At 34.5% G+C, this 140,378-nt stretch overlaps 22 protein-coding genes and 2 long non-coding RNA genes across 35 annotated transcripts in view; 15 read left to right on the top strand and 9 right to left on the bottom strand.

Annotated features, from left to right (window-relative positions):
• Positions 1-583: 583 nt before the first annotated feature.
• On the bottom strand, positions 584-2,780 carry LOC108198538 (putative lipid phosphate phosphatase 3, chloroplastic). Its single transcript, XM_064082636.1, is given in 9 exon segments — positions 584-792; positions 1,171-1,230; positions 1,314-1,493; positions 1,593-1,683; positions 1,760-1,869; positions 2,001-2,054; positions 2,057-2,087; positions 2,561-2,674; positions 2,676-2,780. Coding segments are annotated over 9 exon segments (801 nt in total). The 5' UTR covers positions 2,757-2,780; the 3' UTR covers positions 584-712.
• Positions 2,781-10,157: 7,377 nt separating this feature from the next.
• Positions 10,158-13,325, top strand: LOC108198539 (two-component response regulator ARR14-like). The gene is made up of 5 exons (XM_064083835.1): positions 10,158-10,311; positions 11,870-12,019; positions 12,140-12,514; positions 12,602-12,678; positions 12,858-13,325. The coding sequence occupies exons 1-5, from the start codon at positions 10,158-10,160 to the stop codon at positions 13,323-13,325; spliced, it is 1,224 nt and encodes a 407-aa protein (XP_063939905.1).
• A 1,262-nt stretch (positions 13,326-14,587) lies between these two features.
• On the bottom strand, positions 14,588-15,623 carry LOC135148539 (putative lipid phosphate phosphatase 3, chloroplastic; the record flags this gene model as incomplete). The annotated part of the gene is made up of 3 exons (XM_064083836.1): positions 14,588-14,907; positions 15,286-15,345; positions 15,428-15,623. Coding segments are annotated over 3 exons (450 nt in total), but the record flags the coding sequence as incomplete, so codon positions are not given.
• Positions 15,624-15,737: 114 nt separating this feature from the next.
• On the bottom strand, positions 15,738-16,177 carry LOC135148358 (uncharacterized). Its single transcript, XR_010286471.1, has 3 exons — positions 16,115-16,177; positions 15,874-15,983; positions 15,738-15,797 (listed from the first exon to the last, which is right to left on the bottom strand). It is a non-coding gene; the product is annotated as an uncharacterized LOC135148358 (long non-coding RNA).
• Positions 16,178-19,477: 3,300 nt separating this feature from the next.
• Positions 19,478-25,788, top strand: LOC108197714 (uncharacterized). Of its 2 annotated transcripts, XR_001802076.2 has the most exons (4): positions 19,478-19,616; positions 19,723-19,810; positions 19,916-19,979; positions 25,393-25,788. It is a non-coding gene; the product is annotated as an uncharacterized LOC108197714 (long non-coding RNA). The 2 variants fall into 2 exon arrangements; XR_001802075.2 differs by having other exon boundaries at positions 19,483-19,810.
• Positions 21,124-24,532, bottom strand: LOC108200809 (uncharacterized). 2 transcript variants are annotated; one of them, XM_064082388.1, is made up of 6 exons: positions 24,227-24,532; positions 23,477-23,687; positions 22,383-22,693; positions 22,159-22,278; positions 21,970-22,053; positions 21,124-21,403 (listed from the first exon to the last, which is right to left on the bottom strand). In XM_064082388.1, the coding sequence occupies exons 3-6, from the start codon at positions 22,452-22,454 to the stop codon at positions 21,305-21,307; spliced, it is 375 nt and encodes a 124-aa protein (XP_063938458.1). In that variant the 5' UTR covers positions 22,455-22,693; positions 23,477-23,687; positions 24,227-24,532; the 3' UTR covers positions 21,124-21,304. The 2 variants fall into 2 exon arrangements, with proteins under 2 accessions (XP_063938458.1, XP_017224555.2); XM_017369066.2 differs by having other exon boundaries at positions 23,477-23,695; positions 24,227-24,531.
• A 5,791-nt stretch (positions 25,789-31,579) lies between the features above and the next one.
• On the top strand, positions 31,580-34,730 carry LOC108198532 (two-component response regulator ARR1-like). The gene is made up of 5 exons (XM_064083837.1): positions 31,580-31,733; positions 33,276-33,425; positions 33,546-33,920; positions 34,008-34,084; positions 34,263-34,730. The coding sequence occupies exons 1-5, from the start codon at positions 31,580-31,582 to the stop codon at positions 34,728-34,730; spliced, it is 1,224 nt and encodes a 407-aa protein (XP_063939907.1).
• A 1,264-nt stretch (positions 34,731-35,994) lies between these two features.
• On the bottom strand, positions 35,995-40,441 carry LOC108198929 (putative lipid phosphate phosphatase 3, chloroplastic). 5 transcript variants are annotated; one of them, XM_064082546.1, is made up of 8 exons: positions 40,193-40,441; positions 38,097-38,318; positions 37,569-37,656; positions 37,330-37,439; positions 37,163-37,253; positions 36,848-37,036; positions 36,705-36,764; positions 35,995-36,284 (listed from the first exon to the last, which is right to left on the bottom strand). In XM_064082546.1, the coding sequence occupies exons 1-8, from the start codon at positions 40,241-40,243 to the stop codon at positions 36,124-36,126; spliced, it is 972 nt and encodes a 323-aa protein (XP_063938616.1). In that variant the 5' UTR covers positions 40,244-40,441; the 3' UTR covers positions 35,995-36,123. The 5 variants fall into 5 exon arrangements, with proteins under 5 accessions (XP_063938616.1, XP_017222188.2, XP_063938618.1 ...); XM_017366699.2 differs by having other exon boundaries at positions 35,995-36,317; positions 40,193-40,440; XM_064082548.1 differs by lacking the exon at positions 40,193-40,441 and adding an exon at positions 40,069-40,087 and having other exon boundaries at positions 35,995-36,317.
• Positions 40,442-42,137: 1,696 nt separating this feature from the next.
• LOC135148350 (putative lipid phosphate phosphatase 3, chloroplastic) lies at positions 42,138-55,307 on the bottom strand. 2 transcript variants are annotated; one of them, XM_064083192.1, is made up of 8 exons: positions 54,749-55,307; positions 44,869-45,090; positions 44,614-44,701; positions 44,400-44,509; positions 43,657-43,747; positions 42,914-43,102; positions 42,766-42,825; positions 42,138-42,592 (listed from the first exon to the last, which is right to left on the bottom strand). In XM_064083192.1, exons 1-8 carry the CDS (start codon positions 54,797-54,799, stop codon positions 42,402-42,404), a joined length of 1,002 nt encoding a protein of 333 aa, XP_063939262.1. In that variant the 5' UTR covers positions 54,800-55,307; the 3' UTR covers positions 42,138-42,401. The 2 variants fall into 2 exon arrangements, with proteins under 2 accessions (XP_063939262.1, XP_063939263.1); XM_064083193.1 differs by lacking the exon at positions 54,749-55,307 and adding an exon at positions 46,082-46,165.
• Positions 55,308-56,754: 1,447 nt separating this feature from the next.
• Positions 56,755-59,333, top strand: LOC108200045 (chromatin modification-related protein eaf-1). Its single transcript, XM_017368104.2, has 2 exons — positions 56,755-57,872; positions 58,229-59,333. Exons 1-2 carry the CDS (start codon positions 56,848-56,850, stop codon positions 59,121-59,123), a joined length of 1,920 nt encoding a protein of 639 aa, XP_017223593.1. The 5' UTR covers positions 56,755-56,847; the 3' UTR covers positions 59,124-59,333.
• A 2,936-nt stretch (positions 59,334-62,269) lies between these two features.
• LOC108198540 (uncharacterized) lies at positions 62,270-70,533 on the top strand. The gene is made up of 2 exons (XM_017366294.2): positions 62,270-63,330; positions 70,191-70,533. The coding sequence occupies exons 1-2, from the start codon at positions 62,334-62,336 to the stop codon at positions 70,331-70,333; spliced, it is 1,140 nt and encodes a 379-aa protein (XP_017221783.2). The 5' UTR covers positions 62,270-62,333; the 3' UTR covers positions 70,334-70,533.
• Positions 70,534-73,964: 3,431 nt separating this feature from the next.
• Positions 73,965-75,107, top strand: LOC108198542 (uncharacterized). The gene has a single exon (XM_017366296.1). The coding sequence runs from the start codon at positions 73,965-73,967 to the stop codon at positions 75,105-75,107; it is 1,143 nt and encodes a 380-aa protein (XP_017221785.1).
• Positions 75,108-78,741: 3,634 nt separating this feature from the next.
• LOC108198890 (auxin-responsive protein IAA32) lies at positions 78,742-79,851 on the top strand. Its single transcript, XM_017366660.2, has 4 exons — positions 78,742-78,986; positions 79,104-79,340; positions 79,425-79,533; positions 79,622-79,851. Exons 1-4 carry the CDS (start codon positions 78,842-78,844, stop codon positions 79,701-79,703), a joined length of 573 nt encoding a protein of 190 aa, XP_017222149.1. The 5' UTR covers positions 78,742-78,841; the 3' UTR covers positions 79,704-79,851.
• A 2,474-nt stretch (positions 79,852-82,325) lies between these two features.
• LOC108197395 (uncharacterized) lies at positions 82,326-84,885 on the bottom strand. Its single transcript, XM_017365003.2, has 3 exons — positions 84,695-84,885; positions 84,055-84,263; positions 82,326-82,826 (listed from the first exon to the last, which is right to left on the bottom strand). Exons 1-3 carry the CDS (start codon positions 84,785-84,787, stop codon positions 82,526-82,528), a joined length of 603 nt encoding a protein of 200 aa, XP_017220492.1. The 5' UTR covers positions 84,788-84,885; the 3' UTR covers positions 82,326-82,525.
• Positions 84,886-87,368: 2,483 nt separating this feature from the next.
• On the top strand, positions 87,369-92,022 carry LOC108197839 (LEAF RUST 10 DISEASE-RESISTANCE LOCUS RECEPTOR-LIKE PROTEIN KINASE-like 1.2). 3 transcript variants are annotated; one of them, XM_017365551.2, is made up of 4 exons: positions 87,369-87,722; positions 89,168-89,844; positions 90,756-90,791; positions 90,876-92,022. In XM_017365551.2, the coding sequence occupies exons 1-4, from the start codon at positions 87,688-87,690 to the stop codon at positions 92,000-92,002; spliced, it is 1,875 nt and encodes a 624-aa protein (XP_017221040.1). In that variant the 5' UTR covers positions 87,369-87,687; the 3' UTR covers positions 92,003-92,022. The 3 variants fall into 3 exon arrangements, with proteins under 3 accessions (XP_017221040.1, XP_017221039.1, XP_017221038.1); XM_017365550.2 differs by having other exon boundaries at positions 87,370-87,722; positions 88,947-89,844; XM_017365549.2 differs by lacking the exon at positions 87,369-87,722 and having other exon boundaries at positions 87,733-89,844.
• Positions 92,023-92,886: 864 nt separating this feature from the next.
• LOC108198543 (flavonol sulfotransferase-like) lies at positions 92,887-94,040 on the top strand. The gene has a single exon (XM_017366297.2). It carries the CDS (start codon positions 92,887-92,889, stop codon positions 93,904-93,906), a length of 1,020 nt encoding a protein of 339 aa, XP_017221786.1. The 3' UTR covers positions 93,907-94,040.
• Positions 94,041-95,925: 1,885 nt separating this feature from the next.
• Positions 95,926-98,776, top strand: LOC108197133 (probable leucine-rich repeat receptor-like protein kinase At1g68400). Its single transcript, XM_017364645.2, has 2 exons — positions 95,926-97,291; positions 98,036-98,776. The coding sequence occupies exons 1-2, from the start codon at positions 96,004-96,006 to the stop codon at positions 98,668-98,670; spliced, it is 1,923 nt and encodes a 640-aa protein (XP_017220134.1). The 5' UTR covers positions 95,926-96,003; the 3' UTR covers positions 98,671-98,776.
• A 151-nt stretch (positions 98,777-98,927) lies between these two features.
• Positions 98,928-101,883, bottom strand: LOC108197134 (glycosyltransferase BC10). Its single transcript, XM_017364646.2, has 2 exons — positions 101,130-101,883; positions 98,928-99,769 (listed from the first exon to the last, which is right to left on the bottom strand). The coding sequence occupies exons 1-2, from the start codon at positions 101,706-101,708 to the stop codon at positions 99,119-99,121; spliced, it is 1,230 nt and encodes a 409-aa protein (XP_017220135.1). The 5' UTR covers positions 101,709-101,883; the 3' UTR covers positions 98,928-99,118.
• Positions 101,884-105,371: 3,488 nt separating this feature from the next.
• On the bottom strand, positions 105,372-106,878 carry LOC108198545 (glycosyltransferase BC10). Its single transcript, XM_017366298.1, has 2 exons — positions 106,336-106,878; positions 105,372-106,049 (listed from the first exon to the last, which is right to left on the bottom strand). The coding sequence occupies exons 1-2, from the start codon at positions 106,876-106,878 to the stop codon at positions 105,372-105,374; spliced, it is 1,221 nt and encodes a 406-aa protein (XP_017221787.1).
• Positions 106,879-108,401: 1,523 nt separating this feature from the next.
• On the top strand, positions 108,402-116,395 carry LOC108197155 (chaperone protein dnaJ 15). Of its 2 annotated transcripts, none has more exons than XM_017364676.2 (12): positions 108,402-108,566; positions 108,813-109,029; positions 109,408-109,531; positions 111,526-111,608; positions 111,682-111,793; positions 111,865-111,969; positions 112,123-112,173; positions 114,017-114,106; positions 114,199-114,307; positions 114,414-114,562; positions 114,648-114,701; positions 115,836-116,395. In XM_017364676.2, exons 2-12 carry the CDS (start codon positions 108,902-108,904, stop codon positions 116,076-116,078), a joined length of 1,248 nt encoding a protein of 415 aa, XP_017220165.1. In that variant the 5' UTR covers positions 108,402-108,566; positions 108,813-108,901; the 3' UTR covers positions 116,079-116,395. The 2 variants fall into 2 exon arrangements, with proteins under 2 accessions (XP_017220165.1, XP_017220166.1); XM_017364677.2 differs by having other exon boundaries at positions 108,423-108,566; positions 108,796-109,029.
• An 8,300-nt stretch (positions 116,396-124,695) lies between these two features.
• Positions 124,696-125,713, top strand: LOC108198747 (zinc finger protein GIS3). Its single transcript, XM_017366526.2, has one exon. The coding sequence runs from the start codon at positions 124,915-124,917 to the stop codon at positions 125,590-125,592; it is 678 nt and encodes a 225-aa protein (XP_017222015.1). The 5' UTR covers positions 124,696-124,914; the 3' UTR covers positions 125,593-125,713.
• Positions 125,714-130,648: 4,935 nt separating this feature from the next.
• Positions 130,649-132,622, top strand: LOC108199092 (transcription factor bHLH75). The gene is made up of 6 exons (XM_017366840.2): positions 130,649-131,037; positions 131,150-131,269; positions 131,575-131,640; positions 131,770-131,838; positions 132,074-132,154; positions 132,337-132,622. The coding sequence occupies exons 1-6, from the start codon at positions 130,720-130,722 to the stop codon at positions 132,430-132,432; spliced, it is 750 nt and encodes a 249-aa protein (XP_017222329.1). The 5' UTR covers positions 130,649-130,719; the 3' UTR covers positions 132,433-132,622.
• A 2,593-nt stretch (positions 132,623-135,215) lies between these two features.
• Positions 135,216-137,216, top strand: LOC108198546 (uncharacterized). 2 transcript variants are annotated; one of them, XM_064083468.1, is made up of 5 exons: positions 135,216-135,583; positions 135,700-135,860; positions 136,170-136,276; positions 136,601-136,796; positions 136,902-136,954. In XM_064083468.1, the coding sequence occupies exons 1-4, from the start codon at positions 135,303-135,305 to the stop codon at positions 136,763-136,765; spliced, it is 714 nt and encodes a 237-aa protein (XP_063939538.1). In that variant the 5' UTR covers positions 135,216-135,302; the 3' UTR covers positions 136,766-136,796; positions 136,902-136,954. The 2 variants fall into 2 exon arrangements, with proteins under 2 accessions (XP_063939538.1, XP_017221788.2); XM_017366299.2 differs by having other exon boundaries at positions 135,244-135,583; positions 136,701-136,796; positions 136,902-137,216.
• A 2,451-nt stretch (positions 137,217-139,667) lies between these two features.
• Positions 139,668-140,378, top strand: part of LOC108198670 (uncharacterized) — an 846-nt gene continuing 135 nt past the window's right edge. The window contains exon 1 of the mRNA XM_017366446.2: positions 139,668-140,378. This exon is cut by the window's right edge and continues 135 nt beyond it. Within this exon, the coding sequence (XP_017221935.2) occupies positions 139,668-140,378 (711 nt within the window).

Genomic DNA, 140,378 nt, shown 5'->3' on the forward strand with positions numbered 1-140,378 from the left:
GAATAATTATTTGAGTCTTGTGGATACTGTAACTCTGTGTTGTAAAGTATGTAATAAAAGAAAGTAAATAATTATTTGAGTCATGTGGGTAGTGTAGCTCTATGTTGTAAGGTATGTATAAGGTATTATTATATGGGATGGGTATCATTCTTGAATAATGTTTGTGTAACATAAGATCAAACCTTACGGTAAATATACTAAGATTTTAAGTGAACTGATTGATCACTTAACATTGATCACTTAACATGATATCAAAATTCTATACTTGACTTTTCTCATTTAACTCTATACTGATAATCAGGTACTAACATATAATGAGCCGTCTTTGCTATTCGATCAACTAAATCCAATTATTAATAATAAAAATATTATTGCTCTTTGCTTTCAAATTTTGTCACTCTCTATACTCAACATACATCTATTTTGAAAACTAATATTTATGGATTTAGCATTGTATTCCAAGTTCTATCCTTGAACTCACTAATGTATAATAATGTAGTATAAATGATTTCAGTTATTAACAGATAATTCACAAACATGTCTTTATGAACAAAGCTATATATCATCAGGTTACGACAAATACAAACTATAGAGTAAAAATGTCACATTTTTTCAGCTTGAAGTTCATTTAGCATTGAACTTGAATTATGTCCCAAAGGTATTGTCACAAATTCTGAAGTCCTTGCAGCTTGTGACTGCGTCACATGCATCTCTATATCATTGACAGAGTTACCGGAAATTGAGTTGAACGTGCCTCGCTAACAACATCAAAATGTGCATGAGGACCCCAGCCTGAAAAAAAAATTTATCCAAAAGTATATTATATAGCGCCTGTTTGGTTATCGGAAGCAGAAGTTGTTTTTTCCTTCTGCTTCTCTTAACTCGTTTGTGTAAATAAGTAGAAACACTTTTAAGAAGTTGAAAATGCTACTTTCTCTCGGATAATTTTTTTCAAAACACTTTATTAACCTATTTATACTCAGTAATCCATTTTTACTTTAAGCAGTAAGTCAATTTTTATTAAGTTTGCTCAAATGGCCCCATAAATATAGTATGTGATCACCTTCTTAGTATCCTTAGTATAGTGGAACAAAGCAATCTAAATAAATTTTTAATCGTACTAAAATGTAGATTCAAGTTTAGCTAGTGAAATGATTTTTCAGAGCCTACCATTAGTGTGATATGGTGGTGGGAAGAATTGAAGATAACATATGGTAGCCATCACAAGCCCTGGATATGGATAAAAAGTTTTAATTAACAGCCACTCTCGAGCAAGACAATAGTTATATAAAAGATATATGAATAGAACTAACCCAAGAGTCCCCCAGCAAACACATCCTGCCAATAGTCATCTACCCGAGATACACAAACAAGAGCTGCAACAAGAAGAGGAAGCAACACAGTACAAATTTTTGCCACATTTCCCTTCTCATCGAATGCTTTAAGTTTTCCAGCTAAGTACAAAGAAAGAAATCCCAATCCTGCAAAGGACCCTGCATAGCATCACACTAATTTGTCATTGTATTCATAACACTAACATATTCTTAGCATCACGATAAACAAATATATTATGAAGTAAGAAGTGTTCTTACATGAAGCATGACCACTTGGGAAACTTTTACGTCCTTCCCGTATCTCATTTGTTATACCATGGCATACGACATTGCCGAATTGGTCGTACAACTGAAAATGGGAGTATTAATAAAGATCTGATAATAGTATCAAAAATGTAAAACTATAATGATTTAGGCTGGCATACTTCTTTGCCATCAGGAAAGCAGCGCCAGAAGAAATCAGGCCGAGGCCGGCCGACTGCATTCTTTATTGAATCCGTGAGAACTCCAGTTATAAGTACAGCGGACAGTAGGCCTGCAAAATGAGTATATATGTTTAACTCATCATCGAAGTATACGTTTTTCAATAGGAAGTTATGAAAAAGATCATTGAAAAGAACCTCGAGCCTCAGACTATAATTGTTGGGAGAAAGATGATATATTCACCTAAAATACTGTGGTGCAGATCATAGACGCTTCTTCTCAGGATATAGAAGAGCTAAAAACAATTATAGGTAACAAAACTGCATACATCTGTATAATACCAGAACAGATAATCAGTTATATGTCCAGAGTCTAAATAAATTATTAAGACCAGACATGGTGAAAGGCTAGATAAACTTGGATGAAATGGAATGCAGGGGAATAAAATGAAATTTATATTTTAAATTAGAGGTGATTAGTGAAAATGTTTGTAATTTTCATTTTTTTTTGAATCATTCTGTTTCAACTATTTTAACTAGAAATCTAATTTGCATGTTTTGGAGAGAAACTCATTTCACTCCTTTATCATGTTTTCCTACAATCTTCATCACAAAAAATTTAGACTCACTCATATTTAGTCATTATTTTTTCATACTTTCTTCTTTCATCATCAAATTTCTCCGTAATTTTTAATTTCACTCCATTCTCTCCTCATTCCATCCAAGTGAACCTTTATATTTTAGTACTAGCTAGTTCAAAAAATCAATATGAAATAGTGTCCTTTCTCAGTACAAGAAACTCACCGGAACAGTCCATAATGATACTGTGTTGTCTTTCAATGGATACTTAAGATCCGACATCATATCCTTCCCAACAAAGCGATTGAATGGGTGTATGATATTTAAAATGATCTCGACGCACAGAAAGTAAAAGCAAGATAAACCAATCATGCATGTGAGTCCTAGCAACTGTGGTTCCATGAGACCTGATAGTATGCATACCATGCTCAACCTCCCTTTCCCTACCCTGTTGTAGAAAAAGACACTAAGGTCAATGAAATTAGGTAACTTAATTGATGTGTGTATTCCTCACAGCCAAGTGCTATAAACGAACATATACAGCCTCCAAATATGGGTGAGATTACTCGCAGACAAAGGAGAACAATTCTCTGAAATATTTACACTAATTATGTAAACTTATATACATATTCTTCCATATCTTATTTCGTACATTGTGAACAATGCACAAGCACCATTTCCAGTCATAACAGTTTAGAATGTTCACAAAGATGCACTTCTTGTCATAAGGTTTCTTCCCAACTTTAAGGACTAAGATTAACAAGTATGGTTGACGTACACTTGAAAAGTTGTGTTAGTCAAATATCGCTTATAACTTGTTCATCCAGAATCTAGACTTTGACAATTTAATACACGACACAAAAAATTAGCATGAACTTAAATTTTGATACATGAATACGAGAGTGCACCATAAATTTAGTGTTTGAGTTTTCATTTGCAATATAAATATATTTTTATATAAAAGTTACTCTACATATATATATAATATACATGTATAGATTGTATACAACTGTATGCAAATATTAAGATTTAATATATTTTCTTAAATAATACATTAAAAATATATCTTTTAACTTATAATATAATTAAATTTTGTTATTACATTTATATTAAAGATGCACAAAAAGTTTAAAACAGTTATGTATTTCAGATTAAATACACTAACTGTAAACGCGGGTACCGACTTTACCATCAAATATACAAACACGAAAATATACCATATGAAAATATATGGCACAGACACGATAGACACCTCTCGTCCACGCTAAAGACAACATGTACGTACGAACCAAGATTAATGACCAATTAAGCAAGATTAATGAAATTTATACAAAATCATGTTATATTCTTTGGGTATGACAAAAACACTAACAACATCTCCAACCATTGAAAACCCTAACTAAAATGTGAGTTGACATCCTAAAAGTAAAATTTTTTAGCCAAACATCTCGAAAAACCTCATACTCCGACTATACTTAGCTGGTTATAATTTTAGCCAACCTCTCCTATGGATGACTAAATTTGTCGAATTTCGGCAGGTCTGTAGGAAATCTGCAGAAAGATTGCACATCATTTATTAACTGATATATTCTATTTTAACAATATAAAATATTAATAACATACTATTTTTAAATTATAGGCAACCAATATAGCCAACACTATTGAAGCAAAATGTCTTACAGTTTCAGCAAATTTTACATAATGTCTTAAAGGTCTCATTTAGCCAACGATTATAGCCAACGCCATGCTCTAATAACCAGAATACTATTCATTTTATATTATGTGATGTGCGATCAATTTTTCAGCAATTATTTTAATTTATAATTTGATATGACAACCAGGGGAAAAAGCTAATGATTAAGCCTTTTTATTATTTTAATTCAGAAATATGTAAATACATAATATATTTAATTATATTGCTCGAAATAACTTCTTAAATATTAAGAGGATATCTCAAACATCTAATGCATAACCGTTTTAAAAGAATATCAATATATATGAAATGATGAACCAAAATGAAAATCATTCATATGCTTACACATATACTCTCCCACCTCAGCAAAGAAAATTTTATGTTTTTTCGTACGAAACTCTAGTCATCCGATCTAGTCATCCGATTTATGTTTGGTGATTATTCTAAAATATAAATCAAATAGCATGAGCTGGTAAGTAACAATTTTAGAAATCAGTTCTCCAAGTAAAAATGATCATAGTATGCCATAAATATTATTAATAATTTTGAGAGGAAGTTGAGATTGCCTAAATTTTTTGAGGGGGAAGGTGGCTGATCTACATTGGGCCTAGCACATATCTCGGCTCATATTAGGATTTTTGCTTAATTATATATTGAACCAAGTTAAAGCATGATGTGATAGATGGCCCAATTATGTGGTATTAATATTTTGAGTCATTTTCATCTTGGGCCACCTAGAAGGGTTCTTCCCGCCTCGGTAAACGCACACTCGATTGGTCGGAGAGATACTTCATTTGAAAAATGATGTTTAACTTTTTAACATGTATATTAAGTAGTAAAAAAATAATATCTACATCAAATAAAAAAAATTCAATTTTTATATTAAATAAAAATTTAGATTATCTACACCAAATAAAAAAAATCAATTCTTATATCAAATAAAAATTTAGATTCTAAAGTTTTAATTGATACAAATTTTATATGAAATAATTATGTTTAGACGTGTAAAAAGGTCGAAAACAGTTAAAATGGAACGGAGAGAGTAGAAGATGCGTATTAAGTTATCAATGCACAACAAAATAGTACTAGAATATAAACACAGACTCTCTTAAAATATTTGTGTCTAAAATTGGCATGATGCTTTAATATCACAACCAATTAAAATTATTAATGCATGACAAAGGAGTGGTAGAACATATCACGACTTTCCTAAAATGCCCTTTATCTAAAATTGCGAAGATGCTTTAATATCACCACCAAAAACTAGGAAGGGTGTATTGGATTAAGATTTTATAATATTTTTTTTATTCATGAAATCCGAGAGTATTCAATTATAGTATTTAAAATCCATTAAAATCTTGAGTATTCAATTGAGATTTTAAATTATGTTACAAAATCTGGTGGTATTTAATTGGGATTTTAAATTATACTTTAAAATCCAATGATATTTAATTGGGATTGTTTAAAATCCATTAGAATCTGGTGGTATTCAAATGCTGATGGATTTGTTTGGATTTTATAAAATGAAGGATTTTGTGACATTTTTGAGTATATTCTAAGTTTTTTGAAATCCCACCAAAATCCATGAGATTTTGAAGCATTGTGCTTGAATCCTATGACATTTTATCAAGAATTTACACAAAATCGTATTCAAATGCTGATGGATTTGTTTGGATTTTATAAAATGATGGATTTTGTGACATTTTTGAGTATATTCTAAGTTTTTTGAAATCCCACCAAAATCCATGAGATTTTGAAGCATTGTGCTTGAATCCTATGACATTTTATCAAGAATTTACACAAAATCAAAATCATATACGATCCATTAAAATTTATAGAGTAAAAATAATTCATTAAAATCCTAATAGAATACACGCCCCATAAATTTGTGCCATATCAAATATGTTTTAGATATTCCTAAAATTATAACATATCGTATCTCTAATATTATCTTTAGATCTTCCTCAAACTTAAATTATGATATATTTACACATAGATCTCCTCTTATTTACAATACATATTAATTACAACCAATTGTTTTGAACATTAAACGTGGATTTCAAAGAAATTATAAGATGGCCTATGAAGGACCCACAAGCTAATAATGATGTGTCAAAGAATTGTGTTGTATATATTTAAAAGTTAGAGAAAAGTTATATGGTGTTAACATTTGTGTTGGAATTTCGGAGTTTTTTTTTAAATTGTATAAATTATGGATTTCCCACTTTTTTAAAATTGCATAAATTATAATCTAATTATTTTAATTCAATTTTCTGATTTTATAATATTTTTAAATATCCGATAACCTAAATATTATGTTCTACATGCTGATCAATAAATAAAACAAATATTTTTGTAAATTGCAGGACAAAATATAATTAACAAGTTGAACAATAACCTTAAAAATGGTGGATGTTTCATCAATTGATAACATTGTTTATAATTACTTATAAATGATAAATTATATGTAAATTTTATAATAAAAATATTAATTACTATTAAATTTCAATAAATATGAACGATATTACAAGACTCCAATTTAATGCGAACTTTATAGATCGTATCTCTTCCAAAATCGAATAAAAATCTTCAAATTTGGACCCACTAAAAAAATAATGTGTGCATTATATACTATAAGACACTCTCCTCCGTGCCTTTCATAATCATAATCTTCCTTTCCTTCCCGACTTAGAGATTTAAAAGTCTTTTTTGTGAAATCATTTCCTGATCTCGGTAAGAATGGACCACAGTTATGTAATTAGTGGTGCAACAAAAGGATCATCTAGTGTAGCTCATGAAAACGCCAGTCTTTTTTTCACCAGAAAAAACGTCCCACAGTATTTTGTTTATTGTTTTTTGTTATTGTGATAGATGAAAACCTTACAGTGGATTCAGCGAGAGAGGCTATTGCCAATGGGGTGTGCTACAACTTCCGGAAACCTCTTACCCATTGTGATATTGCAAGTCTATGCCTGCACATTCACAGGGCGACTAGTGAATTTCCGCAACCTTTTAATAGCAGTACGGAGGGGGAAGAAAGAAATGAGAATCAAAGTAATTTAAAGAGGAAAGCAAACGATACTGATCCGGAAAATATTAAAAAAAGGAAAGAATAAGGTGGCAGAAGATTCAGGTTCTTCAGTTGCCACCAATAAAGATGATGGCTGCAACTCTAAGAAGTCACGCATGACTTGGACTCCCCGTCTTGAGCAGAAGTTCTTGGAAGCAATTGAAAAAGCTGGAAAAGAGGGTAACGATACCACAAGTATCTTGTATTTTTCTATAGTTATAACACAAATCTTGTTTGAAATTTATAATTTGGCGACCTATTTTTCTGGCAAGCTGCAGCTAATCTGAAGGAGCTTTTAAGCATTATGAATGAGCCTCGCTTGCCAATCACAATGTTGCTAGCCATTTGCAGGTAGTACTTTTTTTTAAAAATAATTAATTACATGATCTATTTAAGTTAACTCATTCGAACTTGTTACTCTTTCTGCAGTTGTTTATATATATGATTCAGAAATCATAACAGAAAAATTAGTACAAGATTGCATACAATTTAGTTCCACATCACTAACCTAATTACTTATTATGAAAAGACTTATGAAATATTGCAAATTTCAACTCTGTGGCAGCGCGTTTTGCTCCAAACATCCCAAGGTCTCCAAGTTTGCCAAATCCTCACAACTCTGTGGCAGCGCGTTTTGCTCCAAACATCCCAAGGTCTCCAAGTTTGCCAAATCCTCCCAACTCTGTGGCAGCGCGTTTTGCTCCAAACATCCCAAGGTCTCCAAGTTTGCCAAATCCTCCCAACTCTGTGGCAGCGCGTTTTGCTCCAAACATCCCAAGGTCTCCAAGTTTGCCAAATCCTCCCAACTCTGTTAGTAACTTCGCGGGCTATACTCTTGCTTATGTAAAGGAACGGCTGGATGCCTGGAACATTGAAAAAGCACGTGCTAACAATGGATTCAAGGCTCCTAGTGAAGAACCAAAAGGTGCAGCCAGAGGGCCAGAGGAGTGATACCGTCAAGTGGTCACCCAAGCAATGGTTTGCAGGCATTTGAAGCAGAAATTAGCTGCTAATTCTGGGACGGTTATGTTTGGTTGAACTTTTTTTGTTTTTTTAATAAATGTTTGGTTAAACTTTTAATGAGCAAATGCCTGATGCATGCTCTTCTTGAACTTATTTCTTGATGACTTATTTTAAAGTTCGTTTTCTTCCTCTATATTCTTATATTTGGGATTTTTTTGGGATTTTGCTTGATCTTTTATTTCATATAGATCATTATTTTAAGTAATTGTGACCGGCCAACAATTTTTATCTATACAATTTGTTCTTCTCCTACATATGTGTAGAGTTATAGAAGTGAAATTTTATGCATGTCATGTGTCGATTATAGAGTTTTCTTTTCTCTTATTATTTTTTCTGAAAATCTATGTAAATTTCTAGGTAGAACAAATTCGAGCTTTGATCATGTTGAAGGGATAGGCTACATATATATCACATGACCATAAAACAACATACATGTTTTTTATTTACATCCAACCTGTTTTTGACAAATATTTTAGACAATATTTTATTAATAGGAACCAGGTAGCAAAGAACATGCAGTACCATGAAAAGTGCAAGTTAGGGGGTGAATAATTATTTGAGTCTTGTCGATACTGTAACTCTGTGTTGTAAAGTATGTAATAAAAGAAAGTAAATAATTATTTGAGTCATGTGGGTAGTGTAGCTCTATGTTGTAAGGTAAGGTATTATTATATGGGATGGGTATCATTCTTGAATAATGTTTGTGTAACATAAGATCAAACCTTACGGTAAATATACTAAGATTTTAAGTGAACTGATTGATCACTTAACATGATATCAAAATTCTATACTTGACTTTGCTCATTTAACTCTATACTGATAATCATAATCAGGTACAAATATATAATGAGCCGTCTTTGCTATTCGATCAACTAAATCCAATTATTAATAATAAAAATATTATTGCTCTTTGCTTTCAAATTTTGTCACTCTTTGTATTCCAAGTTCTATCCTTGAAACTCACTAATGTAATAAAAAAAATAAAAAATGATGTAGTATAAATGATTAAGTTATTTACAGATAATTCACAAACACGTCCTTACGACAAATATAAACTATAGAGTAAAAATGTCACATTTTTTCAGCTTGAAGTTTATTTAGCATTGAACTTGAATTATGTCCCAAAGGTATTGTCACAAACTTTGAAGTCCTTGCAGCTTATGACTGCGTCATATGCATCTCTATATCATTGACAGGAGTTACTGGAAATTGAGTGGAACGTGCCTCGTCTACAACATCAAAATGTACATAAGGACCTTAACCTGAAGAAAAAAAAAAGTTATCACTACAAAAAAAGTGGCTATTTTCGACCGTCAAATTCTGGTCAAAAATAGCTATTTTCGACCGTTTATGGTCGAAAATAACAGAATAGAGGTGGTCGAATATAAGCTAGCCGAATTTAAAAAATCCGGTCGAACATATGTAATTTCGACCAAATACGGTCGAACTTAATTTCGACCAAATTTGGTCGAAATTATAAATTTGAGGGAAATTCAAAAATTTGTAAGATTCAAAATTTTGTCAAAAAATTCAAATTTGGCGCTCAAAAATATTCAATTCGACCGAAATTGGTCAAACTTATAAGTTCGACCGGCCGGTACCAGCCGAATATGGTCGAAACTAATAAATTCTCAAACAGGTTATTTGATCAAATCCAGGATTTCATATGAAATTCAGTTTCCCCAACAGGCCATTAAGATATTTGAAATCTCAACATAATCAATGAGATTTTGGAACTCTAAATTAACTCCGCTATATATTGTCTAGAATTCGTATGGAATCAAAATCAGATACTATCAACTCAAATTCATATACAATATAAAATTTATCAAAATCGCAGTTAATACACTCTGACAGCCTGTATATTGAAATTCATATACAATATAAAATTTATCAAAATCGCAGTTAATACACCCTGACAGCCTGTATATAAAAAGCACCCTGTACCGAGTTTCGGACCGTGCCTTTCTCATATCTTTCTTCTCCCGATTCTTTTTCCACCTGCGTAAACTCGATCTTTCTTCGCTACAATATAAATGGATGTTAAAAATATCGGCGATCGGCGTGAAGGTTCAGGGGATAAGGGCGTCTTCCCGGGATCTGCCCCCAATATTCGTATTTTATTGATCGATCACGACACAAATTCACTTCTGTCCCATGCATCAAAACTTGAGCAACATTTATACAAAGGTAACTAATGGCTTGTTTAATGAATATTTTGAAATTTAATGTTACTTTATTTTCAAATATTTGAAAATTGTGCTTTCAAAAAAGAAAGTTGATTGTGATTACATCATCGTGGTATTTTAAAATCTTAGTATTTGTGTTTTCTAAATTTTGATCAATAACATTGATTAAAATTTTAAAATACATAGATATAATTAATCTATATCGTTATTATATTTTAGATGGAGACGAGAAATCTATTACCGTCTCCATCTTTATCCTAAATTTTTTTGGAACCCTTCAGGTTCACCTACCCCATAAGCAAATGAAGGTGGGATGAGAGTATACCCCATCTCATCCCATCTCAAGTTCTTGTTATATTATATTGTACTCTACCAAGATTAGTATTATTCATAATAATTTATGTGAAATGATAAAATACTTGTGAAGGAATGTATTTTTTGCATCCTTTTTTTTTCAAAAATCAATTATAAATCGGTTAAGCAGTTTAAGGATAGATTATGTACATAAAAATTACAATTTTCTTTTGAAAGTCAACCAATTATTATGCTAGATGCTAAATTACTTGTATAGATATGTATTTTCTGCATCTTTCTTTTTCAAGAACCAGTTACAAATTTGTTAAGTAGAGTTTAAGATTGGATTATGTATATAAAGATTATCCTTTTTTCCATAAAAGTTGTTTTAGTTTCTTGGGGCTTCGACACAAAACTCTATAAGTACCAAAATGATAAAGGACCTCTCGGATAATTTTTGGATATTAAGATGTTGATTTTTGTTTATCTTATATATACTTTGGGGTGCTTGGCTGTGGATATGTATATTTTTCATTTATATTATTATTTTAGTTCTTAATTAAATAATTTATTATAAATTTGAATATGAATATATTTAGAATTTTTTAATAAAGATGTTTAAAATATTATATAAATTAGATATTATGCATTACCATATTTTGACCTATATTTTCATATCAAAAGTCAGATATCTCAATCTCAATTGTGGAGATTAATCTCCTTGTGTAAATTGTGTTTCTAGAGGCAATGTGAAGATTTTTTTTTTTGTGATTTAAAATTTATGTTTATTATGTAGTTAGTATTAATTTTAAATACTATAATACTTTTTTTAATTTTGTGATAATTTTTTATATAAATTAATGAAAAAACATCTTACTCACCTAGTTAATTGGTCACTTACTGTCACATAGTTAATTGGTCACTTACTGTCACATCCTACTATCACAGCAGAACAGTGACGATCTTAGTTTAGTTTATAAGTACGAGTAATATTACTATTAATTCCAATTGCACTATCAAATCATAATCTTTTGATGTCCACGAGAAATTTGTAGATTACCAAACTGTGGTATATGGACTCCTATACTTCCACTTATTTTTTTGTTTTGAAATTCAATACTTGACCCTATTTTTGGAAAAAAAAAACTGGAGATTGGACCAACATTTAACCTTTTTAGATTATAAGGTCAAATCTCATGGAAAATTGATAAACCTCTCTTATTTTGTACTAATTCTTGATAATGTATCTTTTGATTTGGTTTCAGTGTCTGCTGCGGAATCAACTGAGGTTGCACTGTCATTGCTCCAGGCTCGAAAAAATTATTTTAACATGGTAATAGCTGATCTTGAACTGCCAGAAGGGGGAATTTTTGTGGTCGTGGATAAATGTCGCCAGATGAACATTCCTCTCATTTGTGAGCTCGATCAACTTACTATTATTACAAATGATTTCGAATGTTATATTATTTCTCTTCTCTGTTTATAGATATGTAGTTACAATTTTTTGGCATTCGTATATTTTTTTATATGTGCAGTGATGGCCAGAGATGGTACCGTGGAGATGGCGATGAAGGTTCTAAATCATGGGCCGTGCTACCTGGCAACCAAACCGCTAGGCCAGTACACGGTTGATAACCTCTGGCAGCACATCGTTCGAGTGACAGGAGAATTGCCTACTTCATTAACCGAGACTGCATTCGTTGGCCAAGACGAACAGGGCGATTCTAGTAGTCGTGTCAGTGGCGATGGTGGTGGAAGCAGTCCAAAACAAGGAAACTCGAAGAGGAAATCGAATTCTGCATTTGGAATTAAGGATGCAGATGGTTGCAACTCAGGAAACTTACGCATGACTTGGACTCATAAGCTTCATGCAAAGTTTCTGCAAGCACTTGACGTTCTTGGAGAGAAGAGTAATTTTAAGAATTTATATTTTTCTGAAACAATAATTGTGTTGTGCGGTATTTATAATTTATCGAGTGGTTTGTTTTGTGGGACAGGACCTAAGCCGGAGACGCTTCTAAGGATGATGAATGACCCGTCCCTGACACTTGACGATATTTCTGCTCATCTGCGGGTAATTTTACATTTGTGGCCATCGATGATGACTCGTTGAAAAATAATTAATTAAATGATGATCACTAACTAATTATGTGTAGTTTGTCTGGTTGTGATGCACAATTTAACTATAATAATTGATTAATTGATGATCACTAACTAATTACGCCAATTTTTCCATCTTCACTGTTACTGCAGGAATATCAGAGAGATCAGAAAGCGCGCTCTGTTAATCTGCAGGAAATTGGTGGTCCAGTCGTGCCAAGTTTGCAGCCTGCAGCACCAAAGAGCATTTCCCTACGAGGCCAAACCTCTGGTACTGCAAATTTCAACTCTGTGGCAGCGCGTTTTGCTCCAAACATCCCAAGGTCTCCAAGTTTGCCAAATCCTCCCAACTCTGTGGCAGCGCGTTTTGCTCCAAACATCCCAAGGTCTCCAAGTTTGCCGAATCCTCCCAACTCAGTGGCAGCGCGTTTTGCTCCAGAAATCCCAAGGTCTCCAACTTTGCCAAATCCTCCCACCTCTGTGAGTAACTTCGCGGGCTATACTCTTTCTTATGTGAAAGAAAGGCTGGATGCCTGGAACAATGAAAGAGCACGTGCTAACAATGGATTCCAGGCGCCTAGTGAAGAACCAAAAGGTGCAACCAGAGGATCAGAGGAGTGATACCGTCAAGTGGTCACCCAAGCAATGGTTTGCAGGCATTTGAAGCAGAAATTAGCTGCTAATTCTGGGACGGTTATGTTTGGTTGAACTTTTTTTGTTTTTTTAATAAATGTTTGGTTGAACTTGAATGAGCAAATGCCTGATGCATGCTCTTCTTGAACTTATTTCTTGATGACTTTTATTTTAAGATTGCTTTCTTCTTCTATAATCTTATATTTGGGGTTTTACTTGATCTTTTATTTTATATAAACCATTATTTAAGTAAGGGTTTTTCTAGTGTGTGCTCATGGTTACACACCAACAACCACTTTTTGTTGAGGTGGAGGGCATTTGCAGGGGGCCATGATTATTAATGAGATTTTGGCCAATAAGAGCCCTCCACCTCAACAAAAAGTGGTTGTTACACACTAGAAAATCCGTTTAAGTAATTGGAACCGGCCAACAATTTTTATCTAGAAAATTTGTTCTTCTCCTATATATATAGAGCTCTGAAAGTGAAATTTTATGCATGTTATGTGTCGATCATGCAGTTTTCTTTTTTCTTATTATTTTTTCTGAAAATTTATATAAATTTCTAGGTAGAACAGAGTTGAGCTTGATCATGTTGAAGGGATGGGCTAATATCACATGACCATAAATCAACATACATGTTTTTTATTTACATTCAACCTCCTTTTGACAAATATTTTAGACAAAATTTTATTAATAGGAACTACGAACTAGGTAGCAAAGAACATGCAGCACCATGAAAAGTGCAAGTTAGGGGGTAAATAATAATTTGAGTCTTGTGGATATCATAACTCTGTGTTGTAAAGTATATATGTAGTAAAAGAGGATAATAATTATTTGTGTCGAGTGAGTAAGTAGTGTAGCTCTATCTTGTAAGGTATGTATAAAGTATTATTATATGGAATGGGTATTATTCTTGAATAATGTTTGTGTAACATAAGATCAAACCTTACAATAAATATACTAAGATTTTAGGTGAACTGATTGATCACTTAACATGATATCAAAATTCTATACTTGATTTTGCTCATTTAACTCTATAATGATAATCAGGTACTGACGTATAATGAGCCGTCTTTGCTATTCGATCAACTAAATCCAATTAATAATAATAAAAATATTATTGCTCTTTGCTTTCAAATTTTGTCACTCTCTATACTCAACATACATCTATTTTGAAAACTAATATTTACGGATTTAGCACCATAAATACATTGTATTCCTAGTTCTATCCTTGAAACTCAGTAATGTAATTAAAAAATAAAAAATGATTTAGTATAAATGATTTCAGTTATTAACAGATAATTTACAAACACATCCTTATGAACAAAGCTATATATCGTCAGGTTAGGATAAATATAAACTATAGAGTAAACATTTCACATTTTTTCAGCTTCAACTTCATTTAGCATTGAACTTGAATTATGTCCCAAAGGTATTGTCACAAATAATTCTGAAGTCCTTGCAGCTTGTGACTGCGTCACATGCATCTCTATATCATCGACGGGAGTTACCGGAAATTGAGTGGAACTTGCCTCGCCTACAACATCAAAATGTGCATAAGGACCCCAGCCTGAAAGAAAAAAAATTATCCAAAAGTATATTATATAGCGCCTGTTTGGTTATCAGAATCAGAAGTTGCTTCTTCCTTCTGCTTTTCTTAACTCGTTTGTGTAAATAAGTAGAAACACTTTTAAGAAGTTGAGAATGCTAGTTTCTCTCTCAGATACTTTTTTTTAAAACACTTTATTAACTTATTTATACTCCTAATCCACTTCTTTACTTTAAACAATAAATCAATTTTTTTTAAGTTTCCTCAAATGGCCCCATAAATATAGTATGTGATCACCTTCTTAGTATCCTTAGTATAGTGGAACAAAGCAATCTAAATAAATTTTAATCACACAAAAGTGTAGACTCAGGTTTAGTGAAATGATTTTTCAGAGCCTACCATTAGTGTGATATGGTGGTGGGAAGAATTGAAGATAACATATGGTAGCCATGACAAGCCCTGGATAAGGAAAGAAAATTTAATTAACAGTGACTCTAGAGCAAGAGAATAGTTATATAAAAAATATATGAATAGAACTAACCCAAGAGTCCCCCAACAAACACGTCCTGCCAATGATGCCGATAATCATCCACCCGAGAGACACAAACAAGAGCTGCAGCAAGAAGAGGAAGCAAAACAGTACAAATTTTTGCCACATTTACCTTCTGATCGAATGCTTTAAGTTTTCCAGCTAAGTAAAAAGAGAGAAATCCCAATCCTGCAAAGGACCCTGCATAGCATCACACTGATTTTCAGTGTCAACAAATATATTATTAAAATTATTGTACAATTAATGTATTTATAAAGTAAGAAGTGTTCTTACATGAAGCATGACCACTTGGAAAACTCTTACGTCCTCGTATCTCATTTGTTATACCATGGCATACGACATTGCCGAATTGGTCGTACAACTGAAAATGGGAGTATTAATAAAGATCTGATAATAGTATCAAAAATGTAAAACTATAATGATTTAGGCTGGCATACTTCTTTGCCATCAGGAAAGCAGCGCCAGAAGAAATCAGGCCGAGGCCGGCCGACTGCATTCTTTATTGAATCCGTGAGAACTCCAGTTATAAGTACAGCGGACAGTAGGCCTGCAAAATGAGTATATATGTTTAACTCATCATCGGAGTATACGTTTTTCAATAGGAAGTTATGAAAAAGATCATTGAAAAGAACCTCGAGCCTCAGACTATAATTGTTGAGAGAAAGAGGATATATTCACCTAAAATACTGTGGTGCAGATCATAGACGCTTCTTCTCAGGATATAGAAGAGCTAAAAACAATTATAGGTAACAAAACTGCATACATCTGTATAATACCAGAACAGATAATCAGTTATATGTCCAGAGTCTAAATAAATTATTAAGACCAGACATGGTGAAAGGCTAGATAAACTTGGATGAAATGGAATGCAGGGGAATAAGATGAAATTTATATTTTAAATTAGAGGTGATTAGTGAAAATGTTTGTAATTTTCATTTTTTCAATCATTCTGTTTCAACTATTTTAACTAGAAATCTAATTTGCATGTTTTGGAGAGAAACTCATTTCACTCCTTTATCATGTTTTCCCATAATCTTCATCATAAAAAATTTAGACTGATTCATATTTAGTCATTATTTTTTCATACTTTCTTCTTTCATCATCAAATTTCTCCGTAATTTTTAATTTCACTCCATTCTCTCCTCATTCCATCCAAGTGAACCTTTATATTTTAATACTAGTTCAAAAAATCAATATGAAATAGTGTCCTTTCTCAGTACAAGAAACTCACCGGAACAGTCCATAATGGCACCGTGTTGTCTTTCAATGGATACTTAAGATCCGACATCATATCCTTCCCAACAAAGCGATTGAATGGGTGTATGATATTTAAAATGATCTCGACGCACAGAAGTAAAAGCAAGATAAACCAATCATGCATGTGAGTCCTAGCAACTGTGGTTCCATGAGACCAGATAGTATGCATACCATGCTCAACCTCCCTTTCCCTACCCTGTCGTAGAAAAAAGACACTAAGGTCAATGAAATTAGGTAACTTAATTGATGTGTGTATTCCTCACAGCCAAGTGCTATAAACGAACATATACAGCCTCCAAATATGGGTGAGATTACTCGCAGACAAAGGAGAACAATTCTCTGAAATATTTACACTAATTATGTAAACTTATATACATATTCTTCCATATCTTATTTCGTACATTGTGAACAATGCACAAGCACCATTTCCAGTCATAACAGTTTAGAATGTTCACAAAGATGCACTTCTTGTCATAAGGTTTCTTCCCAACTTTAAGGACTAAGATTAACAAGTATGGTTGACGTACACTTGAAAAGTTGTGTTAGTCAAATATCGCTTATAACTTGTTCATCCAGAATCTAGACTTTGACAATTTAATACACGACACAAAAAATTAGCATGAACTTAAATTTTGATACATGAATACGAGAGTGCACCATAAATTTAGTGTTTGAGTTTTCATTTGCAATATAAATATATTTTTATATAGAAGTTACATATATATATAATATACATGTATAGATTGTATACAACTGTATGCAAATATTAAGATTTAATATATTTTCTTATATAATACATTAAAAATATATCTTTTAACTTATAATATAATTAAATTTTGTTATTACATTTATATTAAAGATGCACAAAAAGTTTAAAACAGTTATGTATTTGAGATTAAATACACTAACTGTAAACGCGGGTACCGACTTTACCATCAAATATACAAACACGAAAATATACCATATGAAAATATATGGCACAGACACGATAGACACCTCTCGTCCACGCTAAAGACAACATGTACTCGTCCACGCTAAAGACAACATGTACGTACGAACCAAGATTAATGACCAATTAAGCAAGATTAATGAAATTTATACAAAATCATGTTATATTCTTTGGGTATGACAAAAACACTAACAACATCTCCAACCATTGAAAACCCTAACTAAAATGTGAGTTGACATCCTAAAAGTAAAATTTTTTAGCCAAACATCTCGAAAAACCTCATACTCCGACTATACTTAGCTGGTTATAATTTTAGCCAACCTCTCTTATGGATGACTAAATTTGTCGAAAATCTGCAAGTCTGTAGGAAATCTGCAGAAAGATTGCACATCATTTATTAACTGATATATTCTATTTTAACAATATAAAATATTAATAACATACTATTTTTAAATTATAGGCAACCAATATAGCCAACACTATTGAAGCAAAATGTCTTACAGTTTCAGCAAATTTTACATAATGTCTTAAAGGTCTCATTTAGCCAACGATTATAGCCAACGCCATGCTCTAATAACGAGAATACTATTCATTTTATATTAAGTGATGTGCGATCAATTTTTCAGCAATTATTTTAATTTATAATTTGATATGACAACCAGGGGAAAAAGCTAATGATTAAGCCTTTTTATTATTTTAATTCATAAATATGTAAATACATAATATATTTAATTATATTGCTCGAAATAACTTCTTAAATATTAAGAGGATGTCTCAAACATCTAATGCATAACCATTTTAAAAGAATATCAATATATATGAAATGATGAACCAAAATGAAAATCATTCATATGCTTACACATATACTCTTCCCACCTCAGCAAAGAAAATTTTAAGATTTTTTGGACGAAACTCTAGTCATCCGATCTAGTCATCCGATTTATGTTCGGTGATTATTCTAAAATATAAATCAAATAGCATGAGCCGGTAACACTACACCATATTTGGCCTGTTGCAAAAAATGTTGCTATAGGCCAAAAAATAGCTACTCTTTTGTAATAGTTTTTAAAAATGTTACCTAAAACTGAAAAGTGTTGCATGCTTGGTAATTTTTACTCAGAGTTGAAAAAGTTGATGCCAATTGTAACACTTTTCTTAAACGTTACCGTTGTTTGCAACATTTTTGTCAAGTGGAATAAAAAATTTGGCGGGCTTCTTTTTTTTTTCAGTGGCTGGTGCCAGAACAGTTACCCAAAAACTAACCCCCAAAACAAACATTTCACTTCCAAAAAACAAATATCTCCTCTTCTCCGGTGTATATCCATTTTGTTATCATAGCCAAATCAGTGTGCTGCACTAGAGTATTAATAAACAAAATTATACTATTTAACTATGAATTCCAAATCTACATATTTATTGACTTTCACACTTATCAATATTCAATTTAAATATATATATATATAAGGTCGTCCAAGTAAATAAATAATTATATATTTTAAATATTGTAAAAATATTTAATTATTTTAAAATAAGTTTGATTTTTTTAAAAAATAATTTTAAAATGATCTTATCATCTAACCTAATGTAATTAAATATGGATAAAATTAATTGTAAAAACATTCTAATTAGCAAATAATTGATTAATTTATTTTTATAAATATTAAAATATTAGATTTTATATTAGTATTAATGGTTAACTTATTTTAATAAATATTAAAAAAATTAAAACAGCAAACACCATAAAATGGTAATTTTTTTATAAAACTAAAAATAAATTAAATAAATTTTACAAGTAGCCGGCGTGCACACTCAATTATAAATAATTGGAGAGCGGACTCAATAATGTAAAATTGAAGAGGGGTAGAAAACACCTGCCTCACTTTGACGAAATTTTCAGATAAGATTTCAAAGTAATTCACACATCACAGTTACACTCTTCTCTATACCTCTAACCCATCTCTCTCGATCGATCAGGTAAAGTTAGTACTCTCTCTCTTAATATCTCAATCGATTGAACGAATTGATTTGGGTAATTGATTCCAGCTTCTTGATTCGATTGTGGCCTCTTCGTTTAATTCAGTATCTCAGTTAATTTCAAGGCTTCAATCCTATTAGCTATAATCAAATAAGGGGTTTTAATCAAATTACGGCTTCGATTTTGGTTTAAGGTACATCCTCTTCATCTTTGGTATTGTATGTATGTGTTCCTTAGTTTTTGTTTTGTTGTAGACACATTACTAAATATCGATTTTGTATGTTGATGCATTTCCAAGGTTTGAAGGGCCTCTGCCTCACTCTCTCGCAGCTTCGTCTCTTTCCAAACTCTCTCCCATATATGTAAGTCTCTTATGAGAAAATCTGGTGCGCCGCTTTGTGTATTTCGTTTCAATTAGGACTTTTCAACTGATTTGAGGTTTTGATTAGGTTTAATTGATTTGTTTTCATTGCTCAAATTTCTTTGATTTCTATTAATTATTTTGTTACATGATATTTATGGCACCGTCTTATATTGGATGTCTCCGACTATCATATCTCAGTCATTTTATTGGATGTGCACTCCCTTTAATGCACGAATAGTTTTCTCAGTTTTAGTAGCGCTGCATTATGACAGAACCTGTTCTTTCTATGCTAATTCAAGTCAAGCTCAGTTTTAGGTATTGTTTTTTGTCCAATTGGGGCTGAAAAATTATCACTTCTATATGCGCTAGTCAGAGAGATAAGCAAGACTATATCTCAGCTTTGGCACATGAATGGTAGATGCCCACCAGATGCTGTACATGTGATAACAACAAAGAAAGACCCCATTTTGATAGCAAGCTTAGTTAAAAGATATGGTAAAAATAAGAATAGACGCATTCCTAAACCCAGGTCTGCAGATCCTGACCTTGTTAATTGAAAGCGGGAATAAGGTAAAAATAAGAATATGCATTTAGTCGACAATCATATTATAGTGCATGACAATCTTGCACAATGTGCAACTAAAGTGATGCTCCTAACACAACATATATTTAGTCGACTTTGCGCAGGCTTATTTGGAATTAGGCACACATTAGGCTTCTTTGGAATTAACCATATATATTATTCTTTTGTGGTTAGCACTACGCCATATATGGCCTTCAACAACATCAAAAAAAATGATGCAATAACCCCAAAATATGTTGCCATAACCCGAAAATGGGCTATTGCAACATAAAATTTAAGTTGCTTTTTTCGATGTTGCCCTAGGCTTCTATTGCAACATTATGGTTAACTACTGCAACACGGGCTTTTCTGTCACAATAGACCGCTATTGCAACATCTGACTAACTTATAGCAACAAATATTTTATGTTACGTTAGACCTTATTTCAAAAAAAAAAAACGGGACCCATTTGTGGGTCCCACCTGTGGGTCCAACATAGATATGAGCTAGTGCAACATTAAAGAGAACTTTTTAACAATTTATTACATCAAGTTGCAACATTTTATGAATCGATGCCAATATTTTTTCATAAAACTAATTGAAAATATATTGTTTAAATATTAAAATTCCCAATAAATCCAAGCAATTCAACATAGCTACAAACCAAATTAGCTACACAAGTTCAACCAAATCCAAGCAGCTAACAAATCAGTTTAGTCGCCTCACAACTTTAGCCACTCACAGCTTTGCGCAGCACAACTTCATTTTGCTTTCAATAAACAAAATATCTTCACTCTTCCACTAACACGTGAAGAATAGGTGGCGCCTTGAATGTAATGATGTCCGAAACTTCTGGATTGCTGAAAAGATATGAAACATGAAATGCCATATTTAAGTGATATGTGTTATAAACATAATCATATAAATCTAATCTTTAAGACAAGATAGAAATATAAACAAACACCAGATGCCTTGTAGAGATATAAACAAATAAAACTATAAGTTTCTAGGGAAGTCTTCGTTAGTTTATATTGATAATGCAGCTTCCTAAGTCCTGACTATAGTAAGAGTACTGCATTAATAGAAGTATGTGTTTGATATTTTATTTTTTATTCAATTCTCAAAGCTCGTGTTCGATTTATAACTGCATGGCTGTATCAATTAAGGTGCTGTAGTTTGAGAACTTGCTCAGCGCCTGAAGTGATGCAAGTCTCTGTAGGATAGAAAAGAAACTGACCACACGTAACTCTATATCTCCAGTAAAATTCTCAAGAGTATTTTGCATTACTAATAACTAGTTCATCAGGTTGCGGATTTTTACCACAGATAAATTAATTCAATATTAGCTGCATGCTTTTTAACTCCGAAAAAGGACAAAGGGACAACACGTACAAATGTAATCATTTTCTAGATAACAGGTTCTTACCTGCAACGAGTTGAATACAAAACTGCGAAGCGGATGAGCTGGCAATGAAGGAGCTGAAATTTCAGACAGGCAACCAGCTTGAACCTGCATCTCAAAAGACAAGACAAAGGATATAATTTAAACCACAAAAAGTTGTAAATATTCAACTAGAAATGCATTTTATAAATGTAAGAACGAATCCTGACTCACCCAACTCAGTAAGCATCGCAGAAGCTTCCTATTCCTTTCATGTAGTTGGACAACACCATCAATATATTTCTCAGATTCATTTAGTGGGAACTCAATAACAATCGGTGTATGTGAAAAAAGCTGCATACGAAAAGAAAATTTATGTTAGAAATAAAAGTAATATAATACGTAAATAAATGTCATAAAAGGATAATAAGAATTTATTCTAGTTTGAATTCCTTGACCTCTTGGCCATACAAGCATCGCCTAATATATGTACTTTGGTCTTGGATTTCCAACACGCTAAAAATGCACATTCCAATTTACATGACAGTTGATCACTAGATTAGATCAATCAACAGAAGCAGCACTACTACTGAAATATTTTCATAACAGAAAGAGCATTCTTTTGTAGTACAACAATGACCAAAAGAGCCTGCCAAGTAAGTTGAAGAATCTGTGGGGGACCCGAGCTGAATTTTTTAGCTGCAACAAGAAGGCTATTAAGAAGAGCATCTTTAGCTCCTAATTGCAAATGATTTCCTTCATTTTGGATCTGTAAATAGACATTACCCCTATATTAGTTTTCGATGCAAAATCTAATATTTGTGATCATATCAGCTCAAATACTGTAAGATTGTGCGTTTCTGCAAGAGTTATGATCCCAGCACCCTGTAGGTCCTGTAGGATTTGAACTCATATTATGATACTTAACCCTTAAATAAATTGATTGTATTCTATAAAATTTATCCCATGTAAATAAGCAACATCTTATTTTTGCAAGTATCTTACACAATTCTAGATAACAGGTTCCTACCTTAATACTTAGCAATGCAGTTCCTACTTTAGTACTTGACATAATTTAGTCAGAACCTACTATAATCCTGTTAAACACAATTCTTAAGCAAATCAGTAGGCATTTATCAATTCACAATCTCATGCAACTTTACATTACTCCAAGACAGATTCACATTGATATCCACAAAACTTATGCTAATAACTCAAGTTAGATGCTCAATTGGTGTCCTGAAGCAAGATCTGTAGTAAGTTACATGTGTTTTAGCCAAGCAACTTAATCAATGACTGCAGATGCTTACTCTCTACTGAAAGTTTGATGACACAGAAGGAGGTTAGTGACTCTCATCCCTATTAGTTAACACCCCTCTCTCTAATCTAGCAATTAATATAAATTCTTGTTGCTATTATTTTATATACAACATAGTTAATTAACAGGCATCCTAAATTAATGAAACAATTTTAAAAATTCATCTGCAGAAATGTCCTTTTTGTTTGCTTCTTATTAGATCAGAAAAGTACAGTTCTTCTAAGTTATACTCACACACATAAGGCTTTCTCTGTTACTGAAATTAGAGACAATATGCTCAGCTCCGCTGTCAGGCAAGACAAAAGCAAGTTCATTCATCCTCAGCTCCTGAAGCTCCTTTAGACATAAGAAAGCCAGCCCATTCATCCTCAGCTCCAGAACACACCTGAACAAGTTCCTACTATCGGCTCGCTCCCTCTGCAGCTGTTTCAACCCTTACCATTACCTGAACAACTTCACCAAAACACAAAAAACTAGAAAAAGTGAAGTACACAGTGATAAAATTGACCGTACCCAACGGTTTCTAAAGCGAGTCATATTTGTGGATTTGAGAGAATGCATCTCGCAACATTAATGGATCGGATATGGTTCTATATAGCACTTTGTATTTTAAGTCAGAAAGAGACCTTAACAAGAGCTCAACCAACAGAATACATCACATTTTTATCCAACATGCTTCTCATACATTCCCGGAAACATAACCGACTCCACTCAACAGAACAAAACATACATGTAATAAATACACAATCACATAACAACAGAGACAGAAAAAGAGTTCCAAGCAATACCTTTAAAATTCCAAAAGTGATTTCACCAAAAACTAAATATCACATGCACTAGAATAAGCACTCAAATAAGCCCTAATTTGAACTATAGGACAAGCACTCAAATTGAACCCCAAATAAGCACACAGAACACTCAAATAATCATAAAGAGCATTGGACAAGCACCCAAATAAGCAATATATAAAGAGGGGGGAATTACCTTAACACATATTGAATCCCAGTAACTCAAATTGTACCTACAAACAAAGAAAGAGAGCGATTAGTCGAAGAAGTTTGAGTTAATAAGTCTTAATTTGAACTCAGAACTGAAAACCCCCAAATTCGACAGCCCTAATTCGCAATTGAGATGTAATTGAAACAATTAAACGTATGTGCTAAACAGAAGTGCCTTGCGTGAGAGACAAAGAAGATTAAGAGGGTGGTGCGAGAGAGAAATAAGAGAGGCGTGAGAGAGAGGGGTGAGAGAGAGGTGCGCGAGATGAGATACAGAGACGGAGTTGTTTTGAGAATTGAGTGAAAATTTTAGGCGGGATTTAGTAAAAGGAAAAGCCGCTCGTTTGTCACACTTCAGTGTCAGAATTTTTTCAAATTTTTGTTTTCTTTTTACTTTTCATAAATTAATATTTTAATACATATTTAAATATAAATTAATATCTTAATATATCTAAAAATATATTAAAAAAATTTAATAAAGTTTATTTGTTAGTATATTTTAAATAATTAAATTAAAATAATTAATTGATTTGAAGGTCATTTTTTAATATATTTTATTTAAAAAAATATAAAATGCAATTGCAGCATTATTATTTTATACATAATTAATTAGTTTCAACTTTATTATATTTATTATAGTTAATTATTTTAAAGAGGTAATATAAAAAATAATATATTATTTCAAATTTAGTCTTTTCATGTTTAGTATATTATATTTTATTAACTAATGATTTAAAAGTATACTAATTTTATTTTAAGTAAATTTTATTATCATATTACAAATAATTATTTTACTGATACTCTATGCAACACATAATTTTTGCTATTGCAACATATAATTGACATTGGTTATCGTTGCGGTAGATATGGATGAGAGCCTCTAATGCAACATAATTTTGCAACACTCGCGTTCACACCATTGCGATAGGCCATATATGGCTTAGTGTAGATATGTTGTTCGCATAATATATGGGTTGAGGATAGACTTTTTGCTGACTTTTTCATTCTCATTTTATTTTCTTCCATTAGACTATTATGGTAGCCTCCTACTCCAACTACGAGATATGTATTGATAATGGATATGACAAACTGATCCATACTTTTTTGTTTGACAAACTTGGTATTTCTATCCTTCATGATTTGCACCAACAGTGCTGGTCTCTCTTGCAAGCCAACAACACGGAGCTGATGACCAAGAAAAAAGTTCGTGATAAGGTGACAAATGTAATTTGCAAATTAGGAGAGGTAAAACCTTATTTCAATGACATTGCTATTGAAGAAGTGTTGCGTGCAACTGAGATGAACTTGACAAAGAGGAGGATGGGAATGTAGCTGCTGAATATAGTGATGAATGAAGATATTTAGTCACTTTTTATGTTTACATCTTCATCTCTATGCTTGCTTTTAGATTGACTTTTGTAAGGATGGTTTATAAGTTGGTACTTTAGTCTGGTTTCTATGTATCTTTCAACTTGATGACTCGGTTTATACTTTGAATTCTATTTTGACCATTTTTCAAGTTATGAAAATTTCTGAGTATTGCATTTATATAGTATTACTGTAATTCAGGCCCAACAATTTAAAAAGCATTACAATACACACAAAACTGTTGCAGCACAAAAGTGTTACAACAAAATTTTAAATTATTGGTATGCAACAGTTTAAGTATAAAGTGTTACAAAGAAATGTTACATTAAATTTATTGTAACACTATAAAATTGTTGCTAAAGGCCTCAAAAATGTTACAACAGATTACAATTGAAAGTCTATTGCAATATCTCAAAAATGTTGCAAGAAACCAAATAATTGTTGCAACAGGGGTCTATTGCAACGGCAGCAAATGCAACACCGAATTTTGGCAAAAATGTTACCAAAGGGTCTACTGTAACAGTTTTAGGCCCTAAAGATACATTTTTCAGCCGTTGCAACACGTGAAATATGGTGTAGTGTAAGTAACAATTTTAGAAATCAGTTCTCCAAGTAAAAATGATCATAGCATGCCATAAATATCATTAATAATTTTGAGAGGAAGTTGAGATTGCCTAAATTTTTTTAGGGGGAAGGTGGCTGATCTACATTGGGCCTAGCACATATCTCGGCTCATATTGAGATTTTTGCTTAATTATATATTGAACCAAGTTAAAGCATAATGTGATAGATGGCCCAATTATGTGGTATTAATATTTTGAGTCATTTTCATCTTGGGCCACCTAGAAGGGTTCTTCCCGCCTCGGTAAACGCACACTCGATTGGTCGGAGAGATACTTCATTTGAAAAATGATGTTTAACTTTTTAACATGTATATTAAGTAGTAAAAAATAATATCTACATCAAATAAAAAAAAATCAATTTTTATATTAAATAAAATTTAGATTATCTACACCAAATAAAAAAAATCAATTCTTATATCAAATAAAAATTTAGATTCTAAAGTTTTAATTGATACAAATTTTATATAAAATAATTATGTTTAGACGTGTAAAAAGGTCGAAAACAGTTAAAATGGAACGGAGAGAGTAGAAGATGCGTATTAAGTTATCAATGCACAACAAAATAGTACTAGAATATAAACACAGACTCTCTTAAAATATTTGTGTCTAAAATTGGCATGATGCTTTAATATCACAACCAATTAAAATTATTAATGCACGACAAAGGAGTGGTAGAACATATCACGACTTTCCTAAAATGCCCTTTATCTAAAATTGCGAAGATGCTTTAATATCACCACCAAAAACTAAGAAGGGTGTATTGGGTTAAGATTTTATAATATTTTTTTTATTCATGAAATCCGAGAGTATTCAATTATAGTATTTAAAATCCATTAAAATCTTGAGTATTCAATTGAGATTTTAAATTATGTTACAAAATCTGGTGGTATTCAATTGAGATTTTAAATTATACTTTAAAATCCAATGATATTTAATTGGGATTGTTTAAAATCCATTAGAATCTGGTGGTATTCAAATGCTGATGGATTTGTTTGGATTTTATAAAATGATGGATTTTGTGACATTTTTGAGTATATTCTAAGTTTTTTGAAATCCCACCAAAATCCATGAGATTTTGAAGCATTGTGCTTGAATCCTATGACATTTTATCAAGAATTTACACAAAATCAAAATCATATACGATCCATTAAAATTTATAGAGTAAAAATAATTCATTAAAATCCTAATAGAATACACGCCCCATAAATTTGTGCCATATCAAATATGTTTTAGATATTCCTAAAATTATAACATATCGTATCTCTAATATTATCTTTAGATCTTCCTCAAACTTAAATTATGATATCTTTACACATAGATCTCCTCTTATTTACAATACATATTAATTACAACCAATTGTTTTGAACATTAAACGTGGATTTGAAAGAAATTATAAGATGGCCTATGAAGGACCCACAAGCTAATAATGATGTGTCAAAGAATTGTGTTGTATATATTTAAAAGTTAGAGAAAAGTTATATGGTGTTAACATTTGTGTTGAAATTTTGGAGTTTTTTTTAAATTGTATAAATTATGGATTTCCCACTTTTTTAAAATTGCATAAATTATAATCAAATTATTTTAATTCAATTTTCTGATTTTATAATATTTTTAAATATCCGATAACCTAAATATTATGTTCTACATGCTGATCACAGTAATGTAATTAGTGGTGCAACAAAAGGATCATCTAGTGTAGCTCATGAAAACGCCAGTCTTTTTTTCACCAGAAAAAACGTCCGTCTTTTGTTGGTTGGTCACGAAAGAACTTCACTCATGTCCCTTAAACAGGAATTCGAACAACAATTTCATAAAGGTAATTGTTTGAATATTTATATATTTGTCAACACATTTTTATAGATATATTTTGTTTATTGTTTTTTGTTATTGTGATAGATGAAAACCTTACAGTGGATTCAGCGAGAGAGGCTATTGCCAATGGGGTGTGCTACAACTTCCGGAAACCTCTTACCCATTGTGATATTGCAAGTCTATGCCTGCACATTCACAGGGCGACTAGTGAATTTCCGCAACCTTTTAATAGCAGTACGGAGGGGGAAGAAAGAAATGAGAATCAAAGTAATTTAAAGAGGAAAGCAAGCGATACTGATCCGGAAAATATTAAAAAAGGAAAGGATGAGGTGGCAGAAGATTCAGGTTCTTCAGTTGCCACCAATAAAGATGATGGCTGCAACTCTAAGAAGTCACGCATGACTTGGACTCCCCGTCTTCAGCAGAAGTTCTTGGAAGCAATTGAAAAGGCTGGAAAAGAGGGTAACGATACCACCAGTATCTTGTATTTTTCTATAGTTATAACACAAATCTTATTTAAAATTTATAATTTGGCGACCTATTTTTCTGGTAAGCTGCAGCTAATCTGAAGGAGCTTTTAAGCATTATGAATGAGCCTCGCTTGACATATCACAATGTTGCTAGCCATTTGCAGGTAGTACTTTTTTTTAAAACTAATTAATTACATGATCTATTTAAGTTAACTCATTCGAACTTGTTACTCTTTCTGCAGTTGTTTATATATATGATTCAGAAATCATAACAGAAAAATTAGTACAAGATTGCATACAATTTAGTTCCACATCACTAACCTAATTACTTATTCTGAAAAGACTTATGAAATATTGCAAATTTCAACTCTGTGGCAGCGCGTTTTTCTCCAAACATCCCAAGGTCTCCAAGTTTGCCAAATCCTCCCAACTCTGTGGCAGTTTTGCTCCAAACATCCCAAGGTCTCCAGGTTTGCCAAATCCTCCCAACTCTGTGGCAGCGCGTTTTGCTCCAAACATCCCAAGGTCTCCAAGTTTGCCAAATCCTCCCAACTCTGTGGCAGCGCGTTTTGCTCCAAACATCCCAAGGTCTCCAAGTTTGCCAAATCCTCCCAACTCTGTGGCAGCGCGTTTTGCTCCAAACATCCCAAGGTCTCCAAGTTTGCCAAATCCTCACAACTCTGTGGCGCGTTTTGCTCCAAACATCCCAAGGTCTCCAAGTTTGCCAAATCCTCCCAACTCTGACTTCGCGGGCTATACTCTTGCTTATGTAAAGGAAAGGCTGGATGCCTGGAACAATGAAAGAGCACGTGCTAACAATGGATTCAAGGCTCCTAGTGAAGAACCAAAAGGTGCAGCCAGAGGGCCAGAGGAGTGATACCGTCAAGTGGTCACCCAAGCAATGGTTTGCAGGCATTTGAAGCAGAAATTAGCTGCTAATTCTGGGACGGTTATGTTTGGTTGAACTTTTTTTGTTTTTTTAATAAATGTTTGGTTAAACTTTGAATGAGCAAATGCCTGATGCATGCTCTTCTTGAACTTATTTCTTGATGACTTATTTTAAAGTTCGTTTTCTTCCTCTATATTCTTATATTTGGGATTTTTTTGGGATTTTGCTTGATCTTTTATTTCATATAGATCATTATTTTAAGTAATTGTGACCGGCCAACAATTTTTCTCTATACAATTTGTTCTTCTCCTACATATGTGTAGAGTTATAGAAGTGAAATTTTATGCATGTCATGTGTCGATTATAGAGTTTTCTTTTCTCTTATTATTTTTTCTGAAAATCTATGTAAATTTCTAGGTAGAACAAATTCGAGCTTTGATCATGTTGAAGGGATAGGCTACATATATATCACATGACCATAAAACAACATACATGTTTTTTATTTACATCCAACCTGTTTTTGACAAATATTTTAGACAAAATTTTATTAATAGGAACCAGGTAGCAAAGAACATGCAGTACCATGAAAAGTGCAAGTTAGGGGGTGAATAATTATTTGAGTCTTGTGGATACTGTAACTCTGTGTTGTAAAGTATGTAATAAAAGAAAGTAAATAATTATTTGAGTCATGTGGGTAGTGTAGCTCTATGTTGTAAGGTATGTATAAGGTATTATTATATGGGATGGGTATCATTCTTGAATAATGTTTGTGTAACATAAGATCAAACCTTACGGTAAATATACTAAGATTTTAAGTGAACTGATTGATCACTTAACATGATATCAAAATTCTATACTTGACTTTGCTCATTTAACTCTATACTGATAATCAGGTACAAACATATAATGAGCCGTCTTTGCTATTCGATCAACTAAATCCAATTATTAATAATAAAAATATTATTGCTCTTTGCTTTCAAATTTTGTCACTCTCTATACTCAACATACATCTATTTTGAAAACTAATATTTATGGATTTAGCACCATAAATACATTGTATTCCAAGTTCTATCCTTGAAACTCACTAATGTAATAAAAAAAATAAAAAATGATGTAGTATAAATGATTAAGTTATTTACAGATAATTCACAAACACGTCCTTACGACAAATATAAACTATAGAGTAAAAATGTCACATTTTTTCAGCTTGAAGTTCATTTAGCATTGAACTTGAATTATGTCCCAAAGGTATTGTCACAAACTTTGAAGTCCTTGCAGCTTATGACTGCGTCATATGCATCTCTATATCATTGACAGGAGTTACTGGAAATTGAGCGGAACGTGCCTCGCCTACAACATCAAAACGTGCATAAGGACCTTAACCTGAAGAAAAAAAAAAGTTATCACTACAAAAAAAGTGGCTATTTTCGACCGTCAAATTCTGGTCAAAAATAGCTATTTTCGACCGTTTATGGACGAAAATAACAGAATAGAGGTGGTCGAATATAGTCGAATTTAAAAAATCCGGTCGAACATATGTAATTTCGACCAAATACAGTCGAACTTAATTTCGACCAAATTTGGTCGAAATTATAAATTTGAGGGAAATTCAAAAATTTGTAAAATTCAAAATTTTGTCGAAAAATTCAAATTTGGCGCTCAAAAATATTCAATTCGACCGAAATTGGTCAAACTTATAAGTTCGACCGGTACCAGCCGAATATGGTCGAAACTAATAAATTCGACCGAATATGGTCGAAACTAATAAATTCTCAAACAGGTTATTTGATCAAATCCAGAATTTCAAATGAAATTCAGTTTCCCAAACAGGCCATTAAGATATTTGAAATCTCAACATAATCAATGAGATTTTGGAACTCTACATTAACTCCGCTATATATTGTCTAGAATTCGTATGGAATCAAAATCAGATACTATCAACTGAAATTCATATACAATATAAAATTTATCAAAATCGCAGTTAATACACTCTGACAGCCTGTATATTGAAATTCATATACAATATAAAATTTATCAAAATCGCAGTTAATACACCCTGACAGCCTGTATATAAAAAGCACCCTGTACCGAGTTTCGGACTGTGCCTTTCTCATATCTTTCTTCTCCCGATTCTTTTTCCACCTGCGTAAACTCTATCTTTCTTCGCTACAATATAAATGGATGTTAAAAATATCGGCGATCGGCGTGAAGGTTCAGGGGATAAGGGCGTCTTCCCGGGATTTGCCCCCAATATTCGTATTTTATTGATCGATCACGACACAAATTCACTTCTGTCCCATGCATCAAAACTTGAGCAACATTTATACAAAGGTAACTAATGGCTTGTTTAATGAATATTTTGAAATTTAATGTTACTTTATTTTCAAATATTTGAAAATTGTGCTTTCAAAAAAGAAAGTTGATTGTGAATACATCATCGTGGTATTTTAAAATCTTAGTATTTGTGTTTTCTAAATTTTGATCAATAACATTGATTAAAATTTTAAAATACATAGATATAATTAATCTATATCGTTATTATATTTTAGATGGAGACGAGAAATCTATTACCGTCTCCATCTTTATCCTAAATTTTTTTGGAACCCTTCAGGTTCACCTACCCCATAAGCAAATGAAGGTGGGATGAGAGTATATCCCCTCTCATCCCATCTCATGTTCTTGTTGTATTATATAGTACTCTACCAAGATTAGTATTATTCATAATAATTTATGTGAAATGATATTATTATGTGAAATGATAAAATACTTGTGAAAGAATGTATTTTCTAGCATCTTTTTTTTTCAAAAATCAATTATAAATCGGTTAGTTTAAAGATAGATTATGTATATAAAAATTACAATTTTCTTTTGAAAGTCAACTAATTATTATGCTAGATGCTAAATTACTAGTATAGATATGTATTTTCTGCATCTTTCTTTTTCAAGAACCCGTTACAAATTCGTTAAGTAGAGTTTAAGATTGGATTATGTATATAAAGATTATCTTTTTTTCCATAAAAGTTGTTTTAGTTTCTTGGGGCTTCGGCACGAAACTCTATAAGTACCAAAATGATAAAGGATCTCTCGGATAATTTTTGGATATTAAGATGTTGATTTTTGTTTATTTTATATATACTTTGGGGTGCTTGGATGTGGATATGTATATCTTTTATTTATATTATTATTTTAGTTTTTAATTAAATAATTTATTGTAAATTTGAATATGAATATATTTAGAATTTTTTATAAAGATGTTTAAAATATTATATAAATTAGATATTATGCATTACCATATTTTGGCATATATTTTCATATCAAAAGTCAAATATCTCAATCTCAAATGTGGAGATTAATCTACTTGTGTAAATAGTGTTTCTAGAGTCAATGTGAAGATTTTTTTTGTGATTTAAAATTTATGTTTATTATGTAGTTGGTATTAACTTTAAATAGTATAATACTTTTATTAATTTTATGATAATTTTTTATATAAATTAATGAAAAAACATCTTACTCACCTAGTTAATTGGTCACTTACTGTCACATCCTACTGTCACAGCAGAACAGTGACGATCTTAGTTTAGTTTATAAGTACGAGTAATATTACTATCAAATCAAATTCCACTATCAAATCATAATCTTTTGATGTCCACGAGGACTTTGTAGATTACCAAACTGTGGTATATGGACTCCTATACTTCCACTTATTTTTTGTTTTGAAATTCAATACTTGACCCTATTTTTGGAAGAAAATAAACTCGAGATTGGACCAACATTTAACCTTTTTAGATTATAAGGTCAAATCTCATGGAAAATTGATAAACCTCTCTTATTTTGTACTAATTCTTGATAATGTATCTTTTGATTTGGTTTCAGTGTCTGCTGCGGAATCAACTGAGGTTGCACTGTCATTGCTCCAGGCTCGAAAAAATTATTTTAACATGGTAATAGCTGATCTTGAACTGCCAGAAGGGGGAATTTTTGTGGTCGTGGATAAATGTCGCCAGATGAACATTCCTCTCATTTGTGAGCTCGATCAACTTACTATTATTACAAATGATTTCGAATGTTATATTATTTCTCTTCTCTGTTTATAGATATGTAGTTACAATTTTTTGGCATTCGTATATTTTTTTATATGTGCAGTGATGGCCAGAGATGGTACCGTGGAGATGGCGATGAAGGTTCTAAATCATGGGCCGTGCTACCTGGCAACCAAACCGCTAGGCCAGTACACGGTTGATAACCTCTGGCAGCACATCGTTCGAGTGACAGGAGAATTGCCTACTTCATTAACCGAGACTGCATTCGTTGGCCAAGACGAACAGGGCGATTCTAGTAGTCGTGTCAGTGGCGATGGTGGTGGAAGCAGTCCAAAACAAGGAAACTCGAAGAGGAAATCGAATTCTGCATTTGGAATTAAGGATGCAGATGGTTGCAACTCAGGAAACTTACGCATGACTTGGACTCATAAGCTTCATGCAAAGTTTCTGCAAGCACTTGACGTTCTTGGAGAGAAGAGTAATTTTAAGAATTTATATTTTTCTGAAACAATAATTGTGTTGTGCGGTATTTATAATTTATCGAGTGGTTTGTTTTGTGGGACAGGACCTAAGCCGGAGACGCTTCTAAGGATGATGAATGACCCGTCCCTGACACTTGACGATATTTCTGCTCATCTGCGGGTAATTTTACATTTGTGGCATCGATGATGACTCGTTGAAAAATAATTAATTAAATGATGATCACTAACTAATTATGTGTAGTTTGTCTAGTTGTGATGCACAATTTAACTATAATAATTGATTAATTGATGATCACTAACTAATTACGCCAAATTTTCCATCTTCACTGTTACTGCAGGAATATCAGAGAGATCAGAAAGCGCGCTCTGTTAATCTGCAGGAAATTGGTGGTCCAGTCGTGCCAAGTTTGCAGCCTGCAGCACCAAAGAGCATTTCCCTACGAGGCCAAACCTCTGGTACTGCAAATTTCAACTCTGTGGCAGCGCGTTTTGCTCCAAACATCCCAAGGTCTCCAAGTTTGCCAAATCCTCCCAACTCTGTGGCAGCGCGTTTTGCTCCAAACATCCCAAGGTCTCCAAGTTTGCCGAATCCTCCCAACTCAGTGGCAGCGCGTTTTGCTCCAGAAATCCCAAGGTCTCCAACTTTGCCAAATCCTCCCAGCTCTGTGAGTAACTTCGCGGGCTATACTCTTTCTTATGTGAAGGAAAGGCTGGATGCCTGGAACAATGAAAGAGCACGTGCTAACAATGGATTCCAGGCGCCTAGTGAAGAACCAAAAGGTGCAACCAGAGGATCAGAGGAGTGATACCGTCAAGTGGTCACCCAAGCAATGGTTTGCAGGCATTTGAAGCAGAAATTAGCTGCTAATTCTGGGACGGTTATGTTTGGTTGAACTTTTTTTGTTTTTTTAATAAATGTTTGGTTGAACTTGAATGAGCAAATGCCTGAGGCATGCTCTTCTTGAACTTATTTCTTGATGACTTTTATTTTAAGATTGCTTTCTTCTTCTATATTCTTATATTTGGGGTTTTACTTGATCTTTTATTTTATATAAACCATTATATAAGTAAGGGTTTTTCTAGTGTGTGCTCATGGTTACACACCAACAACCACTTTTTGTTGAGGTGGAGGGCATTTGCAGGGGGCCATGATTATTAATGAGATTTTGGCCAATAAGAGCCCTCCACCTCAACAAAAAGTGTTTGTTACACACTAGAAAATCCGTTTAAGTAATTGGAACCGGCCAACAATTTTTATCTAGAAAATTTGTTCTTCTCCTATATATAGAGAGCTCTGAAAGTGAAATTTTATGCATGTTATGTGTCGATCATGCAGTTTTCTTTTTTCTTATTATTTTTTTTTGAAAATTTATATAAATATCTATGTAGAACAGAGTTGAGCTTGATCATGTTGAAGGGATGGGCTAATATCACATGACCATAAATCAACATACATGTTTTTTATTTACATTCAACCTCCTTTTGACAAATATTTTAGACAAAATTTTATTAATAGGAACTACGAACTATATAGGTAGCAAAGAACATGCAGCACCATGAAAAGTGCAAGTTAGGGGGTAAATAATAATTTGAGTCTTGTGGATATCATAACTCTGTGTTGTAAAGTATGTAGTAAAAGAGGATAATAATTATTTGTGTCGAGTGAGTAAGTAGTGTAGCTCTATCTTGTAAGGTATGTATAAAGTATTATTATATGGAATGGGTATTATTCTTGAATAATGTTTGTGTAACATAAGATCAAACCTTACAATAAATATACTAAGATTTTAGGTGAACTGATTGATCACTTAACATGCATGATATCAAAATTCTATACTTGACTTTGCTCATTTAACTCTATAATGATAATCAGGTACTGACGTATAATGAGCCGTCTTTGCTATTCGATCAACTAAATCCAATTAATAATAATAAAAATATTATTGCTCTTTGCTTTCAAATTTTGTCACTCTCTATACTCAACATACATCTATTTTGAAAACTAATATTTACGGATTTAGCACCATAAATACATTGTATTCCTAGTTCTATCCTTGAAACTCAGTAATGTAATTAAAAAATAAAAAATGATTTAGTATAAATGATTTCAGTTATTAACAGATAATTTACAAACACATCCTTATGAACAAAGCTATATATCGTCAGGTTAGGATAAATATAAACTATAGAGTAAACATTTCACATTTTTTCAGCTTCAACTTCATTTAGCATTGAACCTGAATTATGTCCCAAAGGTATTGTCACAGATAATTCTGAAGTCCTTGCAGCTTGTGACTGCGTCACATGCATCTCTATATCATCGACGGGAGTTACCGGAAATTGAGTGGAACTTGCCTCGCCTACAACATCAAAATGTGCATAAGGACCCCAGCCTGAAAGAAAAAAAATTATCCAAAAGTATATTATATAGCGCCTGTTTGGTTATCAGAATCAGAAGTTGCTTCTTCCTTCTGCTTTTCTTAACTCGTTTGTGTAAATAAGTAGAAACACTTTTAAGAAGTTGAGAATGCTAGTTTCTCTCTCAGATACTTTTTTTCTAAACACTTTATTAACTTATTTATACTCCTAATCCACTTCTTTACTTTAAACAATAAATCAATTTTTTTTAAGTTTCCTCAAATGGCCCCATAAATATAGTATGTGATCACCTTCTTAGTATCCTTAGTATCCTTAGTATAGTGGAACAAAGCAATCTAAATAAATTTTAATCACACAAAAGTGTAGACTCAAGTTTAGTGAAATGATTTTTCAGAGCCTACCATTAGTGTGATATGGTGGTGGGAAGAATTGAAGATAACATATGGTAGCCATGACAAGCCCTGGATAAGGAAAGAAAATTTAATTAACAGTGACTCTAGAGCAAGAGAATAGTTATACAAAAAAATATATGAATAGAACTAACCCAAGAGTCCCCCAACAAACACGTCCTGCCAATGATGCCAATAATCATCCACCCGAGAGACACAAACAAGAGCTGCAGCAAGAAGAGGAAGCAAAACAATACAAATTTTTGCCACATTTCCCTTCTGATCGAATGCTTTAAGTTTTCCAGCTAAGTACAAAGAAAGAAATCCTAATCCTGCAAAGGACCCTGCATAGCATCACGCTAATTTGTCATTGTATTCATAAAACTATCATATTCTTAGCATCACGATAAACAAATATATTATGAAAATTATTATACAATAATGTGTCATGAAGTAAGAAGTGTTCTTACATGAAGCATGACCACTTGGAAAACTCTTACGTCCTTCCCGTATCTCATTTGTTATACCATGGCATACGACATTGCCGAATTGGTCATACAACTGAAAATGGGAGTATTAATAAAGATCTGATAATAGTATCAAAAATGTAAAACTATAATGATTTAGGCTGGCATACTTCTTTGCCATCAGGAAAGCAGCGCCAGAAGAAATCAGGTCGAGGCCGGCCGACTGCATTCTTTATTGAATCCGTAAGAACTCCGGTTATAAGTACAGCGGACAGTAGGCCTGCAAAATGAGTATATATGTTAAATCATCATCGGTGTATACGTTTTTCAGGAGGAGGTTATGACAAGATCATCGAAAAGAATCTCGAGCCTCAGACTATAATTGCCGAGAGAAAGAGGAGATATTCACCTAAAATACTGTGGTGCAGATCATAGACGCTTCTTCTCAGGATATAGAAGAGGCTAAAAACAATTAAAGGTAACAAAACTGCATAAATCTGTATAATACCAGAACATATAATCAGTAATATCTCTAGAGTCTAAATAAATCATTAGGACCAGACACGGTGAAAGGCTAGATAAACTTGGATGAAATGGTATACAGGGGAAGGAATAAAATTTATATTTTAAATTAGAGGTGATCAGTGAAAATGTTTATAATTTTCATTAATTCAATCATTCTATTTCAACTATATTCCTTCATGTTTTGGAAGGAATTTTTATTCCACTTCATCATAAAAAATTTAGACTCACTCATATTTAGTCACTATTGTTTCATACTTTATTCTTTCACCATAAAATTTCTTTATAATTTTTTTTTTCATTCACTCCTCATTCCATTCCATCCAAGTAAACGCAACATTTATATGTTATAATACTAGTTCAAAAAGTCAATATGAAATAATGTCCTTCTCACTTCTCAGTACAAGAAACTCACCGGAACAGTCCATAATGGCACCGTGTTGTCTTTCAATGGATACTTAAGATCCGACATCATATCCTTCCCAACAAAGCGATTGAATGGGTGTATGATATTTAAAATGATCTCGACGCACAGAAGTAAAAGCAAGATAAACCAATCATGCATGTGAGTCCTAGCAACTGTGGTTCCATGAGACCAGATAGTATGCATACCATGCTCAACCTCCCTTTCCCTACCCTGTCGTAGAAAAAAGACACTAAGGTCAATGAAATTAGGTAACTTAATTGATGTGTGTATTCCTCACAGCCAAGTGCTATAAACGAACATATACAGCCTCCAAATATGGGTGAGATTACTCGCAGACAAAGGAGAACAATTCTCTGAAATATTTACACTAATTATGTAAACTTATATACATATTCTCCCGTACTTTCGTTCTATAATACATTGTGACAATGCATAAGCTCCATTTCCAGTGATAACAGTTTACAATGTAAAGATGCACTTCTTGTCATAAGGTTTCTTCACAACTTTAAGGAACTAAGATTAACAAGTATGGTTGACGCACACTTAGAAAAGTTGCGCTAGTCAAATATTGCTTATAACTTGTCCAGTAAGAATCTAGACTCGGCAATTTGGTACACGAAACGAAAAGTTAGTGTGAGTTTAAATTTTGAAACACGAACACGAAAATATATGGATACCAACGTGCGTGGTAAATTTAATATCGGATATAGTTTTAATTTCATAGATACGAAAATACACGAATGTATATAATATATATATATATATATATATATATATATATATATATATATATATGTCAAGTTATATGGAGTCCACTTTTTATTGGAGTCCTTGGAGTCCATACATGTTCTGCAATTAAAAATATAGCTTAAAATATTACAAAACACATTATTTTTCGAATGATGTTCTACAAACATCATTACTTTATTGTAAATCCTACAAATCTCAGTACAGTATATATGTTCTGCAACATGAACATGTATGTTCTGCAAAACTAAACATGTTTTATAGAATAATATATATTGCAATGGTTTACTTGTAAAATATATGAAATCCGCAAGATTTACAATAAAATAATGATGTTCGTAGAACATCATTCGAATATAATGTGTTTTGTATTATTTTAAGCTATATTTTAATTGCAGAACATGCATGGACTCCAAGGACTCCAATAAAAAGTGGACTCCATAGAACTTTACTCATATATATATACATGTACAAATTTGTATACAACTATAGGCAAATATTAAGATTTAATATATATTTTAAAATAATACATAAAAAAATATTTTTTAAAAAATATATTATAATTACATTTTATTATTATATTTATATTAAAGGTATGCAAGAATTACACAACATGTTTAAAAGATATGAATTTGAGATTGGATACATAAAAACGAGTCTAAGTATCGATTTTACCCTCAAATATACGAAGACGAATATATACTAATACCATATGAAAACATTGGACACACGGCACAATTGCGACATCTTTCATCCATGTACGTACGTGAACCAGGATTAATGACCAAGCAAACAGCCATAATTTTACATAAAAAAACACATTGACATATGAAAGATGTCAGATGCAAGAGGGAAAGACATGATCTGTAACGAAAATCCAAACCCTTTACGATATACTGAACACTGAATCTTGCATCGTCTACCCTGTAACTAGCAAATGATGTAATATCTAGACCCCTTCACAGCTGACTAACAGAATAAACATCTATGATCACCCGAGGGAGAGAGAGACGGAGAGAGAGGGTATCGGGGGAGAGAGATAGACAGAGAGGGAGGGAGAGGGAGAGAGAGAGATAGATAGAGATAGAGAGATAGAGAGAGAGGGGGGGTGGAGGGGGGAGAGAGAGGGGGAGAGAGCGAGAGAGAGAGCTAGAGAGAGAGAGAGACGGGGGAGGGAGGGAGAAGGGGGGAGAGAGAGCACGAGTACTGCTACATATTTGTGACACGAATACTACTTCATTTTTGTCTGGTGTCGGCATGCAGCATACATTAATGCAAGTCTGTACATTTTACACATACAACAAACATCTAAATAACGAACATAAATAAAAATTAACCTGAAAAATATCTCTGAACTTGAGAACGAACAGGAAATCCTTCCAAGTCATTTCTTTATAAGCAGAGACAAGCACTAATATCCGAAATTTCAAGAACAAATGTGTCAACTGAATCACAAATAACTGCTCTTATACATGAGTACAGGTTGTTTTTTATTGACTAATCTCGAAAATTTAAATTAAACTTTTTTTGGAGGGGGTTAATTATACAGGTGTTAGGCTAGTTGACCCCTTGACATAAATTTAGAGCATCGTACACGATACTACAGCGTGGTTCGACGTGTGGTTCTCTCTCTCTCTTTAATTTATGGAACGTGTAGTTAATCTTTTCTTTCTTAAAAACGTGGAATTGATCTTAAATTAATTAGGTTGTAATTTTGAAAATTAAGATAAGATCAAGTCGCAAGTCATTTTATAGAGTTTCTTACTAATGTATTTGCAAAAATGAACGTACTGATCAAAATAATCGATACCCGCAGTCATACAATACAAGATTAATAATGATAGATAACGGACTTTAAACGAATAATAATGCGGTCGCTTATAGTATATTTTTTCAAGTGTTAAAATTTTGAGAGAACTTATAATTTTTGTTCAATTTTTTCATTTAAATTACTTGACCCAAATTTGAAGTTATATATTTGAAAAGTAATGGTGGCTCTTAACCACTTCCAACCGTGTTCTTATATAACTGATTTTAATTGAATAATTTATGTGCATACGGGGTCATTTATGTGAGTTGAATTAACCATACATTCTTAATGAAGATTTGAGAAAAAAAATTAAGACAATATTTTTGAGTACCTAACATTTTTTTATTGGAAATGAATGATTTTACTTTCTTACCCACAATCTGAAGTCATTAAAAATTTGAACATGCTTATTTTTATTCATTATTTCCTAATATATTTTTATTTTTTCATAAAATCTAATTCCATTCTCACACAACTAAAATTCCCGAATATTTTGTTTTTGCTAAGCAAAATTATTATATAATAAAATTCCCAAATTTTATTAGTTAAGTAAGATACTTTTCCTTTTTTACAATATTACTTAGTTTAATAAGTAAAAAAGACTTTCTTTTGTACTCCCTCAATTTCAAATTAATTTTCCACTTTTAAAAAATCATACAATTTAAAAAAATTAAATGTTTATAAATTAATCGTATTAAATGACTATAATATGTGGAATGAGGTTGAACTAGAAAATACAAATAAACATGTGAAGCAGAATTGATTTTGAAAATATAATTTTGAAAGTTGAAGTGAACAAAAACAAATTTTATTCTTAGAAGTGGACATGTGAAATTGAAACCGAGAGAATATATAATTTATAAAACAAGTAAGAAACTACAGGTGATAAAGAAGTTAATTTAATATGTTCATATCAAATATAAATTTTAAAAAAGAAAACTTCAATATCATAAGAACAATGAAGCAAGAGTTAAATATAACATCTAAAGTGGACTTGACTGATATCACCAGCATCTTCGTTTCATTCCAACGTATATTCCTCAACACCTGCGCCAATCAACTCAGATCCCTTTTATTTTTGCTTTATTTATGATACTTTGATACTCTTGTGATTTGATATATGTGTATTTAACGTGTATGATTTGATTTTATTAATAAGGATGTTGAGATTAACATCGTGGTTTGTAAAAGAATTGATAAGTCAAAATTATTTTATATTGGAATTTTAAAAGTTTTTTTCATTCATGAAATTTGAGGATATTCAATTCAGATTGAGATTATTTAAAATTCATTATTCAAATGTTAATGAACTTTTTTGGACTTAATAAAATGATGAATTTTGTAAAATTGTTCAGTACATTTTAAAAAATTTGAAATTCCCAAAATAATTAGATTTTGAAGAATTGTACTTAAATCCTAAAAACGCTCATCAATTCACACTCTATCTATGCTACGCGGTACAGGCGGTACAATTAAGATCAAAATCATATACAATACATTAAACATATATTATATAAAATCCATTAAAATTTTAATCGAATACACCCGTCAATCACATTAAGTGTCAAACCGCTCTAGAACATCTCTCTCAACATGGTCATATCAAAAAACTCATAGCACTACAGCTTCCCGGAAAGAACTATAAAGTGAAATATGTACAGAGAGCCTCTAGGCCCTCTACCACAGCTAGATATATTTGCCAGATAGATAGAGATACCAATAGCCGTGTAAAACTTCTACATTCTGCCAGCTTCTACATCTCTCAGCGTCGAGCTTGAGTTTTGGCCTAAAGGTACTGTGACAAACTCAGAGTTCCTTGCAGACTGAGACTGCATCACATGCATAGGAAAGCCATTTACCGGAGGTGCTGGGAGCGAACTAGAACGTGTCTCGTCTAGAGCATCAAAATGTGCGTAAGGACCCCAGCCTGAAATAAAATCATCTAAAGCATTAGAACAAGTTTGTAGGTGGATACATTTAGCATTTGTGAGTGAATGCATGTCCTTTGTAGTGTAGGGCAGAATAAATATTAGAATACAAGAGAATTAATTGCTAAAGATTAAGTTGAATAAAAATATGAAATATTATTGAAGAGCCTACCATCAGTGTGATATGGTGGTGGGAAGAACTGAAGATAACAGATTGTTGCCACGACGAGTCCTGGAGTTGAATAACAGCTTTTTAGTAACAACCACTATCCAACAACACAAAATAATTTCATAATGGCAATCAAATGTTAATAATATACCCAGGAGCCCCCCAGCAAAGACGTCCTGCCAATGGTGTCGATAGTCATCCACCCGAGATACACCAACAAGGGCTGCAGCAAGGAGAGGAAGATAGACGATACAAAGTTTTGCGATATGTCCCTTGCGGTCGAATGCTCTAATTTTCCCAGCTAAGTACAAAGAGAGAAATCCCAATCCTGCAAAGGACCCTGTGCATTGTCATGCTAATTTGTCAGATTCATAATTTAATACAAGGCCACAATAGTCAATAGAATCACACTACTGACTACGCGTTTGACAAACACAAACAAGCTTGGCAATACAAGATTACAAAAAAAAAAATGATACTATGGTCTTTTAGCAGGACATGTATACAAGAAGCTTTAGCGGTTTATGTGCTATTAGCTATTTATTAGAAAACCAATTTGCATTCTGATATCAGCTGGCAAACGCCTAAAATGAACATATGTGTTTTAAACAAATCCCCGAAGATTAAACATGCTTTCAGACATACAAAATATCTACAGTAGCACTACATAGAAAAAGATTTCAATATCAGCATTGCATTTGGATATAGAAATCAACTTTAAGACACTTTTTAAGTGGGAGAGTGATGGATTGTATAAGATACTAAAATGGGAAATTAAATTGAGCGTATTTGTACCATTGTGTCTTTATTTTTAACATCTTGATATAACAAATTTTATATAGAACTGATGTACAGTTGTACACTCGTGTATTACAAAGCAGGAAGTGTTCTTACATGAAGTATGGCCACTTGGAAAACTCTTATGTCCTTCCCTCATCTCATGTGTTTTACCATGACATACAACATTGCTGAATTGGTCATACACCTGAAAACAGGAATTGAAAAAGAACTAAGCGATCAAGTGCATAAAACTAGATTATTTCATGGTAACATTGCAATAACTTTTTGACATATATATGTTATGGAGGAGGCAAGTAATCCAGATCTGCAATCATTTAAACAAGAACATTGCAAAACTACAAGGATGATATTACCCCCCTTCTAAAACATTAAATAGAATGGCGGAGTCATATTAAATGTATTTAAAGCTACAAAACCTTTCACACTGGAAATATTAGAGAATCTGCAAACAGAACTACCTTCTTTTTTTTTTTGCTAAGTTGGCCTGTGGTTTTGCATTAATGATAAATTATTACCTCCACTTTGCCTTCCCAAGTTTACAGATGTGATTCGTTCCAATTGGATCTTACCTCATTTTCAACAGATGTATATACTACACAGGCAATAGCAAGTAAGATGGTGTCTAATTATTGGGCATCTTCATTCAAATTAAGTTTATCCACAATATTTCTTCACAATTTACTTCTTAATTGGGAGTCATTGTTATCCTTCTAATATTTAGGGTGATCTAATCATATTCCAAGTAGGACACTAGTAAAACTGAAACTTTAATACACACACACACACACATAAATAGTGGAAGACTATAATAAATATCGTGGTTTAGGCTTGCATACATCTTTGCCATCAGGAAAGCAGCGCCAGAAGAAATCAGGCCGAGGCCGGCCAACTGCAAGCTTTATTGAATCTGTAAGGATGCCAGTTATGAGTACTGCGAATAAGAGGCCTGCAAGTTGAGGATTATGTTCAAGTCATAATCAGTTGAAGATAATCACAAGGTAAAAAAAAGGCTTTAGTAAATAATTGCTAAAAGAATTACGATGTGCACACCTAGGATACTGTGGTGCAGGTCATACACACTTCTTCTCCAGATATAGAAGAGGTTGAAAATAATAATAGGCAATAAAACTGCATACACCTGTGTAATATTAAAACAGGCAGTGAGCAATGACTTCTATAGACAAATAGTAGGCATATACAATATGTAAGAGGTTAAGAAGTTAAAGGTAAAACAGAGAACTAAATATATAGGGTAATACCACTAATATATATATAATAAACTATTCCACTGTACGAGAAACTTACCCCAACAGCCCATATAGGCACCGTGTTGTCCTTCATTGGATACTTAAGATCAGACATCATATCCTTCCCAACAAAACGATAGAATGGGTGTATGATATTTAGGATGATCTCTATGATCACAAGTAATAGCAAGATAAACCAGTCATGCTTATGACTCCTTGCAACTGTAGTTCCATGAGACCGGATAGTATGCATACCAAGCTCAACCTCCCTTGTCCTGCCCTGTTAGAAGGAAGGAAAAAGCCAAAATAAGATCAATGATATTAATATTTCATTACTACTTAAATAATTAATTAATTTGGAGTGTGCGTTCCTCAAGACAATGAAAAGTATGACAAGCAAACGTATAAAGCTTTTAAACAACAGCAAGGTTAAACTATATTAAGATTTATGATGAGCTTGGCCCACCAAACTAAACAAGAGGAAGCAATCCCCTGTTCTCCTCGTATAACACTATATTATAGTAATCTAAAGTTCTTAACTTATTTTGCCTTGCTTCTATTTGGAGTGAATTGTGAGTGATGCATAATCTCCAAATCCAGTCGTTACAATTTACAAATCCAAAAAGATGCACTAGGTGTCTTCCTGTTTTGGCATTAACATTTATGGTTTGAGTACAGTAGAAAACTTCTACAGGTAAATTGCCTCCCAAAAATGAGATTATATGACTTTCCATTCAGAAAATATACAGTATATGCAATATAAGAGTAACTACTATACATGATCAATAATATTTATTTGACATACTCGTATCATTATGACAATATACATAACATATAATTATGCAAGACGGAAGACATATGTACTATTAAACAGTGATTCTTGCATATTCTACCCTTTAACTAGAAATCCACATATATAATGCACATATATAATGATTGCTCATTGTTTACACACTTTCACTGCATCTTTTTCCAAAATCATAATATAGGATAGGAAGAACCCAACAACTGACTAAAGAATCAGACATCCTTAATTGCCCCAAAATAAGAGTATATAAATAACTGGGTACTTGGTGCAGCCAATAAAGGAGGAGCATAATAATATTGGACTAACATATATAGGAAAGAGTAGAGAAGGTGATCTGATTTGGTATAAACCGTAGCATCATCATCATCATCATCATCATAATCATAATCATAAACTACTAGTGTTATTTTGCAATATATGAACTAGTAATCAACAACTAAAACAATAAGCAAAGCTTCATTACTCAGAGAAGAAGAAGAACAATCATGTTTCTTAGAGAGAGAAACCACAAGATAGAAATTATTTACAAGACACTAACTGTTTCTATGAGTAGAGAGAAAGTTGTTATAGCAGAAAATGTAACTGACTAAGCTGACATGGCAACAGCCAGCTGGTGACAGCTGGGGTTACAGCTGGAGCTAGCCAGGTGTGATGCTAGTGTCAGCATCACTCTCAACAACTAGCAAAATGGAAAGACAATATAGAAATGTAATTAGTACTCAGACCTAGGCCTGGAAATTTGACACGTGACACGCTAACACGAAACGAAACGACACGAAAAAAATGGATATGGGTTTTGATTTTCGATACACGAAACACGAAAGTACACGAACACGAAATTACACGATAGATTTCGTGTCGGATATGGGTTTTCATTTGGGGTACACGAAATACACGAAAGTACACGAAATATTTGTAGATAATATTTATTATATATATGTTATGATATATTAAATATATAATTGAGTAAAAAGTATATATTTATATGTATGTGTGGATATATATTGTAGATACATTAACAAATTTATAGAGAATTGTATACAAGTATAAATATATCATTCACATTTAATAAATTTATAAAGGAAAATATATATTAAATCCATTTTTTGATTAAAAAATATATTAATATTTTTATATATAATATACACGAAAAGTACACGAAATATACACGAAACGATTCGGATCGGATACGGGTTTCAAATTAGGTACACGAAATTAATAACGGGCGGATACGGGTTTCACCTTCGAGTACACGAAACACGAAAATACACGAAACGAAAGTATACAAAACGAAACGATTGCCACCCCTAACTCAGACCCGAGTGATCGCTCATGTAATCTTCCGTCCCTTTCTCAATTATCCATCTCTTTTTATCTCGTGGTTCTATCTTTTTGAATATATGTGACAGATAAACAAAATTTAGAAGATGAAATCAAAAAATGGCATTATTCAGTTAAAATTGAACTATTTGGTACATAGTTCATCATAATATAGTTTAAGCTTTCGTGCAGAGTAATGAAGGTCCGGTAATATAAAATTAGAGCTTCGTTATGCTAGAGAAAACTACTAGATCTGATACTAAAATACGATAATTAGCATAAACTCCAGAATAACAAAGTAGTGCGAAACGATTACAACGGAAAAGTAATTGCCACTATTCGAGAGGTGGTCTCTCCCAGCCCTACTCAACAACAATATTCTCTCGATAAACTACCCCAGTCTCCTCCCTTCTCTTTTTAACTCTCTTCCAGCATAAAGTCCTTTTTGCCCCTCTGGGTCACATGTCTGTCTGGGCCACTTTCATAGCCCTCTTCTCCTTGGGCCTCCTTTGATATGTTATATGGGCTGGTGGTGCGACAGCATTCATAGCATTACCCGCCGCCCAAACCGACACCTTGTCCTCAAGGTGAAATGTTGGAAACATTTGGTTGAGGTAATCGAACTCTTCCCAGGTTGCTTCAGTTTCAGATAGGCCTTCCCATTTTATCAGCACTTCACCACCCCCTACTGCAGAATTCTGACTCTGCCGGACACCTAGCACTTTTTCTGGGTAGCCCTCCCATTCCAATTTTCCATTAACATTGTTCGGAACTGTCGGTTGTGCTGGTATAGATCCCTCGGCTTTTCTCAACTGAGACACATGAAATACAGGGTGGATCTGAGAACTGGCTGGTAACATCAGTTTATATGCCACTTTCCCTATGCGTTTTTCCACCTTAAACGGGCCATAGTAACGAGCCGCTAGTTTTGCACAAGTCCGCCTTGCCACCGTTTGTTGCCTATACGGCTGCAGTTTCAGGTAAACATAATCTCCAACCTGGAACTCCAAATCCCTACGAGATGTATCCTCCTGTAACTTCATACGCTGCTGAGCCTTAATTAGTTGAAGCTTGAGGTCATCCAGGATGGCGTCACGCTCCTGTAACTGATCCTCTAAGCTAGATACAGAGGTGCTACCTGGAATGAATTTAACCAGAGGAGGGGGATCTCGGCCATACAGTGCCTTAAAAGGCGTGTACCCAGTCGACGCATGATAAGAGGTGTTGTACCAGAACTCAGCCCAAGATAGCCAAGAAGCCCAGGTTTTCGCCTTGCCATTGATGAAACACCTCAGGTATGTTTCGATACACTTATTCACTACCTCCGTTTGACCATCCGTTTGCGGATGGTAAGCTGTACTATGGAGCAGCTTGGTGCCTTGCAACTTAAAGAGCTCCTTCCAAAACAAACTTAAGAAGATCTTATCTCGGTCAGAAACAATAGTTGTAGGGAACCCATGTAGTCGAGCCACTTCTCGGACAAAAACCGTGGCTATTCCTGGGGCCGTGAAAGGATGCTTAAGAGGTATAAAATGAGCATACTTGGTGAGGCGATCAACCACTACCAAGATGGAATCCACGCCGTTGGACTTTGGCAGCCCTTCCACAAAGTCCATCGATATTTCATCCCACACAGTTGCTGGAATGGGCAGGGGGTTTAGAAGTCCCGCAGGTTTCAGAGTCTGAGCCTTGGCCTGTTGACAAACCGGGCAGTTCCTGATGTAAGTGGCAACCATTTTCCTCATTCCTGACCAAAACCAACACGACGCCAGTCGTTGATATGTCTTGAGCTCCCCTGAATGTCCCCCCAAGGGTGAGTCGTGGTAAACCTGGAGCAGTTGCGTTACCAGTGAACTAGTGTGAGGGATAACCACGCGGCCTTTATACTTAATTACTCCCTGGTCGAGGCTATAGCCTGTGGGAACTACACGACTATCTTCAATGTCCTTTCTCAGCTTCTGTATCAAGGGGTCGCCCTCAATTACACCCTTTATATTTTCCCAGGGAGGTCCAGCCACAGTTAAACAAGCCCCCAACTCGCCCACTGCAGGCCCTTGTCTAGATAGGGCGTCAGCCACTCGATTAGAAACCCCTGTGCGGTACTGAATCTCAAAGTCATAACCCATCAATTTACTGACCCATTTTTGGTATTCAGGACCCACTTCTCTTTGCTCCATCAAGAACTTCAAACTCTGTTGGTCAGTACGCACTAAAAACCTCCTACCCAGAAGATAATGACGCCACTTGAGGACTGCCAAAACAATGGCCATAAGCTCTTTCTCGTAGATCGATTTCAGGCGAGCACGTTGGCCCAGTACTTTGCTGAAATATGCAATTGGGTGTCCCTCTTGCTGTAAAATGGCGCCCAACCCAAAACCAGAAGCATCCGTCTCTATTATAAACCCTTTTGTAAAATCTGGCATGGCTAAAATCGGAGCCGAAGCCAGAGCAGTTTTTAAAGCCAGGAAGGCCGTCGTAGCCTGTTCAGACCACCCGAATTGGTCTTTTTTCATTTGGTCTGTGAGAGGCTGGGCAATGGACGCATAACGAGCAATGAACCTGCGATAATACCCCGTCAAGCCTAAGAATGATCGCAAATCCTTGAGATTCTGCGGTTGTGGCCAAGATAACATGGCCTGAATTTTGCTGTCATCTACTGCTACCCCCTTTCCAGAAACGATATGGCCCAAATAAGCCAGCTGTGTTTGGCCAAATTCACATTTACTCCAGTTCGCATATAATCCATGATCCTGTAAAGTCTGAAGGACCTGAGACAAGTGTTGTTGGTGCTCCACCGGGCTGGTGCTATAAATCAGAATGTCGTCGAAGAAGACTAGGACGAAACGACGTAGAAATGGCTTGAAAACTGTGTTCATAAGTGCTTGGAACGTCGCCGGGGCATTCATTAAGCCAAACGGCATGACGAGAAATTCATAGTGTCCCTCATGGGTCCGAAAGGCTGTTTTCGGAACGTCTTCAGCCCGTACCCGAATCTGATGATATCCGGATTTAAGATCCAATTTACTAAAAATGCACGCACCATGGAGCTCGTCTAACAATTCATCTATGACAGGGATCGGAAATTTGTCAGCCACCGTGACTTTATTTAAAGCCCTGTAATCAACACAGAACCGCCAAGAGCCATTCTTCTTCTTAACCAAAATTACTGGGCTCGAAAATGGGCTATTAGAGACTTGAATGATGCCAGCCTTGAGCATGTCATGGATTAAGGACTCAATTTCGTCCTTCTGAGCTTGCGAATATCGGTATGGACGAACGCTCACGGGGTCAGTCCCCTCCTTGAGAATGATGGCATGTTCGTGGCCCCTCGAGGGAGGGAGGCCTGCTGGAAGCTCAAATACAGCTTTGTACTGTTCAAGAGTTTGCTGTAGAAATGGTGGCACCACTGGCTCACCTTGGTCAGGTGGAGAAGCAGTCCCAACCAACGAATTAAACTCCACTAGAAACCCTTGGTCCTCTCTCTTGATGGTCTTTAACATGCTTTTCAACGAGATTAGAGAGCGGCCTAGAGCGGGATCCCCTTTCAATGTAACACTCTGCTCCCCCAATTTGAACTTCAGAGTTTGTGTCTTCCAATTTGTGGACACAGTACCCAGTTTCTCGAGCCATTGAACTCCCAAGATAACATCAGAGTTGCCGAGGGGGAGGGACAGAAAATCTTCGACTATTGTAAGTGATGGCAACTCAAGTACTACTGACTTGCAAACACCCTCACCCACTACTGTGTCCCCATTGCCCAGAGATACGCCAAACCCCTCTGTCTTAACTGCATTCAAACCCAATTGTTGCACTGTGGGCGTGGAAATGAAATTGTGGGTCGCACCTGGATCGATCATAACTACTACCTTCCTGCCCATGATTTCCCCAATCAGCTTAAGTGTCTTGGGGTTCGAAATCCCAATGACTGAGTTCAAAGAAATGGAAGACTGAACTATAGGCGCCCCCTCTGTACTACCCTCTGTCCCCAACAACTCAGTACCCTGTTTGTCCTCTGTCATTTCCCCTTCTGCATCATCCTGGAGCAAGATGACATTTAATTCACGCTTCTTACATCGATGCCCAACCGACCATTTCTCATCACAACGAAAACATTCCCCCTTCTCCCTTTTTACTTGCAGTTCCTTCTCACTCAACCGCCGAAACTCCCCCCCGGGTTTAGCTGACGAAGCTCGACCTGTCATGTTAGTGCCTGGGCTCGAGGCAGACGACACAGTAGGCGAGCCACTAGAAACAGATGATACAACAACAGAAGAGTTCGCTATGTGGGACTTAGTGCCAGTAGAGTGGGAAGGTGTGGAGTAATGAGGGGAGAAACCACTTACAGGGCTGCGCTTAGCGCTGTTTTGTTTGAGCTTTTCCTCAACTTTCACTGCCAACTCCATCGCGTGGTCCAATGTCAATGGACCCAGCACTCGAACTTCGGCCTTCAGCTCCGGTTTTAGGCCATTGAGAAATTGGGCGAGAGCAATATCTTCTGGTACCCCTGTCAATGGAGCCATTAACTCAATGAATCGTCGCCGATAATCCAAGACATCGGCAGTTTGGTGATGATGCAACCACTGCTCCTGTAAACTGCCAGTGGACGAGGAGCGAAACTGGCGCAGTAACATGCCTTTCAACTCAGCCCAGTTACGAATGGGACGACGCCCGTTTTCCCATTGATACCATAGTAATGCGTCACCATCCAGAGATACTACCGCCGCCTCCAAGACCTCTTCGTCCCCCAGTCGATAAAAGTGAAAGTAACGCTCAGCCCTCAAAATCCAGCCATCGGGGTTGGTACCATCAAAAATCGGTAAATCCAGCTTCTTAACCTTCCAATTACCCCCAAATTGGTCGCCGGGTCGACCCGACCCACCTCGACCCGTTCCAAACCCCGACCCATCAGCTCGACCCGATCCATTACCTACTCCTGGACCTGAGTGCGAATTAGAACCATTTGTGTGCACCGACTCACTCGCTTTTAGGGCTGATAAAGAAGAGCGGATCTCAGCTTGAAACTTATCTTGCTCATCTTTAGATCTAGCAGCCCGAGCTTCCAAACGTTGCATTGATTGCTCGATAGACAAGGTTAAGTGATCTATGAGCGAGCTCTGCATCGTACGAGCAGCGCTGTTGACGGCGACGGAAACCTGCTCCGCCATGGCGGCGCGGAGGTCAACGAGCCCTTGCTCCAACTGCTCAATGCGAAACTGATTTGACGGAGGTGCACCCATGACGCTTGAAGATCGAATGGCTCTGATACCAATTTGCTAGAGAAAACTACTAGATCTGATACTAAAATACGATAATTAGCATAAACTCCAGAATAACAAAGTAGTGCGAAACGATTACAACGGAAAAGTAATTGCCACTATTCGAGAGGTGGTCTCTCCCAGCCCTACTCAACAACAATATTCTCTCGATAAACTACCCCAGTCTCCTCCCTTCTCTTTTTAACTCTCTTCCAGCATAAAGTCCTTTTTGCCCCTCTGGGTCACATGTCTGTCTGGGCCACTTTCATAGCCCTCTTCTCCTTGGGCCTCCTTTGATATGTTATATGGGCTGGTGGTGCGACAGCATTCATAGCACGTTATATATAATGTCAGGTTTAGCAAATAAAACTATGTTTATACACAACTCGCACATAGTTGTAGGTTGGAGTGTTATAACCAGAGGCAGTGATGGACCAAGAGAAAATTGAAGGAGGGAATCTGTCCAATATGAATATATTAATTTTGGGAAGTGTACTAACCACAAAAGATGGAAGCAAGAAAAGGATTGGTGGATTGTTTATTGCAGTTGCTATCTACCACACCTGGAAGGAGAGAAATTTCAGAATTCATAATGTTGGTAAACATAATTCCCCGTCAAGAGTCCTGCTGCGTGTTAAGGAAATGGTCCGGGAAAGACTATTCTCCTGTAACAGCTTCAAGAGAATGGCTGCCAATCATCCTGGCATCATCCCATTGCTTTATTAGATGTTATTTCTAGATAGTCTATTGTAGTGCTGTAGTGTTGTTGTCTAGTTGCTGAGTTAATCATCTTTCTGTTGTCTCCTTGAGTTTCTTATGCTTGCTCCTAGTTAGGGAATTTCCTGTGTTTGTTTGTATTTCTTTCTTCAGGGGCTTGCCCCTCTGGATCTTGTATTAGTGTTTCCGTTTTTTCAATAAATTTTATTTAGCAAAAAAATAACAGACTGATAGGTGAACAAGATTGTAAAGTATTAACCGCCTCTTCAATTAGTATCATATATCACAAGGGCCGCACTCACAACCCCTTAGTATATCAGTAGCTGACCTTCAGCATTTCAGCCCCCCAAATCCAGGACATCTTTTTTATAATATTCAACCAAATGAAAGGCAAATTCTAATGTCTACATTTCAAATATTCAGTTTCAAGTGTCATCGTTATATATTCCCACAGATTTCCTTTCCTAATTACTTTGATGACAGTAAACAGAAAAAAGATATAAAATGAAAGGACTGGAATTAATGGAAAATGATGATATACACATCTTCCTGAACCTTATAGTATTGACCACCAGTCCATCCTCAACTATCCTGAATATACAAATTTTGAACTACATATGAACTGGTAATATTGTCTTTGTGAAATATATGCTAGTTTCACTTTTATTGCAGGGAACAACAAAAAATTCCACATAGTCTACAGATTTAACATTCATAGTCTACGGATTTAACATACATTTTTTGTTGCATAACAGTGGTTTACCAGTTCACAATTTTACATAACAGTGGTTTACCAGTTCACAATAAGATGTTCGAGACAGCATAATATAAGGCATATTCCCCATTCTCCATCCACTCTGCTTATTACTAAAAAATAAAATTACCGCACAAATGGTTCACGTGTTATGCCCAAGGGAAGAAAGTAATTACATGATAAACTGTATCAAGACCATCTTGTTATACCACAATATTCACAAGATTATTACAGTCTTGCACAAAATTATTACTAGTACTACTGAATAAATTTTTTCTGTTGATTGGAATATAATTAGAAATTATATTCTGGCTTCTGAGGTTCAAACTAAAGATGATTCGATCGAATCAGATAGTGGATTAATGTAAAACTAATTAAATTAAATGATTGATACAGTTAAAAACCTTGTTAAATGTATACATTTTTCACCTGGCAGTGTATTCTAAATGAGTAAAATTGGTGTCATAGGTATTCCAAAATTTATTCAGAAGCTTTGCAGTATAAGATCAAGTGTTTATATAACTCTCTACATACATTCACCTAATTATTACTCCCTCTGTCCCATTTAATTGTATACGTTTCTTTTCAACTGCTCGACACGCATTTCAATGCTCTTATAAAACATAGTTCCGTAACTTATTTTTGAGATTTTCTTTTTCTGAATAAAAATATAACATCCAAACTTTAATTCAGAAAAAGAAAATTTTAAAAATAAATTACACAACTACACTTTACAGGAGCATTAAAGTCCGTGCCACGTCCCCGTCCCCCAATGTATACTACTCAGGGGGACGGAGGGAGTAATTGTTAGGTATCCAACACAGACATACCTCGAGTCGGTAGGAAAGAGAGCTTACAAGGATCACTCGAGATATGAAATACTTATTTCACTTGCTATGTAGTTATATCCCTACACCGTCGGATATATAATATGAGGATATTAAGACCTATTTCCTAACACTTTCAGGTTTCGCGAGAGTTGGTTACATATATTCATTATTATCTCAAAAAATTATAAAGTAGAACACAAAACATACTATGTATCCTGCAAAAATTAAAATCCAAGGAGCAGAAAGAATTGAACCTGAAATGCTTCTCTGAACTTTGAAATCGAAAACATGTCCTTCCAAGCCATTTGTATATATACACAAGCAGTACTTCCAAAAATCTAACAATAAATGTATAAAAATGAAATATATTTAGTTATATACAGAGAGACAGGCTCTCTTCCAAATGGCAACAACTCCCCAACTCAAACTGCAGAAATAACTACTTGATTTTTAAAAATCTCTCTCCCCCTCTCCCTCTCTCTCGATCGAATTCAAACTGCAAGATAACTACTCCTTGTAATAAAATCTCTCTCTCTCCCTCTCCCTCTCCCGAACTCAAACTGCAAGATAAACTCCTCCTTTGTAATAAAATCTCTCTCTCTCTAACGCTATGTACGGAAATTTCAAAGAGAATTTGTTTGGGTGATATTTATAGGGGCAACTTAGCCGTCTGTTAAGTTGACTCCGTTAAACAGTTTCTAGAGCGTTGTTTGATTGTGTTCGCTTGTTCCGTCAACAAAGGCGGGTGGAGTCTTGAATATACGGACCAAACGGTGTAAACCTTTTGTGCAGAGAAATTCTAGGACATCGATTAGATAGATGATGCTTCCTCTTTCCCTTTCTTAATTCTAATTTTGTTTTCTTGGTCAGAGTTAAGCTAAAAGTATGAATTTTAAGCTCTTTTTCATAAAAATAATATCAACTTTTTTACCCTTTTCATAAGATTATTAATTTGTTATATATAATTAAAAATAATGTAAGCATTCTTAAAATGATAATTTTAGATACACAGTTGAAACATGGGTATCATATATTAATTATTAGAAATACTAATTAATTTTTTTAGACTGACTAACCTTTTATATGTATTACGAGGATGTATATTTTTTTAAAATTTTATTTTTCATTATACTGGAATATTAACATATAAGACACTTTCATGCCCGCAGGATCATCAACATCACGGCCTAATCAACATTTACGATCAATAAATATCAAATACGGAGAAGCTGGAATACCGATTTTCGAAAAGTGAAATAAGATTTTATATTTCATATTTGAGTAAATAAAGTAATCAGCTGATTTGGAAATTAAGAGAAAAATTATACATTCAGTGGTATATACGTTATTACTTTTAATAACTACAAGCTAAATTTTAATAATATTAATGTGATCAATTTTTGATGAAAAATTGAATATAAAACTTGTTAAAATCCGAATGTAATAATAGACGAATATTGATCATGTTATTAAAATGTACCGCATTACAACAACGAGCAACAAAATTAACTAATGTCACCTTTAGTGACGTTATATTAAGATATTGACCTTAGCAAATTATAAAATTGAGTGGCATATGTTTGAGATCATATACGAATTGTGGATTGAGAATTGAAATATTTGATGACACAAAAGAATCATCAGTATTATTTAAACAACATCCATTTTAATTATATGATAAGTAATAATCAGATTAACAACTCCGAGGGAACATTCATATATTTGATGAGACATCACTTATGATTGTAAAATAAAATTTGATACTCTTAACATGAATTCAAGATCGAAAGGTATGAAAAAATGAAAAGAACGATCGATATAATCAAACATAACAATTTAAAGCATATGGCAACAAAATAGAATGAGATTAAACAATACCACTATCTTTATAATAATATTTTTATTTTTGCTCTTTCATTTCTTTTTAGGTCAATTGATTAAATTTCTCGAATTATGTACGAACATTATAAAAATGTTAGGAATCGGAAGTCGATGAAAACATACAATCTATTGAAAAATATTTCAATCAAAATTATTTGAACACAATTCTTATAATAGAAAGAATATTTCTGTTTTAAGAAATTAAATTATAGGAATCAAGGACTTTCCATTTCAACCTGTATTTACACGAACTTAACCTCCACTAAAATAATCCACCGAAAAAATAAAACCTATAAAATAGCAAAAGAAAAAAAAAAATTTAAAAAAACGGTACCCTACATGCCACACAGAGAAAATAAAAGCGAATAAAAAAGTGAGAAGTCAAAACGAAGAGAAACAGCTGGACTTGACTAATAGTCTAATATAAACCCACACCATCTTCTCCACCATCTCTCTATTCACCTGCGCCACCATGGACCCACCTCCCGCCGCACCCACCGCCACCGAGTCACTCAGCTCCCTCAACTCGTCCGATTCCCACCCACCCACCAACTCGGTCCCCAAATTGCGGCTCATGTGCAGCTTCGGCGGCCACATAGTCCCCCGGCCACACGACAAGTCGCTGTGCTATGTGGGCGGCGATACGCGCATAGTGGTGGTTGATCGGAGCGCTTCGTTGACCGAATTGATTGGCCGATTGACGAAGACGTTGAGTGGGGGGAGTGGAGCGGGGTTTGTGTTGAAGTATCAGTTGCCGAGTGAGGATCTTGATTCGTTGATTTCGGTGACGACGGATGAGGATTTGGAGAATATGGTGGAGGAGTATGATCGGTTGAGTGGGAATTCGGGGAGGGTTTCGAGGATTAGGTTGTTTTTGTTTCCGGAGAGGCAGGAGATGAGTTCGGGTTCGATTGGGAGTTTGTTTGGGTCGATCAAGTCGGAGGATTGGTTTTTGAGTGCGTTGAATGGGGGGAGTAGTGGAGGGGGGATGTCGGGGTCGAATTCGGTGAATTCGTTGTTGGGGTTGAATGAGGAGGTTGTGGTTGGGGGGAGAGGGGGGATTGGAGGGGTGGTGGGGAGGAATGTGGATGTGCATTCGGTGGTGGAGTCGTTGGATAGGAATTCGAGTTTTGGGTCGGATGTGCATTTGTCGGGGGTAGGGGGGAATTTGGCGCATTTTAGGGTGGAGGAGAATGTCGGGGGAGATGGGAGTGGGAATGGGATTGGGAAGGTGGAGGATGGGGGTTTTGCGGGGAGTGAAGTGGGGAAAGTGGCGGTGGCTGGGAATGTGAGTTTGGAGAAGGTTGTAGGGGATAATGGGGGAAAGGTTTTGTCTGATGATGAGAAGTCGGAGCATGGGGGGACGGGGTATAGGAGGCAGTTGCAGCAGCAGCAGCAACAGCAGCAAGCTCAGTTGATGGCTTCGCAAGTGAATCAGAAATCGAGTGGTGGTGGTGGCGGGGGTCGGGATTTGGCTTCTCCTGATTCTGTTTCGAGGTACTTGAAGTGTTCTCATCATTTATTATATTTTGTTGCCTGAATTGAATTAATTGATGATTGAGGTAGATTAGTTAATGTTTTTGGATTGAAATGTTATACTTTCATTATTAAACCGGCTTAAATTTTTGATGTGCTAGTTTATGGTATTTGGTTCTTGATATAATCACTTGCATATGTGCTCGACTAGGTATAAAACTATTTAAATGTAGTTCATTTTTCTAGATTTTGTTAGCCGTTAGGTTGCGTAATGCTTGCGTAAGTTGATGCTTAAAGTTGTTTCGTATTAATAGTCTTGTATGCGTGTGACTCTGTGAACTGCTATAAGTTGAGCTGTTCGCTTTTTGTTTGTATAGCGATGGTAGCATGTCGAATCCATTGTCTCGCCAAAAGCCAATGATGTATCAAGACCCAAATATTCAATATGCACCACCTGTTCAGGGTAGGGTTACTGCCAATCCTGTTGAACAGAAGATCACTGATCCAAGAATTCAAATGCAACAACAATATCAAGACTCTGGGTATTTGTTGCCGCCCCAATTTGATCCACAGCATCATCCACAGTTGCATCAGCCGCAGTTCATCCGTGCTGGATCGCAGTATATCCAACATCTTCCTGTGGGAGCAGTGCCAATGCCATCATACTATCCTGTGTATTCTTCCCAGCAACCACAACATTCTCACCATCCTGCACTTGAGCAGCAATACCCAGTGTACTATGTGCCTGCTAGACAGACCCAAGCGTACAGCATGCCTGTGCAACATGCGGAATATAGTGAAGCGGCTGGTGGAGCACCATCTAACCGTCCCCAAGCTGCCCCCTCTGCTGCTATGGCTCCCCCTTCTTCGGGTCAGTATAGCATGGCTAGTAGTGCTACTGCCCCTAAATCTGAAGTGCCGGCTAGTATGTACAGAACATCAAATACTGCAGCTGCGTCAGTTGTTCAGGTTCCTTCTGGTCAACCTCGGCCCCAATATGTTGGCTTCTCACAAATTCATCATCCCCAGTCAAGTAATCCAAGTCCAGCTACTGCTACGACGTACGCTTATGAATTTGCTGATCCAACACAAGCACATGTGTACTATGCTCAGCCCCTGGCACCACAAATGGCTCCTCAATACCAGACTATGACCTCTCCTGCACCTCAAATGGCTGCTCAATACCAGACAATTCCCTCTGCCGCGCCTGAAACTACTGCTCAGCTTCCAGCAGACAGCATAAAGCAGCAAGTTAGAACTACACAGACCTAGCAGGTGAGTAGAACTTGATGATACTCTGTTCGGGGAAGCGTTTGATTTTCTTATGGATTCTTTCTTTTATACTTTAAATTTCTAGCTATTGGTTTTGGTTTGTGGTATGTAATTGTGATAGGTAATAAGAACTTTGAGATTTTTTTTATTTTTTTTACATCAGTTACTTATTTGTTTATTGTCTATAAAATATTTGACTGTTCGGAGACACCGCCGTGATTACACCCTCATATATACTATTTCTGCAGTCTACTTGTCAGTTATTAGATGCATGTTTATGCAACAAATGTTTTGAATCACATGGTGCTTGGTTGTTTGTAGTTGATGGTTATGATGTCGGAATGGTGATATTATAGATTGAATGTTGAATCTTTCTGCCTGGCTTTCCTCACTTCCTATATGATATTACTTGAATTTCCTGGTGCTTTATGTTCCTGAAAAAATTAGTACTTACAAGGTAGACTTTATAGTCTGCGATCATGCCAAATTGCTCCATGTACTTGTGTTATCGACACAATCATCTTTCATGCTTTGGCAAAATCTCGATTCCTCTAAAATGCATTTAGGTGTTTTCCCATGTTCTAGACAGTGACCTCAAAGTTGCATTTTTGGCTGTACCATAAAATCCAGACCATCTTGAAGTTTTCTTATGCTATACTTATCCATCCCTTTCCATACCGGTCCTACATTCTCGCCTTCTTTTGGTAAAATGTTCCTCCCATCTGGTTTTTATGATTGTAGGGGCTTCTAACCTGGAATGTTTGTTCATGAATCATGACATTGTTGAAGTCTAAGGTTGAATGCAACCCTGTCACCGGGAGCGGATCTAAGTTATTTTTTGAGGGATGCACCAAACACATTTTCTGAAAACGCCAATTTTTTTTAGAAAAGACACATGTCCCCGACTTCGGGTGCCTCTCAGTAGATCCGCTTCTTGATAACACCATCTCATATTGGCAGCAGTTGCCCACTTTCTAATCTCTGTCGTTCTGTATATGGAAACATCATAAAGTTATAAATATTTCTTATTGATTGCAATTTGCAAATATTCCAGGACCTGCCAAATTGTTGTCCTCTTAAATTCGTTGTTTTATTTTCCCTCAAATTCTTATCCTCATTCCTTTTTGATGATATATAATGTCGCACTGTCTTAATAATAAACGATTCGGTCAAATTTTTCAAAAAACAAATTATGTGCAATTACCTTGATTCAAACGATCTGGTCAAATTTTTCTGGAAACAGACTTTTCCACGGACTCAACCGACCGGTGTGGTTTTTTTTTGCCCCCCCCCCCGACACAACGGACTGCCGGCCGGACTGGTGTGGTTGAACAAGAAGCCTGTATAAATTTTATTACCTAATCCGAGCGTTGATATTTATTTTTTTATTTTGTCATTCTTATCCAAATTGAAAATTCTAAAGTAGATTGAAAGCACATTTTTTCAGATTAGCTATTTTTAGCGGAATTTGATCCAAAAAAAAAAAGGTTCAAATATTTTTCACAATATGAATATTACATACATCTGGATTTAGAATAGATATCCTTTTTAATATATTATTTTTAAATTTTAAATTATTAAACGTTTCTAGACAAAACAAGTAATTTGTGCCGTGTAGCTAATTTCTGTCATAGAAGTAAAACTGAAAAGCGTCAATTTTATACAGAATCATAACATTTACCCGGTCTCTGATTTTTAACTAAAATGCATCTTTGTAGCCTTTTTGCTCTTACTTTAAATTCGTGCCAGTTATATCCGAGTTACATAAAATGCAGACCGTCTTCAACTTTCGACTATACAAGCTTGCTGTCCTCTATAAATTTTTTTTTTGGTATGTGAATTTCTTGTTGTAGTCGAGAGAATGATGTTAGAATCAAACTCATCACTCTTAAGTAGTGTCGTAAAAAACGGAAATTGGGCTTAATCGGTGAAGTCACATAACAAAAATTAATCGGGGATTAATTGGATTGGTCGGGGATTAATCGGATACTTAATTAGTTCGGCAAGTTACGGAACATGAATTAATCAATGATTAATCGTGATTAATCACTGACTTGTAGAACAAAAATCTTAACTAACTATATATGTATTTTACTGCGTTGAATTATATCGGGGAAGTAGCTCAATTGGTAGAGCATCACAAATTTTCACCTTGAATTCATAGTTCATAGGTTGGTTTCTTGCTGAAACAAAGATCGAGGTTCGATTCCTCGCTTCTCCATATTTTTTCCACATCATATGTATATTAAATTTATAAACTATTTGTCATTTTTTTATAATAGAAGTCATGAAATAAAAACAAACTATTTGTCATTTTTTTTATAATAGAAGTCATGAAATAAAAACTGGAATGAATATTGTGCCCGGATATTTAAAAATAAATATATATAGTTAAATTATCGAATCAGTGACATCTCTATTATATTACACTAAGCGATCCTATGTATAATTTGTAATATTAGAATTCTATATAATTTTGGTCATTCATAAATTATCATTTTTCTCTATTTTTTAAAAGAATAAATTATAAATAATTAAATAAAACGTAAATAGTGAGAGAGATATCAACATGTGTCCTTTTAATTATATAATATATTCTACTCGAAAATAAACACTAATAATGATGTAAATTTTCTTAATTCTAATTCTGACGTGTTCTACTACTTCAAGACAAACACATCTTTAGCATTATCTGCTACTGAATGTCCGTATAAATTAAATGATTTATCGTCATTTTTAAAATAAGTTATTATATACTTATAATAATTTATATCAGTCATGTTTTGTCTTTAAAATCAATAAATCTTTTTCAGAAACCCACATGACCTTCAACGATCACTAAAATTTATTATTCAAAATTTTAATCATGATGTTCTTCGTTCTTGGTTCTTGTATCCTAAATAAGTGTGGTTTTGTTCTTTTCCACATATTTTAAGATTTTTTACACGTTTGTTAAAATAAAATTCAAAAATTTCTTTTATAAATAAAAGTATTGATAAGAAAATTTAAAAATAATATGTAGAATGACGTTTTTTCTGCACTTCAAATCATTCACTCTATTATGATTTGTTTGTCTTTTTATTCACAAATAAAAAAATTAATTTTATGTGTGCTCGTAAAAATACTTGAGAAAAACCGAGAGACAAAGACCCTGTATAAAAAAACACGCACACATGACACAACGCAGCAGTAGCCCTAAAAACAAAATCAATGGGGGAGGTGCTTTGGTGCCGTATATGTGAAACAAATCGCAAAGCTTCGCAGCATAACGACTTCGTATTTTGTGATGTCTGTGGTCTCGTCTTCCGTGAATATGATTTCTCCCCCGAATCGCCGCCCATACAACACCCCGTCCGCACTCTCGCTCACGAACTAGGTATTTCCGACCACTACGCAATTGGGGATGCGATTGTATGTTTTGATGAAGCTTTTCCTTGTTTGAGATCTTGTGGAGTAGATGCAGCTGTTTGCTTGTACATCGGTTGTCGCGCCAACCAAGTTCCTGTTATGTTGTTGGACTTTTCGGTGAAGATGTGTGTGAGTGTGTATTATTTGGGGGTTCGTTTTCTAGATGTTTGTGAGTTGTTGAGTATTACGATTGATGGTTTTAGGCCGCCTCAGATTGATGATCCGCTTTTCATGATTAATCGGTTTATGTTATCTGAGAAGAATAAAAGAGATTTCGGTGTCCAGTTGACTGCGTTGCGGATTTTGGCGGCTATGAAGACGGATTATGTGGGAGGGAGGAATAGACTTGGGGGATTGTGTGCTGCTGCTGTGTATATGGCTGGAGGATATGACAGCTTGGATGTTGATGATGTTGTTCCTGCCGTGGAAGCTGTATTGAGTCCTTTAGAGTTGGTTGAGTTTGACAGCTTGGCTAGTGAGTTTAGAAGCGTTGCTAAGGAGTATAAAGATCGTTATGGCAAAGAATGTATGATGGGGAATGTGGAAGATCTTTGTCCACATAATAATGTTGACAAGTTTTGTCGAGTTTGTTATAATAGGTTTGTGAGGCTTTCTGAATACTTTAGTAATGGGGGATCGGATGCTCCCACTTTTTTGGAAAACAATGCTAGTGAGAAGAGGCTGAGTTCACTTATCAATTTTGATGCACTGCGTCAAGTCTTTGGAGATGATGTAGCTGAGAGTACAAATGCGCGAAGTCAGGAGTCCAACGACACTAGTAATGCCATGGAACAAGGACAAGCACTACGGGAAAACAGGACATAACCGACCGACAGAATCGGTCGGTTATGAAGAATATCGGTCGGTTATAAGCCTAAAACCGACCGATATGGCTGGTCGGTTAAACCCTGGTCGGTTACGTGAATTGGTCGGGTTTAATCCTTAAAACCGACCAAGTGAGTGGTCGGTTATGTGCCTTTTTGTTCCAAGAAAAGTGGCCCCACTTGATGCCACCTGTCACCACGTGTCAACACGTGTCACAACACGTCAGAAGCCACTAGTAAAACCGACCGACTGAAGTGGTTGGTTTTGTGCCTTTTATCTGGGTTGACTTTGACACAAAACCGACCGCAGTCAACCTTCTGCCACGGTCGGTTATGTGCGGTCGGTTATGAGCCGGTCGGGTTTGTGACAGTAGGTCACCCTGATTCACATAACCGACCGTCACATAACCGACCGACCTTTGTTGAAGACGGTCGGTTTTCTGGGTTTTATGTGATGAGCACGGTCGGTTATAGTTGAATGTGGTCGGTTTTCTGGCATCAATATGGTAAAAAGTGGTCGGTTTTGTGACCATTCGGTCGGTTTTGCTGGTGAAATTTTAAAAAAAATGCAGCAGAATCTGCAGTTTCCAATCAAACAATCAAACCAACAACAAAATCAAACCAAACAATCAAAACCAAGCATCCTCAACAACCAAACATCACCAAATACCAACAACAAAATTAAATGAAACAATTCTAATTAAACCAAACATACTAATTACAAATCCAAACATAATCCAAACATTCTAATTACAATTCAAAATCCAAACATACTAATTACAAATCCAAACATAATCCAAACATTCAAACCATTGTCTTAATATTCAAACATTCAAAACATTCAAACTAATCCAAACATTCAAACTAATCGGTCAATGAAACATCGGATGATTCACCACCATCTTCGCCACCGCCTTCCCCACCGGCTTCACCACCGGCTTCGCCTTCACCCTCAGCATCCGTGTTTTCATCCGTCTCCTCGTCCACATCCGTATAATCTTTCTCTCCCTCTTGCGCAGTTGCCTACAAAAACATGTCAAACAATTAGAAATCCATTCATTTTTACGTATCAACCAAAAACAAAAAACAAAGCATTAAGTCATAATTTTATTACCATTTTAGCACGAGCATCCATTTTTTGGAGGACATCCTCGAGCAATGTCTCTACAATGTGCACAACCTCGCCGCCAAGAAGGTTATTCCATTCCGCCCTCCGAGCCGGGTCAGCGGCTGGATCGGACGCCTCGAGGGCTGTACGCGCAAAGGTTGTTATCTCCTCATCCGATAGGCGACGAGCAAATTGTAGAGGATTGGCACGGGTTTCATTGAGCACATTGCGGACAATCGGGAGGAAGATGGAATCGGGAACCACTGAATTTTGTGTTGGAGCGGATGAGGATGAGCCGGCGCCGCCACGGGTGGAATCCCTATAGCGCGTGGCTAGTGTTGGGATCAAATCACTAGCTCGAGCTTTGGGGAACCCCACAACATGGTTCTTTTTTGGCCTCTCGCCTTGGGGAACCTCCATTGCTTCCATCCACCAATCCCAAGGCTCATCCCGCTCCCCCGTTTGAGTAACCTCCACCGGCATACGATCAAGAATGGAGGCATATCGTTCCTACACATTTATCACAATTGATTAGCATTCATGGTTATGATATAAACAATTAATTAAAGTGCTAAAATTAGAAGATATAAGCATTAATTAAACATATAAACATATTGACGTATTCATGGTTATCACAATTAATTAAAATGCTAAAATTAGAAGATTACCGCAATGCGCATAGCGGCGGGGGTAGTATATATCCGGCTCTCGGGAGTGGAGGTGATCCTAGTGTGGCATTCATCCCACACCTCAAGCTTTGTCGGACTTTTAGACAATTTCTTTTTCATGTTCTTGAATTATACCACAAAATAACTTATATTAGCATTTGCATTATCATATTATATATTATATAATTATAAGGTAAAAACAAAATGTGTGTGTGTGTTTGCATATTAAAAATAGTACTACCTCGCGCACACGGTTGAAGGAGCGAGCACCCGCGCTATGCAACCTTTCCACGCGTTGCCGATTAGTAGCTCCAACTTCCGACCTATGCAAGTGGCCTTCATCCGTGTCCCAATACTTGAGAAGATCTTTCCAAAAAATGATATTCCAATATTCCGGTTTCAAAGCCAACTTCGAAACCCCTTCCTCCCTTGACTTCCTCTCGATCCTCCTCTTCAATTCATTCATGGTCCTTTTGATTGTGACCTTTATGTGATCTTCAATGATAGCTTTGGCTTGTGAACGGCTTTGACCTTTCAATTGCCTATAATATTTCTACATAATATCAACAAGTACAAGGATTAAAATTGAATAATCAAACCAATTACCAACAAAATCAATAACATATTATGTAAACAAAAATGTACTTACGAGAAACTCCTCAACCCTTAGACCGAGCCACTTTGGGTAAGCCGCGTCTATGTCACTAAACGTGTACTTACCCAAAGGCCATCTTGCCCGAATAATCGCAAGCAAAGTCTTTTTTGCCTCATTATCTTCAATACTATATAAGAACATTATAAATATTAACTCGTGAACAAATTATTAATAACTAACGCACACTACATATATTTAACACTAAAAACCATTACAAATCACTACAAAACACAACATATAAAACAATATACTTACTGTCCATCGGAGATATTGATCCGTCGAGGTCTTGTTGGTATCTTAGCTCCAAAAATGCCGCATGAATGTGACCGTGGCATCCTCACAACTCTTCTCGCCGGTTCCTCCTCCGCCTCCGCCTCCGCCTCCCTCGTGTTATGCTCCGATTCGGTTTCCGAATCCGTTGGCTCGTCACGCAACCCCGTCTTTCCCTTTCCTTTTCCCTTGCCTTTTCCCTTCGCCTTCTTTTTGTTTGTACTACTACCGACACTCTTTCCCTTGCCTTTGTCGGTGTCCTTGTCCGTTGCTTTCCGTTTTCTTGCCATGATATATATCGTCATTGAAATCATGACGACTATCATCACCCAACCAAAGAGCCCCTACAATACAATTCATTAAAATTAAGTTACAAAATATACAAATTATACTAAGACAAATTACAAAAATTATACAAACACACACATTATACAAATTACACAAACTATACAAGCACATACAAACACACATTATACAAATTAGAGGCCAAAAATTATACAAACTATACAAATTATACTAAGACAAATTACAAAAATTATACAAACACACACATTATACAAATTACACAAACTATACAAGCACATACAAATACAAACACACATTATACAAATTGGAGGCCAAAAATTATACAAACTATACAAATTATACAAAAAGAAATTACAAAAATTATACAAACACACACATTATACAAATTACACAAACTATACAAACACATACAAATACCCCTTTGGTTCATCCGAAGCGAAACTTGAAAAATTAAGAAAAAATTCACCCCACATATAACCGACCAACAAATTACACATAACCGACGAACAAATTGCATGCAAAATTTCTCATACACGTATATGCTAATTAACACATACAAACATACTCACATACACAAATACATACACATTAACAGAAATTAACACAAACTTATACATATACACACATATATATACAGATTCACACATACAACCAACATATACAAACTAAAAATTGAAAATTTTAAAAAGAGAAATAGAATCGAGCATACCCCTTTGGGTTCATCCGAAGCAAAACTGAAACGAGAAGGGGCTTTCTTCTTCCTAGCATAACGAGCCCTCCTAATTTGAGAACCGAGCACAAATGGGCAGCACAAATCGAGAACCAAAATCAACAATTGAAGAAGAGCAGCAGCAGTTGAAGTAGAGAGAGCCATTTGCAGAGAGATTGAGAGAGATTGAGATTGATAGAGAGAGGGGAAGTTGAGAGCGAGAGAGATTGAGAGAGATTGAGCGAAAGAGATTGAGAGGGCTGAGAGTTGAGAGAGGCAGTTGAGAGGAGATGAGAGGTTAAAGAGAGTTAAGGCAATAATATAAGTAACGGCTGTCTTTTTTTATTTATACAGGGCATAAAACCGACCGACTGTGCGGTCGGTTATGTCATTGAATCTTCCTAAACGCCGTCGTTTAACTAAGGCGCGTCTTTTAATTTTTCGCGAAAAATTGGGCGCAAAAAAGTAAGCGGTCGGTTTTAGAAAAAATCGGTCGGTTTTAAGAAACCCTAAATTTAGGGTTTTATTATTAAACCCTAAATTTAGGGTTTTATTTAATTAAATAAAAACCATAACTTTTAATATTTTAATATTAAAAATATTAGGATGCTATTATATATTAATAGCTAGTATTATTTAATAATATTTTAATTTTAAATCAAAAGTAATATTACTATATATTAGCAACTAATATATTTATTATATTCATAAACTCTATAATTATTCATATTTAAAGTAATATAATATTTTAATTTTAATATTTATCATATGTACTTCGATTAAGAAATATATATGCGTATTTCAAAAATGCAATCAATGTTCGATATTGCAGTGGATTAATCGGGGATTACTCGGTTAAATCGGCGATTTTTAATTACAACACTGCTTATGACATATATCAGTTAGGAACACGACATAGATCGGAATAATCTTAATTTCTAGGCACGTGAAGTAAATAGGAAACAAAAGTTAAAATAATATATATTAAAAATGAGCCAATAATATATAAACACATTGTATTGAATAGTATTGAGTCAGCGTACGATCTGCTTTGAATACTGTCAAAGAGGATGGGAGGAACAATGTTTACTTGTCACCGTGAGGAAAGGAGGAAACAAGAGTTATGTTTCACACCTTTCTCTCCGGACACTTCACTTGTAACCATACGTGTATCAGTCATGCAGAGATGATGAAGACTGAAGTGACTATATATATATTTATATTCAGAATATATTTTATATAAATATTACATGTAAAATAATATATATATATATATATATATATTTATATAATATATATATTTGTTTATATTATTATTATATATATATATATAAATAATAAATAATATATAGACTTTGACTGACTTTTACTTAAAACCGACCGAAGTCAAAGGGGAAAACGGTCGGTTTTACATGAGTGCGGTCGGTTATAGGTACAGACGGTCGGTTTTCTGGAGAAGCTCGGTCGGTTTTACTTGAGTACGGTCGGTTTTCTGGGACATTATATTTATTATAATATATATATATATTATGACAAATTAAATATGAAAACTTTGACTGAGTTTTACGCAAAACCGACCGAGGTCAAATCCTGCCACGGTCGGTTATAAGTGGTCGGTTATGAGCCGGTCGGGTTTGTGGCAGTAGGTCACCCTGATTCACATAACCGACCGTCTCATAACCGACCGAATTCTGTTGAAGACGGTCGGTTTTCTGGGTTTTATGTGATGAGAACGGTCGGTTATAGTCGAATGTGGTCGGTTTTCTGGCATCAATATGGTAAAAAGTGGTCGGTTTTGTGACCATTGGGTCGGTTTTGCTGGTGAAATTTTAAAAAAATTGCAGCAGAATCTGCAGTTTCCAATCAAACAATCAAACCAACAACAAAATCAAACCAAACAATCAAAACCAAGCATCCTCAACAACCAAACATCACAAAATACCAACAACAAATTTACACCATTGTATATCATTACACCATTATAAATCATTACACAAAATTAAACATCATTGAAAGTCATCAAAACCGTCATCATCTTCATCATCATCATCTTCCTCTTCTTCATTATTATCATCTTCCTCTTCTTCATTGTGTTCAACATCATCATCATCTTCTTGATTTTCATCATCTCGCAATTCGTCTTCTTCATCATCATCATCTTGATTTTCATGCCGAATAAATGGTATTTGTCCATATTGTGCAAAATCAACAAATAATGAAAATGAGCTAGCGGCATTAGATCTATCTTCTTGAAAAGCATCCTCTATATCGTTTTGCACAATAATTGACTCATCAATCGGACGACTTTTAGATTTGACCACCGTATATATTTTGCTTCGTGGATCCAATACGCTAGGAGCGTAATATACTTGAGAGGCTTGACTAGCTAAAATAAAAACTTCGTTAGATCTCAATCTTGAAGTTATATCAACCGTCACCACTCGATTCTTATCGATCCTCACACCATTTCCGAGACTATCAAACCAAATACATTTGAACAAATATACGTGATTGCATCCTTGATAAATAAGTCTCACAATTTCTATTAGTTGACCATAATAATCAAGATTATTTTCGTGCAAAGTTCCCTTAACAACAACACCGGAACCGGATGCGGATGATGTTGAAAATTTATATCCATTAACTTGACAAGTTTCAAAAGTCATGACCTTTAATGCCGGTCCTTCTAGTAAGTCCATGAAACGAGGTCCGTCTATCTCGTCTTTCTCAACCTTTTTCTTAAACCAAGCTTTGAATCGAGTTTTCACAATATGATCTAATTGTTGTGGCGTTGTCTCAGGACGTTGTCTCATAACTCGATCTTGGTACCTCCTACAATAATGCATAAATGTCAGTAACATGAATTTTTTATTTAAATTAATTTTTAATTATTTTTTCGCGGAACACAAAACCGACCACAAGAAACGGTCGGTTATAACAGTGCCATGTCATACATATAACCGACCGTTGCCGACGGTCGGTTTTATTTGTTGCCACGTCACCCAGGTCGACGTCGTTTTGTGATTTCGACGGGTTAAAACCGACCACGCGACCGTCGGTCGGTTTTATATGCGGCGGTCGGTTTTGTGCGGTCGGTTTTGACCTGTTTTCTTGTAGTGAAGCTAGAGAAGAAAATTGCGGTGATGCTCAGGGAAGAGAAGGTTCGGCTAACAAGAATGACCAGAGCGAAGAAGTTTTAGCGAATAAAGTGAGGAGACGATTTGCTCAACCAAAAAGAAGAAGATTAGGCTTGCAAACATGATCAGCCGATCAGGTAGGAGATGATCTGATCAACGATATCATGAATTGAACTTATCTAAAAAACTTGAATAAGCTCCACTAAATTATTAAACTAAAAAATCTTGTTCTTTAAGAACTCCAAAGCCATATCTAATGGCTTGTTAAATTTAAATAAATGAAGCTGCAGGTGAATTATGCAAATGATGCAGCCTATTTTCTAGATTGAGAGAGATCAATTTTAACAATTTATTTTGTCCCTAATCATATAAGATTTACTTGGTGACTTTTTCTTAACATCATATTATGTGAAATTAGTATGAAAAGAGTTAGATATTTAACACTGAATTAAAATCGATATGTTAAAGAGATTTTCGATCACATCACCTCACATGTGAGTTTTTATATCATTTTTGATAATAGACGTCACGAATAAAACCGAGAATTGTGTCCGAGTATTTGAAGATAAATGATATATACAATTTTATATCAATGATATATATATATATATATATATATAAGTTTTTATTTGATCCTATCCCTATATATATATATATATATATATATATATATATATATATAGGGATATGATCAAATAAAAACTTTTTTAAGTTACAAACTTACAAACTTTTTTTTATTCTCCCATCGTGTTAATCCTTAATTATAGAAGATATCCATGCTGAAATTTTTTGAAAAAACATCACAATTTTTAAAAATAACGCATAAATAAAGCGTGCTTTCAACACATTCGTAACTGGGGTTCAACATCAGGTGTTGAACACAAATTATCATTGTGTTGAATATAAAGATACTTAAATTATACCTCTGGGGTTGGGGTAGGGTCTAGAAACATAAATATTAGTTATATAATACGTTTAACTTAGTTCTTACATTGAAAAATTAGTTTATGTACTTCTCCAAAACAATTTTAATCGATATTCAACAAAAAAATGTTAAAAAATGTTGAACTCAAATTATATACGTGTTGAACCTATAAAGTTTGTAGGTTTGTAAGTTTGTACCAGAACCCACCCATATATATATATATATAGAGTTTTACTCCAATAGAAACCTCCTTATCCTAGAAACTAAAAACCAAACTGAAATATCACTAAATCCTAAAGCAAATACCACTAAATTTTTAAACAACCCCATCTCCACCTCCATCTTCATCAAACCCACCTCCATCTTCACCAACCCCACCTCCACTACCACCACCTCCGTCGTCGCCTCCTTCATAACCACTACCACCTCTACGCCGCCCACCCCCTCCATAACCACCACCTCCATCTCCATCTCCACCTCCACCTCCATTATTTCTTTAACAACACAACCTCCACACCTCCATCTTCACCAGGCCCATCTTAATCGCCGCTTCAACCTCCTTCAGATTCGTTCATACTTCTTTCTCCACCTCGACTCAACTTCAAAGGCGGAGCCGCCACTATTCCGGCAACGCTCCAACCCCCTACTTCAAGCCGCCCAAACCTCCGCTACAATCATCTTTCCTCCATCTCCACCTTCACCTCCACCATCTCCACCACTATCACCACCATCTGAATCGAAAACATGAACAGATCTGGAGATTCTAAGCTGGTTAATATCTGGAGATTGAATTTTCACTAAATTCTGCAGCACAGATCACTAAATCCTAAAGAGATAATCACTAAATTGTACTGAGAATATCACTAACTTGTATTGGTTTCTAGTTTTTATTTTAAAATTGGTTTCTATTTGATCATGAGCCTATATATATATATATATAGGGGCTTACTCCACTAGAAACTAAATTAGCCTAGAAACTAGAAACTAGTATCTGACCAATTTTTTATCACTTATTTTAACTACAAATATCACTCGTTTGCACATCACAAATCACTATTTCCTATACAAGAAATCTCAGAAATATAGATATATAAATATACATATATACAACATATATCATCATCATCTTCACTCATAACACATTGATGAACTTCCAGGCATCATTATAAACCCATTCCACTGCTACCGCGGTCACCTATACCCACGATTGACCTACCACCGCTTGTCACCATAACTTGCTATTACTAGTGATTATTTACCACCACCACACACCTCATCTCATCATTTTTTTTTACCATCATAGACCTCCTACAACTATAAATGATCATCAATAATCGATAACCACTAGTAAACATAAGTAAACTTTCTCAATTATCAACAATAAAAATCGCTAATTTAACTGCATAAAATAGTGATAAATAGCGTATAAACGAGTGATATTTGTAGTTATAAACAGTGATCGTGGGAGTGGTTTCTAGTTTCTAGAAGAACATTAGTTTCTATTTGATCACTTGCCTATATATATATATATATATATATATATATATATATATATATATATATATATATATATGTTGACAATAGTAGAATTACCGGACTGAAATGAACATAAAACACATTTTTGAGTTCAAGTTGAATTTCAATTGAACTTAAATACTTAGGAAGAAAATAAATGAGTTGAACTTATTTTAAATTTGAATAAGTTTTTATAGATTATTGAGAAAAAAAACCTTGTTCTTTAAGAATTCCAAAGTCATAGCTAATAGCATGTTAAATTCGAAGGAATGAAGCTTCAGGTATTTTATATAAAGGATTGCGCCCTGTTTTTTGGATTGGGACCATAAAGACTTGCGAATAGGAGATCGATTTTAACAAAATATTATGTCGTAAATTATATAAGATTTACTTGGTGGCTTCACTTCACACCATATTATGTGAGATTGGTATGGTAAAATTTACTTAGTGGCTTCACTTCACATGTTATTACGTGAGATTGGTATGGCAAGAATTGATCATCCAACATGGTTCAAACCGGTTTGTCTTAAAGACTTCCGGTCACATCACCTTAAATGTAAATCCTTGAAAAGCTACATAACAAATGTCATCGGGGACGTAGCTGAATTGGTAGAGCAATTACATTTAACTCTTTAAAGTGGAACTTGATAATGTCTGTTTGCTGCTGAAACAAAGATTGAGGTTCGATTCCTCGCTTCTCCATATTTTAATAATTTTTGATAATAGAAGTAACGAAATAAAAACAACTAGAGATCGGTCCAAATTACTCACTCTAACTAGGATTTTATTCTTTTTATTCACAATTAAAAAATTAATTCTATTTCATCAAAAAATAAATTAATTTTACGTGTGCTCGTAAAAATACGTGAGAAAAACCTAGAGACAAAGACAAGCCTCCTGCGAAGCCCACAACCCATTTTTGGCTTTGGGTTTCATTAGTTAGACCCTGTATAAAAAAAAAATCATCGAGGTTCGATTTCTCGTTTCTCCATATTTTAATAATTTTTAATCATTTTTGATAATAGAAGTAACGAAATAAAAAAAATTGGAAATCGGTTCAAATTACTCACTCTAACTAGGATTTTAGTCTTTTTATTCAAAATTAAAAAAATTAATTCTATTTCATCAAAAAAAAATAATTTAATTTTATGTGTACTCTTAAAAATACATGAGAAAAACCGAGAGACGGAGACAAAGACAAGCCTCCTGCGAGGCCCAAACCCATTTTTGGCTTCGGGTTTCATTAATTAGACCCTGTATAAAACAAAACACGCACACAGGCTACAAGCGCAGCAGCCGCCAGGAAAACAAAATCAATGGGGGAGGTGCTTTGGTGCCGTACATGTGAAACAAATCGCAAAGCTTCGCAGCATGACAACTTCGTATTCTGTGATGTCTGTGGTCTGGTCCTCCGTAGCTACGACTTCTTCCCCGAACCGCCGTCCAATCAACACCGCTTCCACACTTTCGCTCTGAAACTAGGTGTTTCCGACCACTACGCAATTCAGGATGCGATTTTATGTTTTCACAAAACTTTTCTTTATTTTCGACATTGTCGAGTCGTTGCCGCGGTTTGCTTGTACATCGGTTGTCGCGCCAACCGAGTTCCTGTTATGCTGATGGACTTGTCGGTGAAATTGCGTGTGAGTGTGTATTATTTGGGGGTTCGGTTTTTAGATGTTTGCGAGTTTTTGAGTGTTGAGGTTGATGGTTTTAGGCCGCCTCGGATTGATGATCCGCTTTTCATGATTAATCGGTTTATGTTAATGTTCTCTGAGGAGAATGATAGAGATTTCAGTGTTTTGTTGACTGCGTTGCGGATTTTAGCTGCTGTGAGGACGGATTATGTGGGAGGGAGGAGGAGACTTGGGGGATTGTGTGCTGCTGCTGTGTATATGGCTGGAGGATTTGACAGCTTGAATGTTGATGATGTTTTTCCTGTGGAAGCTGTATTGAGTCCTTTAGAGTTTTACTGGTTGGATCGTGAGTTTAGAAGTGTAGCTAAGGAGTATAAATATCGTAATGGCAGAGGATGTATGATGGGGAATGTGGAAGATCTTTGTCCACATAATGATGTTGACAAGTTTTGTCATGGATTTTGTCGAGTTTGTTATAATAGGTTTGTGGAGCTTTCTGAATACTTTAACATTACTGTTCCAAGGCAAGACGACCAGGTTTTATGCAGTGAGAAGAGGCTGAGTTCGCTTATCAATTTTGATGCACTGCGTCAAGTCTTTGGAGATGATGATGTAGCTGAGAGTACAAAAACGCCAAGTCAGGAGTCCAGCGGCACAATTAATACCATGGAACAAGGACAAGCTAGAGAAGAAAATTGTGGTGATGCTCAGGGAAGAGAAGGTTCAGCTAACAAGAATGACCAGAGAGAAGAAGTCTTAGCGAATAAAGTGAGGAGACGATTTGCTCAACCAAAAAGAAGAAGATTAGGCTTGCAAACATGATCAGCCGATCAGGTAGGAGATGATCTGGTCGACGATATCATTTTAAGGGATGTGAAGAGAATGAATTCTTTAGAACAAACACTAGTTTAATTCAAGGTTAAGGTTATATTGTTATGATTTATTTATATATATTAGAATGACCAGATTTATATAAACATAAAAAAACATTTATGAGTTCAAGTTAGAGTTTGAATTAAACTTAATCTTGTAAGAAAAAGAAAAACATGAATTGAACTTATCTAAAAAACTTGAATAAGCTCCACTAAATTATTAAACAAAAAAGCCTTGTTCTTTAAGAACACCAAAGCCATATCTAGTGGCTTGTTAAATTTGGATAAATGAAGCTTCAGGTGAATTATGTAAAGGATGCAGCCTATTTTCTAGATTGAAAGAGATCAATTTTAACAAATAATTTTGTCGCTAATCATATAAGATTTACCTGGTGACTTTTTTTAACACAATATTATGTGAAATTAGTATGACAAGAGTTGGATAATTTAACACGGTATTAAAATCGATTTGTTTCGGGAACTTCTTGTTACATCACCTTACATAGTTACATGTGAGTTTTTGAAAAGTTACAAGAAAATGGCATTAATAAGTCATAGCATTTGAAAAGTTACAATCGGGGAAATAGCTCAATTGGTAGAGCATCATTACATTTATCCATCTTTAAACCGGATGTTGACATGTTTTTTTTTTGGCTAAATGGATGTTGACATGTTTGTTTCTTATTGAAATAAATATTGAAGTTCGATTTTCGTATTTTCATATTATAATATTTTATATATCTTTTTGATAATAGAAATCACGAACTAAAAAGGGGAACGAATATTGTGTTTGGATATCTAAAAATAAATGGTATATATCATTTTATATCAATGATATATATATATATATATATATATATATATGTGGCTTATCTTCACCCGATATTATATGAGATTAGTATGGCGAGAGTTGATCATTTAACATGGTATTCAAACCGGTCTATCTTAGAGACTTCCGGTCACATCACTTCACATGTAAATTCTTGAAAAGCTACAAGGATATATCGATAATAAGTCATAACAAATGCCATCGGGGAAGTAGCTCAATTGGTAGAGCACATATATTCGATCATTCTTGGAATTTGATAGAATTGTTTCTTGTTGAAACAAAGATCGAGGTTCGATTCCTCGCTTCTCCATATTTTAATAATTTTTAATCATTTTTTATAATAGAAGTAATGAAATAAAAACAGCAGCAGATCAGTTTTAACAAATTATGTTGTCGCTAATTGTATAAGATTTAATTTGTGGCTTATCTTCACCCGATATTATATGAGATTAGTATGGCGAGAGTTGATCATTTAACATGGTATTCAAACCGGTCTATCTTAGAGACTTTCGGTCACATCACTTCACATGTAAATTCTTGAAAAGCTACAAGGATATATCGATAATAAGTCATAACAAATGCCATCGGGGAAGTAGCTCAATTGGTAGAGCACATATATTCGATCATTCTTGGAATTTGATAGAATTGTTTCTTGCTGAAACAAAGATCGAGGTTCGATTCCTCGCTTCTCCATATTTTAATAATTTTTAATCATTTTTTATAATAGAAGTAACGAAATAGAAACAGCAGCAGATCAGTTTTAACAAATTATGTTGTCGCTAATTGTATAAGATTTAATTTGTGGCTTATCTTCACCCGATATCATATGAGATTAGTATGGCGAGGCCAACAAGGTGTTGGTGTGGTGGTAGAACTCTTGTACCCCCTTGCGGGAGGTCGGGAGTTCGACTCCCCACGTGTGCGTGTGTAATCAACTAGCAAAAAAAAAAGAGATTAGTATGGCGAGAGTTGATCATTTAACATGGTATTCAAACCGGTCTATCTTAGAGACTTTCGGTCACATCACTTCACATGTAAATTCTTGAAAAGCTACAAGGATATATCGATAATAAGTCATAACAAATCCCATCGGGGAAGTAGCTCAATTGGTAGAGCACATATATTCGATCATTCTTGGAATTTGATAGAATTGTTTCTTGCTGAAACAAAGATCGAGGTTCGATTCCTCGCTTCTCCATATTTTAATAATTTTTAATCATTTTTTATAATAGAAGTAACGAAATAGAAACAGCGGCAGATCAGTTTTAACAAATTATGTTGTCGCTAATTGTATAAGATTTAATTTGTGGCTTATCTTCACCCGATATTATATGAGATTAGTATGGCGAGAGTTGATCATTTAACATGGTATTCAAACCGGTCTATCTTAGAGACTTTCGGTCACATCACTTCACATGTAAATTCTTGAAAAGCTACAAGGATATATCGATAATAAGTCATAACAAATGCCATCGGGGAAGTAGCTCAATTGGTAGAGCACATATATTAGATCATTCTTGGAATTTGATAGAATTGTTTCTTGCTGAAACAAAGATCGAGGTTCGATTCCTCGCTTCTCCATATTTTATTAATTTTTAATCATTTTTTATAATAGAAGTAACGAAATAAAAACAGCAGCAGATCAGTTTTAACAAATTATGTTGTCGCTAATTGTATAAGATTTAATTTATGGCTTATCTTCACCCGATATTATATGAGATTAGTATGGCGAGAGTTGATCATTGTATTCAAACCGGTCTATCTTAGAGACTTCCGGTCACATCACTTCACATGTAAATTCTTGAAAAGCTACAAGGATATATCGATAATAAGTCATAACAAATGCCAATCAAGGTTCGATTCCTCGCTTCTCCATATTTTAATCATTTTTTATAATGGAAGTAACGAAATAAAAACTCATTTTTTATAATGGAAGTAACGAAATAAAAACAGCAGCAGATCAGTTTTAACAAATTATGTTGTCGCTAATTGTATAAGTTTTACTTAGTAGCTTCTCTTCACACGTTATCATGTGAAATTAGTATGGCGACAATTGATCGTTTAACATGGTATTCAAACCGGTCTGTCTGAGAGACTTCCGGTCACATCACCTCACATGTGAATCCTCAGAAAGCTACAAGGAAACGGTGATAATGTCATAACAGATGCCATTGTGACAAGAAAATAATGTCTGTCTTCTGTTTCTCCAGTACACGCAGATAAATTTACTTTAAAAAGTAGCCACACATGGAAATTTGATTCTCTTATTGTACTGGTAAATAGTAATATGGTAGGCAATTGCATATAATTTCATGGTTGTAGTACATATGTTGGTCCAAGAACTATAACTATCATTATGGTGACCGGTCTTCTTGTTTTCGATCAGTGTCAGAACATAAGATGATTAGAAAGATCTTTGTAACAATGTCGGGGAGCAAATTCCAAATCTACTTTGTGCTTGGATAATCTAAGCCCATTCCTTGTTCTCTGATTCTGCTCATTTCTTCTTCGTCGTTGCATGTTAATTATGTCAGAATGCATTAACCTCTAATTAGCTTTACAATGATTGATAATGGGGTAAAAGTTGTTCTTGTTTTTCTATGTTCCCCACTTCTACTTTGCATATTTGTCTTAGCACATCACGTTTCTCCCCTTTCATGTCACACTAGGACGGACCCAGGGTGTGGGGGAGGAAATTGAGATCAAGACGATGTCGTTCTGGCCCTCTGGTTTTTTTTTCAAAATTAAAGTTTTCCTTTCGACGTAGTCACATTAGTTTTTGTTATAAATATGTATGGAAGTTGCAGGTAAGCCCATAATTCAGATTCACTGAATAGGTTCATAGATTCTGTCAGATGGACTCAAACACCTCAGAATATTTTATGAGTCATGGAAGCCTATCTTCGGTGTATTATCAGGGGAAAGAAGATGGTAATGTGATTGACTTGGGACTCAGTCTTAAGACATTGCAGCCACAAGCTTATCATCCATCCGGACATGGTACGTTCTTCCTTCAATTATTTTTCTGTACTCTAATATTGTTCTTGTTTTCAGATAGTTAAGATTGTTCTGATTTCACTAAGTTAATATTATCATCCGAATGTTAAAAAATTTTAGGAGACTACGGAGAGTTGATAGACTGGCAACAACTGCATCCACAGCTTAGAAGTTCAAATTATGATTTCACAAGAAATGTAACCTATGATTCTGCAGAAGACACCGATGGAGTGCAGAGCAAATCTCAGTGCACGTATGTCAAGGCTAACATGGACGGTGTAGTTGTCGGTCGAAAAGTATGCTTGTTTGATCACTCTGATTACTCCAGTCTTGCAATGCAACTTGAGGACATGTTCGGTATGCAAATTTTAAGATCCTTGCTACAGTATTTTAATCTAATCTTCTTCACTCAACAATATTTCACGAATTTTTGTTGTCCAGGGAAACAGTCTGTATCAGGATTACATCTTTTTCATGCTGCATCAGAGTTTTGCTTGTTTTATAAAGATAGCGATGATCAGTGGAGGACAGTCGGTGATATCCCTTGGAGGTAAATTTTCTTTTGTCAGAAACAATATATTTTAAGTTCTGTTATTTATCCAGTGCTGATTCTGGATTTGTTCAATGATTCTGAACAGGAAATTCATAGAACGTGTGAAGCGACTGAGGATTGTTCATAAGAATGAAGTAGGAATGTCTTCATCTGCATCATTTTCATAAAGTTTTCTATTATCAGTTCAAGCCTCGTTCAAAACCTTAAGGCATTACATTACTTGTTCTTCAATATTATGGAATTGTAAAACACCATCTTCAGTGTCTTAGTTAAATTGGTTAAATGTCCGAATTTGTTGGTTAAACTCTACTGCAGTGACGATACTGTTGTGGGTTTTTGCTTCCTGCAATTATCAACCAATTTCAAAAACTGCAGAACACAAAGGAAGAAAATCTTAATAATTAAAATTTAAAAAAAAAATATCTGAAATATCCCAGATGGAAGAATGGCCATGTCTTACAGGCCCCATCAAATTATTGTGTTCTTTATTAGCTGCCAGCATGGTTGTCCCGTACAAGTACTACAAGAACAATTGTTTCGCTTTCTTCTTTATTAGTTGTAATTTGTACTTATTCTCCGGAATTATAAAATTTTACAGTACTACTGTACAAGCTACTGAGATCCGATTTTGCTCAGAAGAAGGAATACATTCATGACTCATGACTTAAAAGTCCAACTTAAAATTTTATATCAATTTAGTCACTGACAGATGTTTACTTGATACAAAATTTCAAGTTAGTGACCAAATTGAATCAATTTTGAAATGAGTGACTAATTTGATATATTTGAACCAGACGAGTGATGAGTTTGATCTTAATCTGAACAGTTAATTTGTTCAGCTTATGTCAAGTTTCAGAGTGTTTAGGAAAAAAGATCAAGGACAGCTCATTAAAATTAGAATGAGAATTTAGGAAGGGGAGATGAAAGTCGAACTCGAGTCCCACGGAGGGCCTTTGACATGACTCGCCACTCCTTGATTGTCGAGTGTGAGACTTTTCAGGACGAATATACCTGTAAATGGGTAACAACTCCAAAAATGGGCATGTCAGAATATAAGAGGTACAATGAGTGCATCACTTTGGGAGGTGTAGTGACCCACCCCAGCATTGTCTCAGGTTACAGGCTTTGCTGGTTGTGGCTGGCAATCATCCTCTAACATTAAAAATCAAGATAATAAGGCACAAATTTGATATTTCTGTGGAACAGATATCAACAGTGCATAAATTTCATTATTGGAGTGTGACAGTAATATTTTTTAATATTCATTGAACAACTTCTATTTGTTTTCAGAATTGCAGCACAATATAGACCAGGAGGATCAAGAAACCAGGCAGTTGGTGCAGAACATACATATGTTAATAGCATACGTCCAGCGGAAAATAAGCGCCGGAAGTGATAAAACCCGGGATGAAGTAATTTTTTGCTGAATAATACTGTAGCACCCCGGTATACGCATAAAAATTTAGGGTTAAGTTGTTCCGCGGTTCTTTTCCACTGAACGTATGCTACTAACATACGTATGTCAGATACCCGAACCAAGACACCATGTGTGCTAAACAATCACCACACAGACAGTGTACAATAATTGAAAGATGAAAAAGCTTTCTACACAATAAAAACCAGCACTTTCAGTAATTTTGAATGCATGCAGTGGCAATTTTCTGAACTGAGATCATCTGTTCTTCTTCATCTGCATATTCAGTTAAGTACTGTTTCAACATTCTTAAAATGGCGTCTCCTCGACGCATTGCTGAGGCCAACAACTGACATCCATCTCTAAGTTACTCACTTCTACCACAGATAATCTTTCAGAAATCTTACTAGTGAAATGACACTGCATGAGTAACATACTATTTTTAGTGTAATTCGCACTAAACCGACTGAACCGACTCATATAATAAATATAACTAAATTATGATAAAAAAATATTTGTAACTATAAATGAGTTCGAGCTAATTTATCGAACTCGACTTGACTCATCTCATTTACTAATCGAGTTCAAACTGGTGTTCGAGTTCGGCTCGTAAACGAGTTCGAGCTTGAGTTGCTCGCGAACAGCTCAACTTGAATTACAGCCTACAAGTTCTCATACAACGAGTGCTTTTGCCACGTGCAGAAAATCAAATAGGATCACCGGAAATAACGGCAACTACTGCATTTCTGCTTAGAACTCTTGTTACTCAGTAAGTATGGTAAAGTAAATGGCGAATTTGCACCGGTAGCAACCGTAGAACAGTGAGTTCTCAGTGGAGTTTGTAAGAGCTCAGGCTTCTCAATAAAAGCGTCGCTCCCGTTCACCAGAACACCAATCCGTGGAATCAACCCAGTCCCTTGCGGAATTAGTCAGATCTTCCGAATCAACTGCAACTGCTGTAGTTATTGCAAGAAATATCGACTTCATCAAAATAAGCCGAAGTAGTTCCAATCCTGAAGCCAGAGATCAAGGGTTCTTAATCTTGCATCAAATTAACATCGTTAGTGGCCTTTCAGAAATTAGTAACAACTGCAGATCATGTAGGTAAAAATAAGCTTCCCAATATGGTCTCCGGGTACAAGATAACGAAGAACCAAACTTCTGAGCTTTAAATCTCGAGAGGAAAGCTTCCGAAGAACTTGGTGCTTGTTAAATTTAGATGTTTAAACTCGGAGAATGATCCTAAGGAAAACATAACAACAATACCATCATGTTTTTTCGTTTCCTCTGGGAACACTAGTAAATAATAGAACAATTATATGGGACAATTGCAACTCGAGACCAATTCATACAGCACACATTGAGAACACAAGCATCCAAAGAAGCACATTGAACATTTCAGTTCAAATATAACGATACAGAAAGGAAGAGACAATTATGTGCGAACAGAACTTTATACTTATCTACTATAAATACTATGAACAAATTAAAGTCCCGATAGAATCCATCATCGTGATCAATAACTTTTTCAACACTAGAAGTTTTCGAATAACATTTAAGTTTATAGAGCAATGATTACACTTTTCCATACTGACTAGGTAATTGTTGATTCTCTGTAGAAATAGGACTGGTCATACCAAGTCCTTCATTCTGGTGCTTTTCCCATCCACCAGTATCGGCTTTGCAATGTGTCCAATAGTACAGAATAGATCCAAACATGGATAGCAATGTCAGTGCAGCCCCAGCAGCAAACACACCTTTGCGAAGGGTAGAACATGATACACGATCTACATGAAAGACACCTCGATACTTGGTATGGTATGCATTTTTTGCTGATCCTGCCAGTAAGCATGCCTCTGCTCCTAAGAAGCTTACCCTGTTTATATATTCAAATGTTTCAGTGTAAGAAATGGTGACTATCTGAGAATAACTATCCTTTAGGTAATGAACTTAATTACTCTGGAACTAGCTGTTATGTTTAGACAGATACGACTTAGAAATCACAGAACTAATCAAAAAACATAGCAGTACAAACCAAAAGGGGTCAAGGACTGTATGACAATAGTTAGAATCAACAGACGCTCCTCCAATAACAGGATTGCATTAACAAGTTAATGAGAAAGAAGGAAAACCCTTTATATTAAAAAGTTTTCATACTGAAATAGGTAGGGATGGCAAATTTTAGGTATTGGGGGTTTGCGTCAGGTCAACATACTCATGTCGCAAATTCGAGAAAACCCAAAACCGTTTCATGGTAGGAAAACCTAACCCAAACACAGTCCGAATCACCCGTGGGTAACCCGACTCTACACGAGAAATTTTAACTCACAAACCCAGAAAACAGCAAAACAATAAAATGATCAGTAATAAACTAATATATTATCTGAAGTATAGAAATCAGTGAAGACTTCGATTACAACAGAGTGGGAATATCACATACATTCATCACGTACCAAGTCTAAGTGATCTAAAATATTTAACTGCCTAGATCAAAGAAACGGGGAGCCACTTAAAGGTAAGGTTTCAGGTAGTCCTCGAAGGCTTGAAAATGAGTACCTCGTGCAAGTCTTTTATGAGTGCCTTTGATTTCGTTGCTATAGACAATGTGAACTGCTAGTTTATCAATAGCCTTTCTTGATGTTAAGGAACAAACCAATTTATTTTTTTTCACAATAACAATGTCTCACCGCTACTACAAAGCTCCAAAATGCAGCAAGACAATAACCATGACACAATACTATCTATACAAGCTATATTTGCATACCTGCTATATATGTTTAAGGTATGACCTCGAATTATTCCAGTATCTCAAAGTTTCGGTCGATGATAAAACGCCTTGTTACTTGCCAACTTATGAGTTTCTTGCAGGGGAGAAAACTTTATTCTTTCTTTTTGAATTAAGTAGAACGTACCACATTACAACTCCCCGGGACACAATATAAACAAGAACAAACACAGAATTCATATAAATTGACTGAAATGTATATGATCAATCAGTTCAGACTACCCCTAATCACATACTATATTGAACTCATTGCACCTCGTAAGGTTAAGCACTAGATAGATTCAAACAAAAAGCGGCATTAAAAGAGGCGAGCAATTACCAAGAGAAGACATAAAAGAAGACGGTCCAAGCAGTAACAGAAGAGCCAGCAACCAATCCTTTACCGCAACAAAAACACTTAGTAACACCATTAACAACCGTCTGGCTTATCAACAACAGTCCAAACGCCGACAATCCATAAGCCGTCGACGCATCGGAATCGTACAAACAATAGCTCCTCTCATCATACTTATCCGGCACCACTTTCGCCTTCAGTACACATTACACATACCACAAACAAGTATTAAAAATCATAACAACCACATTAACAACTGACAGAATTAACATAATAACTAAAAATCATAACAACAAACCACATTAACAACTATTGAACAGAATAACAAACAGAATTAACATAACAACTCTCTAACAGAATAACAGAATTAGATTCCTCCATAACAAACAGAATTAACATAACAACTCTCTAACAGAATAACAGAATTAGATTCCTCCCTAACAGAATTAACATAACAGCTAATAGAATAACAGAACTAGATTCCTCTGTAACAGAATTAACAGAATTAGAGTTTTAAAAAAATGTAACTAGATATAAGCAGGATCTTAAAAAAGAATCTAGCTAATAAATTTATTTTACGAAGTCAGTCGAGACTTTAGTCTACGGAACAAGGTGTAAGTTGTACCGTGCTCCGGCGAGACTCGGCGCCGATGGCGAGGACGAAGGCGATGAGATGGAGGGAGATGACGGCGGCGAGGACAGTGATTGAGACTGCCATCTTGGTTAGTGGAAAAAATGGAGTGGTGATAAAAAGAGAAAATAAAAGGGGGAGTGTGGGCCCTGTTGTTTGACTGTAGAGGAAAAGTTGGGCGAATAGCTGTAGTGGTGTTGGATTGTTTTATTACCGGTGATAATTGTGTTGTTTACTGGGATGTGTGTGCAATTATTGTATTTTAATGGGGTTTTTTTGGTTAATTAATGGAGTGCTCAGCTGCGGCTGCGCCGACAGTTGCAAAAATAAAGTAGGTGTGAAATGGTTTTTAATTGTACTAGCCTTTAATCGCGGGTATATAATTCGTAATTTATTAATTATAATTTAATTTTTAACACCATTTTATTAGTATTTTAGTATTAATGAACTAAATTTTAGTTAAATTATATTAACCAACTCTTCTAACGGAAATTTAGCTTTCACAATTTATTATCTATCTATAAATATTTTTCTATATTAATATGTGACAGTTTATTATTCAATTTAAATCAAATTTTTCATATTTCATATATCTTCATATATTACGTAATGGCTCGTGTTTGTAATGAAATAGAATACGTAAGTGTTAAATTTCGAGTTGGATACGTTATAATTAAAAAGTAGCGTCCTTAATTATTTATATGTATTTTAGACAAAAGATATTCAAAATTGTATATTTATAATTAGTTATACGTTTATCCATAAGTAATTTTTAATATTAATATATGTTATTAACAGTAGTTATACTTTTTTTTTAACTAATTATAAATTATATTTAAAAAGATATTAGTATATATAAGGAGTGTTTTTAGTATATGAAACTGTTTAATAGATATCTACTTGTAGACTTTTAGTTTTAGAGGAGAGTACCGAACCAAAATTTTGTACGACTACAAATTATAGCTATGTTAGCTTTTTATAGTATAGTATAGATTAATTACATTAAAAGTACACGTACAGGTTTTCTCTCTGTCTATATTCCGTTTCGAGGTGTGGCTCCCATAAGCAGGGTTTAGAGGTGATAATCGTTCCGTGTATTTTCGTGTTTTGTGTACTTGAAGGTGAAACCTGTATCCGTCCGTTATTAATTTCGTGTACCTAATTTGAAATTCGTATCCAATCCAAAATGTTTTATGTATATTTTGTGTACTTTTCGTGTATATTATATATAATAATATAAATATATTTTTTTAATCAAAAAATAGGTTTAATATATATTTTTCTTTATAATTTTATTAAATGTGAATGATATATTTATACTTGTATACAATTCTCTATAAATTCGTTAATGTATTTACAATATATATCCACACATACATATAAATATATATTTTTTACACATTTATATATGCAATATATCATAACATATATATAATAAATATTATCTACAAATATTTCGTGTACTTTCATGTATTTCGTGTACCCCAAATGAAAACTCATATCCGACACGAAATCTATCGCGTAATTTTGTGTTTGTGTACTTTCGCGTTTCGTGTATCGAAAATCAAAACTCATTCATTTTTTTTTCTTGTCGTTTCTTTCGTGTTAGCGTGTTACGTGTCATATTGCCGGGTCTAGTTTTAACCGGCCTACCGGGAGTCCTCCCTCTCTCAGATGTTCATCATTTTATAAATTAAACCTTTTCATCACTTTATCGTTCTCTCTTTTATTTATCATTTTCAGTAAAATTTAGATATAATTTTCTTAATGAGATATTATTACATATTCTATCAAATTTATTAGTCTTGTCATTTTTTTCGGATGTTAGTCTCTTATGATTTACTCCCTTAGTTCAAAATTACATATTCACTTTCATAAAATAACATACTTTAAAAAAAGTGAATTTTGAGAAAAAAAGAGTTGTATTAAGTCATTAATTGAACATAATATGTGGTATATGGTTGATCTTGAAAATATAAATTAGTAAAATGTGGAGGGGAGTTATTTTGGAAATATAAACTTACACTGAAAATTTAAGTGGAATAGTATTTTGAAACAAATTATTTTTTATAAAGTAGACATGTATTATGAAAACGAAGGGAGTAATATTTTTGCGTGTACTGATATAGATTTTGTTAGTTTTTTTTAAAAAGATTTTTATGATATATGGTGGATACCGCAAAAAATTGTCTTTTACAATAAAAAATTGTTCAAATTTTAAGGACATTTGTTGCTCTGATATCAGTTGTGTAATTGTTCATAATTTGGAGACATCTGTTATTCCAATTTAAATTGATGGTACTTATGTAAAGGTTAATAGCGATATTACTAGTCTCACACATGATTTAGGTTGAATTGCTCGAAATGTTATTGTAATATTTTCAGATAAAAGAATTTATATATTTTATGTATTCACGTGAACTCCATGATAAACAATTGTTACAATTATTTTTTATTAAAATTTTAAGACCTTGACTCTATATTTTTGTAGTATTATGAGAGCCACGCGAAATATAGGACTTATCTTCGTCTTTTTTTTGGGCGAAATGGAGCCTATGTAGAAGAATTTTTTTTAATTTTTATATAATTAAAATTTAATTATTTATATTAATTCATGAAAAGAATCTTGAGAAATACGAAAACTTATCAACTTTGCAAAAACATTTCATGCATCTTGACCTCACTCCATAAGCCCAGAAAAATCCACTATCATCTTCATTTATATATTTAAGCAACACCACTTTAATGGAAATGCGAATTGCGTTAAATTTCAGCTTTGTTTTTCCGCGGCCCCAGAATCTTTCATGAATTCTCGGCCTTCCGGAACTACACATGCATTCCAGCTTTAATATATTGTCGGCCGATCTATTGTACAATGTCACCTCCACATTCGTAAATGATTTTGACTGATTCCAGGTTTAAAGCACTTGAAGAACGAAGAGGCATCGGGTGAAAATGGGGAGGTGATCAGAAACAGAATCGCGACGATGATGTGCTTCTTCGTGATACGGATCTCGTCAAGGTACCAATTTTTCTAAAATCTCGAGAATTGAATATGGACGATAAATTTACTGAATTTAGTAGTATTATCTCAATACCTGTAATAACAAGTTTGAAGTTGGGAATATTTTTAGAACTAACGGGGGTCGTTTAGTAGAAATTGTGCTATAATCAGGAATCGGGTTGAGATGGTAGGGGTTGAAATATTATGGAATAAGAATATCTGATTTAAAATACTTTTAAGTGATTAATTAAAATTAATTTAAAATATTGTTGAATTTTTTTTTATAAATATTTTTGAGTCTATCAATTTAATATGGCACTAATAATTTGAATTTAATAATATAAATAAAGACACAAATAAAAGAAAAAAATTGATTCATCAAACCCATGTTTTACACCCACCTCCTCCTTAAATATGAAAATCTCATATCTTGTAGGTTTGAGAGATGGGTTTGAAGAAAAAAAAATTCAACCAAACACCAAGTATGAGTTTGGAATTTACGAAAACTCATACTTGATACCAGAAAAGCGTGAACCAAGCGATCCTTAAGCGACTGAAATATTTCATAACTTATTCCAGTTAGACACTTGTATGCTGATGCTAACATGTTTATACCAGAATTTCTTATATTGTGTTTATTAATCCACAACAAGTGGTTTGCAAAATTTTCAAACTTCACTTACTGTCCATGTGTTCTGTAATAGATGGTGGATAAAATTGACCTCCAAGAAAATATCATATTTTTCATCTGTTAGCCAACGGATCATGAACTAAATCATTATTCTAGTTGTGACATCCTTACCCCTTTCGTTTCTTTATAAAAAAAATTCGAAATATCCTTTTCAATTATTTGTATTTCAAAACATTTTAAAAATGATAAACTTTTGTAATATAAATAATAATCTTATCATATACTTTCATTCACTTTCACGGTTTATCCTATTAGATTTTTCTTAAACTATATGTCCAACTTAATGTAATGAATTGAACGGAACGGATAAGCATGTGTTTAATTATATGACTCAGATAACTTGTGCATGTGCTAAGGGACAAATGATGACCTTGTCAAACCAAGAAAACTGAAACTTTGTAATGACAGGAGTAGGTCAATGAAAGATGAACTGAGTTACCATTAAAGATTGGCTCAGCATGGCATAAATTAATAAAGTCAATGTTTTAAAAGCTCAATTAATGTACAATGCAAATAAAGAATCAACTATAAAAATTCTTGGTTTCATACAGTGATATATAATCATTTGGTCAGCTTCAAAGTTCCTGCAAACCCTGGATGCAAGTGATTGGTCAACGCGTTTAATTTCCTATGAGATCTTGGCTTAGGTTCGAAGTATGCAGCACCTGCATAAATATTCATTAGCTGTATGATTGTTCAGATTTTAATTTATGGTTTCTGTGCATTTCTTGATCATGAATGCTAAGTTTGTGCAATGCTGTATGTTTATAAGCATCTGTCTCCTCTGTTTACTGGACGGATCATTCTGCGAGGATCAACAATATGAAGACTGCAATAAGCCCGTTTATTGTGGAAAGCAGAACGTACAATTCCCCTTCTACATTCAAGAAGCAAAGTCTTGCGGAAGCCCTGGATTTGAACTCAGTTGTGAAAAGAATGACAGTTTAATACTTGAGGTATCTGATGACAAGTACCAAGTTAAGGAAATATTCTACAGCAACAATTCTCTTCGCGTGTCTAATTTGTTGAGTTCAGACGGTGATTTGTGCAGCCTTCCTAAAATTAAGAACTTGGAATTGCCAAGTGGCGGTCAATTTCAGCTGCACAGCACTTTAAATCTGATTTTGTCTTCGGATTGTGATTTTGAGTCTGGTCAGAATTTTTCCAGTTATAGAGTTGGATGTGACCTGAAGAAAAACGATACAGATTGGGTTCTGGTAATGAGAACAAATGATACAAACATAGATTACGCATATGGAGCGTGTAAATCTGTAATTCTGGCACCTGTAGATGATCACAGTGGAGATGATAATGACTATTTGAAGTTGTTGAGATATGGATTTATTTTGAAGTGGAGTAATGCCACAAATTGCAGCGACTGCGAGGCCAGTGGTGGGAATTGTGTACCTGATGGCGAGCCTGTTAATAATTCTAGGAACTGCAATCCCCGTAAGCAACCTCCTATTCATTCTTCCTATTTTTCCATAAGCTTGTTACTAGTATAGCTTAAGTTCCTCAACTCAACCTTCCAAAACTCAACTGGTTATATTACTGTAATTTCGTTCGAGTTTTTTTATGGTTGGTACAGTAATGTGCAGAAGATTCGAGTTCATATCATGCCTGTTACATATATGATATTTTTCTGGTCTTACTTTGCTCATATTAAAAGTTCAAGAAGAACTAAATAGGATTTGTGATAGCTAAGGAAGCATATAATCTAAACTACTTGCCCATCAAGTTTCTAGGTTCAGTTTAATTGTCGATTTAGTAGAATTCAGATTTCATTATGTAGCATTTCATTTCTACTGCTGCTCATTCTTTTAGGCTAGTTGTTTCATTTTGTTTTCTTAAATTATATAAACTCAAAGAAGTCGAGGCCTGTTTGTCGAATGTCTTCTCAAGAGATTGAAGTTAATGACCAAGCACATCCGAACCTTCTAAATAACAAAGGCCATATCTCCTTCATTGTTGATGATCAACACCTTCTGATATCATTCAAAACCAAAAAATCACTTGACAGTAATGTCCAGGAAAAACAGATTATAAATTCCAGAAATATACCTTACAGAAGTGTATCCTCATTATCCAATTCTAGATGAGCTTCAATTTAACTGCTTATTATTGCGCTTCCACTATGAACTTTCGTTAACAGTGGAAAAAGGACTCCCTTAGTTTTTTAGGATACTCCAGTTTCATATTTATCCTCAGCGATTAGAGTTTCACAATAGAGGTTTCACATTTCTCCTTAGCTACGAAAGATTTTATATTATCCTGAATTCGAGTTGAAAAAGCACTACTTTGGGATATCTGTGTATACATTGGAGCTGACATGTGATTTTCTGTGTGTTGCTGAGTTGCAGATCACAAGACTAAATCGGTTGTGATACTTGGAATAGGTACCAGACCTATAAATTACTGCTAACTTTGAAATATGTCCAAAAATATAACAAACAATCTGACTACATTTTTGTTTTTGCTAGTTGTACCTGGAGCCTGCATTTTTGTATTGTTGGGCGTGTCATGTATCTTGTGGAGGCACAAAAAACTGAAGCATCGTTCCCTTGATAAGAACACTTCCTCAGATATTGAGTATGGTACTTATTTTGGGGTCCATGTCTTCTCCTACAAAGAGCTTGAAGAAGCAACACATAATTTTGATCCTTCTAAAGCAATTGGAGAAGGAGGTTTCGGAACTGTCTACTATGGTAAACTACGAGATGGAAGAGAAGTTGCAGTGAAACGATGCTATGAGAACAGTTACAGGCGTGTGGAGCAATTCATGAATGAAATCCATATCCTCACCCTCCTACGCCACCGCAATCTTGTTCTACTATATGGCAGCACTTCTCATCAAAGTGGTGATCTTTTACTTGTTTATGAATACATTTCCAATGGCACGCTTGCTGATCATATCCACGGAGATAAATCAAACTCTGAGCCTCTGACATGGCCTGTCAGAATGAACATAGCCATAGAAACTGCAAGAGCATTGTCTTACCTTCATAGATGTGATATTATACACCGTGATGTGAAGACGAACAACATACTCTTAGACAACAATTTTTGTGTCAAAGTTGCAGATTTCGGGCTCTCAAGGCTGTTCCCTACTGATGTTACTCATGTCTCAACCGCTCCTCAGGGCACACCAGGTTACGTCGATCCAGACTATCATCAGTGTTACCAACTAACTGGCAAGAGTGATGTTTATAGCTTCGGAGTTGTTCTAGTTGAACTCATATCATCACTGCCTGCAGTCGACATAAATAGGCAAAGAAATAACATTAACTTGGCTAATCTAGCAATAGACAAGATTCAGAGATGTGCACTCCATGAGTTGATCGATCCGGATCTTGGTCAGGAAACTACCACCGCGAGGATGACTACTTCAGTAGCAGCATTAGCATACAGGTGTCTGCAACTTGACAAGGACTCGAGGCCTTCTATGGATGAGGTTTTGGAATGTCTGGAGCAGATTCAAGACATTGAGCTGCCAAAGAATGCAGCTTCACCGTTGCACGAAGGGGAAGATAGGAAACTAATAAATTCACCAGTGGCTGTTACTGATAAATGGCTTAGTACATCTACCACACTTAGTACCAGCAAGTGAGAAATGCTTTCTTCTTTTTATTTCTTTGTAATATTCAACCAGATCATCTTTTGCACAACGTTGTTGTATAAAAGTGAAAAGGGGTACCAGAGACAAGGAGAAATGTGAAAATTGTTCCTACTTCATTCACCATTATAGTCTTGTCTAAATGATTTTCACATTATTAAAATCGTCAGTGAGAGAACGAGGCAAATTGTCAGTTAACATTCAGCGGTTATTTGATCTATGTTTCTCAAAGGTATTATAGGAGTCTAGTTAATTTGAAGTCGTTTCCTCCACCAGTTCCTTCCGATTGCTGGCTTGGATTTACACGACCAATTTAAAATTTAGAACATGAAGATGATCTAGTAAGATGCTTGTAAAGTTGAACATTAGATCAATGAGGGGTATAGTACTTTAAATAAAAACATATTTGAAAGCCGAAGGCAAACTTTGGCATTCGAATCTAAAACAACATGAAGCGCCATCCTGTACCATCCCAGAATCCTTTCCAGCAACAAATTTGTTCATAGTTTACTAGTGTTAGAAATTGGTAATAATATAAAATTTTGGTCTTGTTTTCAACTAATAAAAGATAAATACAAGGAGGGACTACTTCTAGTCTTCAGTAAAGCAGTTTGTATAATGGTCAAGACCAACAGGACTAACAGCATTTTGTTCTGATTAATTGGTGTTTGTAACACATATGGAATACTATAAATGCAATGAATAAAATAAATGAGGGTGTGCATTAACTTATCATTAATGTTATTAATGTTAAATAACATTAATGAACAATTGAATTATAAGTTTCTTTTTTCAGCTTAAAATTCTTGATTATATACCATCCTTGTTAGTACATGTTCATTATTTCATAGCTTCTGAAGCAATTTTATATCCAGAACATGGCCCTCCCTCCTCTGAAATCGAGTTTCATCTATGATGGTTGTAAAAATCCGGAAAAAAGCCAACAAAATTTTCAAGAAATAATTTCCAAAGCTCCGAATAACAGTGAGTGGTTTGCTTTCAGTGATCTGTATGAGTACCAGGGCTTTTGGTTCACTCCCAAGTTCCTGGAAGGAACCATACTAGCACAAGAACAATTCAAGCCTCAACTAAATGATATTATTTTGTGCAGCTATCCAAGAACAGGTACTACATGGCTTAAGTCCTTGAGTTTTGCTATTATTAACAGAAGCAACTCGGATTCTTTGATTAATCCAGTTAATCCTCTGCATTCTGTTATGCCCCATGATTGTGTTCCTTTTTTGGAAGTTGATCTTTTTCAACAAAAAACCATCAAATATTATCCAAAAATTCCCCTCTTGGCGACTCACCTGCCTTATAGTTCACTTCCTCAACCTGTTATCGACTCAACATGTAAACTAGTTTACATCTGTCGGGATCCAAAAGACGTGTTTGTTTCTCTGTGGCACTTCTTAGGCAATGTGAAAGGCAAGGAAACAAATACTGATGAGTTTTCTTTGCAGAAAGGATTTGATTTGTTTTGCAATGGGGTGTCGTTACACGGGCCTTACTGGGATCATGTGTTAGGATATTGGAGAGCTAGTCTTGAATGGCCAGAAAAGATATTCTTTATAAAATATGAGGATCTTAAGAAGAAAACATCAATTCATGTGAAGAGACTGGCTGAGTTCATGGGGTATCCGTTCTCTTTAGACGAACAAAGAGAGGGCGTGGTGGAGAAGATAATAGAAATGTGTGATTTTAATAATTTGAGGAATTTAGAGGTGAACAAGAAGGGAGAGTATGCCATATTTGAATCTGTTGTGGTGCAAAACCAGAAGTATTTCAGAAAGGGTGAAGTCGGAGACTGGAAAAATTATTTGTCCGCGGATATGCAAGAACGTTTGAACTGCATTGTTGATCAGAAGTTACAAGGTTCAGGCTTAACTCTCTGTTAATTTCCACACCAAAACTTTGAATAAAAGCCGCCTTGCTGCTCCCACCTTCGGGCTTCGTCTGCTCCAGCTCCGTCATCTTTATTATAATTATTGTGTGCCAGAACACTACTCTTGTATGTTTATTGTTTACTAGTACTGCTACAAGCCTACAAGTTAATAAAAATTTGAGTGTTTCTAGTTCTTTGCTCACGATTACATTATCATCTAAGTATCGCGCAATTAACAATCATACAGGTCTGGTGCTCAATTTGTCGATCATTATATCCGTGAGGCTGACGAGAGGGAGCATCCTGTCCAGAGCTCCAGATGCTGCAGATGATCCCCTATATGATCATCAAGGCTTCTGAGAAGAAAATGAAATTAAATTTTAAGCATCAATAATGAATGGAAATCAATACTGAACCGGATAGACACTGCATTTTCTTTCATTTCTTGTCTTGGCTAATTGCAGACTTCTAAGTTCTAGCTAGTGTTAATACCAGAAGTCTAGAACTATTTAAATAAGCCAAACAAATATTAATTCAAAAGATTCTGACACTGTTATGAATTCGAGTAGACAATAAATAGTGGCGGAACCATGAATTCGAAAGAGGCGAGATAGCATCTCTTTCAAGATACATAGTTGAGTAAGAATTGGAAGATTTTTCTGAGTCAAACATAGGTTTCATGAAAATCATAAAGCCATTATTCGCAAGTGTGTTGTCGAAAGCCTTTTATTAGTCATACAAATCTTTGAACTTTTGCTTTGATTATCTTTTACTTTCTCTTTTTGTTGATTACTTGTGTTTTCCATTAATTTGTACTATTAGTTAAAAAGACAAAGTGAAAGATCGAATTTCGAAATAACAGAAGCTTTATTCCCAAGCAACCTCTAGAAAAGCTGTTATAGTTGTAGACAAAAATGTTACCCCTTGTGCTCTTCTAGTTCAAAAGCATATTTCAATTATTCTTAGCCCAAATCAATTTTATTATATATCTTTGTAAAGACATTGGCAAACTCCCTTTTTTTCTATCATTTTCAACCAAAATCGAATGTCGAATAACTAAATGATTACCAAATTTAACAAGGTAAATGAGACAAATTTTTACATTACCCACGCGTTCTTGAATTTTTTGTTATATACCTGGATGTCGAATACGGAATACTATAATATCAAACATTCAAGTATCAACGAACAACCAAAATCAAACGTCGAATAACTTATGACATGAAATACTAAATTTAACAGAGTAAATAAGACAAATTTTTATGTTACCCACACGTTCTTGACTATTTTTTATATAAAAAAAACTAGTTACACCTACTTGTTTTTTTTCGGGGTCTACATGCTCGTATATGAGTTGTATTATAGATACAATAACCGCCTCAGAGATTTCTTTCATCAACAAAATTTATCATCCAACGGAAATATACGCAAAGATATCTCCGAACATTCTTGACTATTTTTTTATATAAAAAAAGCTAGTTACACCTACTTGTTTGAATACTATAATATCAAGAGTTCGAGTATCAATGAAGACACGACCGAGAAAGAACATAAGGAATGTCAGAGCTAATATCTAAATGCTCAACATATCATGGGAATGTGATACACTAATACTGCCTAAGGCTCTGTTTGGGGGTGCTGTTAAAAATTGCTGTGCTGTCAGAAAAAGTGCTGGTAAAATAAGTGCTGTTGTAGAAATCAGATAACTGTTTGGTAATTTTTTGATATTTACTTATTTTGAGTTATAATATAAAAAATAATAATGATTTTGGTGAGGTTTTATAATGAAATCTATAACAGCATTCTGCAAAATCTGAAAAGCAGCTTTTTCTAAAAGCATGGGAGGACCTGCTTTTTCTAACAGCAGCTTTTCAGATAAAAGCTGCTGTTCGGGAAAGCTGCTTTTAGATTTACCAAACAGTTTTTCACCTGCTTTTCAGCAAAAAGCTGCTGTTGCTGTCTGCAACAGCAACCCCAAACAGTACCTAAAGCGGTCAAAAGGTTTCCCCACTACAATAAGAAGAAGCAGTTAGACAAAATAACACTTACATAACTTCACTCTTCATGCAACATATTCAACAACTGTGTACTCAAACACAAGTACACAACAATGCATCCATTCCATCTAATTCTTCCCCTCTTTCTCCACTTATTTCATCTTCAAGCTCTGCTAATCTCAGACACACAATCCTTATTAGCATTCAAATCATCTTCAGACACTTCAGACAGGCTCATTACATGGACTAATGCAACTGATCCGTGCTCATGGTACGGCATCACTTGTCTGCATAACCGAGTTTCACGTCTGGTTCTCGAAAACCTCGAGCTCACGGGGACTTTTAGGCCTCTTGTGTCGCTAACTCGGCTCCGCGTCTTGAGCTTGAAGCATAATAATCTTTCAGGCTCTTTACCTGATATGTCTGTATTTGTTACGCTGAGACTTGTGTTTTTGTCGCATAATAATTTTTCGGGGGAGTTTCCGGTGTTTTTGTCGAGGCTGTATCGACTTGATTTGTCGTATAATAATTTTTCGGGTCACGTTCGGGCTAATGTGAGTTATCTCGCTCACATTCTTACTCTTCGTCTCGAAAATAATCAATTCTCCGGTAAAATACCGGAGATTAATTTGATAAATCTTCGGGATTTTAATGTTTCGGGAAATAAATTGAGCGGTGAAATACCGGGATCGCTTTCGGGTTTTCCAGCAAGTGCATTTTATGGTAACATGTTTCTGTGTGGAGCTCCGCTGCAGGAATGTAGAAATGACCCGACCCGACCCGGAGGTGTTGCGTCGCAGTCAAGTAAACCAGCTAGCATTGCATCTTCTCCGGAAAAAGAATTGCCGATTTCATCGGGAGATATTAAGCGCAGAGGCAGTAGCAAAATTAGTACTCTTGAAATAGTCGCAATTGTGATCGGTGATTTTTTGGGGTTAATTATGTTTTCAGTGCTCTTGTACTGTTATTTCCGGAGGAAATCAGGAGAAAATGATGATTCGGGTCCGGGTCCGGGTACTGAGGCGGTTCGGATAAGTAAAGACAAGAATGTAGTGACAGGTCAGCCCGGGTTTGAGGGAGGAAGAATGGTCTTTTTTGAGGGGGCTAAGAAGTTTGAGCTGGAAGAGCTCTTGAGGGCATCCGCGGAAATGTTGGGGAAAGGAGGGTTCGGGGTGGCCTATAAGGCGGTGCTGGATGATGGCGATGTGGTGGCTGTGAAGCGGTTGAAGGAGCATGGGAGTAACGCGAGTGGAAAGAAAGATTTTGAGCAACAAATGGAGGTTTTGGGGAGCTTGAGGCATCAGAATTTGGTGGGCTTGAAGGCTTATTATGTTGCCAGAGATGAGAAGTTGCTGGTTTATGACTACATGCCTAATGGGAACTTGTTTTGGCTTCTTCACGGTAACGTCTTAAAATTTTCAATTTTAGCATATAGAGGAATTGGTAAACGTAATAGGTAACTAATCTCAGGATGCAGATAACAAGTAGACACTGCAACCGTGGCACTTACATTGTCATGCTTTGTCATGGTAAATGTGGCTGTCGACAGTTAAACAACTCACTGATCTTAAACTAGACTGAATAGATGCAGATAGGTTATGTCGAAACTGATTAAAAATATGGCAGCAGAATTAGCAACAGCCTTTCTGAGTGGCGTTAGTTGGTCAGTGGCAGCACCTTTAACACACAACAAATTCTGTATTTCTCAGTGGTAGCACCTTTTGCCCATAACTAGATGATAATAATATAGGTTGACAAAGCATTTAGAATTAATCTTTCATCTCAAAATGAAAACCTGATGCCTAGGATTTTCAACTTGTCAGATTGCAGCTAGCAAGTTTCGTGTCCTCGAATAAACTGATATAGAATTTTAATAATGCTAGCCAGGAATATCTCTTCTACATTTGCAGTACTCATGACATAGGTGACTGCAATGGTAGATCTGATTCGGGTTCAAGTGCATTATTCGTTGCCTCGAGTATCATTGCATAAAAACAGAACAGTGTTTATTCTGATTCCATCCGAGTGACATGATGAGTTCTGTATTGGCTCTATTCTAGACTATTTCTCTTGCTCACTGTAAAATTGTAATACTATAGTTTTTTGTCATTTACCTGGAATGTTGTGGGGAAACTGTGCTGACAGGTAACCGAGGACCAGGACGGATCCCTCTAGATTGGACCACGCGGCTGAAAATTGCAGCAGGAGCTGCCAGGGGGCTAGTGTTCCTTCACAACTCGTCCAGGTCCCATAAACTCATCCATGGTAACATAAAATCAACCAATATCCTACTCGACAAGTCTGGAAATGCCTGTGTTTCGGATTTTGGCCTCTCCTCTTTCACACCCTCCGCTTCTGTGGCTACCAGATCAAACGGCTATCGTGCTCCAGAATCACAGACACCTAATAGTCGGAAACTCTCCCATAAGTCTGATGTGTATTCTTTTGGTGTTCTTCTGCTGGAATTGTTAACTGGGAAATGTGCCTCAATGGCAGGGGATAATGGTGGCTATTGTGGCGTAGTAGATTTGCCACGATGGGTCCAATCAGTTGTGAGGGAGGAATGGACTGCAGAGGTGTTTGATTTGGAGCTGCTAAGGTACAAGGGAGTCGAGGAGGAGATGGTTAGATTATTACAGATCGCAATGGCTTGTACTTCAGAGTTACCTGATCAGCGCCCCACAATGAATTCAGTGCTAAAAATGATAGAAGAGATTCGCGGTCTTGAGGTCTCTCCATCCCACGACTCAGTTTCAGACTCCCCTGCTGTCGCTCCTTGATGTTATGTTACCTAGTTGATGATCTTCAAATTATTTCGAGTACTGTAAAAATTAGCTGGTGTTCCTTCATCTTGTTTTCATAAACAAGGTTCTTACTTCTTAGGTATGTTTAGTGACAACTAAAACTTTACTTCCTCTGTTACATGACACTATAAATCACACTCAAAGCATCATTTCATAGCATTTTAAAGTTAATCTGCGACTTGAAGTAGAATTGCAGAGGCAGTGACGATTATTAAAGCAAATAGAATCGTATATTGAAGAATAAAACCAATAAAATTCTTATTATCTCTTGTTTTTTCATTTACAGTCTGTATACGAGGTTCCAATTCGGGTTTTAGTATAGTACATATGAATCGGAGAAATAATAGTGAAGGCACTGGGTATGTATGTTGCCCCAATAAATATGTAATCAATTATGACTGTAACTATGAATGATAAAATCTTCTCATGAGTTGAAATGCATAATCTTCGGTGCAAATCTCAGCAGTCGATCCAATGCATTAGGCAAAAACTTCCTCGCGAACAAGTAACACACATTGGTTGTATTGCTGGTATTTTCATTGTATCTGCATTCTTCACTCCTCAACTTCCCCAAAAACTGTTCTGTCACGTCTGTTCTTATGTACCTCAGCGGGTGTGGTCCACCCCTAGTCCAATCAACCCAGGTTATGGATCTATTTGAATTCCTCGCGGAGAATTCAATACTGACAAATGTAGGCAAATAATGTTCATCTGCATAACACGAACCTTTGCAGTACTTTTGGAACACAGGAAAGTATGTTGTATCTGATACCACCTCAATGGCTAAATCACGGTCCATCTCAAACCACTGTGAACCTTTTCGCCATTGCTTAATGCTGATGGGAGGATACATTCTGTGATTATAGCGGCCCCGGCCAACTGAACTTGCCAGATCATAAGCCTCCACATAGCTTTGGGAGGAATTCATCAGGTAAGAGTAAATGGTGGAGAAGTTGAACAGTGGAATACATGATTCTGATAGGAGAATAAACCGCTGGTTGGAGAAATCAAGAAGTGCATTGGCTAGTAAGCGGCGTTCTGCTTCAATCATGTTAACCTTTCCCCATTCAACTTTCTGCATTTCATGTCACAAGTCTTATAAGAAAAAACCCATTTTAATTCATTACATGTTAATATGTTATCACATCAAAGAAAAGCCTAATCAATTCCACAGAGCAGAGCATAACTATATTTTCGAGTTTAACTTTTCTTGTAGCCAACCCACATTTACTAACAATAGGAAAAGACTCAGCTGCATACTTAAAGATTGCCAGGCACTATTAAGAAGTGGTCAGAGCTCCAAAGAAACGTGGAGATAAGATCAAAAAAAGGCAAGGGAGACAGAAGCTTTCAATGGAGTTAAGAGTGGGGGTGCCATATATAGAGTTCCCAAAAGCTAATCCAACTGAGTGATGTCTGATGGGCTCAGACCTAAATGAATTCGAATTAGTTAGGGACACATTTCTTGCCTGTACAATAACGATAAGCCGACATTAAGATTTTTACAGATACTGGATAACATGTTCTTCATTTACTAGATTAATGGTCCTACTCTTCAGATTTCTAATAAATTTCATCTCAAATAATTGACTGTCACACATTGATGCCAGTCAAGTTGTCCTGCACTAATACGTACGTTATGTCATTTTCTTCGGGACAATCTAGTTATGCATACGAGTCATCATAATATTGGAGTTGTCTGTGCAAATATTTCCCTTCCCTCCCCCTTTTCCTTTCCCCCCTTCAAGCAGTTCCAGTTCAGAGAATCAAATTTAACATGTTACTCGAAAGCAAGGTAAAAATTCTATAGAAACCAAGTTAGGCATCCGTTCACTCGAAAGCAAGGTAAAAATTCCATAAAAACCAAGTTAGGCATCCGCTTCACACCTTGACACCAGAGATACAAAGATAGTTTTCGCGGAAACTCCAGACTAGATTTTAATCATAACTAGTTTGCTTTAACTTATAAATTTTGAACTTTTTCGCACATCTGCAGCAATGTGCTAGCTATAATGCAAGGAACATAGATTACGCGAAAAGAATCTTTGTAATCAGCATAAAATTAATATCATTGTGTCTAGTGTTGCTTTATGACCGCATTAGCCGACATTGCGCATTCCCAATATTATAAGACGAGAGTACAAAAAAAAGGAATTTCATTTAGGGGCAAAAGCTAAGCAAATTGTGTTTAATATATCAGTCCTCATTCTGATTTGCCAGAGCAAATACTTTAATCACTGTGAAAGTAATGTATGTGCAACATTTTCTAATTAGTCCTAATAATAAACAGTAAAATGATCCTGATTAGAATTTCTGAGGTCGGGTTTGGGTCGGGTTCGAGAACAGAAGAATCACAAGAATCGAGGGTTAAACACTTAAAAAAAAATTACAGAGTGGTATATAATGTGAAGATATAGAGAAATTAGTTAGCTGACCTTGCTGGGAATTCTTCGGCCACTAAAAACCGAATTTTTCGGAACGGAAGATTCATTAAAAGCCGGATCGGAATGCACATAAATAGAATACAGCCCTTGATTTCCCTTGAAAAATAATTCCCACAAGGGCGCAAAAATCACCGATTCTCTCGTCAAAAACATGAATGCGATCTTCGGGACTCTAGGCCCTGGAAACTTCTTAATTTTCGGAGTTATTGAAGCTCTCCATAAAATTTCTTGATCCTTCATGCCATGCATCACGTTAGGTGGCCTTATAAACTCTTCTAGGCCACCATGCAACATTTTTCTTTCGGTTTCTGGTTCGGTTTCGGTTTTGGTTTCGGCTTGCGGTGGGGAAGGGGGTGATTGTGTGGGCGGAGAGTCTGGATTAGAGGTGGAAAGAGAGAACTGTGTGAGCTGAAAGTTGAGAGAGAAGTTTCTCAAGTGAAAAGTGAGTATAATTCCAAGTGTTAGACCAAAAGCAAAGAAAAGAATGTAAGAGAGGAGGTTTACAATGTGGCTAGGCATGTTCAAGAGCTTTGGTATTGAGAAGAGGTTGTTTTGGGTTTGGTTCTTCATGTTTGGGTGTGTTTTTCGTGTGTGTTTTTAGTGTGTTTTTGGTGTGTGTTTTAGGGTGGAGGGGAGAGATGAAGAGAAAATAAATGTAGAAGAAGAGTCAGGAGTGGGGAAGAGGAGAGAAAAGAAGACCTATGGCGTTCTTTCTGGGAAAGAGATTTTTGACTAAATTAAATGCAATAATCATGGTGATTAACACATCATAATTCAAATCAATTCTCTCCAAGATACGATATAATTAGAATTGTATTTGTCTGTCAGGATTTAAAAACAGGATATGAGAAAGATGATTATAACAAAAAAATAAATATGCATTGAAAACATAAAGTAGGAATAATCAAAGTTATTAAAATATGATTTGATACGATGTTAAGTTTGGAAAATATACTAATTGGTAATTAGACCATAATAATTTCGGTGGCATTGATGGCTGTTAATATATGTAGACCAGACTTAGGTACAAGACACTTTCATACTTGAAAGTTCACATCCATTGTCGGCGTCAGGGACCTGTAATTGTAATCGCGTAGTTGATTTACTCTCATCGGCTTTTTCTTATTTAAGGTTGTTTATTTGTCTATCTCATTTTTACTATTATATACTTTTTATATTACTAGACACGTAATTTAAAATATAATATTATTCGATAATTTATCGTCAATTTTTTATATATAAATTTTTAAATATCAAATTTAAACTTTTATCCTAAAAAAGTTTTGTGAAATTACTTAATAGATAATACAGGAGTCTTAAAATATGTATCATGTTATGTTAATAAGATAAATAACATGGAAGGACGTAGGAGTATATATTTATCTTCATAAACAATTTAGAAGAACAAAAAAGATATATACTTATCTTCCTAAACAATTTAGTTGGACATAGGAATAGATATATTTATCTTCATAAATATCCAGATATGATATATTAGTTTTTATAATTATTTTCACAGCCATACATGTTTGATATATAATTTATTTGCAGTAACAAATTTGTTATGGTTGATAATAAAGTAAATTAAACTGAGTCTCATTTTGGATATAATGTTCTTTTCTGGCTTTTTAAGTAATTGCACAAAATCAGCTTTCATAATGTTCTTAATTTTCCGAAATTATATTTAATATTCACATAAAAATAAGTAGTAATAGGGTACATAGGCCATATACATCATGCAATATATTTGGCTCTTCAACGATCAAATTCTACAAACTGACTATTCTGCTAGATATTCAGTTACCTGTATATTCGGTAATCTCAGCATAATCCATCTTAATTATTTTCCAAAATTAATGTTACTGTAAACATCATTAATCCTAAAAACTCGTTTTTCATAGAAACAATGACAAATGTATGGATTTTGTCTTTTAACTTATGCTGGTCAATCAGAATCATCTCATTCTATGTACACACTGCCCATTTGTGTATTTACATTGTGATGTGTTGCGAGAATTCGGGGCATAAATTATGACTTTACCCCGAAATTTCTTAAAGAAGTAAAGTGCCTTAAATTTTTGTATGCCACGCCACCTGTATTGACTAAATTTATCTCGAATTTTTATCGATATCTCTTTTTATGCTAAATCTCAACATGGCTAAAATCCGCTGAATTTGACTAAAATTAGCATGTTGATATGTTATATGAGTAGGGTAGATTTTCCAATATTTTTGGAACAGATGTGTTTTGTTTTAATTTATGATCATGCATGATAGATATTATTGTTAGGATGGTATTATTTGCATATCTATTAGAGCAATTTCAACTAAAAAATCTCTTAGTTTAAAATGAATTTTAGCTATTTGGGTATCTTTCCATTTTTACAACGGCAAATTCTACTTAATTTTTTTGGATCGTTTTTAAGTGATTTCGGGGAGGCTGGTATAGGTCTTATATTATATTTATTTTAATCGCATAAATGAAATAAATTAAAAAAGAAAGTAAATATAAGCTCTGACAAATCGTGATGAGCGAAATGATTTTTTTTATTAAAATATTTGATAACTCCTGAACTTCATGTAAACGATATACTTTTAAGAGTCGCAATCTTTTTTATTACGCCCTCCGACATAGGCATCTAAGTTGCCTCATATATGCGAGAAAGAAGGTGATTCTTTTTTAATACAGATGGCCTACGAGTTCAAGTACAGTTGCGAATAAATAGTTACTATTTAAAACAAGCTTTTGTGGACAAGCTACTCACGACAAAGATATACTTTCTCCGTCCTCTTTTACACGTCAGTGTTAAAAAATTAGACATCTTAAATAAAAATTTGTTAAATATTTGGTTTCTTTATTACCCCTAATAAATGCATCCAATCAAATTGATTTATATGTATATGTAGTAGTCAAACATAAAAATTTGTATTTAAAGAATATTTTTTGGAAATACTCAAAAAATTAAAAAAATGAGACAATTATTTTAAAAATGAAATTTGAATTCAGATCATTTCAACTCCATTTCGTGTCAACCCAGTGATTTTGGAGCTAATGGCTGGTGCAACCGTGCAAGTCTGTGGAGACTTTGAGTAATTGAGTTTAGACTTTTCAACCTAAGAAGAGAAACTATTGTAAACTATTTGACCAGATGAGATGGAGGCCATAAGAAAAGTAAAGTAAAAGTTCGCCGCTGATATTAGCCGGTATCAGTAGTATACGCATACTAATTGACAAGTTCCAGAACTCTAGTCAAGCCGCTGGACCGGCCTTGCTGGTCTTATATCTCCGGGAGTCTCGTTAACAATTTTTGTAAGATTTTTGAGTATCAATTTTCACCGGGTGAAAAGTCCCAATTTTTTTCCCCATTTTCTTGTTTGAAATCTTATTTTTTTTTAAGTAAGCTCTCAATTTATTTGAGTTTTGTTGGTTTCTCTTTCTTGTGAGAGTTGGTTTTCATTTTGGTGTGTTTTGATGTTATTCATGACCAACCGAGTTATTGATCACCATGAATTTTATAGGTTAGATTTGAATGTTATTATGGGATCGCATCTATGATTGATTTTTCAGAATAGTCAAGTGAAAACCAATTGGGTGAAAGCGGGTACATATATTCAAACCATCTTCAAATCGCATCGTTACCTCTCCAAGAAGTAATGATTCAGCAGCGATATTCTTCAATGTCGATGTAATTTCGATTGTATATGTAAATACCGACTTTTAAATAATGAATTGATTCTTTTTTATCAAAAGAAAAAAAAGAAATAATATGTCATCGGTCTCACTCACATGTATTTTAATGTTCCTCTAAAAGATGGTTTAATAAATTATTTTTTAATAAAAATTTAAATAACAAATATTTATCTAAAAAATTATTTATAAAATTATATTTTATAAAAACATTAAAACACGTGTCGAGTAAAAGATGTTTAGAAATGATTGGGATTATTATGTTACTTGTTTCATTGACGAGTCTATAACTCTATATAGGTAAATGGGCTGCAAGCCGCTGCATTGTAGTGAAGCTTGCATTCGAATTGGGCTCCAAATTTTTTTACCAAGCTTCCCCCAGATTACAACTCATTGTTATATATCCTAAAAAAGTTATTTATGTTTATTACAAAAAGAGATCAAATAGTTTTTTTAACATTTATTTGTCAAAATGTTATAAAAATACGTAACCGAAATAAGTCCTTATTTTCATTTGAACTTATTTCACAGTCCGCGTCTAGAGTTCATATATTTCCCATCAACCTTTGTGCTAAGTGCTCAACCCTAGCAAAGCTGGAGCCTGGAGCTATGCTCAGCAATGGCTGCAGAGTGTTTGCATGAAACTTCCTCGCAAAAAGAAAACAAATCGAGGTCTCTTCGCCATTATAACTACACTTATATCCATGCCTTATCTTCTCAAGAAACTCTTTCGATATCTGATTTTTAACAAACAATGCAGGGTGCGAGCCGCCTCTGCTCCAATCAGTCCAAGTCACGGTCGCATTCGACGTCAATTCGGGACAAATTTTGTTCACTAGCGTAGGAAAATAATGCTCATCCATGAAACATGGACGCTGACAATGTGTCCGAAAAATCGGGTAGTATGTTGTGTCTGAAATCAGTTGAATGGCGAGTTTTCGATGTGCTTCAAACCATTGAGAGCCTTTTCGCCAGTCTGATAATGTGATGGCGGGAGACATTCGTTTGTTGTATTTGCCTCGGCCCATTTTTCGGGGATCGTCGAATGAAGAGAGAAAGCTATGGTTTGAGTTGATTAGGTAGTTGTAGATGAAGGTGAAGTTGAATAGAGGGATGCATGTTTCGGATAGGAGCACGAATCTTTCGTTTGTGAAGTCGAGGAGGGCGTTTGCTAGGAGGCGTCTCTCTGCGTCGATCATCGTGTGTTTTCCCCATGCCACTGGCTGCAATATGAAAAACAAGTCAGTAGAGAAGTTGTTAGTGTGTGTCCTAGAAAATCCGTTGATGTCAGGATTTTTTGAGTGTGTGCTGATGCTCACATACTAACAACTACTTTTTAGTCAGGTGACGGATTTTTATTGGTGGATATTTTTGTGCATCTTGGAACAATCATTGTTAATGAGATTGGAGTCAATAGAAATACGTCATCTAACTAAAAAGTAGTTGTTAGTGCGTGCTGATGGTCACACACTAAAAAATCCGTTGATGTAATAGTTATGGAGTTTAGACCTTGCTTGGTATCCTCCGCTTGTAGAACACTGATGATTCCGGGGTTTCATCAGTGAATTCAGGGGATGTATGAAGATAAATAGAGAAGAGTCCGTTATGCCCCTTAAAAAATCTCTCCCACAGGGGTGCTAGTGGTAAGCTTCCTCGAATTAAGAACATGAAGGCAACTTTGGGTGTCCAATTGAAAGGAGGATCAATTACAACTGGCACCATAGAGGCGCGCCAAATCAACTCCTCATCGCTCATAGAATGCCAGAGATCTTTTGGAGATATCCTCTGTTCAGTGACACTGTGATGCACATCAGATGATGAGGATGAGTTGCATAGGATGTCAGGATTTGACGCATAAGTTGAAGTAACATAGGACTGAGGAATGTAAAAATCATCAGAGTCGATAGACAACCTCTTGGCGCGATCATTGATAAATGTTGCAAGAACAAACACGAAAAATGTTATTGAAATGCATAGAATGATGGTGGTAGCCACTTGAAGGCCTCCTTGATGTTCTCGTCTGATTCGTATGGAAACTTGTCTTTCGAACATTTTTAGCTGCGGTTCTGATTAGTTCAGATCACTTCGTTTTTATCCTGATATCGACATTGCAAGGTTGGATTCATCTCGTTTACATGAAGTGTTTATTACATGTACAATGCAGCAAAGTAGCAGCACATTAGGGAGCGAGTTTTCGTGTGCTTGGTGCACTTGATTTGCGAAGCTTTTCGCAATGGCATGTAAAAGCAATGAAAACACATGAGAAGTGCTGTAAAAAAAGTGAAAAACCTGCACCAGAGGTGCTACTTTCAGTTTTTTCTGATACAATGACATGATTTATGTATATCTCATGTGGTTTGATGCAAGATTACAGAGTGCTCCTACTTACTAAACATACTCACACACACCTCTTTCGAACCGTCGACCTCAGCTATGCAGGATTGTAAAAACCGAGAATTAGAAATTAGAATTAATTAGCTTTGATTTATCGAAAATTTATCATAATCTTTTTTTAAAAATCAAAAAATTTAGTCAAATCTAAATATAATCAATTAATTGATAAAACATTTTTTAAAAATTAACCTTTTCTAATAAATCGGAAATTTTTATAACACGGTTCGGTAAGTTGTGGAGCGAGTATGTTATTATCTACAATTCTTCACTCACTCGTGACTCGTCCGTCTTTGTCTCTTTTTTTTGCGCATGCTGAGTGAGGTAAATCTGAAGGGTCACGGTCCACAATCATTAATGATTGTGGAGCAGTTAACTGGCATATAATTTTTGGGCGGTTGGATACATATCCAGCGAGCAGGATCATATTAAAATCTTAAGATTTCCGGCGCTAAAAAAGCGATGGACATGTTGAAATTTTAATATGATCCTGACCGCTGGATATGCATCCAACAACTCAGAAACTATAGGCCAGTTAAACAGTCCCCGGCATATGACTGCCAGGGACCCGGACCCAAATCTGAAATCTGGTTTCATTTTGGTTGTTCTGCACAAGCCGAGTGTGTTACCTTGTTACTTACTTTCGGTAATCCTTGGGCCTTCTCTGTTCTGGCTCATATGTTTGTTGGACTAGTCTCGTGATAGGCTTTCAAAATTTTGATTTCGAAGAAAATGATCTTGGACTCTACGCTACCAAGCTTTACAGTTTAAGGCCCAGGGAAGACCGAGCAGTACTTTATAAGGGATTAAAAAAATATCTCCCCTTATTTCAAAAAAAAATAATAATCTCCTCGAGCAAAAATTTAATTAATTTCTGAAAGAAGTTAACGGTAATTTATTTAACGAATTTTCTATGGTGTGCCCAAGGGCACACAATAGTCACCAACTCCCATGAAAATTCAAGCTTTTGATTGGTGGATGGATAATAAATTTAATACTGTTAATTTATTTTAGTGCCTCGGGTCTCGTAAAAATCAATCATGATATTATTGAACAACCTGGATCCCTAAACGACAAACTTAAAAATAACCAACAAATTTAAAATAATTTTAAGTCATTGTTAATGAATCTATAGTTCTAAATCGTAAACCATTAAGCATACAAGAACATATAGACAAAGTACATGTAGACACAACAAGTTCGTTACATTAGTTTCCTGCTTCCTCGTCAAGCATTAAACACACACTACAGAGAGAGATAGAGAGAGAGAGGGAGAGAGATTACTAGGGAGAGAGAGATTAATAAACAGTTCTACCTGAATTCACGTCTATCCATCGAAGCACACACAGGTGAGTAGTGAAATCACACACACACACACACACAAAATAAATTCAAACTTCCTGTTTATTTAGGTTGTTAATATATGCTTTTATTTAATTATACTATTTGTCTAGGTTTTCAATTGGGATTTAATTATACTATTTGTCATCTTCTGATTATACAAGTGATCCAATAATCATATGTATCAATTTCTTGTTGTATTAGATTTTGAAAAGTTATTGGGATTTCATTCTGTAGATTTGGTGATTATATAGGTGGAGTTAAAGATTTGTGTATATATTGAGAGGGTCTAAGAGATATATAGCTTGAGGGGAAGAAGGGATTCGAAGAGGGAGGTACTGGGATGGGGAGCACGAAAACTGTGGGCTCGACGACACAGGTGCATCGTCGTGATCCTTATGAGGTGCTGAATGTGTCGAAGGATGCCTCGGAGCAGGATATTAAGACTGCGTATAGGAAGCTTGCGCTAAAGTAATCTCTCTAAACCATTAACTTGTTTGATGTTTTTGTATTGGAATTTGCGGATGTTTGGGCGTTAATTGTTTTTCGTGGTGTACGGGAACTTTGGGATCATTCGTCGATAGAGATTGTTGCTTTATTGCTTATGCACACACGGTGAATCTATTTAAACTTACCTGGTCATTGCCTTGTCTATAAATTAATATATGTTCTCGAAGTTAGATAGATGTGTACCGTGTTTGAAAAAATTCCTGATGAAATATCTTTGAGGACTGTAGTTATAGCTTGTTAGTAATTGTCCAAGAAAGCAAGAAAAATTGTCCGTTCTTGATTTCTAATTATGTCATCAACTGCTACATACTTGGAGGTAATGGTTTTACATGTGTACAGGTATCATCCTGACAAGAACGTCGATAATCCTGAAGCTGCAGGACTTTTTCAGGAGGTTGCCTATTCTTACAGTATTTTATCTGATGCAGAGAAAAGAAGGCAATACGATAATGCTGGATTCCAGGTAGTTTTCTACAAAATAAACACGCATCACTTCGTTTGTATATTCTGAAAATCTCTAGGGAATTCGTTGCTTTAATATCGTATATCCGCTTTGCTATCATTAATATTTTCATGTGGGATTGATTTAAAACCATTCTGACAGGCTCAGGAAAGGAGAACCTGTAGAGCTGTTTTTTTTGGACAACTGTAGGCAATAGCCCAAATCCTGGACCAAGAGTGAAAATGCTTATTGTAGGTTTTAGACAATGCATATTCTAGGTTTTAGACAGACACATCATTTTGAGAGAGGTTTGATTTAAAAAATTACTAAAAGATGTGCTTTTCACATGGTTGTGTAAAGTCTGTGGCCTATAAGATGAATTAAGAATGAAAGTAAGAACTTATCTAGTGTCTCTACAAGATATTGTAATTTTATGGCCAAATGTAGATATTCAATCCTTCAAAGTAATTACAAATATACAGAGTAGTATATTTAGGTTATTTTAAGTCAAATCATGTATAGGAGCCCTATTATTATATGTAAGATGCAATATGCAGAAATTGGTTTTAAAAATAAAAACAAACAATGACAGTATGCAATGGTTTTTGATACTTGATAATGTTGTACACGCCTGTGAACTTTTATTTTAGCACTGCGTTCTCGAGTTTTTCTGATGAAGAAAAGAATAGTATTGAAGTTAAGAGAAAAGAAAGAAAAACAAAATGTTTCTGATTATCTTTCTTATATTCTTTAAATTTTTATTTGAGAAGAAAGTGAAGATATGTAAAATGATTAATACATTTATTGCTATAACTGGTCTTTATTTCTCAATCTTCTCATATTAAGAAGAAACTTTTAGAGTGTAATTAGCCTATATTTCACCTTCCTTTCTTTTCCTTTCTATTATTTAAATATATGTGGAACATGCGAAAGAAAATAAATAATCATATTTTTTTCCCTTTCTCCCCAAACTAAACTCTGGAGTCTGGAACACAATGTAGAAGTTTTACAGGGGAAATTGTTGCGTATGTAAAATAGGCAAATCAGAGAGATGTTTTATCGGATTTGTGACTAAAGTAAAGGTGGAAATATTTAGGGGCTGGGGTTGATAGATGGTGGAAGTTAATGATAGCTTTAGGATAATCAAGAACACCGGTAGTGGCTTTATGTGTCCACACACATCGACATGTCAAATATACAGGAATCTCCTATCCCTATCATGAAGTTGTGTGTAGTGCCACAACACACAAAGATATGTCAAATAAATAGGAACTCCTGGCCCTACCATGAAGTTATGTGAAGTGCTCATTCAATGTACTTCCTTAGAGCTGCAGCATGCTTCAGAAACACATACAAATATATGTCAAATAAATTCCTCCCTCCATGAAGTCATGTGTAGTGCTCATTTAATATACTTCCTTGTGGCTGCAGTGTGCTTTATGAAAGTGAGATTGTTTTAATGGGATAAAGAGTTGACATGTAATAATAGGAGCGGCGTTTTCTTTTAAAATGTTACCAACTATTTTGCAGTTGTTTGTGGTAAAAAATCTGGTCTTGTCATATATAGCTGGAAAATAATTAATGAAACGACAAATTTAGGTTCATCCTTCTGAGTCATCAACTTTAGGATTTAAAAAGCCACCTACAGACGCTTTACGCCCAATAATTCTAGATAACGCTTGCATCCTCTGTATTACCGCGGCTGCTGGCACAGAGTTAGCCGATGCTTATTTCAGAAAGTTGTCCTTATCATACATTTGATAGTAGATTAGCATTTGTTTAGAATTAGGAATTGGTCTTCCTATAATGCAATACATCAGTGAATAATTTTTTTTGTCACAAATTGATATTTCTTCATGTAAAGATGACTTTGATATCTGTCGAGAGGATATTAGTTTTCCTGTTCTTTTGTCAGTGTGTTAATTAAGTTATATATTGTAGTTTGACCGTTGTTGAATCCTATCAAACCAAAATTGCAATTTCTTACTCTATTAATTTCAAATGGTTTTCAATAGGCTATTGATGCTGAAGGCCTGGAGATGGAAGTTGATCTATCTAATCTTGGAACTGTAAATACTATGTTTGCAGCATTATTCAGGTAACTTCTTTCAGAATGTGTTAGCATTAGCTTAGAAGGGAGTATATTACTCAGTCTCTTTATTTATTCTTAGCAAGCTGGGTGTTCCTATTAAAACCACCATTTCTGCTAATGTTCTCGAGGAAGCATTGAATGGAACTGTTACAGTCAGACCTCTTCCGGTTGGAACATCAGTTAGTGGAAAGGTACATGTTTGCATGATTTAGATTACTCTTCAGATATTCCCTTGATGTTAACTTTTGAAGTTGTGAGGCAGGTAGAAAAGCAATGTGCCCACTTTTTTGGTGTGACAATTAATGGGGAACAAGCTGCGGCAGGGATTGTTGTCAGAGTTACTTCTGCTGCACAAAGCAAATTCAAGGTATAATGACATGTCACATGTGCATATAAAGTTTTATGATTTAGAATGGTTAGTTTAGCTTCTTTTTTTTTCCTGCCCCATTACAATCTGAAGAAAATAATAAAATCTTGCAGAGTGGCATGTTAATAGATATATATGGATGTGATTTTGCAGCTTCTTTATTTTGAGCAAGAAGTCAGTGGAGGTTACGGATTGGCATTACAGGTGATATATCTAATTTTGTCGACTATTTTTATAATTTTTGGTGTCCTTGGGTAGTTGAAATCTACTCTTTATATTAATAATTGTTGCATTTTGCTAAGATTTTGAGCATTATAAATTACGTTAAGGGTTGTTAATGTACAATAGTCTGTGTGCAATTGTATTCTTGTGCAGCATTTAGCTGGGTGACTGGTTCGTTACTTTTCTGAATTGTACATTTTCTGTTTGCCTTAAGAAACTAAAACCATTCATGGAAATTACATCAGACAGCTCTATCTCCTGTGAGTCTGTGACTGTGCATCTAATCAAAAGGAGGGGGGGGGGGGGGGGGGGGTCAGTGTTGTTACTTGTTAGAGGGGCAGAGATTCATGCCCAGGAGTAAGGCTTGGATAGGGGCACATCTGTTAGAGGGGCAGAGATTCATGCCCAGGAGTAAGGCTTGGATAGGGGCACATCTCTGCCTAGAAATATCTATGAACTTGTCCCTACTTCTAATCCCCTAATGAAAAAATTTCCCGAATTCCAGCCATGTTCAAAGCAGGGTTCAGATCAGGCAGGATGGGGGTTGAAGCCCCATCCCTACCTAAAATTGGTGGGATATGTTTAAAAAATCTATGCAGTCAATTAATATCCATGCCGACAGCAAATATGTCTGCAAACTAGTTGAAGTAGAACCTAGCAGAGATGTATAAGAACGAATATTTGGATGCAATAACCGTTTAAGCCAGAGATTGTACTAATTATTGAGTTACTGCTATGATTCAATTACAAAACTTTATGCAACTACTACAGATTAGGTAGAATTTAATAAATTTAGTATGATGGAGTTGTTATAGTACAACAAGATGAGAAAGCTTAGTTTTTACAGAACATATTAACATAATTACTGATGAAAAATATATGCCAGTTAGCTCTACATATGTGGAAAATAGCACAATTCAGGGGCTCAGATCACTTTGGCTTTAGAGAATATTAATGTTTAAAAAGCAGATAATCTTTCTTCAGAAGTTGGTTTTTGTTATTTTACATGATGACACAGAACTTGATTCAGAAGACTTAGAATTTGATGTTACAGGATTCAGTGTGACTGGGGAGTGAAACTTGAAATGTGTTCAGTGTCAATGTTAAACTATATGTTTATTAATTTTGGTAACATATGTTCTTGGCTTCACCAATTTGCAGACATAATCATGCAAATGTTTCTTTACTATTGTTCTGGGCACGTGTTGGAGAACTGATGATAATATATAGTAAAATTAATACTGAGCTGCATGTATATTGTTAACGTTATATGATTGTATATTTTAATAAGACTAAAATATGATAATTATGTACTCCATTGATGTAGTAAATCACTGAATTACGAATATTTGTTGGGTGAGTTATGAGTAACTAATATTCTTAGGGGCGGGGCAAAACATTTGGGGTCCCTGTGCGAAATATCAACATTGGTCTCTTAGATTTTACTTTCATATAATTTGTTTTTAAATAAAATGAACTATCAAAACACATTATAAATTAGAAGCATACTCATAAAAAATCACTTGAAAAGATAGGCTCTTCTTGCATATTTGTAACAAAATCATCAACAACACTTTCAATATGTATAACCAACTTTTTTTGGTTAATTTCCAATATTTATATATACATAAAATTTAAAATTTGGGGGGCCTTTATTTTCGAGGGCCCAGCTCACCCCGTGCTCCCTCAGCACCGCCCCTGCTGATAATATATCTTGGTAGCTTTCAAACTGATGATTAGGGGAGTCACATTCAATTTGTTCTTTTTCCTTGGCATGTACTCGGTTCATCAACATTATTTGCTAATTATATGTCCATCCACGCAGGAAGATAGTGATAAGGCTGGCAAAGTGACTTCTGCTGGGATGTATTTCTTACATTTTCAAGTGTACAGGATGGATTCAACTGTCAATGCGGTATATAATTACACTGACATTTCGTAATATTCTCCCAAGGTGATCTTCATCTAACAGCTTAGCATCTTACGATTTTATATATGCTGGTGCAGTTGGCAATGGCCAAGGATCCTGAAGCTGCTTTTTTTAAAAGGTTGGAAGGCCTGCAACCTTGTGAGGTCTCTGAACTAAAAGCTGGCACCCACGTGTTTGCAGTTTACGGTCTGAAAACTTCATCCTTTTATGTTTTAAGCATCCAATGGGCTCACCTACAAGAATTTAATATTTCCTCAGACCATATATGCTAAATGTACCATGATTAATGCAGGAGATAATTTCTTTAAAACTGCTTCCTACACAATCGAAGCTCTGTGTACAAAGTCATATGAGGATACAACAAATAAGCTCAAAGATATTGAAGCTCAGATCTTAAGTAAGAGAAATGAGCTGCGCCAATTTGAGACGGAATACAGAAAGGTAACGGCCTTTGCTTGGCCTTACTGATTGTATATTTTTTTACAATATAAGCTTGTTAATGGATTCATAATTTAACATTTTGTAGGCATTGGCACGGTATCAGGAAGTGACTAAGAGATATAGCCAGGAGAAGCAAACTGTAAGTTGTCTCCACCCATAGGCAGTGCACTCCTTATTTTTTTGCCTTATTCCCAGGAGATATAGCCAGGAGACCATAATGCAGTAGCATGATTACTATAGAATAGCTCAAATTATTACGAGAGTACCCTTTAAATGATACAAACACGGACTTCACATCCTTGCCCTTGGAGGAAATGGATCTTCTTTACATTTTACCCTGTTGAGGGATGTTGATGCTCCTGACCATTATAAACCCCAATTTCGTTCCGCCATATATGTACAGTCTTCATATTTTAAAGAATCTTACCCGACTTCCACTTTTCTTGCGCTCTGTGAACAGTTATTGCCTGTCTGTTTGCCTAACAGCTATGCTTTGCTGATATTGGGTTAAATTTTCTTTCTGCTAATAAGCTGTCTGGCGGACTTAAATTCATGCATAGCCTAGGCCACCCCGGCTTTCTCAAAATGAGCTTTTAGTTAGACCAAGTGCTTTACACCCCAGTAAAAACCCAAACCAGGACTTAAATGAGAAAATTGTACATATGTTTTGCATAGAGTTAATTAAATGAAAAATGTATATTACAATCTTGGTAGTAATTTTCTTTTTCAGGACTTAAGTGGTAGTCTATATTATACACGTGTTACTATATTATACGAATAAATACTATTATATATACCAGTAGCATATCAATCAATATTCATCAAGTGACAGAATTTTCATTTATGGTTATCAAGAATGAAGTAATCAGTCACATAATGTAAGCATAAAAACATAATGACAATAATTCCTTACATATGTGATTAGCTGTTTGAGATTTTAGTTTTGGAGAGTATTGTCCAACACTAATAAGTCAGTAACCACTACTCTGTGACGCAAAATATTAGGGGCCAGTAATCAAAAGCAAGTCAATGACTTGAGACATACATGTGTCTAGACCCTAAAATAGCACCATGTTTGGGTGTACTTGGCCTCACTGTACTTGCAAATATATATACATTATGCATATCTATTATGTGTATGTGAATATATGTAAATTAAATTTTACTTAAATTCTTTGAAATTAACTGAAGTGACAAAATCTGTGGCTCCCCCTGGTTATGCTAGACAGTAATAGCCACATTTAACGACTGATTGTTGTATTTGCAATATTAGGTTGAAGAGCTACTGAAACAACGAGACGGCATACATTCTACATTCACCATAAGTAAGCCGCCCAGTCAAACTAGTGCAGATACAGCCAGTGTTAGCAACGGAAGTAGTAGCAAAATACCTGCTGAAAATTGTAAAGGGGAGAGCCCCAGGGAAGATGGTAGCTCTGATGGGAAAGATAAGTCTAGCAAGAAGAGATGGTTAAACTTCAACCTAAAAGGTTCCGCAGATAAAAAAAGTGGTTGAAAAGAAATTGGTTGCGGATAGTCTTGTATTCCTGGAGGACTGGAACTCTCCATTCTTTGGCTTGATGCGATATATTTGCTGCCAGAGCGCTCGGATTCTGTTCCTTGTCATCCATTCCCCGCCTTTGGGATTTTTTGCTCAGGCTTGTCATCAATCGTTGTTATTATCAATTCATGTGAAGTATGGGAAAATTGAAATATACAGATTTCCCCCTTTTTCTGTTTTTAATTATTTTTATTGAATGAATATTTATCCTCCTTGCGGGAATTTACATGGTAAATAAAAATTGATATGGTCAAAATGGAGAAGTTATATAATTGATCAGATATTTTGGCCAGATGTCATGAAATATCGTTTCTAATTGAGTATTAAATTATTAATGCATATACATTTGTTAATGACATGCCCACTTTGGTTGAAATACTCAATATGAACACATGCATTCTGAAGTTTGGATTACAACTAGAAGACCAAGTCACAAGTTTTGAAAGTAGTTAATTTATAATTTATACTATTAAATATTAATTCTTTTTCAGATCCTTCCAAAGTGATGTTTGAAAGGAAGAAGAAAGATGATTAGAAACTTAATGGGGCATGTATTATTGAAGGATTAAGTAGGTTATATATTAGCTTCAATGGCTAGTTTTCTTCTTTGATAAGCACAAGCCGGTGGGCCGTGAATGAGGATTTGGGAGATCTTGAAATCATAATATGGCCGGGCATCAACTCAATCACCATTATACAAATTAAACATGATTAACTTCTACTTAAAAGTAAGTCAATCTAGTTTTATATTGGATGGTGGAAACAATACAAACACTCAAAATTGAACTATTTCTTGACAATTGTATTTTACCTCATGTTAAAATTTGATCAATAGTAGACTAAGCTCGTAAGCGCGCTACTCGGTCGCGGTCCTGAATATAGGCGCACAAGACTATAATAATGAAAAATTCTAAAATTTAATAATTTTCGAATATAAAGATTTAAAATACGGAATGTATGTGTTAGGGACTAGGGAGTTGGGACAGTCTAAAACTATTTTAATTATGATATTCGTGAAATTCTGCCCGGCTCTGATGAGCAATGAACCTCAATAACACACTGATCTTAAAAGTTCACCACTCCGATATATAATTTCCGGTGGAGTCCAACCATATTCTTATACATTATGAAGTGAGAAAGGTGGTATCTTGTTTGATTTTGTGTATCTATATGAGTAATCAGAGATTGTAATCCATGGCTTGTATCCTAATCATAATTTAAGGTCCCTCATCAGTCATGTTAGCTATGACTTGAAATTTCAACATTATCTAGCCGCCCGGTACATAACATATGAATGATAATAATACATATTCATAATTTATAATTGATTATAGCTCATATTTGTAGAAAAAAGAGTCATATTGTACATGAAAAATCCTAAAATGAGTAATTTTCTGTTAAATGAAATTCACCCTCTTATATATACATCAAAATACTTAGGATTAAATTGTCCAACACTTTTTTCTGTTGAACATATATATGTTACTAACATACGAGGGATCCGGAACCTATTGCCTATTACTCCCTCCGTCCCCCTCAATTGTTTACATTGGAGGGGGACACGGAGACCAAGACAATGTATGAAAAATGATAAAGTTAGATGAAAAGTGGGTAAAGTGGTGGGACCTATCAATATTTAATAATAGATTTGAGATAGTGGAGGAAAGTAGTGGGTGTAATAGTAGTTTTTATCGTTAAATATGAGATAGTGGGGGAAGATAGTGGGTGTAATGATGAGAAAAACTTACTATTTATGGTGATGTAAAGAAATGAGAGGGACATCTCAAAATAGTAACTGTAAACAAATGAGAGGGACAGAGGGAATACTATTCTTATTCCACCGTTAGCTTGGCATCACTCATAAATCCACAGATATCTATCAAATCCTGTTAGATTTCCGTTTAAACCTTGCATTGATCACATAGCTACGTAGATTGTTTATCTCAATCATACAATGTTGTCGCTCAGATAATACTGACAGCCAGACCTAGCTAAACAGTCTCAATAATCATGCAAAAAATTTCATAAACCCTACTCATTATGTCCCAACCGACAGTACAAATCACGTAGATTATTCTCCTACCATGGTACGACAATTAATAATTAGTAATCCAACGGTCGAAGAAACTTAAAACCTTCACCTAAAGATGGAGAAACGAAGCTTTCTTGAATGGTAATGTTGACTTGAGGGGAAAGAGTGAAGTAGTTATGAAAATAACACGAGAAAAAGAGGAGACAAGAGGGGCCATTTTTAGGGTTGTGGTGAAGACTTTGCATGAGCTTTTGATTTGATGCATTTTAACCATTAATGATTAAAACACTAATGATTATATAAATATTTGTGCTTTTGCTTGCTTGTTTGTAGATGAGCTTCTTTTTTGTTCAAGTTGGAGTAGTTAGGGAGATTCGGAAGATCTGGTGGCTAGTTCAAAGCCAGCTGATACAAAACGTCAATCACGCAAACTATGATTTTTCATCATCGGCACGTAATGGTGGGGGTTTCTTATGTCCTCATTTATGAACTTGAATGTATAATTTATTTATTTTTTGAAACAAAATGTATATTTTTTTTTTTGGAACATGTTTATAGATCACTCATGCACCGAACAACAATTATTTGTTAGGGATTGTGTTTTATAAATTTATTGAAAGAAAAAATTATACATTAATATACATATTTGTAATAATAATTTGAAATAATTATACCTATACTAACATTCACCGCATGTCAGTCCAAAATATTAGCAAACTAGTATTGAGTCTCCATGTTTCCTCATGTATATATTTATAATGGTGTGTATATATAGATTTTGAAAGCTAATATAATTCGCTATCTTGAGACACTACATGAGACATTTACGACGGATAACTTACGACAAAACTGCGAGGCACGAACTTATAACGGAATTGTGCCTTAATATCCCGGGTAAAAACCCTGTTTGTTGTAGTGTACTTATTTGTGGGAATTAATTCTGATAATTAGGGTGGATTAAACTGGTTTAGTTGGATTCTTACATCTTCAAAGTATATGTATAATTTTCGAATCAAACTTAAGAACAGATTAGGTTTTGAAGAGGTTTTCGGTGATTCGAGTATGATATCCATCTGCTTAGATTTGAAGCATGGACCGACGGTGCTCAGTACTTGATCTCCAAATCTATCAAAATTGATGTATATATGTATCAAACCTTGGATTCGATGTCACTCCTCAATATTTTTTATAAATAATTGTGAATCATTCTGGACCATGAAGATGAGATTCAGCTTATTTTTATAAATCATGCATATATATGCATGGATCATGTTTTGACTTTATCTTTCTTAGGAGGCAAACTTGATCGATATGTTCTGAGTGGTGTCGGCTCCAGAGATTTTGCCTATATATATATATATATAAAAGCTGAACACTATTCTTGAAAAACAGGGACATAATAATCCACCCAATGAGCTAAGTATATGATAAATGTGCTGAACTTCGCTAATTATACGGTGATCAGTTTGATATTTAATTTATGAATATTTATTTTATAAACAAGTTAAAATGTTGTTAAATGATGAATAAAATTTATTCCCTCTTTTCTCCTTAGGTAGTTTACTATCTTCAGGATGAGAATTTGGCAAACTATCTTTTTTTTTGGACAGAATTTGGCACATCGTCTAATGCTCCTAGAAAATATAATTTTATAAAATAATTTTTAATCTGAACCAAAATATGTTATTGCTATGAGAGCATGTACAATTCAGGAGGGATTTTGCTTTTGAAATAATACTTTTATATTGAATATTATTATGCGAGTAATATATTCTTTTAAGAAGAAATATTATATTGAATTGTTTCTCTTATTCTTAAAATCATATTATATTCATAATTACATGATAATATTCACCCTATTATATTCATTATTTATATGTTTGGATGGTATTTACAATTTACCGGGTATAAAAATTATCTTTATATCTCCAGTAAAAATATTTAAATAATATGAATTATGAGAAATTATTTAATAATACAAGTTGTTTTAATAATATAAATAATTCGAGAATTTTGTAATGCTGTTTTTTAAGAGTAATAAGTAATAAAGATCGAGGTATGGCCGCTAGGCCATGCCGAGAGATCCTTACATTAAAAAAAAATTAGTTATATTGCATCAATTTCTACTTGAAAAGTATTATTTTCGCAATTGAAAGATAATATTCAATTTGTTATCAAAGTCATAATATTGTAAAAATATAAATAATTCAAGAATTTCGGGTTGTTATTTTTTAGATCAATAATTATATTTTTATTTATTATTAAATAGAGATCATGCCGAGACATTCTTTTATTGGAATAATACATTTATATTGAATATTATTATGAGTAATATTTTCTTTTAAGAAGAAATATTTATATTGAATAATTTTTTATTTTTAAAAATTATATTATATTTATAATTAGATGATAATATTCAACCTATAAAATGTTAATATGTCATAAGTTTATAAAATTGATAATATTTGTATTTCATAACATTTTTATTTTATAAAAACTATACTATATAATACATGTTTTTAATAATATAAATTATTTATTAAAGTTTAAAGTATTATTTTTAGAATAATAATGATATTGAATTTATTATTATTAAAGATCGAGTTATGACTGTCAGGTAATGAGAAATCATTTTATTGAAAAGAAGATATTCATATTGAATATATTTTTATATTTGAAAAGTAGAATATATTATTAGTTTAAGGATAATTTTTAATTTTTTAACTAAATACTAATATGTCATGTAATTATATAATTAATACTGTTTAGGTATTATAAATAGATATAACAGGGCGGTTTAGATTATATGAAGAGAAGTGCTTGCACATATACGAGAAGTTAATTATAAATGAAAAGCAATTTTTCGTTTATAGGTTTGGATGTTGTTTACCACTTACCGAATATAAAAATTATCTTCAGTAAAAATATTTAAATAATATTAATCATGAGAAATTAAATAATAATACCAGTTATTTTAAAAATATAAATAATTTTGAGAATTTTATAATGTTATTTTTTTAGAGTAATAAGTATTATCTTCGCAATTGAAACATAAAATTCAATTTTTTTTAATCAAAATACTAATATTTTAATAGTATAAATAATTAAAGAATTTCGGGTTGTTATTTTTAGATCAATAATTATATTTTTTTATTATTAATAAAGATCGAGGTATGGCCGCCAGGCCATGCCGAGACATCCTTTTATTAGAAATAATACTTTTATATTAAATATTTTTATGCGAGTAATATATTCTTTTAAGAAGAAATATTAAATTGAATTTTTTTCTTATTTTTAAAGATTATATTATATTCATAATTAGATGGTAATATTTAACCTATTATATTCATTATTTATATGTTTGGATGGTATTTACAACTTACCGGGTATAAAAATTATCTTTATATCTCCAGTAAAAATATTTAAATAATATGAATTATGAGAAATTATATAATAATACAAGTTATTTTAATTAATATAAATAATTCGAGAATTTTGTAATGCTATTTTTTTAGAGTAATAAGTAATAAAGATCTAGGAATGGCCGCTTGGCCATGCCGAGAAATCCTTACATTGAAAAAATTTAGTTATATTGCATCAATTTCCACTAGAAAAGTATTATTTTCACAATTGAAACATATTATTCAATTTATTATCAAAATCATAATATTTTAATAATATAAATAATTCAGGAATTTCGGGTTGTTGTTTGTTTAGATCAATAATTATATTTTTATTTATTATTAATAAAGATCGAGGCATGGCCGCTAGGCCATGCCGAGACATCGTTTTATTGGAATGATACATTTATATTGAATATTATTATGAGTAATATTTTCTTTTAAGAAGAAATATTTATATTGAATAGTTTTTTATTTTGAAAAATTATATTATATTCATAATTAGATGATAGTATCAACCTATTAATAAAATGTTAATATGTCATAAGTTTATAAAATTGATAATATTTCTATTTCATAACTTTTTTATTTTATAACATGTATATTATATAGTACATGTTTTTTAATAATATAAATTATTTATTAAATTTCAAATTATTATTTTTAGAATAATAATGATATTTGAATTTATTATTACTAAAGATCGAAGTATGGCCGTTAGGTCATGAGAAATCATTTTATTGAAAAGAAAATATTCATATTGAATAGTTTTTTATATTTGAAAAGTATAATATGTTATTATTTTAAAGACAATATTTAATGAATTTTAATAATATAAATATTTCATGAATTTTCTAATGTTATTTTTTTAAATGAATAAGTGATAAAGATATGCCCGCTAGGCCATGCCGAGAAATCCTTATATTGAGAAAAATATAGTTATATTAAATCAATTTCTACTTAAGAAGTATTATCTTCGCAATTATATTCAATTTGTTATCAAAATACTAACCTTCTGCTGAAAATGGAGGAAGTGAATATTGTTTTCAAATCAGAAAAGCTTAAGACAACTGAGTGAAGAGAGAGTAAAGATATTGAAAAACGTAAAATTTTTAATGAGTGTTTTTAAATCACCCGTGCACAACCGTTTACTTTAATAAACAATAGCATTATAAAAGCGCATATTAAAAGCCATGCTTTGGTTTTTTACTTAACATATATAATTGAGGCTCAAATATAACATAAATAAAGTTAAATAATAGAACCACCATAACTTTGTATATTTTATTTTATTCACGGGTTTTTTTATTTAAAAAAAAAATCTAAAAGTAGACCATGGAACGCGGGCAACAAATCCCTCTTTCAATCAGTTTTCAGATTAATTGATTTTTCAACCAATTTTCTCTTAATCGAGACGGAGGGCGACAGAACAACAATTATTCGGAAATTATTCCCAAATTTTGCCTATATTTTAGAACATTATTATTTTGTAGCAAATGGCGTTAATGAAAAATAAAAAAGAAAGTTTTTCGAAAAGACACCATGCGAAGCGGGCAACAAATCCTAGTATATATAAAAGCTGAACACTATTCTTGAAAAACAGGGACATAATAATCCACCCAATGAGCTAAGTATATGATAAATGTGCTGAACTTCGCTAATTATACGGTGATCAGTTTGATATTTAATTTATGAATATTTATTTTATAAACAAGTTAAAATGTTGTTAAATGATGAATAAAATTTATTCCCTCTTTTCTCCTTAGGTAGTTTACTATCTTCAGGATGAGAATTTGGCAAACTATCTTTTTTTTTGACAGAATTTGGCACATCGTCTAATGCTCCTAGAAAATATAATTTTATAAAATAATTTTTAATCTGAACCAAAATATGTTATTGCTATGAGAGCATGTACAATTCAGGAGGGATTTTGCTTTTGAAAGAAAAAATTAATGTTTGAATTTTATACATAAAATGAAAATTTTAAAAATAAATTACAGAACTATATTTTATAAAAGTTTTAAAATACGTGTCGAGCGGTAAAAAAAAGGTAAAAAAAACTGTAAAGAAAAATAGGAAGGAGGGAGTACATGGAAATAAAGGCATGAGGAAGGAGAGAGTAGTATTACTCCCTCCGTCCCAATGAATTATATACATTGGGATTGGACACGGAGACCAAGACAAAGTGTAAGAAATGAGTAAAGTTCGATAGAAAGTGGGTAAAGTAGTGGGACTCACATATTTTTTAATAATAGATTTGAGATAGTGGAGAAAAGTAGTGGGTGTAATAGTGTTTTTATTATTATAGAATGGAGATAGTGGGAGAATGTAGTGGGTGGAGTAGTGTTTTATATTATAAAAAGTTGCTATTTTGGGAATGTATAGAAATGACGAGACATCCCAAAAAGGAAACTGTATAGAATTGATTGGGACGGAGGGAGTATTCAAATTTGATGGAATTCCAGAAGGGCCCTTGTAAACATCTGAATCCCTGTCAGAAAGTAGATTTGTACTAGCTCGCAACACTATCAGGTCAGGTGATAGATGATGTAGAGCTTTGTCAACTTCTCATTGGATCGTAATACTTCCAGCTCCTGTTTCAGGTACCTCGTTGCACCAGCTGTGGACCATATTTTTCCCTTTATTCTCTTCCACATTTTTCAAAACAAACTGCCAGATAAAAGTTTGAAATTTTATATTGAAGAAATGGTACTTTTGGAGTACTGTTAGTTCTGGAATATATAGTACTCCGGGCTGTTTCAGTAATTTGGTTCAATACTGATTTTACATTCACACACGTTATTCTGCACCGGATGCAAAGATACGAGGATGATGATCATGATGACGAAGACAAACTGAGCTGAGAGCCGGAGCTGTCCCGGAGTTTAAGTTGCAGAGTAGATGTCAACTTAAATCCACTACCATAAAAATGAAAAAAGATTTATCTGATACGTGGTAAAATAGCTTCTTTAAGATGAGTAACCGGTCTTTTGGAGGAGTCCCGATATAAATCCGTATGACGGTCCCAAACAAACAACATTGATGGTATTCAATGTCAAACTCACGGTTCTAATTAAAATCAGTTTAATATCTTACAAATGTTCCGGGACCGTGTTCCCTTAAACACACAACATTATATATATATATCTTACTCATTCTTCCAACAAAACCCTCGTAACACTTGTATAAATACCCCACTCCATGCAACTATTCTCTTTGGCTATGCACTCTTTCTCCCCTTACATCTTTACACACCATCTTAATTTTCATCTCGAAACTCTACTTCATCTTCACTTTCATCTCAAATCTCTCGGTAACTCAAAAATTCACAAAGTTTTAATACATACAACATAGTTATATGGAAGAAGTACCCGAGTCTGAAACTCGACAGAACTATACTAGAAATAAGCAAAGTCACCTTAAAATCTTCGGCTTCAATGTAAAAGAAGTTGAAGAAGATGAAGCTGGTGAGGCCGAAGGAGTTTTAGCCCTTTCGGCCTCATCTGAAGTCGGTGGCTTCGGAGCCACCGACGCTCGAAAATACGAGTGCCAATACTGTTGCCGTGAATTCGGCAACTCACAAGCCCTAGGTGGTCACCAAAACGCTCATAAAAAAGAGAGGCAACAACTAAAACGTGCGCAAATGCAAGCAACGCGAAACGCCGCCGTTTCGTACATGCATAACCCTATAATCGGTGCTTTTTCTCCGCCGCACCACCTCCTCTCTCCGGCGGGACCCACCTTCCTCCCGACGTCGCCTTCGTGGGTTTATGTTCCACGCGCCGCCGCGCCGTTTCAGGTGTCGCATGGGTGTGTTTTTCCTTCGTATCCTGTCGGAAGAGGTGCAGGGAAGTTAATGTATGCCGGCGGAGCAGGTGATCCGGGTGGGATGACTAATGGTGGGGCTCAGCAAAGTGGGGTCTACCAAGATGGGCCTTCACTTAGTAGGTTTTCTAGAGGGGATAGTGGGCCCAGTTTCGATGATGCACTGGGCTTGGATTTACATCTCAGCCTTGCCCCAGCTAGCCTTGACTAAGCACTGGCTTGTAGCTTTAGTTGTACCTTGATATATAAATAATCAATTTTACCGCTGCTAGATTATTGTATATGTATATTTCTTTCTGCTCAGGGTTCTAGAAATCGTCGATTATTTGAGATGTTACCGAGTCAATATTACTAAAGCGATTGTACACTGTATTTTTTTTAAATTATCAGTCATATTCTATTATCTATATGTTAAGGATATGTATTATGCAAGATTTGATTCGACGATGTTCGAGATATACGGGAGACGTCAGGCTCGTGAGTGAGAATGAAAATCAAAAATGAGAATGAAAGATGTGAGATCGAGAGACATGAGAATGAGTATATATAGGAGAGTGTAAAGATTAAGGGATTGACGTTTTCATTTCATTTCATAAAATGGCTAATTCAAACGGCAACATACTGTTTTGAAATTTCAATTTCCGCTAACCGGAACTATTAATCCTGAATCAAATGTCTCCATAATTTATCTGAAGATGGGATCATATAATTAAATCTTTTAAGAATTAATAATCACGTGTTAAATCTCAACGAGTAATGTTTGCTGGCTAGGTGGCCACTGGCAAACAAAACACAAAAGCCACCAGCAAAAAAATTGTGCAAGTTAAAAGTTGTGGCTGTAATTTACGAAATACCAATCAAGCAAAGTAGCAAACGAATGGAGCTAGTTTGCTTAGTTAAACAAAGAGCTTGCGTGTAAGCATCAAAATTCAAAGCTATGTAAAAATATAATGCATGCGAGTGAAGCACTTTAATAATTTATATCATGAGTCATGACCTCATTGTTTCTTTCTTTGGGTGTTCCCATATTCAAAACAAAAGTAGCCAAAAGGGGTGATGCAGCTGCACCATATATCTAAGCTCTCATTTGATAGTTGCTCAACCATTGCTCAAAGAACACAGTGGTGTGTGGTTTTATATAATGCTTAAAATATATATTGGTGTATTAATAACATTGCATTAGACGATACTTCTCCTGTCTAGTCATGTTAATAGATCGGATATCCGATATGAATGAATTTATGGCCTGTTTGGGAACCAGGATTTCATTTCAAATTCTGGATTTGATCAAATAACTTGTTTGGGAATTTGGATTTGGATTTCATTTGAAATCCACACATTCAAATGTTAGTATAAATGTGAGAATTTGAAATCACAACTCAAATCCTGTCATTTGAAATCCATCATTTGAAATGAAACACATGTTTCCAAACGGCCCCTTAATAAATACAAATATATTTAAAAAATTTGTTGTAAAAGTATATTCATATTTTTCTTTAGTAAGACTGATTTAGATGGATATGGATATTTGATGTTAATGTTAAAAATAATATTATGCTTATAAACGTTATTCTAGAAATCATCGATCAATTCTTATTTCATAACTCATCAAATTGATTAAATATCTAATTATTCATTTAATTATCAATTAATTTCTGATCAATTCAATTAATTCTTATTTCTTGTCTTCACCAATTTTGTTTGATTCACGTTTTTTACACCCCTGCTCGTAATTAACCTTGCATCTCTCCGATTGTTGTTGGTCACAAATCAGGTAGTGACTGGTCCATTCAGTTACCGAAATCTACATGTGCTGAATCAGTAGTACTTTGAGATTTAGTAAATGATGGCCCTGTAGCCCTTGACACCTTGCTTCCGAAGCTTAAACAAGGACAAGCTTCCCCCTGTCTCATTTCCAGTTCAAGGAACCAAAATTGATGTATGCATCTTCTTCCATCCAAAACCTAATCAATGTCTCACTTGGCTTAGTTTCCACTTCTCCAGGTTAGAGCAATTCCCCCCACCCCATCTGACATAGACATTTCGGTCTGAGGACACCCTGCATATATAACGGATGGTCGTTATCACTCGAAAGCCCATTTATGGGTCGAGAGTGGATCACGGGCGACCATCCTTTTGGGGCTCTGATATCATGTTAAGTGACCAATTCTCCTAAAATCTCAAGGTGTTAGGAGTAGGGCTTATCAGGATCATATTTTAACACATGTAGGCTGCATGATTTTAAGTTAATCTACACCAGAAATTAGTTGCTAGATCTTGTGATTGTTGTACAGCCAATGCTTTTATTATGTTCTGTCTCATTTAAGCATATGTTACTTTCTGTGACACCTTAGGAAGGGTACAATCTAAAGAGTACTTATCACAAGCAGCAAATTCTGGCCAGAATGACTAAACATTGTATTCAAACAACGCATCGATTATAGTGACTAAACATTGCATACTGCTAGGCTTCAGAGCTACTTCAAACTACAGAATTAAGTTGTTACAGTCCTAGCAGCTTCATGGTTTAACATTACATTGGTAATCTTTAATTTACCGTTTGGATCAGGCCAGAGGTCTTGCCCTGGGATAACATTTGCAGTCCAGGTCCTGCAGTTCACCACATACTCCATTGCTTCATGATTTTGAGTTGGGAACCATGTTAGATATTAGGATTCCGATAATTATTTCTAATTTCCATGACTTAACATTATTATTAGAGTTAAGAGAGTATGATTGGATAGCCCAAGTGTTGGGTTTTACGCGGCATGACACTATTTTCGGGTCTATGTTATTTTCTATTATCACCGAGGATGGGGCATGCCAATTGTCGGTCACCTTCCTCTTCTAAAGTTTATAAGTTGAACATTTATATGGGCCTCAAGATAATATGGGCCTAAACTATGCCAATAACAGATGCACAACAAATATTATCAATCCAGCTGTGCTAGGCCGCACAAACAACACTCTCAGCTTTCTTAAACTCGTGGCCTCGGATGGGCAAACTTGACTACAACAAAATTATTTTTATCTTAGTGTAATCTGTGTCAAAATTATATTTATCTTATTTTAATCTGTGTCAAAAAATTTAAAAAAAAAAACAAAAATTGTTAATGTAACCAAGTATCGTACCCTCACATTTGACTGAACAAAGTCTAGAAAATTGCTAGATATCTGCAAAGTTATCGATTTAATTTTTAAAAATTTACGTCTGATCAACATTCCTAATAATAATAAAATATATATACCTCCACAATTAGTTAAATTGATCTTTCATTCTTCCACAAAATCATGTCGATCTGGGAGATATATATATTATAATTTATAAGGTCGATGTCGCCATAGTCTATCTCCCATAAAAATATTACTCGAAATAGGATTTTTGCACTTCGTCACTTTTAACTCATTAACAATACATTTACGACTGTTTTTTTTTTTTTTTTTTTTGCCAGAACATTTACGACTGTTTCACAAAAAAAAAAAATTACGACATTGTTTTGCTGTAAATATAAGATAAGAGTCACAACCAAACAAACTATCATCCATCAATAAAGACATCATTTGTTAATTAACTTTGAATATAATGACATGGACGGAAAGGTGATCTGCCTAATTACATAATTAATTTTATCAAGTCTAACATCTAATTACCCATTTATAACAACCCTATTAGGGCGGTTAATTAAAGCTTTGACATCTAGATATCTGAAAATTTTAAGTTTAGAGAGCTTTGAAGAAGATAGTGAAACTATTATACCTAGATATATATCTATACTTTCACATCTATAACGCCATTTTTAGTAAATTTCTACTCTATAGACTTTTGTCCACGAGGAAATAAATTATAGGAAAATTTAAGGGACAGTTTTCGAGGAGATTTAATAATAGTGATTGTCATCGCAGTTAATATTACTCCCTCCGTTTCAAAAAGTATGACGCTTTGATTTTTTGCACACATTTGAAAGTGTTTTGACCAAGCACTTAAAATCATCATTTTTCTTTAAAAAAATTATATTTTAAAATTTTGACTATATACTTTTATTTAAAAAAATAAAATTTAAAAAATACTCCCTCTGTTTCTTTTTTCTTTTCAAGTTTGTGATGTCGGTACTGTTCATAACATGAGACAAATTACTAATTTGCATCTAATCTATAAAATTAAATATAATCATGAGTGATCTTATTAGATTCGTATTCACGAGTACTTTAATACGGTGAAGCTTTTATATTTACATATGAACGATAAAAGTGTGTGTTGGCAAACGTGAAAAGTACAAACATGATAAGTATTTAGAGACGGAGGGAGTAATAAATATAAGTACGTGGTCAAAGGACTTTAAATTACGTGCAAAAAGTCAAAGCGTCGTACATTTTGAACGGAGGGAGTATTAGCGTAGTCACTTTCAGCTGGCCTTTTCATGCATGTTATGGCTCGTATAGTACTGTAGCAACTGGTATGGAGCAAAGACGCTACATATAGAGACATGTACCGAGACATACTGTATATGAAGTACTGAATTTGAATTATAACTGCAAGATCATATATGAATCCGCACAAATGATGTGGTTTCGGACTTTAACCAGCGGAATACTCGGACTAGACTCAACCACACTGCACAGATCTAGTATAATACAGAGGAAATTATTGTATCGACTTTCATTTATTCTCTCTATTTCAAATAAACGAACGTTTGACTTTTTAACACATATTTTGATGTTTTATTTTTAGGGATTAAATCAATAGTTTGCAAATTCTTTTTTTGGATTGAAGTTTATATTTAATATTTTATTTAGAAAAATTAATAAATTAACAATTTTACATATATAGTGAATGCTCTTAAAATAGTGTGTTAAAAAGTCAAATATCATTTATTTGAAAGCAGAGGGAGTAATCAATACTCACTCTGTATACATGACAAAAAAAAATTAAAAATTACTCACTCTGTATCATAATGTGTCGTCCCGATTTTTGATCTTTGACTAGTCAAATTAACCATACCTTGATTGAAAATTATATCTATTGTAATTCTAAAAAATTTAAAAATACATTTAGACTATTTTAAAATATAACTTTTTACTTTCTATATAATAAATATATATTTTTAATATTTAATTAAAAATTAATCAATTTAGCTTCTATAAAATTGGAAGGGGATGTAATTCGGCCCTTGATTGTCCTTGTCCTATGGTGTCTATTCCTATATTCTAAATGTCTCACTATCACTTTTATTTAGTTACGTACATAGCTTCAAGTACTATAAAAGCTCCCCCACATGAATAAATCAACAGTAGGCCTTACATTTATAAAACCTTGAATCTCCACAACTCACCCCTAAGAATGAACTCAAACATGGAGCTCCTGAACAATATGTCTGTGGAGAATTTCAGCTCAAATTTTCTGGGTCTCCTGGCTACATCCAGTGACAACTTTTCTCATCACTATGAAAGGGCACCACAGCTTCAAATACCGACAACTATCGATAATATTCAGAGCTCTTTTTATCCATATCATGCTCAAGTTTACGATCCATCTGCTAATTTCTTGTCAACAATTGACAATATCCCTGTATCTCAAGAAGAAAGCATCGTGAACTCGACGCCTTTGATTTACGATACTGGCAACTTAACTGGTGATGGCAAGGCTAGTAGAAATTGTGTATGAACTTTTTTTATAAGAAATTGATTTTTTTGACAGAATATAAAAAGTACTCCTATTTTTCGAATTTATTTATATATTTTTTCTGTGTTATGTTATATGATTCCTGCAGAATCATGGCGGGAGGAAGAGAAAGAGAAACAATGAGCGAGAAGTGGAGAAACCGGGAGAAGTTGTTCATGTGAGAGCAAGGAGAGGCCAAGCTACTGATAGTCACAGCTTGGCCGAAAGGGTACGTAAATATTTGTTTATAGTAACTTATAATTACAGCTTATTATCGGTTAATTGATCAATTTTCTTGATACTATGGCCATGTTTTCATCTACTAATCTATTTTTATGAGTTATTAATCAATTAGTAGGTTTAGGGTCTCTTAGAAACTAGTATTTCACAAAAACAGGAAAAAAAAACCCTAGATAGCTAGACCCTAGAAGCCATATTTCTTCTAATTTCCATAACCAAATTTACAAACTGCAATAATTCATGATGCAAGCATTTTACAGAGGAAATAATGTAATTTTTTTTGTTACAAAACAGTTAAGAAGGGAGAAAATAAATGAAAAATTGAGGTCTCTGCAAGATCTGGTTCCAGGCTGCTATAAGGTAACATCGAGTTCATATAGTCTCGTTAATTCTTCATATGAAATGTTCTTACAGTACTTTCTATCAATCGTAGCAAATTTGCTGCTGGCCTGATTACTTTGTATATTTGTTTTGCTGATATATATGCAGACTATGGGAATGGCAGTGATGTTGGATGTAATTATAAATTATGTTAGATCACTACAAAATCAAATTGAGGTAAGCGATTACTCTTATATAAATACCATGATTAATTGATTATCTTGAAGTGATTGTTCTTAATTTCATGTATATTGTTGAGCAAAAATGTATGCAGTTTAAAGAATGAATATGTATTCGTGCAATTAAGATATTTCGTTAGACCTGTTAAATTATAATCATATTTGCTTGATAAAATTTGACAAAGAAAACCATAAGTTGAGGAATTTTCTACTTTTTTTCTTGTTGCTTTCAGTTTCTGTCTATGAAGCTTTCAGCAGCAAGTTTGTTTTACGACTTCAACTCATCAGAAATGGATGCTTTGGAAACAATGCAGGTGGTTTTAATCATTTTTCTTCAGAAGTAACCTCTTAATCACTTTCTTAAGTACAGTTCTTCATCAGGATTGCTAAAAATTTATAAGGTCTTGCGCATATATTATGTTGAGGGCAGAAATCTTATTCTTAAATGCTATGTTTTAAAAAAGAAAGGCAGTAATTTCATGGAATATATTTTCAGGGGACAAACGGGCATGTCGAATCACAAGTGATGGAGAGGATGGTGGGAGATGATGGGTATGGAGGCTTTCCTCAGTTTCAGTCATGGCCTCTTTAAGCTACTGCTTTAGGTTGTAATGTCTTCAGTACGTAGCCTTAAATGCTACACATCATATCTTACATGAAATGTATTACATGTACTTCAATAATTATATGTAACTTTATATCGATACTTGCTCATCTCAAAGTTGTTTACATACCAGTGTACTGTATGGCTTTTGCTATATAGCCAAATGTTGGTTTTTAATATAGGGATTTGAATAATCTGCGCCTCTTCCTCTATTGCTTTATCATTTCGGAATAACCTCAGTAATCCTTCTGGTTTATGAAGGAACTGCTACATATATTTGCATGTTTTGACAGATCATTTATCTGAAAAAAGTTCAATTGCATGAATTGTACTCAGATTATATATTTATCAATGTGATTGAAAGATATATTCTACTAATGATTTCTTATAATGCTTACTGAAATGAAGATATATTTATCATTACCATAGCAAATTCATCGACTTGCTTATTTGCATTAGTGTTCTGGTTCAGATGAAGCCACTGCCAAATCTAGTATATTGTCAATATTCACCCAACGTGTACGAGTCTGAAAATTTATGAAATAGCTTTATTTCTGTCTTTCAATCTCTTCAATTCAACTGTGTCTAGGCCACATGAACATTCATCTTTCTGAAACTTGTGGCCTCATATGAGCAAAGTTGCCGACAACAGAGTAATCTTTATCAGTGTGTCAAAAAGATAAAATAGCATAGAACAAATGTTAATTTAACCAAGTTCCTAAACTCACATTTGGCTGAAATAACGTCAAATTGAACTTTCGATCATCTCTAATATCATGTATAATCAATATCATGATTATGGCCTCTAATCTAGCTCTGTAAAAATATTACCAGAAATGGGACATGTCCATATTGTCCACTCTATCAATATTGACTCATCAACAAGTACATTTTATACCTTGTTTTGCTATAAATAACAAGAAAAAGACAAGAGTCACAAGCAAACAAACTATCATCCATCAATGAAGACATCATTTGTGAATCAACTTTGAATATGATGATGAAAGTACTGTCATTTGCCTAATTATATATGTTTATCAAGCCTAACCTCTAATTAACCACTTATAACAACCCAATTAGGGCGGTTAAAGCTTTGACATATGAAGAGCCTTGTTTTACAATTAGGGCTAGCATAGATTCCACGGTTTGTTAATCACTGTGAAGATTGTGTCATAAATGATTAGATTTCACTTATCAGTGTAGCCAAACAAGGCTGTATGTAGCATTTGAATGTAAAAGTATAGGCCTCCCATTTTCAGTAAGCATTTCCATCTTGCGAATAAGGCATAACTTATTGATTAGTCGTAGATGTTTATTAAATCAAATGAAGGTACGAGCAGATGAAATTGTTCATCACTAACCAGAAACCTCCATAATTAGGAGGTGTTTAATTGGTTCAAGGTTAATAAGTCCGGTTAACTAGAATCGGAACCTCAAACTCATGTGTTGGTGCTTGGATTAGCAATTTTGTGACTTGGCATAGGAACCTCAATCCGACTTAGAGGGTAAATCATTCCTTACACTCCTCTCGGGATATATATCCTTGTATCCCTCATTCTGATTGTCATTCTGATCACTCACGATCCAAACGCCCCTTAATTTTACTACGACTTTAATGCGTAATTGATTTGCAATCGGGTGACTATTTCAATTTATTAGCTAATCGGAAGGAAACTCAGAGAGCATCGTTTAATCCTTAATCTGTAATTTGGTAGGAGTTAAATTAGTTCTTGAAATTTCTTTTCTTGCAAGTTACTTGCATATTATGTTTCTTTCTTTTTGCTTAAACTATTTGGTCAGTTCGTCATGAGTTTCTAAAAAATATGGATGTGGTTGATGGAATTGGTCAAGCTGGTGGGCATATTAACAATGACCAAATAGTTCCGAGGGCGATGTTTGTTTCGAGGAATTATAATCCTGAACAATTACCCTATTTTCACAAAGTATAAAAATTATAATCCCATATTATGTTACAATAATTTTAATAGATTCATTTCTATGAACGAGACGAAGCCATAGCAATAGCCCGTAGTCACTATAAGAAAAGTAGCTATTTTGGATTGGAAATAGCGACCGGCGCCTAATTTCGATCGATTAGTAACGGTTTCGATTGATTAGTAACCTTCTAGATGGTTATATTTTACATATATTGTGTTAAATGTACTTCAATACTATGTACAACTTTTATACATAGGCTTCATCTTTGAGATCTTTTGTCATCTCAAAGTTGTTTAATACCAGTGTATTGTGTGGCTTTTGCTAGCCAGGAGATGTCCAATTAATCTATGAAAATATTTTACTGATTTACCAGTTAAACTCTGATTTGACCAAAAATCTCTGATTTATCGAAAAATATCAGATATATCCTGAATCAGTAGGTCAATCGATTAGTTTTGATTTCCGGTTTTTACAACCATGATCAGCAGTTGGCTTTGTTGTTGTCACATAGCCAGGAGTTGGTTTGAATACGGATCCGGTTAATCTGCCCCTCTTCCTCTACTGATTTATTTTTTCGAAATAACCTTAGTAATTCTCCTGTTTTATGAAGGTACCACTATATTTGTATGTTTTGACAGTTCATTTATCCAAAAAAGTTCAATTGCATGAATTGTACAGACATCAAACATCAGTGTAATTGAAAGATCTTCTACCACTACTGTGATTTCTTAAGTTTATGAAATAAAATTGATGTTGTCAGGACCAGTAAATATACCGAATACATGAACTTCTTGACATTGTCCGTTCTGGACCGTGCCCAAGCTACAAGGAAAATACTAAAATAGTTTGGCCGGAGCTGCAGATCCCAGTCCTAATCCTGTTAGAGAGTAATTGTTTACATCGAACAGTCCGCAATTTTTATGAGATTTAACGCCTGTTTAACGTACTCGAGTATAAACTCCCAAAGAAACCTTTCGATCATCATTTATATGTTTTCAAATTTTCTAATGTCCCAAGCTTTGATCTCCCCATGGCAAGCAGAAATGATACTTCCAGCGTCCTCGTTGCCTGCATTTCACCTATCATCGTCGATATGTCCTAGCTTTAGCCCGCATGGCCAGCTCCATCCCCTCAAAATGTCGTGTATCAGGAGCTATAAGAGTGTAGTTGCATCATCTCGCTTGAAATTAGAGGTGAAAAGGTACTTTAAATTTTTTGTTTAATTAAAGAATATCATTCTTCAGATTTGTTCAAGTAGATTTCAGAAGGAGTCGACCAGAGTAAGAATTAACAGAGATTACAATTTATTTTTATCAGGTGGTGCCAAGATATGATTATGTGGGCGGATAAGCAGTCGTTTTATTTACACCTGAGCCGTAGCAGTGGAGTCCACCGCAAGGGACTTAAGGTCTGCGACATTGATTTAGATCAATATGGAGTTGTAAACAATGATCTGTATGCTAGTTATTGCCAAAATGGTGAGATTCTTTACATCTTTGTCATGATATTAGCATTTCTCAGCTGTTTTAACTCGAAGAATTAGTCCTACAAGTTTGTCAAATTATGAACATGGAAACAGGGGAAATGGTTCATAAATAACCGGTGATACTCCTCAATTTTGCTACATAAATACTTAACTGATCTGCAATTGGGTCAAAAATCGAATTTAATTGATTATAGGAAGTAAAAAGCTAGATTTTATCGCACATTTGATTTCCAAGGCACCGCACGATGTTCTTGTTTCAGTTACTTACAGTAGTATGTTTTCATGTTTCGTTTTTGGTTAGCTCGTCAAGAACTTTTGGAAAAGATTGGTGTGGTTGATGAAGTTGCTCGAGCTGGTGGTACCTTAGCACTGACTGAACTGTCGCTCAAGTTCTTTGCACCCTTGAAAGTATGTACTTATTCTACTTCTTGACTCGCGTCTTTATCCCCTTACTAACATTTTGTGACTCACTAGTTCCTCCGGGCTCAGTGGTAGGATCAGAAGTCTGCTGTAGCACATGACATCTTAATAGATACTATTTTCACAGTAAAATCATTGACTTGTGTAGTTGCATTGGCGTTCTGGTTCTGACGAAGCCACTGACAGTGGCGGAACAGAGAGAGCAGGGTGCTTATTAGTACTCAATGTCGTAAATTGCTTTATTATATGTTTCTGTAGTTCCTCCTCATTTCTAAAGCTTGAAAAACTCGTATTGTGTCCTCCTGATTTTAGGTCTGGTTCTGCATTCGATGTAGTTGTAGCAGTCGGATAATGCACACACATGTTATAAATGTGGCCTCACAGTGCTTATTTTGTGGTGCTATAAAACCAGAGAGGAGACAGATTTGTTGTAACAGTTCGTGCATCCGACTATTCAGCTGCTCGACTATACTTTGAGCATTTCATATGGAAATTACCAAATCGAGAGGTATGTAAGATTCATTCTTGCTCTCCTCTGCATGTTGATGAAACGCAGAAAAAAGGGTAAACACATAATTAATGACTATTAAGGCATGTGTGTTTGTGTGTCCAGCGAGTTATGGAAGCAACGGCTACTGCAATTTGGCTTAACAAATATTACCAACCAGTATATACAATAGAAGAGGAGGTGAAATTGAGGCTTGTCCGTTTCATGCGTGGACTAATTTTTATACTATGTGAATCAGGCATCGATGCTGCCATGAGAAGCCCCTTCTGGTTTTTATACTAGGTTTCTGCATTTATAGTGTGTTGTAATTCAAAATATGTGGATCTTGATACTGTTCTTACAATGTGACTATAAATCATTCAGTTAGATGAAGGCATCTATGAACACTTTACATTAATTCTCCCTTTTTTAATATATAAACTCTAAGAAACCGCTACTATGAACATTTTACATGTTCTCAACCTTTTTTAGTATGTCCGGGGCTTTGATCTCACCATGGCATGCACAAATGACACTTCCAGAGTTCCAGGGCCCTTAACATCGCCTTCATTTCACCTTTCATCTTCTACATTTCCGATCTTTAGCTCCCATGGCAATCCGCAACCATTCACGCGGTCACATATCTGTAGCGAGCTCTGATACCATGTTGAGAACCGGTCGATCTAAAATCTTAGGACTCCAAATTAATTTTATGTTATATTTGAATACTGAACAAGGACTCACGGAGGGTATTAAAATCTAAAAATCAGCAAGATTAAAACAAGGCAAACTAGAGCACGATTGGATAGCCTAGTGGTGGGTTTATCCTCTGTTGACCCGGGACACCCGGGTTCGACTCTGGCTCACCCCGAGAATTATTAGAACAGATACTAAGTTGTAAGGCATATAAGCCTGCATTGTCAAAAAAACAAGGCAAACTAATTCGAGGATACCAAACGGTCAAAATCTTCAGATTATTATCTTAAAAAATCAGCTAAATGAGCTGATACATCAACAATTTTAATGATAAAGCTACCATTTCTTCTCGAACATAACTTTTTATGGTTATTTCATAAAGAAAAAAAAGGTGCCTTGTATACAAGGACTCTACATTGAATAACCGATCGCAATATAATATAAGACGCTACTCTCAACACAAACGAGGTGTTATAACCGGAGCCGCAAATCTTTTGCTTCTGGTTTCTTGCTTGATTAACCTTTTGCATTTGGTTTTGCTTATAATCAAACGTGCATTATATTTCGGTTATGTAAAGTAGTAAAAGCTTAAAGTTCGAAACTTGTGCGATTTGTTCATTTTACGTGTATGTGTTTGATATATGGTTGGTCGTAGCTATCGATCAATAATATGTATGATTTTGTTTGCTAAATATGTTGTTGTCCACGACAAGATAAGTACCACTCCATAATGAGTAAGAGCAACTCCAGCAGCTTCCTTATTTGGAGTCTTAAACCAAAATATGAGGAATATGGGAAAATAATCTGCTCCAACAGTATCTTAGTGATTCTTTAAATCACTAAGATCCACTAGCCATGCCTTATCTTTAGGTAACCTCTCTGCTCTTCTAAATCTTATTTTATAATAAATTTTGATTACAAACATGTTCTCTCTCTTCACCTATTGCAATAATGGTAACTTTTAATAATAAAATAGTATATAAGGAATATTGTTGGAGGTGAGAATAACTATTATTATCTTAAATCACTAAGATCCAATATTTTATATTATATTTAAGGAATGGGCTAAGATACTGCTGGAGATGCTCTAAGCTTGTAGAGTTGTAGTTTTTCAACCACTGAAATTTCGATAAAAGTAGATGCTCTAAGCTTGTAGAGTTGTAGTTTTTCAACCACTGAAATTTCGATAAAAGTAGATGCTCTAAGCTTGTAGAGTTGTAGTTTTTCAACCCCTGAAATTTCGATAAAAGTTTTAAGTTTAGTGTCAAGCAATAGTCACTGTCCCTACCAAGAGCAAAAGCAGATGTTCTCATTCAATATTGTTAATAATTGAAAGCAAGGGGCCCAACCAAGCTAAGCTTTTGGACTATCCGAGAACACGTGTTAACTACATCATACATAGTATACACTTTAAGCCACCTCATGTATTGTGGTCTACATTGTTAAACTCATTGTCTCCGTCCACCGCTAGAGGCCAACTTTGAAACAACTCCTGATTCTTTATGAGTAATACTGTAATAGTAATTTACGCAAATTAAAAATTTTGACTTTTCATTTTATATTATAATAAATCAAAAATTGATGTATAATATTTATAAATTATATGAATTAAATTTATGTTGACTCATAAACAAGAAATTTTAGAGAAAATAACGGAGTTACGACCCACCCATGATTATCATTTCTATTTAGTATTGTAAAAAGTAGAAGTCAGATTAAATGATAAAAATATGAAACAAAATTAATATGAAATTGATGGATTGAACAAGATTATCCCATGATTAATTAAATAATTAAAAAATTAATCAGTTTGACGAGTTATGATATTATCGAATATTAAAAATAATTAATCACTGACTTTTGGAATAATGCTTTTATTCCGCAATGCCCTGACTAACCGATGCTTATCACTTCTGTTCCGTAAAGTTTCTGCCCTTTTTCTGGCGTGTCTCGATCAATTGCCAACTAGTTTCCAATCAATACTAATCACCAATCTCAATCTCAACACCACTTTTGAAATTTCTTTATATCAAGAACCACCCTTTTCTAGTTTCTTCATCATCCCTATCACTATAAATCCCTTCTCTCTCGTCTCCACAATCTCTACTAGTTCCATCTCTTTCTCCTCCCAAATTCATAACCTAATCGGGTTTAATTACTACCTTGATTACCATTCATCAACAATCTAGGATCCCAATGGAGATTACAAGACTCAATATCATTAGTGATTTCGTTTCACCAATTTCCAAAATGCCTCAAATTTACTCTAGTTTCTGGAAATGGGGAGCTTTATTATTAGCCTTATACGCAACTTTTACGAGTCTTTTTGCAAGAATCAAGCTCTATGTTGTCCGCCTACATTCAATCAAACATTCTTCCTCTCCGTACCTAAACAACGCCCCTAACTTCTCCGATAACGACGACGACAACGATGACGATTGCTACAACTCTTTCTCAGCTAGAGACTCGGTTGATAAAAAAATCAACTCAATTTTTGCATGCAATCGTGAAAACAATGATCAAACACCATGCACAACTGATCAAGACTATAGAGTTGCTGGCTTATATTCGGAGTATCGAGGCAACGTCGATGAATTTAAAATTTCGGATTTATTCACATTCGGGAAGAGCGTGGTGAAGCAATGGGATCATTTAGGTTTAGGTCTAGGTTTAGGGTTTCAAGAAAATTTTACAAGTGAATTTTCCACTTATGACACATTATGTGGAAATGAGAATTTGTGCTCAATCTTTGACGTGACACGTCAGATTCCGGCAGCGTCTGCCCTATTTCCGGCGACTATTTATTTAACGGAGATAAGTAAAAGCGGTGACGGCGTTAAGATAGGTGCTTATGACCGGAGAATTAGGGCGCAAAACCCTGTTATGTACGCTGAGTGGGGTTCAAGT

This window comes from Daucus carota, chromosome 8, assembly GCF_001625215.2.
Source record: "Daucus carota subsp. sativus chromosome 8, DH1 v3.0, whole genome shotgun sequence".
NCBI lineage: Eukaryota > Viridiplantae > Streptophyta > Magnoliopsida > Apiales > Apiaceae > Daucus > Daucus carota.

Bases quoted from the DNA above. Each gene is read 5' to 3' on its own strand.
- LOC108198539 (XM_064083835.1), top strand. From the start codon at position 10,158: ATGGATGTTAAAAATATCGGCGATCGGCGTGAAGGTTCAGGGGATAAG. The intron at 10,312-11,869 runs GTAACTAATGGC...ATTTGGTTTCAG, and splicing joins TGAGCAACATTTATACAAAG to TGTCTGCTGCGGAATCAACT. The intron at 12,020-12,139 runs GTGAGCTCGATC...TTATATGTGCAG, and splicing joins GATGAACATTCCTCTCATTT to TGATGGCCAGAGATGGTACC.
- LOC108200809 (XM_064082388.1), bottom strand. From the start codon at position 22,454: ATGTGCATTTTTAGCGTGTTGGAAATCCAAGACCAAAGTACATATATT. The intron at 22,279-22,382 runs GTCAAGGAATTC...TTTCGTATGCAG, and splicing joins GATGCTTGTATGGCCAAGAG to CTTTTTTCACATACACCGAT. The intron at 21,404-21,969 runs GTAAGAACCTGT...ATATCTTTTCAG, and splicing joins TTGTATTCAACTCGTTGCAG to CAATCCAGAAGTTTCGGACA.
- LOC108198532 (XM_064083837.1), top strand. From the start codon at position 31,580: ATGGATGTTAAAAATATCGGCGATCGGCGTGAAGGTTCAGGGGATAAG. The intron at 31,734-33,275 runs GTAACTAATGGC...ATTTGGTTTCAG, and splicing joins TGAGCAACATTTATACAAAG to TGTCTGCTGCGGAATCAACT. The intron at 33,921-34,007 runs GTAATTTTAAGA...TTTGTGGGACAG, and splicing joins TGACGTTCTTGGAGAGAAGA to GACCTAAGCCGGAGACGCTT.
- LOC108198929 (XM_017366699.2), bottom strand. From the start codon at position 40,243: ATGACTTGGAAGGATTTCCTGTTCGTTCTCAAGTTCAGAGATATTTTT. The intron at 37,440-37,568 runs GTGAATATCTCC...CTCATTTTGCAG, and splicing joins TCTGCACCACAGTATTTTAG to GCCTACTGTCCGCTGTACTT. The intron at 37,037-37,162 runs GTAAGAACACTT...GATGCTATGCAG, and splicing joins TCCAAGTGGTCATGCTTCAT to GGTCCTTTGCAGGATTAGGA.
- LOC135148350 (XM_064083192.1), bottom strand. From the start codon at position 54,799: ATGGCTTGGAAGGACATGTTTTCGATTTCAAAGTTCAGAGAAGCATTT. The intron at 43,748-44,399 runs GTATGCAAGCCT...TCCTGTTTTCAG, and splicing joins GCTTTCCTGATGGCAAAGAT to GTGTATGACCAATTCAGCAA. The intron at 43,103-43,656 runs GTAAGAACACTT...GACAATGCACAG, and splicing joins TCCAAGTGGCCATACTTCAT to GGTCCTTTGCAGGATTGGGA.
- LOC108200045 (XM_017368104.2), top strand. From the start codon at position 56,848: ATGGACCCACCTCCCGCCGCACCCACCGCCACCGAGTCACTCAGCTCC. The intron at 57,873-58,228 runs GTACTTGAAGTG...TTGTTTGTATAG, and splicing joins TCTCCTGATTCTGTTTCGAG to CGATGGTAGCATGTCGAATC.
- LOC108198540 (XM_017366294.2), top strand. From the start codon at position 62,334: ATGGGGGAGGTGCTTTGGTGCCGTATATGTGAAACAAATCGCAAAGCT. The intron at 63,331-70,190 runs AAGCACTACGGG...TTTCTTGTAGTG, and splicing joins TAATGCCATGGAACAAGGAC to AAGCTAGAGAAGAAAATTGC.
- LOC108198542 (XM_017366296.1), top strand. From the start codon at position 73,965: ATGGGGGAGGTGCTTTGGTGCCGTACATGTGAAACAAATCGCAAAGCT.
- LOC108198890 (XM_017366660.2), top strand. From the start codon at position 78,842: ATGGACTCAAACACCTCAGAATATTTTATGAGTCATGGAAGCCTATCT. The intron at 78,987-79,103 runs GTACGTTCTTCC...AAAAAATTTTAG, and splicing joins TTATCATCCATCCGGACATG to GAGACTACGGAGAGTTGATA. The intron at 79,341-79,424 runs GTATGCAAATTT...TTTGTTGTCCAG, and splicing joins GCAACTTGAGGACATGTTCG to GGAAACAGTCTGTATCAGGA.
- LOC108197395 (XM_017365003.2), bottom strand. From the start codon at position 84,787: ATGGCAGTCTCAATCACTGTCCTCGCCGCCGTCATCTCCCTCCATCTC. The intron at 84,264-84,694 runs GTACAACTTACA...TGTGTACTGAAG, and splicing joins CCGAGTCTCGCCGGAGCACG to GCGAAAGTGGTGCCGGATAA. The intron at 82,827-84,054 runs GTAATTGCTCGC...ATATATAAACAG, and splicing joins TTCTTTTATGTCTTCTCTTG to GGTAAGCTTCTTAGGAGCAG.
- LOC108197839 (XM_017365550.2), top strand. From the start codon at position 89,106: ATGGTTTCTGTGCATTTCTTGATCATGAATGCTAAGTTTGTGCAATGC. The intron at 89,845-90,755 runs GTAAGCAACCTC...GCTGAGTTGCAG, and splicing joins TTCTAGGAACTGCAATCCCC to ATCACAAGACTAAATCGGTT. The intron at 90,792-90,875 runs GTACCAGACCTA...TGTTTTTGCTAG, and splicing joins GGTTGTGATACTTGGAATAG to TTGTACCTGGAGCCTGCATT.
- LOC108198543 (XM_017366297.2), top strand. From the start codon at position 92,887: ATGGCCCTCCCTCCTCTGAAATCGAGTTTCATCTATGATGGTTGTAAA.
- LOC108197133 (XM_017364645.2), top strand. From the start codon at position 96,004: ATGCATCCATTCCATCTAATTCTTCCCCTCTTTCTCCACTTATTTCAT. The intron at 97,292-98,035 runs GTAACGTCTTAA...CTGTGCTGACAG, and splicing joins CTTGTTTTGGCTTCTTCACG to GTAACCGAGGACCAGGACGG.
- LOC108197134 (XM_017364646.2), bottom strand. From the start codon at position 101,708: ATGAAGAACCAAACCCAAAACAACCTCTTCTCAATACCAAAGCTCTTG. The intron at 99,770-101,129 runs GTCAGCTAACTA...CATGAAATGCAG, and splicing joins GCCGAAGAATTCCCAGCAAG to AAAGTTGAATGGGGAAAGGT.
- LOC108198545 (XM_017366298.1), bottom strand. From the start codon at position 106,878: ATGTTCGAAAGACAAGTTTCCATACGAATCAGACGAGAACATCAAGGA. The intron at 106,050-106,335 runs GTCTAAACTCCA...TTCATATTGCAG, and splicing joins AGCGGAGGATACCAAGCAAG to CCAGTGGCATGGGGAAAACA.
- LOC108197155 (XM_017364676.2), top strand. From the start codon at position 108,902: ATGGGGAGCACGAAAACTGTGGGCTCGACGACACAGGTGCATCGTCGT. The intron at 111,609-111,681 runs GTAACTTCTTTC...ATTTATTCTTAG, and splicing joins ATGTTTGCAGCATTATTCAG to CAAGCTGGGTGTTCCTATTA. The intron at 114,107-114,198 runs GTATATAATTAC...ATGCTGGTGCAG, and splicing joins TGGATTCAACTGTCAATGCG to TTGGCAATGGCCAAGGATCC.
- LOC108198747 (XM_017366526.2), top strand. From the start codon at position 124,915: ATGGAAGAAGTACCCGAGTCTGAAACTCGACAGAACTATACTAGAAAT.
- LOC108199092 (XM_017366840.2), top strand. From the start codon at position 130,720: ATGAACTCAAACATGGAGCTCCTGAACAATATGTCTGTGGAGAATTTC. The intron at 131,270-131,574 runs GTACGTAAATAT...GTTACAAAACAG, and splicing joins GTCACAGCTTGGCCGAAAGG to TTAAGAAGGGAGAAAATAAA. The intron at 132,155-132,336 runs GTGGTTTTAATC...ATATATTTTCAG, and splicing joins ATGCTTTGGAAACAATGCAG to GGGACAAACGGGCATGTCGA.
- LOC108198546 (XM_017366299.2), top strand. From the start codon at position 135,303: ATGAGATTTAACGCCTGTTTAACGTACTCGAGTATAAACTCCCAAAGA. The intron at 135,861-136,169 runs GTGAGATTCTTT...GTTTTTGGTTAG, and splicing joins TGCTAGTTATTGCCAAAATG to CTCGTCAAGAACTTTTGGAA. The intron at 136,277-136,700 runs GTATGTACTTAT...CTATAAAACCAG, and splicing joins AGTTCTTTGCACCCTTGAAA to AGAGGAGACAGATTTGTTGT.